Consider the following 144,179-nt stretch of genomic DNA (forward strand, 5'->3'; position numbering starts at 1 on the left):
TCTCATGGAACTGACATTTGAACTAATAGTGAGTGTGGAGCTGTGATTCATTTTGAAATAAGTGAAATGAAAGTGCAGTTCTCCAAGGAAAGTGTACCACTGGCTCTAAAATGAATTAAGCTGCTATGCTTCAAAGCCTTTGAATACTCATTTCAATTCTTTGTACAAGTTATTTTTCGTGGCAAAGGGGTTTGAATTAGGTTATACTTAAAGCAAAAAGAATTCTATGTTTTAGAACAAGTAAGATATGTTAGTAGTGAAAGGACCTTTAAATATATATTTTTTAAAATTACTGTAAATTGAAGCACACATATATTTGAGATGCCATTTTGCAAGTTGTTTCTTTCATGCTAGTGAAATAAATATTATTCGACATTAATTTACTTTTATTTTCTAGTGTCACCAATGCATTTCATTGTCACAAGTAGCAAACCCTGAATACATTTTTGCTTTAAGTGTAGATGAACTTGTAGAGTCCCTCCAAGGGTCATACTACCTACACAGATATCAGCACCTTTTAAAAACTGTGCTTCAGTTATTGTAGTCTTTAACATACCTGATGGTACCTTGCAGAAATTTCAGAAATCTTAAAGTATGCCTAGAACTTCTTTGTTATTCATTTGAGAAGGTTCACAGACTAGAATAGGCCTACAAACAATTAGATGAAGAACACCTTTGCAAAAATAACAATTTCTATCAGTCTTACCAAGGGGCCACCAGGGAATCTCTGCCAGGGTGCCTGGAGCCCCTCCTCCCCTCCTCCTGCTTTCCCCTCGGGGCTCGCAGGGCTGTTTCTCACCCTTCTGCCCTCAGCCCCGGCTGCCGGGCAGCGTTTTGCCCTTCCTCACCCAGGCTTTCCCCGAGGCGCCCGCCCATGGCTGAGGGGCTCAGCTGTGGCCTGCGCTGGGGCCCTTGGAGCCAGCTGGAACCGGCTGTGTCCAGCACAGGGCAACCCTGGCTGCTCCTCACAGGGGCTGCCCCTGCACCCCCCCCCTTGCTAGAATCTGGGCATCTGCACCTAGTACAAAAGTAAACATGGACCTTCAGAAGCTCCGAAAATCCAAGTAAACTGATTCAGTTACCTCCTATCATGGCCCTGCGAGCACCACCAGCCCTGACTGTCCCTGTTGAACCTCCTCCAGGGCTTCCCCACACACTGCCCATGGCCCAGGACTCCACTGTAGCCCCCCAGGGCCACCAGCCCCTGCCCCAGTGACCCCACAGTAGGGCCAGTCTTCAGCTCCCCACAGTCGTGCCCTGCCCAGCCATGGCCCCATCAAGCCAGGCCCACCTATGGGGCCCATGTCCCAGCCCGTCCTCAGCCTATCCTCATCCCCCGGGAGGTGCCCAATGCCTGGGGCTGGGCCTGTCCCAGTGCCTCCCGGCTACACTGTTCCTGGTTAGGGTAGTGGGATGGGTCCTGACTACCAAGCCCAGCCCTGATGGATGCAGGGGAACCCCTGGCGCTCCTGGCCTCAGGGAGCTGACAGTGCCCATGGTGCCCTAGAACTAGTTTCACTATGCAAGTTCAAAAGCATCCATGAGTACATCGTCAAAGCCAGAAATTTGAATGCAGGGGACTAAAATGTTACCTGGTACAATTCCTGTCATTGATTCCCAATTATAGATGGGATCAGCTAGGTTTCTTCATGAAAACCAGTATTTTTGGTGTGGTCTGCTTTATCTGACATTATTCGACTGATTGGATAAATGTTTTCCTGTTTTTTGAACACCATGAGTTCAAATCAAAGCATTTAACCCATGTCTTTTTTATTTTCACTTTGAAAAACAGATATAACTATAATCTCAGTCTTTAATTTTCTTTATCATCCAATACCAGGCTGTGCCTGACACGTTTCTGCAAAATTTTTTTCCCTGCAGGAAGCAGTGAGCTATTCGGCAAAATTCCTTGATTTCACAGCAAGGTAGCATAATCTCCATAGGATTCTTTTTTTCCTTTTCTTTCTTCTTTTCTTTTTATTGGGAAAATCTCTTTCAGTGCTCCCAGTGGTATCTTTTGCAACAGACATGCATCTACTTAACGGTTTTGTAATTATCAATATTTATAAGGCCATGGGAACTACTAACACTCCATGGGGTATCTAATTTCCAAGTTCTTTGGCTTGCGTTACTAGAACATTTCAATAGACTAGTGAGCAAGCTGGTGTGACTGAATCCATCTGAAAGATTTTTACATGAAACACAGTTGATATCAAAGCGTAATATGGGGTGAACAGCTCCCCTTTTCATTTCTTCTGTGTGAAACAAGGAGTAAAAACAGAAGTGCTATTAATATGTACAGGAATAAAGAAGTTTCAAAGAGTAAAAATACCTTATCATCCAAGCACAACTAAATGTGGTTTTCTTACCAAGAAGTTATTATTTGAACAATATAAATGAGAGACAGGAATTAATTTGAGTCATTCTGCCTCCCTGCTTATGAACACAGCAGAGAAGTTAATAGCAATGTCACAGCACATTAGGAAAAACATTGAGGAATATTAAGCTCTCTCTGTGCTGAGGAAATCAATGTAAATCAAAATCATAAAGTGAAAACCCATGATGATACAGTATTTTTAAGGGGTTTGTAGCTCTGGTTCTGTGTTACTACAAATAGTTCTAGATTACTTGTGGAAAACCTAAATTTTTCTTTTTTTTTTTTCTTTTCTTTTTCTTTTTCTTTTCCTTTTCCTTTTTCCTTGACTTGCCTTGCCTTGCCTTGTCTTGCCTTTGCTTTGCCTTGCCTTGCCTGTGCCTTGCCTTGCCTTTGCCTTTCTCTTTCTTTCCTTTCTTTTTCTTTTCTTTCTTCCCCCTTCCTTTCCCTTTTCCTCCTCTTCCTCTTCCTCTTCCTCTTCCTCTTCCTCTTCCTCTTCCTCTTCCTCTTCCTCTTCCTCTTCCTCTTCCTCTTCCTCTTCCTCTTCCTTTTTCCTTCTTTTCCTTCTTTTCCTTCTTCTTCTTCTTTATCTTAATCTTTTTCTTCTTCTTCTTCTTTTTTAAAGCCTTCGGAACTTTAAAACAAGCTAAAGGAAGCCCACTCCATAGCCAGAGACGATACACAGTGCCTTCAAGCTGACATCTCATATAAATAGAAGAAGGCAGATACTTCTAATAAAATAAATAAATAATTAAATTTCATGTTTGCTTTTCCCATCAAAACTAGAACTGTTAATTTCTATTATTTTTTAATTTTGATCTTCAGTGGGTCCTTTTATAGTCAATTATTTTATAATTAACTGTAGTTAATTAATTATGAACTAGCCTTTGCTTTTAATTCTTCCTACTGGGACTGTTCCACTGATTTATTTTTCTAAAAAATAATGATTGACTACAGGTAAACTGACACTACATCATAGAATTGAATTGGGCAGCTGTTGGTTGTTCTGAAGTAATGTGAACTCCCATTGTGTTTGGAAAGCACATCCTGAGATAAAGGTTAACCATATTTACAGAAATTGATGTTTTTGACAACTGATGGCTCTAAGTGGAAAGATGTGATATCTTTTGATATAATTTTCATTTAGGATTCACAGTCTTAGAACATTTCTTGTGACAAGTGAGAAGTTTTTCTCCTTTCTTTTAAAGCACAGATATATAGAGTGGTGAAAGCAGTTATCAGAAAGTGGTGAACTGACAAGATCCACCTCCCAGGAAGATGATGATGGTGAGAGAGCAGTGTGGTTTTTTTCTGTCACCTGATCCACTTTAAAGAAAAGCATGTGGGGCTGTGTGAGGTGTGTGAAAATAATGGAAGGTTGGTGAGGAGGATTGTAAACACGCTCAAGTGACTTGCAGTGACTTGCAGCTGGGGTGTCGAAAAACACATGTATCATACTAATTGTTGTTTAGCCTTGTGTGCTGGACAAGTAGAACATCTGTGTTTAGATAACATAGGCCTGAAATAGACTTAGAGGCACCCTATCGAACATACTTGAGATTCCTGCCCTACTGTGGAAAAAATCAAAGCACAGTGGTAAACTACACCTGCGCAAATCCCTGATATACAGGCAAAACCAGCAGGTTTGGTGATCCTCTAGCATGGACTGAGCTCCACGGTGCCTGCGTGCCTGCTTGTGTGCCTCTGCCTGAGTGCTGCTTTGGGGATCCCTTGGTTGGAGAGGTAACGAAAATAAATTTAATTTTTGCATTTCATGCATGGTTTTGTGGTTGTTCCTGTGTCCTGCCTGTGCCGGTTCATACAGAGGATATAACTTTTTGGTAGCATAGTAGATGCTACCTCTTGGTTAGGAGAGCAAATCTCTTGGAAAGAGTATCTTAGGCCTCAGGGCTGTGGTACAGGGGCCACAAGAATGCTCTGCCAGACTGAGGGAGGTTGCGTGTGAAACAATGCCCATACGGTATGTCTGATATGGAGGCAGTATGGAGATCTTCAGCACTGTGAAGGATGGAGAAAATCTGGACATCCAGAGAAGCAAAGTCTAGGTAAGGGTAGAGGCTGATGGGGTGTAGGCAACTGCAGTAAACATGACAGAAAATTTTCAGTATTGCAGTTCTGAACATTGGCACCTAAATTCTTCCTTTTTATTTTAATAGACTTGCTAATCTGTTTTTCAGTTCTCTAACAATACAATTTTTACCTCACCATTTGGTCTTTTTCTGTTTAGAAGGTAAATTACCTTGGGCAGGGAATCACACAATTCATTTGTACAGTATGGTCAATTTCTCTCTCTCAAATGATTCTTAAAATATCATCCAGTGCTTACACTCTGGAGATAAGTGAGTTAATTTACTCTGACAACCTTTCTTTTATAAATTTGTTTTCTAGTGGAAGAGGATCTGTGCCCATTGAAATAAAAAGGAAATTGAACCTCTAATTTAAAAAGAAAAGAGGTACAAACAGAACATTTTACATGATTTATCTAATCAATACCTAATTGTTTGTTTATTTTCACCTCAAAATGCTGGCCTGAAGTTATGATGTATGCACAGTGCTTTGTTACTCTGTTTCCTGTTGATAGGCTTTTTCATATATGCAAGTAAGATCACTTTGTGAACTTTTGTGAAGGATGTAAAAAAAAAAAAAATAGGAGGGGGTAAAATACCAACTTCCACTTCATTGTGCACTTCCTTATATGATTTTTCCTTTAGTACTGAGGTTGCAAGCTCTTTTCATTGGAAAAGATCCTGGAAGGTGTTGTGCTTTCCAGCATACCCTGCTGTTGATGTTTAAATGATGACACACATCTACAAGTCCTGGAGGACTGTGCCATTGTGGGCAGCTGTGAAACAGTCTTGGTGAGTTTCGATTTGGAAATGCATTCTGAAGTTATTTGTTTCATGTTTTTTAAAAAGGCTTTAAGAAACAACAGAGAAATAGAAAAAGTTTCCTAGCCTTTAAAAAAGGATTTCTTTTTTAATCCACCTTTTTTAAAAGTATCACTGTAGGAAATATTATATTTAATTTATATTTTTGTAATTAACCAGTTTCAGTTTGACCGTCCATCTTTTTTAAATCTGCTTTCAAATAGAAATAATATGAAAAATAACATACAATCTGTAAAGGAATCAGAGCACCTGAACTCCTGCTGGGTGTACAATGTATGGGCACTTGCAATTTCAGGACTACAAAAACTACAATTTTTAAATAAAAAACTGTTCTATCTATCCTTTCCTTCATGCCTTCCTCTGCAAAGTAATGCTATATCATTTTTTTAAAAAATTAACCATTCTGCAAAGGAGTGTCAGAGATAATATCTTGTGAAAACTGAAATTAGACTGGATTATATGATGGAAGTAGGTGGATTTTCCACATTAACCTTCCTGAGATTCCTTCTCTGAATAGACACTTTATGGTTTTTTTACATAGTCAGTTGCTGGCTGCAATTTATGAATTTATCATAAATCGTGCCTTGATCCCAGTATGCTGAACTTTTTTTTTTTCCTTAAATTTGCAGTTATTCCAGTTCTGAAGTGGGATCTAGTTTGTAATTTGATTTTTCTTGGATTAGAAAATTGGTGTCACTTGAATATGTTTTTATCTTATACCTATACTGGAGCTCACATTCATATATTTTGAGTTTTAACTGAAGGAATTGAGAAATAGGGAATGAAAATAGTATTTTAAAAGATTATATTCCCTATTCTAAGACTAAATCCTAGGTGGTCAGAAAAAGTTGGAAGATTTGGAGAAAGTATAAATCCATCAAAGCAGTTTTCGGTCTCAGCCTTTTAGCTAAAATTATGAAATATTTCAGAGAAGGCTGATTATGCTGTAGGCTAAATGTTGGCAAACTCTCAGCAATTGTGTGTATGTGCGCACACATGTGCACCTTAATAAGTTCCCATTTCTCCTCCTAGAGCATTAACTTTTGCTAGAGAAGAAATTTCCTTGCTAGAAGGAATTTTCTTAGACTTCCAGCAGAGATGATTATTTGGTATTTAACCAACAAAAGGAAGTCCATTGGATGGTATTAATAGCATAGTCTTTAAAACATGTAATTTATTGATTTACTACTGACCTAGTCCTATGTTAATGTAAAACACCATCTTATATTAAATGTAGCTTTCATGTTCATCACCTGTTTTCACCTTCATTTCTGAAAAAGAAAAAAGTACTGATAGATGCAAGATAATTTTTTAGTTATTTATTCCATTAATATATTTTTCTTACACTGTGTATATCAACACTGTCCCCTTGCAGCTTAGAAAATATACATATAGAGAACATTTGAGACTGTACGTTCAAGTGTCCTAATTTATGCTGTATCTCACATCTTGTGTATTGTCTGTGACCTTTAATACCTAAATTGACCTTTATACAATGTCCTTGATCGTTTAAAATAAATGTTTTTCAGTGAGCTAAGATGATCACCTTTTTTCTGTCAGCTGTGGAAGTGCTAAGAAAATGAAAGCTGTAAGAATCGTGTTGTCTTCAATAATATGCTTGCATCTGTACTGTAAGGTACTTAACATTTGGGAGTGAAAGCTGCCAAATCTGTCACAAGAGCAGGACATAATTCCTTTGTGATGCTAGAGAACCTGGTAGTTCTACAGCTCACATGAAGGCCAGCAGTACTTGAAAAACACCTCAGACAGTGAACTTCCTAAGGTTTCCTTGAAATCTCCATTTCCCAGAGATGTCCTTGAAAACCACAGCCTCCATGTCAATGCATGCAAATGTTCTCAATATTTCATGAGCTGTCTGTGATACCACTTCACTAGGTCTGATAAAGGGAATTGATTTTGTTTTAAAGAGAATAGCTAAAACATTCCAATCTTATAGGAAATGCACAGACAGTGAAATCTTGCTACTTCAGCTGTACTTTGTAGGAAAACTGAGCAAAGCACCTGCCCATGCTACTGTGACAGGTTTGAAAAGGCAAAACTGCCGTATCTGTTCTTCTTGGACTTTTTTTTCCTTATTTAGGATAGACTGAATATTCATCTCTGCCACTTTCTTCTCCCAGTGTAGTTCAGACCCAAAATGCAGCATCATTCTATTTTAATTGTAATTCACATAAAGACAGAAGAAATGGATGCAACTTCATAGACAGTTTCTGGTGTGTCATGGACAAGCCTGCCATCCAGGAGAAAAGTGGAGGAACAACGATTTGGACTCAGTTAAACTCTCTGATTTCCTGAACTTTCAATACAGTATCCTAGAACCAGTAATTTCTGCATTATCCTGTTGAGAATTATCATGCACAGGATGAAAATAAAAACTATAAAGATATATATTAACATTAAGACTTTTCATTATTATTTTTTTAAAGTAAAGTTCTTATCTTCAGGATTCTGGGAATATTGAGCTGTACATTGTGAAACGAATGTGTGGTGAAATTGAGTGCACTTCAGGGAGAGGTAGGAATCCCAGTAAAGGTCATCTCTAAATAGTCCAGATGTGAAAAATGTCATCTTCATCAGTCCTAGGAATGGAAATTCTGTAAGAAAATCTTCTACAGATATGCTAAGAAAGGACATGCAACTCAGGCTGACTAATTCATTTTCCTTTTTGGTTATTGTCTCATTAAGTGATCATTAAGTAAACTTTCTAAAAAGATAATAGCTCATGCCTCTTTTAAAAGATATCTGATGTCTAAAAATAGTTGTCTGTTTGGGGAATTGCCAGTTGTACCGATACTGTTCTCTCAATGACCATCCCCGTGAATTGGATGATTGCTACCTCTGTGGACAGGTAGAAAGAAGAAAGATGAGGCATGTGCCAGACCATCCAGTCTAAGCACCACACCATCTGAGTGCTGCATTCAAGAAATGCTGTGAAATTTCTATGGCATTTTAATCTCTCTTTCTACCAATGTTCCTCCTGTCAAAAGGAATTGCCTTTTTAACACTCTGTGCATGATCTGGAATAACATTTATGTTGAAGCAACAGCAAAATCTTCAACATTCTGTGCAGACAATTTAGTAACACATTGCATATGGGATCATGATGCAAGACATAACAATTTAGAAGCGTCTTGTCCTTTGAGTCATGTAAAAGATGTCAAAGATTCATATGTAAATGAGATACTGTATACATTTCCCATAAGGTGTGGCAATGGCACTTCAGATTACTATATGTTATTTTTAAAGTTATTAATTAGTTTTAGATGATTCCATCTTGAACGTTTCAGCCAAATTCCTCTTATCTGCATATAAATGGTCAAAATTTAAAAAGTGTTCATCCAATTTCACATTAGTTGTGTGAAAAACACTTTGTGAAATACCCTTCCGAAAAATGAATAGTAAAATTAGCTTTCTACAAGATCAATTTGAACCTTTCTGATCATCATAACGAATAAAGGCAGCCAAAAACAAGCTTCAGAGAACTATTTACACCATGTGAGGGGATACAATTTGTATATGCTTAGATTGCTTCTATAAAGGTAAAATTTTTGGGGGCCATGAAAGTATTTCATCCTCAATAGTTAATTAAAATTTGTGCTCAATTAAGTATTAAAAATTATTAAAAATAATTAATCAAAAGTATCACTAACAATTTTGAAAGTTATATAAAAATATTGTGTTTTCAACCTCCTAAAAAATGCCACCTCCCACATTCTTTTTAGGAGTGTTCTTAATAAAGCATTTTGTTTCAATTTGTTTTGTAAATATCAGTCAGCCTCTAGTTGAATAATGGTTCCCCTTTTAGTTATCTGTATTTATATCCTAAGTTTACTTCAGGTATTTGAAAACAAATACTCTTTTTTTTATATGCATATACCATGTGTTCTGCCAGGAACCTCTGCCATAAAATATTTTCAGTGATCTTTATGTGGTTTTGATCATCTAGACTGCATTTCTGGAAGGTAGTCTTATTCACTATGTGTCAGTTTAAGCATAGGTGAAGCAAAAAAAAACAGGGACTCTAGGATCTTGATTCATTCTACTGAAACCGAGTCACTACAAAAATACAGAAATGTAAATTGCCTATCTAATCAGCGGAGAAAGATGAAAAGGATGATTTGGCTTTTACATGAATCATCTTGTGGAATTACCTTACTAGTGAAAAACTCAGTAGGACCTGAAGCCTGGGTATGCTGTTTAGGCAAGAACTCCAACAAAATTACAAAACAGTTGCACTGCTTATAATACATGAATGCCTGTTCCCCCTTGTATCAACCTTACAAAACATACGCTGTCAGCTGGTGAAAATCTGTTCCTTACTTGTTTCTATGGAAATTAAGGTCCTTAGATTTCAGCTGATATATTTATGTTCTCAGAAGTTTAAGGAATCAGAAATAGACCTAGGACTTTCTTAGGAATCAGAAACAGACCTAGATTTCCTATGATTCCTCTTTTTATTGCTGTTGTGGTTGTTACCAGTCATTGGTTAAAGCGCACTTGAAATATTAATAGTCCTCTTTAATCTTACTGTGTATAAATAGGGCTTTCAAGAATTTACTGGCAATCATTGAAGAGACTAATCCTCCACAGAACAGTAAAAGCCTATTGGTTAGGATTTTCCTCTGGATTTGGGAAACCAGAGCTCTATTCTCTGCCTTATGGATAACTTGAATCCAGAGCTTTAGCAGATTTTCTACAGCACACATAAATGCCCTAATTACCAAGATACTTTGTTGTGAATCTCCAGTGTGAAATCTTTTCCTCTTTGTATAGACTTTCATCAGATCTTGAATAATTTGAATCTCATTCTTTCATGTAAAAGGTTATTGTTGTACACAATGAGGTATTCTTCCTCCTTTGTTCAGATGATAATTGTTGATGAAACGTAGATTAGCTGCAGCAGGAGAGATTATTAAAAATTCATTCAGTACTCCAGCAGTTAAAATAGCTGGGAAGTGAAAGACCCATGTTGAAGTCTTGGTGAAACCATGAAATCTGAGGTGTGGAATATGATCTATGATCTGCCAAAATGTCAGGAAAAGAGAACCAGGATAGGATATTGCATATGTCAGTCTATTGCAACAGTGATAATGAATCATTTTCCATTGCACAGTGTGTCTCATGATGACAGGGTAATTGCTGAAGATCAGGAGCAAATTGCACAGTCTGTTGTAGTAACTGAATATACTTGGGGGAAGCAGGGCTTGGTATATCAGTTAGGGAATTAGAAATTATTGTGATGGGAGTGTTCAGAAGACTGACAAGTCAGGCCAGTTTTAAACTTTAAAGTAAAATTTACTAAATTCGATCATCAATGACACTTCTAATGAATGGTTAGTTCTTACACATTATTTATTGTGTGCATTACTATGTACACAAAAACTTGTCCTTAACACTTGCATCTTAAATTACTTTGAGTATAAAATACCATGGATCATGTTGGAAGCCTGAATTATATTTTTTCACTGGAGTCCTGTAAAAGTAAAGCAAATTAGGTAAAATTGCATATACTAGATTAACAATGTCATCTGTTGTCTAGAAGGAATCAGTCATTTGAGGAAAATTGCTCAAAAACGCTATGAAAAAGATGACAATTTCAGAGTAATAAGTACTGAAATTTATAAGAAATTATTTTGTTTCAATTGTTTCTTAAATTATGTTTCCTAACAGGTCATGAGAATTGATGTGTTTAATAAGACACATATATTTTTTATGGCAAGCAAAGAGAAATACTATGAACAGTATTTGATTCTTCTTTCAATTACAAAAGCATAAATTGAAAATAATTCCATTGGAATATGTAGTTATGTTCCATTAAAACTATCTTCAGGTCAAAATTATGTAATGTTATTTTGAAGAATGTATCTTTTATAATTCATATTTTGTACTGAATAAACGCATGCTTACCATGACTGACTTAAAAGCATCAGAACAGAAAAATCAGGTCAGTGAGAGACACAGTAGCGGACAGAAGAATGCTAGAACTTAGAAGTAGGAATGGCAAAGAGAAAGAAACTATTAGTACCCTTGTGAGCAGAGGGTGGGTAGGTGATGCAGACAATGAAAGAACTCTGTTGAGTTTCCCTAGGAGAGTAGGTGTGAGCAGAAACAACTGATATGTTTCTGTAATGATGAGAGAGGCCTGTGAAAAAGCAGAACAAAACAAACTGCTGGTGCGAGATGTGAAACTGTTAGAGGAATGCAGAAGAAACACTAATATCAAACATTAACAAAAGAGATTGCGTGGTTTCCTGGGAAGGCATACAAGAAAATGTAATTTTGTATTGCTGAGGTAGTAAACTGCAAAGAACGAATAAAGAACAGCCTGGCCAAAACAGTCTGTGGGGCAAGATTGTTTTGGAAGGCAATTAAAAAGGTAACTATAAAAGATAATCCTGAGAGTCAAAGTGTGATACTTTTGTCCTTGAACTTGCTGAATTGCAATCTGGATGCTTCTGATAATTTCTCCAATTCTAATCCTATCCTTCCAAGTTATTTCATTCCATTTCTGCCTAGTATCATCTGCAGATTTAATAAATACTTGTGTATTGCACATCCAAGTAATTAATGTGCATATGGAATAAAAGCGGAACAAGAGGAAACAGCTGCAGAGTATTTCCAGACCTCCACACAATTTGGTAAAGAAATGAAGAATAATTCAATAGAAATAAGAAATGGGACAGAACAATTTTTTTGTTGGCAGACCTATTAGGGAAGAAATCTTACTTGACTTTATCTAAAGACTAAGTTTCGAAAATGTTTTTTAGGTAATTTGAAGATCAGAGCTTTTGTATGAACACAGATTTAGTGCCAGATTAACTTTGTCTTTCAGCAGAAGGCTTTTTTCCAGTTGTCATTAATACAAAATTATTGTAATCTATTTAGTGTTATCAATTAATATAAAAAACCAGACTTTATTGCTAACAGATTTTTTTTTAGCTATTAAATGGATAATCAACTAGTCTGGAATTCTTTGAGGCTTTCCATTCACCTTACTTCCTACTATCATAATTGAAGCTAAATTGAATGTATGCTGCCTGCAGTTTCACAGTTTGCTAAGTTAGTTATGTATCTTATTCTCTCTCTTAAAGTTGATGTGGTTTTTTTTTTAATATATTTATTATGTTATGTAATACACTAAGGATTCGTAAAAAAGTTAAGATTAAATCACTGCTTCATACCTCCATCAGTACATTCTTCCAATTGGCCAGTGTAATCTTTTTTTCTAACAGCAACAGTCACTTGTTTTGAACATTTGATCTACTAATCTAGCTGCTGTTCAGCCAAAGAAATTATTATTTTTAGATGTTGCTATTTAGTGGCAGTCACAGCTATAACAGTTTCTTCCATACAAAGTCTGTGAGCTCAGATCAGGCACATGAAGCAATAACATAAAGACATCAAAGCCCTTACATATCACTGCATTTGTACTGGCAGTGTATGTCCTCACCACAAGCATGTGTGTTGGCTAAATACACTGTACACCATAGAGAGGTGCTGCAGTTTTTATAAGGAGCTCAGTCAGAGGTCTGGGAATCTGGCAAGCTCCTGATGGGATATTGAGGTCATCTCAAGATCAGTGTCATCTCTAGTAGTCTTTCTCCAGCACTGCTATTCTCTTCCTCTTGTGTTTCCTGTCAGGTTTTAAATGCCTGTAGCTTCCCATGATTTCTGTGCCACCCAGCTGAGTTTCAGAAACACCTTCTCTTATAAATGAGTCCTTCCCATTATAAGCCATTTCTACCACCTACCTGAGCATGAGGATAAGGAAAAAGAGATGCCAGGAGGCTGCAGATGAAGAGAGGTATACCAAAGAGCATGAAGAGCTGCCTCAGCAAATGGATACTAGGAACCATGGTAGGAATTGCAGGCTGACAGAGGCACCCACAGATCCTTTTAACATCCTTTTTGGACTCCCATTGTTTTAGAAGTCTTTGATAATCAACAACAGCCATATAATTTTTGCATACAGCAAGCAGCTTTCCCTGTAAACTTACCTTTCTGTTTCAGCACACAAACACATGAGTGAGATCACTTCCAATAGTCAGAGATAGGTCAAAACAGTTCTTCTGGACTGACACTGCCTTGGTTTGTATTAGGGAAAAAAAAAACTTTCTGACTCATTGCATATAAAACAAAGACAATGCAAGATCATATTTAAAAGCTGTAGATTAACCAAATGGCAACATTATATTAAAAAAATCCTTCTTGAAGCTAAACTCAAACACACAGGATTTTTTATTATTTAGTCAAAATCTAAATCAGAAGAAAAAGAAGGGCTTATGATAGTCTCTGTTCTGTCCACAGGACTGTCTTTCGTGAATTGATTTTTCTTTTAACTGAAGAAGCTTTAAATTACTAGAATCCCCCTCCCCAAACTGCGCAGAGTATTGAATATATAATAATGGTAACCAATTTTGCCTTTACACTTACATTTTTCTGAAAAAATCTAATCGATACAGCAAAATGGTAAAAACAATTCCACCCAAAATTTTTAGGAGTAGAAATACATCATTTTGTAAGCCATGACTGTATCACAGACATAAGTTTAACATAAACAAAATAAGTGCCTTTACACTTTCAAACTCAACTTATTAGATTCCATTGGATCTCACTTCAAAATCACTCCAAATATGATTATTTCAAATATGTAGGATTTGAGTGCTACTGTGTTTATGTTCTGCATAGAAGATAATTGGGATAAAGAAGCCAAGAGAAAATTGCCTTTTTTAAATGGAGTAAAACAGTAAAAGAGCATGGGAAACCCAAGAGCTGACTCACACTTTAATGGGTACTGTTGGCCAGAAGAGCAGGGAGCTAGTTTTCCTGTCTTTTTTCAGAGGCTGTAATACTGGGGTAGAAGTACTATTGTTGCACTAAATTCTGCAGTTTTGGCACAGAAATATCATTGCATGAAACTGTTCCTTTCCTAGTGTCCTTTGAATTCTTAAAATTGCTTCATCAGTGCTTACATCTGTCTTAAGGGCACTTAAGCCCATTGATAGGGAGAGGGAGAAGATAGCAACAGAGAGCAAAAAAGAAAAGCAGAGATTAGTATTTTCTAATGAAACAACATAAAGGACTTTAACTGGGATGTATTTGTGCCAGGGCATTTTCATAACTGTACATTCATTAGTACAGAGCAGAAAGTTTTTCTTTAATCCATGAAGTCTTTATAGGAGAAAAATAACCGGGTATACGTGTCTCAAATGGGGAAAAAGATCCTAGCATAGGAGTTAGCAGGGCTCATTGAAAGAGCTTTAAACTAGATTGGAAGGGGGAAAGGGGTAAAACCAGGCTTGCTAGAGATAAGCCTGGGGGCAGCACACCAATATTTGAGGGGTGGTGTGCTAGCGAGGTCCTTTGGTCTGCCATCTCAGTGGAGGTAGGGGATGGAGAACCATGCAGCAGCAAAGACGCAAGGGCTATGGATGTCTTAGAAAGCATGGAAACGCCTGAGAATGGTCACGTAGGAATTAGGGCTTCTCCCCCCAAAAAGGTGGCAGGAACAATAGCCCAACTGAAGTGCATCTACACCAATGCACGCAGCATGGGCAACAAGCAGGAGGAGCTGGAAGCCATTGTGCAGCTGGAAAACTATGACATAGTTGCCATCACGGAAATGTGGTGGGATGACTTATACAACTGGAGTGCTGCAATGGACGGCTATAAACTCTTGAGAAGGGATAGGCAAGGAAGGAGATGCGGTGGGGTAGCCTTGTATGTTAGGGTCTGTTCTGATTGTCTAGAGCCTAGGGTTCTGATTGTCTGTTCTGATTGTCTAGAGCGATAGGGTTGAGTGTTTATGGGTGAGAATCAAGGGGAAGGCCAACAATGCAGATATCATCATGGGACTCTGTCATGGACCACCCAACCAGGATGAAATATCCTATAGGCAGCTGGGAGAAGTCTCACAATCGCTAGTCCTTGTTCTCATAGGGGACTTCAACTTACCAGATGCCTGCCAGAAATACAATACAGCAGAGAAGAAACAGTCTCAGAGGTTCCTGGAGTGTGTGGAAAATAACTTCCTGACACAGCTGGTGAGGGAGCCAACTAGGGAAGGCGCCCCGCTGGACCTCTTGTTCGTGAACAGAGAAGGCCTGGTGGGTGATGTGATGGTTGGAAGCCGTCTTGGGCATACTGATCATGAAATGATAGTTTTCGATTCTCAGAGAAGTAAGGAGGGGGGTCAGCAGAACCGCTACCTTGGACTATTGGAGGGTGGACTTTGACCTGTTCAGGAGCCTGGTTGACAGAGTCCCTTGGGAGGCAGTCCTGAAGGGCAAAGGAGTTCAGGAAGGATGGACATTCTTCAAGAAGGAAATCTTAAAGGCCCAGGAGCAGGGTGTCGCCATGTGCCGAAAGATGAGCCAGCGGGGCAGAAGAGCAGCCTGGCTGAACAGAAAGCTTCGGCTGAAACTCAGGAATAAATGGAGAGTTTATGACATTTGGAAGAAGGGGAAGGCAACTCAGGAGAACTACAAGGATGTTCTGAGGTTATGCAGGGAGAGGATTAGAAGGGCCAAAGCCCAGCTGGAACTTAAACTGGCTACTCCTGTAAAAGACAACAAAAAATGTTTCTACAAATACATTAGCAACAAAAAGAGAGCTAAGGAGAATATCCATCCTTGATTGGATGTGGAGGGAAACATAGTGACAAAGGACAAGGAAAAGGTTGAGGTACTTAATGCCTTCTTTGCCTCAGTCTTTAATAGTCAGACTAGTTGTTCTCCAGGTATGCAGTCCCCTGAGCTGGAAGACAGGGACAGGGAGAAGAATGAAGCCCCCATAAACCAAGGGGAAATGGTTAGCGACCTGCTACACCACATAAACACACGCAAGTCTATGGGTCCAGATGGGATCCACCCAAGGATGCTGAGGGACATGCTGGAGGTGCTCACCAAGCCACTTTCCATCATCTATCAGCAGTCCTGGTTAACCAGGCAGGTCCTGGGTGACTGGAGGTTAGAAAGTGTGACGCCTATCTACAAGAAGGTGCAGAAGGAGGATCCAGGAAACTACAGGCCAGTCAGCCTGACCTCGGTGCCAGGCAAGGTAATGAAGGAGATTATCCCCGAGTGCCATCATGCAGCACTTACGGAACAACCAGGGGATCAGGCCCAGTCAGCATGGGTTTATGAAAGGCAGGTCCTGCTTCACTAACCTGATCTCCTTCTGTGATAATGTGACCCACTTAGTGGATGAGGGAAAGACTGTGGATGTTGTCTACCTGGACTTTAGTAAGGCCTTTGACACTGTCTCCCACAGCATTCTCCTGGAGAAACTGGCTGCTCGTGGCCTTGGATTGGTGTAAGCTTCTCTAGGTAAAAAACTGGTTGGATGACTGGGCCCAAAGAGTTGTGGTAAATGGAGTCAAATTCAGTTGGCGACCAGTCACAAGTGGTGTTCCCCAGGGCTCAATACTGGGGCCGGTCCTGTTTAATATCTTTATCAGTGATCTGGATGAGGCGATCAAGTGCACCCTCAGTAAGTTTGCAGATGACACCAAGTTGGGTGGAAGTGTTGATCTGCTGGAGGGTAGGAAGGCTCTACAGAGGGATCTGGACAGGCTGGATCAATGGGCTGAGGCCAACTGTATGAGGTTCAAGAAGGGCAAGTGCTGGGTCCTGCTCTTGAGTCACAACAACCCCATGCGATGCTACAGGCTTGGGGAGTGTGGCTGGAGAGCTGCCTGGCAGAAAAGGACCTGGGGGTGTTGGTTGACAGCCAACTGAACATGAGCCAGCAGTGTGCCCAGGTGGCCGAGAGAGCCAATGGCGTCCTGGCTTGTATCAGGAATAGTGTGGCCAGCAGGACTAGGGAAGTGATCATCCCCCTGTACTTGGCAGTGGTGAGGCGGAACCTCGAGTACTGTGTTCTGTTTTGGGCCTCTCACTACAGGAAGGACATTGAGGTGCTGGAGCATGTCCAAAGAAGGGCGACGAAGTTGGTGAAGGGTCTAGAGCACAAGTCTTATGAGGAGTGGCTGAGGGAGCTGGGGTTGTTTAGCCTGGAGAAGAGGAGGCTGAGGGGAGACCTTATTGCTCTCGACAACTACCTTAAAGGAGGTTGTAGTGAGGTGGGGGTTGGTCTCTTCTCCGAAGTAACAAGTGATAGGATGAGAGGAAAGGCCTCAGGTTGTGCCAGGGAAGGTTTACGTTGGATATTAGGAGAAATTTCTTTACTGAAAGGGTTGTCAGTCACTGGAACAGGCTGCCCAGGGAAGTGGATGAGCCTTCATCCCTGGAGGTATTCAAAAGACGTGTAGATGTAGTGCTTACGGACATGTTTTAGTGGTGGACTTGGCAGTGCTAGGTTAACGGTTAGGCTCGATGATCTTAAGGGTCTTTTCCAGCTTAAACAATTCTAAGAGAGACAAAAGTGCACACTACTAAAGTAAGCTACCTCCTTTGCAACTCTTTTGCTACTACGTGATTGTATTTTATTTCTTGCTAAGAGAAAGCTACTGAAAGCTGTCAGAACACAATCAAAGTTTCAGTCCTGACATAATGATGTTCATCCTGTTTCTACCTTTTGTAAATAGAGAATACCAGCAGTGCTTCAGCAAAGTTACACCAGAGTTACACTGGGTCAATTTGGAATTTGGTTCCAGACCTTTGCTACTCACTCATATCTAGTTAGATCAATGTATCAACCAGCCTGACTGGTCATTTAAGTGGCCAGATCTTCCAACTCGAAAAGTTGTGTATCTGAGAGGTAGAAGATGGATACCCCATGGCTCAAAGATCGAAAGGAAGGAGACATTCTAAAACAGTGCACAGCTTGGGGATAAGAAGCGTAGTTAGGTACAGAACTAGATCACAGTGTGAGAGCAGGATGTAAGTCCTAGCAACCATATTGCCACATTTCTTCACACAGGCAAAGATTTATTAAGCAGATTCTGTGCTGGTGTAGCCTCATCCTCAGTCATGTGATGTAACAGTAGTTACATCTGACCTACATTTCCAACATCATGCAAACCACTGTGATCAGTAGATGTGAGTAGTGACTTACTGTCTATGTCCAGCCTGTTGAAATTTCTTCTCTGTGCTGGGCTAAGCAGAGCTATTGCAAAGGTTTAGGACCCTACGCACGTTCCTTCACCTAAAAATTTCTTTTGGAACATATTTTTCAGAGGAAAACATCACACTTCTTGTCATAGGCATAAGAGAATTTATAAGCATGCTAAAAAGTTATGCACTGTAAGCATTCTTTGAGTGTTAAATCTAGAAGTTCCCCTGTGGCTTTCTGGTCCTCTGCCAAACCTTCTCTCATTGCAGGGATGCCTCATACAGTGCAATAGGCAATGTGCTAAGCTTTGGGACCATGGTGTGGATGCTGGATACACCATACTACCCCAGGAGGAATTAATTCAATTTGCCTTCATTTGATGCTAATCACACTTTCATCTGTTAGTTGCAGCACTGAGTACCTGCAGCTTACAGTTTTAATTAACAGCACTGTTATAGCTGCAACTGGGGGAATATCAAAAGTGCATATTCGCAATTCATTTGAACTTTATACCCTTCTTTAATTTTACAGGACACACCATCCCATTCAATGTTTATAGCACATGAACGGGATTTTATGTTTGCATCTTCACCTTGATATAAACCACAGCAGGAATATAACTTTAGCAAAACAGGATACACAAAGTCAAACCTAAGATTTTAGATATGCCACAATACATGTTTAGTTGCAGTTGGCTACTCCAAAACTGGTCTTGTAAAAGTAATTTGAAAATGACACAAAAGAATAACTTCAATAATTTCAGAAACTTCAGTACTTCCTCAGAAGTCTACCCCTTCTAAAGTAATCATTATTCCTCCTTTTAAGTCTGTCCTTCAACTACTCACTTCAAATCCTGCAGCAAAGAATATCACTGAGAAAAGTCAGAACAAAGAGGAGGAGCTCAGAAGAACACTCTGTTACAAAGCAAGAAAAGAATAAATTATTCCATTTCTATTCTACCCAGCAAGTGAATGTTCCTTTGTTATATAACTGAAATAATAGCCACACTGATGAAATGCAATGTGTATTCATAATAAACAACTTATGGTTATTGAAAATACCAAGTTTTTATTTGCCATGTAATCAACTATGGGTGATTACCTCTCAGGAACAAATATTGCTGCTTGCATATTTTATGTATAAATATCTGTTATCATGGATTTTGAATGTTGTTTCAGAGTAATTTTTTTGCCTAATTAAGAAGAAAGCTTAAAAATTTTTGCTTTTAAATGAATGATGTAATATTACTCCAGGCAAAATATTCCATTATGATAATCAAAAAAAACAGTAAGAGATCATTTCTGACCTCTCAGCAACAAACAAATAATAATGCTTGTTAAAAAAGGAAGGTAAGAAAAATTACTGAGCAGTCTGGAAATTAAACTAGTGAAAAAAGCTAGTGATTGAGGTCAGAAAGTCATCATAAACACATTTAATTTCAGTCTTTCAATTTCACTGAGTTATTCAACTACATTTTCTTGCATGGAAAAGTGAAAAAAAACCCCAGACCTAACTTGTTAAGTGAGATGTTCATAAATAAGAAAAAGAAGTCAGACTTGTTTGGTGTATGCTTACTGGGGAGATACAGTTGGAGACTCCTGGATTATGTATGTAGTCTTTGCATCAGATTATGGCAGTATTTTGAACCTCTTTAAAATAAAATCAGTTCCTTTAAAAATAAAATCTGTTTTCTTAGTGGCCAGGCCTGTACATGCATGTATTTGTTGAAACAGTGGGAGATAGTACAACCCAACAACACTTTTTTATTGTTTAAGCTTTCTGCTAAACAGGAATGCCTTAATTAAATTTCTGCTTGCAGAAGGATGTAAAACTCATTTCTATTCAAGGGATTACAGAGGGCTGTAAATAGGTGTAAATACCAATCTTGTTTGCAAATCTACCTTCTAATCCAAGTCCATCAGAGATTCATGAGAAACCAATTTATTTTATCTAGGCTAATAGGCTATAGAAGTATTTGACAAGCATATGCACCTTGATGACAAGCACTGGAACAGCGCTGATAGAGAACCACTACTAATGAGCTCAATTGGAGGTTAATTTTGCTAAGGCATATTTTTCTGGGAAAGCAACAACCAGAAAAGAAGAATTTATGAGGGTCATGCAATTTACATGTGTCACAAGTCAAAATATTATAATATTGAAAAATTAATTCCAATATATTAAGATGATATCAGAAGTACAACAGTTATACTGCAAATGTATTATGACTTCCAGAAAGCTCAGCAATTTTATTCAGATTTGATTTTGCTCTTTTGTCTGTGAGTATCCATCTGTTGTCCTTTGTTATAGACAATTAACTCCAGAGATAGATTGGTGTTGGTCTACAAAAAGTCTTTTTGCTTTGTGTTTGTTCAGCACCTTGAAACAGGATTTAGGAATGTGACATGGGTTACAAAGTATTATGGCTATTCAGATTGTAAGTACATAAAAAAAAAAAAAAATCAAAATGTCAACAGATAGATCAGTCATAAAATGCTACTACCACATAGCTATTCTCTGACTGCAGAAGACAAGTTCTGACAGTTGCCTGCAAGAAACAGCTGTGTTGGTTTAACAAGGTGCCTGACACCAGAGTTACTCAACATTTACCGGGGGTTATTGCCACCCCGAAAAGTTGGATATCTTCATGTCAATGGTACTGAATCTTCTCCAGCCTGAATCAGGCAGTGTTAATTTCAGTAATTTCAAGGGGCAGTTTGAGCTAATCGATCTGATTTTGCCTGAATTAGAAGTGGGGGCCGTTCCCCAAAGTGCTCTCCTTTCAGAGATGAGGGGTAGCAGCCTCCTGCAAAGCAGCTGGAACAGGCTGCTTAGCCATTACCATTTAAGCAAATCCAAGGCAGAAGATAATCACTGTATATGCAGTTCAAACTGATGCAACTTAAATAGAGCAAAAAAGCCAGATTCACGTTTTAAGTTTGTGTGCTACCTTGAAGTAAGCTGTTTTTCCCCTTGACCCTACCAGTAGGGTGACATTTCTTTATCTTTGTTGAATTTTTTCAATGCTTAGCCCCTGTCAGTGATGTCCTTACTTAAACTTTGCACATTCTTTTACACCTCTGCAAAACTGAGTATAAAGCGGTGCCAGTGAGATATGCGGTATTTTAAAAAAATAAATGATGCATGTATTAATGTCTTTCACTTCAGGGTATGATCTTCCATGCCTTTCTTGCACAACTGGCTTGTGAGGTCATTTCAGTTCTAGATAAAGTGATTGCACAAAAGTTTATCTGATTAGGTGTTTTTTCTGCAGCACATCAAGTAAGAAATACCGTGCATATAAAGTACACTTTACTATATTTCCTCATACCTTTGTCTTGCCTTTTAAAAGACAGCTTTTTCTCACAGAAAGTGAAGAGAGGAAAAGTGCAGAGGAATCACAAGGCACCCGAAACCCTGAACATTGTATCTTCTCCATTATTTATCAGATTTTTTTAATATGCTACTTGTGACTGGACTTTTGTCAGCCTCCTGCCATACTGTCTGAGTCATGACAATAGCTTTCCTATTCTCAGGATCTACTGTTCTTTTTTTTCCCCAAAACCTGCTTAATATTTTATATTGCAGTTATTTATTATTTCGTGCTACATGTTTTACATTCAGGGAAATTGCATGGATTCTGCCTTGCATTTGTAAATGTTGTTAGGAGTTTTTGTCCAATTGGATTTACTCCTTGTGAATCCAGCTCACTCCTTGTGAACCTAAATACAAGATCTTCCCATGAAGCTAGGCACTCAGTGACTTCAGGCACTTTGTCCTGGAAAATTTAGGAACCTAACTGATGACACAGATGTATGAATTCTCTAATCCAAGATTCTCAAAATATCTACTCAGATGCTGTGTAACCTCATTTAAAATGTGCAGACTGAAACAGTTATTAATTTAGGAGACAACTCCAATGACTTAAAACTGTATTATTTCATTTGCCACCACACAGTAGTGGGACATCATGAACTACCTATGGTAAAAGGGTGTAGTGGTTTAGCAAGAAGTGATAAAGGTACACATTTTTCTACCAGTGTCCCAAGTATCTATTAGAAAAGTTTCCTGTCTCTGAGCCTGCTCAGAACTGATTCAATATTTCCTGAGAAATCAAGCACAAAGGTGGTCAGAATGTTTTCTATGAAAACAAAGTTTTATTTTAAATATCCAGTTCTTCAATATCAAAATGTTCATCCAAAACAGTTCATTTTCAATAGATTTTCTCCCAAAGCAAGAAAGGGCATCCATGGAAATCCTGGGTGGATTCTTGGTCAAATACATCACTACCACAAAATTAGTGTTTTCTGATTCTGCAGTTACGGAGCAGTCAGATTTACTGAGGCTTCATGTTGGCTAGCCTGAAATGCAGAGACCCAGCTGTAACTGGGATTTAGTTCTCTGCACTGCAGCTGGGCTCTGGGAACCTTTGATAATCCCATCTGAAGTCACAGCTGTCTGGTCATTGAGACTCCCTGGAGGAGAACTGGAGTTTGGAGCCAGGAAGTCCCAAGACAGATGTTGTGACACCAGGTCCCAGAGGTCCCTAACAGCATTGCACTGAAAACTGACAGTCTTCTAGCACAACTGCTGATCTTTAAGTATGCTACACCTTAAGGAACCAACAACATTACTTAATAGTTAACTTAAGTGGCGGTCCCCTTAAGAAAATGTCTTTTCCAATTTGTATTTTCATTGAATGTGGAGTCAGTCCTGTTCCACCAAACGGGATATTGCTAGGAGACCTTTTGATCTATCTTTACATGGCACATCCAAAATTACACAGGAAGCTTGTATCAGAGAAAGAAATTGCACCAAGGATTCCTAAGTAGTGGCTTAGCACCAAGCAAATGTTCCATTCCATAAGGGTACAGTAATTGTTCTGGGGAAGGAAAAAACATTCTTTTTGCACATTTTCTGCATGCATTTCTTCAAAGTCTCTAGGAAGTGAATGAACAGGAAAATGTGTGCTTCGCTACAACTTTATCATCTTCACAGATCAAAATTACCTAATGTGTGTGTAAACACTGAAAAGTTTAAATATTGAAAAGACATACTTTGTGATGCTAATTAAAATTCTATATTATCCACAATTAAAGTGCTATTTTGGCTTTTCCATGTTCTTTTAAAAGTTGCTGTTATGAAACAATTTCTTTAAAGGAGATATGGTAAATTTTTCTGGTTTTATCTTTTCAGTCTCAATCAAACAATGTTTTCACAATATATCAAATATACATTAACAATAGATTAAAATCAGTCTATAACATAGCACATAGCTTACTCTAAATGAATACTACATTGCCTGACTATTTTGCTTTTCATGTTATATGTTTTTTCTGATTTTTCGGTATTTGAGTTATGTGCTAAACTTCTCATATTCTCAAACTTAGTGGAACACATTTTAGAGATAATAGATAACTAAGTACCCATCTGTCTCGGGGACTTACTTATTTACTTGTTCCTGACATACTGAAACTGTATTTGTCACCTTGCCAGAGAGCAAGGCCCTGGTCCCTAGGCCAACTAAAATTTACTGTCTTGCATCCTAACTGTATACATAGTGCAGGACCTGGAGCAACCTGTCCTCTGAGTAGAACAGAAATCTGACCGGTCACCATCAAATTGCACTTGAATGTTATTGACATTATGCAAAGATTATGTGTTTTGGGTAGCCTGTGAACACAGTGGTTTTGCAATCTGCCCACAGTAGCAGCTGCTTTAACAAAACCCCAAATAATGAGTCAGCAGTATTTTCTGTTAAAATATTATAGAATATTATAGAATCGTAGAATTGTTTGTCTTCCTTAAAAGGTCAGTCAGTCATGCGGTAGTCAATCAACCCATGATGATTATTCAGCGTGATTAATGTTCATTAACTGTCCTGTTGTTTCTTTCTATAGAAAAAGGAAAAGGAAAAGTAAAAAAGAAAAAGAGAAAAAAGAGATTTTGTGTTATATATAATGTGATAATATCTAAACATCTCCGTCACACATGTTCGTAGCAGTTGGACAAACCATATGTCACTACTGTTTAAGAACATCTACTTTTTCAAGCACATAGGATTTCTATACCAGTGGCTGATTTAATTGCATAATACCCAGGTGATTAAAGGAAAGTTTAATTTTTAGTTTAATATTTTTCTGCCTCTGGCAGCTTGTGCTGAAATTAGAAGGCAGCAAATGTCAAACATACATACTTGCCTGATTTGTTATCATGAAAGAGAAGTGTGACTCACATTGCTATCATTTTCCCATTAAGTTTTTCTAGGGTTCTTCTGGCAAATATGAAAATTAATCAGTTATATGACATGTAAGTCTAATGGGTTGCATAGTATAATCCTGTGTAGTATTAATGTTCTGTTGCTGTTGTGTCTGTTCTATCTGCTGCTGTTCATTTGCTGTTTTATTTCCAGTATATGCTTAGTTTCCATAGACAACTCATGGTAGATAAAACTGCATGCAAGGCTGCTGAGAGAACTAGCTAATGTGCTAGCAAGGCTGCTCTCTATAATCTTTGAGAGGTTGTGGAGATCAGGGTGCTCCTCAACATATGGAGAAAGGCAAATGTTTCCCCCATCTTCAAAAAAAGGCCAAAAGGATGATCTGGGGATCTGTAGGCCAATCAGCCTCACTTCACCTCTAGGGAAAATCATGGAGGAAGTCCTCTTGGAGCTCATTTCAGGGCACACACAGAAGAGGAAAGTGACTGGGATCAGTCAGCATGGATTTACTAAGGGTAAATCATGTGTGACCCACTGCCTTCTGTGATTTACCTTGTCTTTAGCAGAGCTGTTACAGTCTGGAGCATTAGATAACTAGATGGGTAAAAAACTAGGTGGATAATTGGGCCCAGAGGGTAGTGGTTAATGGGTCGTACTCAATGTCTTTGACAAGTGGAGTACTAGAGGGGGTCTATGCTGGGACCTCTCCTGTTCAATGCCTTTGTTGGTGGCCTAGAGAAGGTTACAGAGGGCATGTTCACCCACTCTGCAGATGACCCCAAACTGGGGGAAACAGCCAATAGGCCTGCAGGCAGGGCTGCCATTCACAAGGACCTAGAAATGCCAAAGGAATGGGCCAGAGGAAACCTAATGAAATTCACCAAAGACAACCTCCAAGTGCTGCCCCTGGGCAGGAAGCAATGGCGCAAGGACATAGGTTGCAGCCTGCCTGGCTGGGAGGAGCTCTGCGGGAAAGGAGCTGAGGGTCTGCCCTGGCTGCAGAGATGGCCAACAGCACCTTATATACACAAGGGTGCAGCCAGGAGACTGAAGGAAGAGAGTATTTCCCCCCTTGCTTGACTGGATATTTCTGCCTACTGCATATTCCTAGTAGAAAGAAAGAAAGGGCACAACCTGCAGTTTATTCAGTGCTAGCTTTTAATCATATGACAAATTTTTCTTAGACTGATAGTCAGCGAAACATTAGCCCTCAGACTGTTCTTGAATCGTAAGGATTATTTTTACATTTTTTCAGACCAGTTTAGCAGAATGACACTGCATCAGAAATGATTCTATTGATAAAGTTAACTTCATGGGCCAGAGAACACTCACATTCTCAAGGATCAGTACCATCTCCAGTAAATGTAGCAACTGATTTCAGAGACTAGTTTTACTGCAGACTATTAAACTATGGCATCAGACTAGTGGGAGGTGTCTCAAGACTCACAAGAAATACATGAAAGATCTAGGAAATCTAAATTGGAAGTTTTGGTTATGTTTTGTTTGGCCCAGTATCTTTTTGAAGTCTAGTAGTCGCATCCATGATTTAATGGGTTTTGGTGAAGTTAGCGCTGTCATATAGGACATTCTAGAGAATGTAGGTGTGCTTCTTTTGCTCATGTTTATTTGTTAGCTGAAAATAAAATTGCAAAGCTCTCAGCAAGGTGAAACTGGTGTCAGCATCTGAGATGCCCAGCTGTGCAATGTGTCCAGACCTGCACCCTACAGAAATTTTTAAATGGGAATATATTTTCCTTCTTTTCTTTTCTTTCCTATTGATTAACTTGAAGATAAATTACTTTGCAGGTACAGTCTGTCAGTGCAGTGTGGTGAAAATGGAGCTGGTGCAGCCAGCTCCAGACACTACTGAAATCAAAAAGATAAATTAGTTAACAAACAAAAGTTTTTCATTCTTTTCTGATTTTAATAAGACAGAGCTATATGACAGAGTTTGTAAAGATTGGTGTAAATTTAAGGAATTTCTTTTTCACCTCCTGGGTTAACAGAGAAATAATCAGGAGAGCTATCCATGCAAAAGAAATTTGAGTTAAAATATTTTTTGTAGAGGAATGATCTTAGGCTATTTTTCTAACTTTGTCTGAAAACTTATGAGACATTAATTTTGTGCAGTGTTCAACTACAAATATAGCAGCCACGCATTTCATATTTAATCATCTATTTTTTTTTTCCACAGGAAATTTCCAGATAGCAAAAAAAGAGAGACCTTTGCTTTAAGGAAGTCTCAATTTAAAGATCTTGTGGGTGTAAAAAAGGATGGAAGGTATAGACAGACATTTGTTAATATAACTCTAAGTATCTGTGTGTAAATATTAAATGCCCTTAGATAGTATATCATATTTCTTTCACCAAAATAATCTGCAGCTCTTTTATATGCTTAGTTCCTGTTCTTTCCAAGCTGAGCTGGATGCTATCACTCTCTTCTTGTGATATGATCATCCATTTGAAATCATTAGAAGACTTCCTCACTACTCTACAGAGTTCTTTTTTCAAGTGATGAGTTCTAAGCTGAACAAACGCTATCTTAAACACTGTTTTGGTAGTATACTAAACCTCATTGCTCCCTCAAGTTCCTTCCACTGACAAGAAGCTTTTGCTTTCAGTCTATGAAAGGTGTTCTTTTTTCATCTCTCTCTCTCCAACTTCTTCACTGTCCTAGAGACTTTTTACTGCAGCACTGTTTCAGACTGTTTCCCAAGCCTGGAAGAAAGATGTCCAAAATACCTTTCACCATCTTTCCTTCAGAAGTATATTTTAGGAGTGTTAAGACATGATCATCAGTTTGCAATAATGACTACTGTATCTTCTCTGGAGGCTGTTAATAGTTTCCTTATTTTTGTTAAGGGCCACATCTTCTCTAGTTCTTACATGCATAAGGAAGGACAGAAAGAATAAGGAACCTTTCTTCTTGCTGCCCTGTGCAAATGGTAACAAAAGTTACTGTGATATGCCCATGTATGCATTTCATGGGGTCACTATCTACAGCCATTGGAGAAAAGACCTGTGCTGCTTGAGCATATTCACCCTTAATTTCAAAGGCATTGCTGGACAGAAAAGAAGACTATGCTAATTACCATATAGAATAACATACAGAAGTTCCTTTCTGGATCAGATGAATTCTGCTTTGTTTCTCATTTAATTCATTGAAGCACTCACACCTTCTGTGTCTATTTAATAACTCCTTTGCTTACTGTTTTTGAGGAAGCAAATGATGGCTATCTATTAAATACTTCCTAGTTAATTGCCATGGAGGGGTGAAAGGTTTTCCAGTAAGAAGATTGCTAACTCCTGGTTGTGATACATTGAAGTAAGGATCATCTCTTTCTCTTTTTTCATCCTGGGCATTGTTACCATTAGGTAAATGGAGTTCGAAGGAGATTATAAAACTTTCCTTTTTCCCCACTCATGCATCCTGAGCTTCCTTCTTCAACAATGCTGATCCACTGAGTCAGCATTGGATGCATGTGATCTGGCAAGAAATCTCTTCTGATTCGGGTAATGTATACATGTGCCAAATCTGAGCTCAATAGAGAGAAAAAAGAAACATGATTTTTGGTGGTATGTAGACTGCTAATTCCCTGACCCCTGACAGCTGACTTTTCTTGAGATCATTATCTTCTCAGTATGAACAAATATTTACTGATTCACTGTTACATAAATAACAGATCATTTTTACTCCTCATTCAGCTGTCTCAGACATTGATTTATTCCTCATAAAAGGATACCATTGAATAATCATAAGAAGCAGATATAATTTTTGATGTCTAAGGATGACCACAACATCTGCATCAGGCTGGCAGAAATGGCACAAAATTCCTGGAGACCTACACCCTTCTGGAGAAGCATCTGCAGACTAGTTGTATACTTTAAGGCTTTGCAAATGCCAATAGCTGCCTTTGTTTAAGTGCTTGAATTCCACTTAAAAGTTTGACTCTTAAATAACTAAATGATCTGTCAAATGTGACTTTAGAAATTCTGTTTTGAATAATTTATTTTTAGTGGTGGTTAAACTGTAATTCTAACTGTTGAAAAAGTTAGAATACTGTTTTCCCAGTTTTGTGTGTCTGATCCAGCTCTAAGAGTAATTTTCTTTTTAGTAGAGTAATAAACTGGGAAGGTATTCTCTGATCTGCATACATGATTTATATCTCCCATGAGACGGGAAAATATGCTTGACATGAATCATTTCTCTGTGGCTTCAAAGGATTTACTATTTAGTTTTCTTGGCATACTATATAATATTTTCATAAATGTCATGAACATTGTCATGAAATACTACTACAATGCCAATTACTGTAAAAATAACAATAGATGTTACTGGTTCCTGCAGAAAATTATAAGTTCTAGAGGCCAGAATTTGCAGTTTTCGCTCCTTTTGAATATTGTATTGGACTCAATAGAGCTATGCACTACTTACTTCAAAAGAAATGGAAAATTCTGATCCAAAGCTTGCAGATTATTTGGATAGGATAAGCTGATAAACTGTTGTATTTCTAATATTTGAAACAGAAATACCACAAAGCAACTTTCTTTGGGCTGGTAGTACTTCCATGTCCTTTCATAGTGGGATCTGGGATTTGCAGAAGCAGCTGAGAAATAGTTAAATTATTAAGTTAATATTAGCTCAAACTTAATAAGCTTATCTTTTCACTTCCAGTGATAATGCAATGAAAGTTCCAAAATACTGAGTAAAAACCTAGCCAACTGAGGTCAATGGCAGTTTTTAATAACTTTAGAACTTTATTTTTTTTCCTGTTAATGTGCTTTATCTGTAGGAGTATGATTTTTATAATCAAAACAGTCAGAAATACATTTCATTTATTCTAATATTAAAACTTAATTGCTTGCCAGTAAACTGCCATATACATGCCAAAAGAATGCCAATTTCATGGTCTGAAACATATGACTTTTCAGGAATGCTGTGTGGTAGACAGGTATTATGTACACATAAAAATAGTTGTTTAGTAACTACAACTACAGTAATGCACTTTAGCAACATTTTAGCAGATATTTAAACACATTCCCTTCCCCTTGAGAGCTTGCAATTTCAAGGCCATATTCTACTCTGTCATAGCAGTACTGGTTTTTCATAGCTTATTGTTTAGAAGGTAAATTGATCTGATGAGGAGAATAATATTGTCCAGTGTAAGATATGGATATTTTCCAATAAAGGGCAAGCATTTGAAAGCAGTTGAGGATCAGGAAGACACATGGGAATAACTGTCAAAAGGGAAGGATAACATGCAGTTTATTTAAAGGATGAGTGAAGTTCTAAGAAGGGAAAGAACTTGCAACAACGCAGCATGACATGAAGATAGATAGCAAAAGAGTCAGCGTCTACCAAAAAGTCAGTCATGCAAGCCCAAGAATATTATTGTTTTTTTCTTTTTTTTGAGCATTCTTTTCTACTTTTCAGTAACTGTACTGTGGTATTGCAATAGGTGGAAAGCTTTATTTAATGGAGTGAGTTTTAGGAAGGAAATTTGTCCTGGAAGATACAAAGAGTATGCTGTTATGTGACAGGAAAATGGAGAAGTGTAATGAAAACAGTTTTTATGGAGACTGAAGCTTCAGTAAAATTAAAAAAAAAATTGTTTTTTTGTTTGTTTGTTTTTTAAAAAAGAAGGAAAAATTTCTAGTTTGGTGAAAGATCCAGCTTTGATATTTTTCAGAATGCAAATAAAACTTTCCTTTTCATATAATATGTTTGGGTAGTGCTTAGATTTTTTTTTCATATAATGTAAAATAAAGTCAAAACCTTAATGAAACTCTGTAATTGACTTGAAGATCTTCCTTTGAAAATAACATTGAATTTTAAGGTTTTAGTTCTAATTAACAAAATCTGAAACAGATTCTGAAAATCCTGAAACATGGAACAATTCCTCTTTATAACACAGTTTTTATTATGAGTATAAAAAGGGTGCTAATGGTATACTGATACTTCCCTAGGATTATGTATTTTCTTAACATAATCCTAATATTGTATATGACTACTTATGCATTGATGAAAGACAGACAGTGACATTTCTTACTGGTACTTCACACTGACAGAACTGTGGTGTCAGTACATCAATGAAAAATGAGATCACCACCCAGAAAAATATAGTAATTTATACCTAACAGAACAATACGTAGTGGGCAACAAGTGGCAATCAAAGGACTACAAGAAATATAAATATGCAAATTGAATGTTCAAACTGCATTTTCTGTGCACGTGCCCTGTTTTCTCCCACATTTGCCCATTCCATCAGCATAAAAATTTTGAAGATGCATTCGTAAAGGGGTTTGGTGCATTAGCTGTGTAATCCTGGGATTATCCTTTCTCACTTTGTTTGTTGCATCATTTTGGTGAATACTTATTAAATAAAACATGGTCAGTGACAATACTTGGAAATGACACCACCCAGCTCCCTAGACATAGCAGGGGTGGGGGGAGGGGCATATTATTAGATTCAGGAGGAAAACAGAAGAAAGAAGAAATTACTTCTGCAGATCTTTGTAATTAATTTGCTGTCATATTTCTTCCCTGTGCAGATAGAACGTGTGTGGGTGTAATCAGAACTATAGGATTAATAACAATGATACCTCTCCTGATACACTTCAAGGAGCAAAGTGTTTCTGTGCAGTTAAAGTCAAAATGTCTTTTCATTATTCTCCTCATTAAAAACCTACTCTGGCTAAAGAGGCTTGACATCACTGCTTGCCTTTTGCTGCTATAGGGATTTCTATAAGTGGTTTGATTTCAACTGTATTTTGTCATCTTTGCAAATCTTTCTAAAAATGTTGTATGGAAAATATTTGAATCTTTACAGTCACTATTGCAGATACATGTAACTTTTACTTTCCTCTACCAAGTATGTTTTATGTTTGCATTTCTGCTTCAGTTAAATTCTGCTTCACTGTACAAAGAAACTTGCTGTTTCCATCATTATTAACTAATTTCTTTTCTCTGAAAATGACTGCCAATTTTAGTTACAGAAAACATCCCGAGCATCTAATACTTTCAGTGTAACATACACTATTTTCTTTATAATGTATACCATGTTGGTTCTCTGGATTTGAAGGTTTAATTTAAACTATGCAACTCAGAAGATTTATCAAGCTTATACTCCAGGCAAATCCAAACTCAGAGGACAGTTAGGAGCACCCACGTATATTTCCCCTCTATTTCCTGATCTCCACATAAGGGAAGACAAGGGGCAGCATGAGAGCAGGAGCCACGGTACCAAGAAAACCAACTACTTTCTTATACCTCTTTTCTTCTGAAATATACCATATTATTGGCATTTCTGTGATATGCTGCATGTTTTGCCTATTTCTGTAATATGTAATTACTTCATATATTACGAGAATATGCAAAATGTAGCACATTACAAAAATATAGTGTAAATTTCTGTAATGTTCCGAATTATGACAATTGTACTAACAAAGCCCATTTCAAACTGGGATTTTAGTTTCTTTTATGGTCATTCTTCCATGAATACCTGTCAACTAGCAAATGTTAACAATGTAGAGTGTACCTGCCACAAATGCAGTCTGCAGCACTGATACATCTGTAGTCCAGAGATTCATAGTCTCTTTGAGACCACATCAAAGCAGTTTAACATAAAAAAGCTGCCAGTAGGTCATGACACTGCTGTTGATGTCTGACGCTCTATGTTATTACCTGTTTGACCTTTCCTAACTGGAAATATTGGAACACCCTTAGTGTCATGAAGTTCTAAGATTTCTTCATCTTGTGACCTGTTTTTCATGTGAGTAGTTCTCAACACCAGTTCAGTGGTTGAAGAGCTCCTATACTTACATAAATCTTGGACAACATAACATTTTTTGTTTGCCCAGGAAAATTCTACAGCTTCAAATGGAATTCTATTGTCACAGAATAAAAAGGCTCAAGTGTTCGGTCTCCTTCCTCCTGCCCATGACCTGCCGACACATATCTCTTGAAAGTCACCTTCCGTAAGGCCTAGACACCTTGTATTATTTCCCCTCTTTATGATTAATAGTTCATGTGTAGAGGTGTTTGAATATGTCCTGATAGAACTATTTTTTAGCGTGACTACTGGAAGCTGCTTCAATGGAACTGAGGCATTGTGTTGAAGCCATTAAAAAAAAAATAAAAATCAGTCAGATGAAACAATTTCACCATTTGGGAAGTGTGGTCCTAAAGAAATAAATCAAAATGGAAATTTTGAAAGGCTATAACTTTACTCTCACAGAAATCATAACTTTTTACTTAATCTCATCAGTGTAAGCAAGCAGATCTGTTGGAGTGTTTGAAAGATAAAAAAAACTACTTGATTTTTAAATTATTTTATTGAAATTATTAATTAATTTCTATGCTTTCCTAGAGTATAGGTAGCATTCTACATGTTAATTCAAATTAATTGTGTATAGCAGTTTTTACCATTGAGATTTAAAATCTACTGGCTCCTAATTTCACAGGAGACAGCTACAAGTAAGTGCAAGACAAATGTCTCTATTATCTGAATGCCATGGCATTCCCCATTTGCTGTAGACACTGTGAATACTAAAATTTCTTGTATCCATCTTATTCCTAATGAAACCCATAATTTGATTTCTACCAATATTAAATACTAAGTCCCATTACAAATGGGAACCATATCTTAATTAGTTCATTTAATGGCTCATGTTGTTGCCAAAGAAGGGCACAATTCAGTGCTTTCATCTTGCAATATATTGTGGTGGTTTTCAGTAAGTGGACTGAAAGTTGATGAACAATCAGACAGTTTCTCAGCAGAACCTTGAAGGACAGCACATCTATCCACAAGGCAACTCCATTTTTATAGGTATCAAAGAAGATATTGAACTCTCTTTTGGATATTTTTTTCTCCCTTCATTTGAATTTTAGTGATTTTTCAAATTTTATGACAAAATTCAAGTCATATGCCACAGAAAAACAAATTTCATGCCTGGGACAATTGCACTGACTTTCACAGCTTTCCAACAGAGATATTCATGCTATTTGTGAATTTATGGGATTTTCTCTCCACTCTGACTTGTATTACCTCTTTTTTTTTTTTTCTGGCTATAAGCGATATTCAAATTTGCTTGAAAAAATTTAAATAAGTCATAATTTCTAACAAATACTAGCATCAGTAAAATGACTCAACCTTTAAAGATGAAGTGTTTTCTTTGAGGAACATGCAAATTTCTACACAAAAAAAAACCCCAAAAGACCCAACAACCAAACTTTATAGAAGTATAGCTGCTTAACTTTGAGAGTATCAAGTATGATTCAAATCAGCTACTAGACAAATTGTGCCATAACTTTTAAACCTTTCCATAGTACAAATGTTTAACAGTTATCTTTTTAAGAAGCTCTTTTGGATTTCTCTGAGTTGTCTTGGGGGGTGACCTATAGATCAAAACAGTGAAGAGATTCTGATACTATGAACTCTGATGGATTAAGTCATGGTGTTTATGGTATGCCCTAATGTTGCATATCAAAGCAGTGAAAACCAGAGCAATATTTACCCCTGTAAAAATAAAATGAAAATGTTAAATGTTAAGTGTTTGCAATTAAAATAAATTTAATAATAAAATAATGTTAAAGAACTAGAACATTTAAGAAATGAAAATCTTAAAAGAATTTTTTTAAAGAAAATTATAGGCAGAACTAAAATGGTATAAAATGAAGACAAAGTTTAAAAAATACTACATTAAACACGTGAAAAGTGCTCAAAAGAGGATTTGTACAAATCATTAAAAAAATTATTATATATTTAAAAAATTTAAAGATGAGTTCTATTTAATCCCTTTGTTGAGCACTTGTCTTCCATAGCATTAGTTCTGCTGTCCTCACCTGACTTGATGCTGTTTTACAGTGGTATTCCATGCTGACTTCAGTAGATTTATTCTGTTTCATGCCATGGTAAATTAAATTGAAATCTGTCTCACTGTACTTCCTCATTGCAAGTAAGGTTACTAAAGAAACAATGTCCTTTTGCAAGTGAAGTGTTTATCTAGCATTTATTATGTATATCAACAACTGTTTTCCAACCTGAGTGTCAAATACAATGTTTATCTGTAAAAAAAATTAGGTATGTTGTGTATATAATTTTCTCATACAACTATTGAACTGGTTACATAAAATCAATATTGGCATCGATACCATGTTGCAATTTATATTTTAACTAAATATTTCCTCCTTGTGCTTCCGTAAAGGATCTTTCTGTACTAAGAAAAGAGCAGTTTGTATTAAGCGTTTGTTTGGTAGATACAAAAAGGTAAAAAATGATTTATTGGAGGCAAATCTTATGATTTACATGGTTTTCTTTTCTGATTATGTTGTATGCCATTGCCACTTTTGATATCAGTTTCAATAATAACAGTGAACTAAGTAAATATTTGCATCTTCTAGTAACAACCATAAATTGCATTCTAATTATACTCTGCATTTATAAGACTTGTGAAGAATGTTAATGCATGCAGCTTACATCAGTATTGTTTTAACAGGAATTTTTCACCATAAAAATCAAGATTAGATGACAAAAACATAACATTTTATTTGTTTTGGCATTGGAGGATTTCTTTTGTTTAAAATCATGGCAAAGCTAAAATATATGAGAAAACCAGTTAGGTTTACATAGAATGATTCCACAAGGGAGGCTGAGCAAATAATAGATTTTATAAAAAGAGTCACATTTATGAGAATAGACTGTATGGGATAAATTAAAATATCATGTATGCATGGTTATACTGTAGACTTCCATAAGCTGCATACTTCAAGCACATTAATTTGATGCTGCTAACCACTACCTTTCCAGATGCACTCGGTCTTCACATAGTACAGCAGACAATGTTCTTCACTGGGGCGAATATATCACTGCATGCATTTTGTTTAATCCATACTAATTCTCATAGGCTGGACACTAAAAGTAAGACCTTTTTACACTTTGCATAAGTGCAGTGAATCCTTCCGTGAAATCATAGTAATTGCAAGCAGCATTTTTGCATTTCCCACCACAGGAGTTTGCACTGGAGGCTGACCACTGACAGCTGTCATCATGGCATATACTCACTACAAGCAAGACTTTAGATTGTGCTGGCAATGTATTTGGCAACATGTTGCATAGATGAGAGGTGAGAAGCAGCGTGTTATATTAGGGGAGAAAAAGCTTACAAATGTATATCCCTCAGTCCAAAGGATCTTGTAAGAGTCTACTATTGTGGGAATCAGTATCCTTTTTTTTGCAGGCAGAACATGATTTACCAAATCATTTTCACTTGAGATTGGTTTAGACTAGAGTTTGGCAGTTAATAATCAGAAAAAATTTACTGGCTGCTTTCACTTAAGAGCCCTAAAATGAGTTGTGCCCTTTTGATTATTAAATTTTTAATTAATCTTAAATTAATGGTGAAATAAAGCCCACAGTATTCATGACAGGACAGGTGGAACTATTTCATTTTTAGCTAGTCTTTTCACTGGCTTTTTGCTTGGTTGCTTGGTTGGCTTTTTACTGGATGTAAAGATTAAAACAAATCTACTTTTTTCACTTTCTCTGTACAGTCTTTGTAACGTGACCCCTTGCGCCATGGAATACATAGTTGCAAATAGCTTTCTCTTAGAAAGAGTGCTACAGTCATAATGGCCTGAATTCATATGAGAATAATCCTTACTGAACTGGAAAGAAATCACAGGAGTCCTTGATTTAAAATGACCTGAAATAGAAGGGCTTACCAAGATTTCCAGAGGCATCTTCCAGGTTACTTTTTGTCATGTTAAATGTTTAATTTTGCTTTCCTTTTCAACAAAATTTTGGACTCTGAGGTTTTAATAGTTAATAGTTTAATAGTTAAGGGGTGTTTTTGTTTCATTATGCACAGATGACTAAGCATGTTTTGGTTCCCCCCAGCAAAACGTTCTGTGGCTTCTAGCCTTTTTCATTTTTTTTTTTTTTTTTGGAAGCACAAGTGTTTGGGCACATCTAGTATAGCAGATGAAATAGACCAAGTTTTGGATATAAAGCACATTAAATCATGCACACATTTTTCCTGTCCAGAAATGTCATTTAGACAAAGCCTACACCCTTTTTTACATTTGTTCTGGCCTTCTGAACCTGGAATAGCCCAGCTAGACATATTGCTTCTTTAGTCTAAGCAGGAGTCTGACCTGTACAATCCACTTGAAAGTAATTCCAGTATTTGAGGATTTAGTTAGACATATTGTACACACAGTAATCAGTTATACATATTTTTATATGAAATTTATATTTATGCATGGTACATTTCTAAGAAAAATAGATCTGTGTGTAACAGTCATATGTAGAGAGAGAGAATAATGGGACAGTAGCAAGGTAGTCCTGGTAGACGGAACTTTAGTCTGGATTTTCTCCAGTGACCTTGCAGAGTCAGAGGTTTTTGACCTCTCTATAACATGAGATTGAGAAGACAGTCTTATAATATATACACTCTTTCACTCTTGTTTATTATACATATGAAGTTATGTACCTTTTATTTAAGAAAAAAGTTGGAAAATGGAACAAATCCATATTTAGCAAACATTTTTACACTTCATTTTCTCTCATTCATGTTAATGGATGAAGTCTGTTAAAGACTTTGTTCTTTTTGTCTCGAACCTGAAGTATTAATAAGCAAAAGGATTACAGCTTTTTAACTTTTTTGATGCTAATATACTTCTATACTAATATACTAATATACTAATATATATCTGCTCAGCAGATCTTTTACTAATGCTTCTTAGCTATTCAGCATCTAGAATGTCTGAAAGGTCTTCAATACCCTTTGCTAAATTTAGCATGCAGTAGGAATAATAATGGCTAATAGATGATACCAATAGGAATAAATCTTTAAATTATTTAACTGTAGAGGATCCCACTAAAGAAAAACTGAGAAAAGTCTCCACAGACTTCTAAATAGTGAGAAGGACTTTTTTTTTTAGCTAGTAATTTCATTTCAAATATCTAACTGGTTGCCCACAGAGCTTTTAAGATAGGTAGGCATCCAAGTATTCTTGTTGCTTACCAGTCGCCCAATTACTGGTCATCAAACGAAAGCACTCTTGGGAGCTTAGTAACCGTTTTAGTGATATCAAAGAGAACAAAGAACAAGTATCCAACATATGTAAAGCACATCATATAGAAAGTAAATCTGTATGTAACACGGCCTTACAGACCAGTGAAGAAAAAGCAAGCTGTAAAATCTGTGCAAATACGCAAAAAAGACCACAAGCATTCTAACATGTGGAGGATGAAACCTTCAATCTCAACCTCTTACTCTGACAGCTCAAGGACTCTGGATGCCAATGACTGGCTGCAAACACTGGTGTGCTGGATTGAGTTAAACTGGCAACCTTAACTGGATAATCTTAATATTAGAAAAATTGGTAGTAACTTAAAAATTTATGTGTATCTCATTTTAACTGTATATAACAAGAAATGATAGTATTGCTACCACTAAGATAATAATAATTTTTTGATAGGATGATTAAGGCCTTAATTAGACTAACAATAACTTCTTGGCTTTGCATATGTGGCATAATCCTTTTGCCCATAACAAAATTTTAAGAAAAACACTCAGGCTGCCCAGAGAGGTTGTCAAGTCTCCATTTTTGAATGATACTCAAAACTCAACTGGCTACAGACCTGAGTAACCTGATCTGTGTAAACCTGCTTTAAGCAGGGGTTTGACTAGGTGATATCTAGAGGTGCCTTCCAACCATAACAATTCTCTGGTTCTGTGAAAAGCAAATGTCTTCATTTGAAATAGTTCCATAAAGTTAATGAACAGATTTATTTGTAAATTACCTAAGAAGTCCGGGATTTTTCTTAACAAAATAGTATACTATATTCATAAATACTAAATCATGCCTGATCAACTAAGAAACTCAATTCAAATAACACTTTAAAATGGTAATTAATATTCCAGGGATATACTGACTATGACAAGAAACCTGAAGTTCATGAACTTAAATTAGAGAGAAATCTTTAAAAGTAGAAAGTGATGATAGTTTTGATGATCATTTGTTAATGTACAGATAAAGTCCAAAAGTCCTTGGGGATGCACTTATGTGGAGCTGAAAAATGTGAAAGGCAAGTAGGACTTGCCAAAGAGTCTTTTGTTCTATACTTAAGAAACCATAATCCCAAAATTTAGGAACAAGGTCCATAGGATAAATAAACAACATTCTAGGCTGCAGAAAAATTAAAGCAGCTATTTCAGCTATTTCATAGAAGTTGATATATAATAAAGAGAGGAAATTTGACAAAAGTGAATATATATCCATGTGAGAAATTGCTCAACATTCATAAATCAAGCAAAGGCACACCAGGACCTGAAAAGATAAGGACAAGGAAATGTTTTCAATTAAATTACAAAGGAAACATTAGCTTTTATACTGGTTTCCAGAATAGTTCTACTATTACTGTTTTACTAAGAAAACTGTTAAAAGGTAGTGAAACCTGGAATATGTGTAGAGGTAAAGGGCTTGTATCTAAATGCTAAGTGCAATGAGTTTTACAGGTGACTCCAAATCAAGGGAAACCCATAATGTACCACTGAATTTTTAGACAGGCTGAAGAATACAGATAGATTTCAATAAGTAATGCTAAAAAAGTAAAAGATGACTTGAGATAGTAACCAGTCACTTTTTAACCTTAAAAGGTTGTTTATAATAATACTAATAAATTTGTATCTTAATACTGTAAATGAGCTATATAAGCAGTGAAATTTTTAAAACTAGGATGTAAAGCATCCCCTTAGGGGTTTAATTATCTAATCAGTGTTGTAAAATATCTGACAAGAGAGATGAAATTACTTTAAATGTGGCATTTGCTCATTGTCAGATGTTGTTCAAAGAACTAGTTCAACTTCGTTAACTGTTTTTTCACTAAGAGACTGCCTTTTAATATTCTTGTATAACCGCAGGTAGCCCTTTTCCCCTTTCCCTCACCAATCTAATCTCTTAAAATCACATTTCCAGTTAGATGTGCAATTTGGTATTAATTCAAACCAACTCAAATTCAATGTACATTGAAAAATAATTAGGATAAGATGTTCTTTTAAAACTATCCACTTCTCATACTTATTTCATTCAAAGATATATAGAAAGTCACTTCTGCAAAAAGCAAAAATATTAAATCCAATTATTATGTTTTATTTAAAAGCTTAACATTATTTTAATTTCACTGCTTGATTATATTGTATAATAAGTCATCACTAAGTATTGCAGGAATAGGCAACAATAATCTGTTGTGTATAAGGACTTGAGATCATCAAATAATAATAAAATCCTGTAATTTTCAGTGACAATTTTCAGAGTTGTGACTTTGTCAAGATCATTTTAATAGTTACAATAGAAGTACAGAAAGAATAATAAAACATGATACATCTTACATACATTATATTGTAGAGTGTGGATAAATGTACCCTTATCACCAATTCAGACCTGGAAGACTGGATAGATGAAGTGCTCAAGTATAGTGAATGATTATGGACTATATATAATATATATAAAAAAAAGAAATCTTAATTTTTTTTTTTTCGCAACAAGTTGTTTTTTTTAAATGAAGACTTTTTGAACATAAATATTATTTAGTAGACTTCATTGTAACTCACTGATAATGAATTATACTTTCAGATGCTTAGTTGCTCTCTGTCCTTTATCCACATCTACCTCTAGCAGCTAGGAGTGAATGCAGGTTTTTGGCTCTTTCCATCATGACAGACTATATGATTTAACTCTTGATATAAACCATATGTTCCTAAAGGACCCCTTTCTACGTTTTTGCATGACTATGTACACTGCATCACTAGATAGTACAGTGAATTAATTTTCTTAGATTGGGAATTGCTGCTTGCTTTGCTTGCACAATGTAAACATGTAGAATGAATATGGATTTTGCATACCTGCTTCCATTTCTTTATTTTCCCTTGAATCTAATATTCTCACTTTTATCTATTTAATAGTCATATGAACTCAGCTCTATGAATTGGGAAATGCTTTTGGATTCTTTCAGAAGGAGGAAATATATACCATTACTTCTTTCAGGCAACAGTTTCCCTTTTTAGGTTACCCCGTCTTAGGGAAAATGGAATTGTTCAAATGAATTATTGAATATCTCAGATTAAGTTCTTGTAAATGTTTTTCCACTTTTATTCTGTGGTCTGCCTTTCATAGATTTGCAGCATTGGCAACGCCTTTGGTGGTGTTGTCAAATTTACTACAGTCATTGTTATATTAATAAAAACATAATTTCTTTTCCTTAATTGTTTATTCTGTATTATAGTAGTAGTACCTCACTTAAGATTTTGTACAACCACTAAGCAGAATGTTGCCATCATATTTAATTTTAACAACTACAATCAAGCACATAGGTTTTAGGATCATCACAGCTTGAACATACACATGTCCAATCTAAATCAGACAAGATGAAAATTTATACCTTGAAACTGAGTATTAAGCACTTCCTTATTCTCCATTAATATGAAAGCTTTCTTCAAAGATTAGCACCAGATTAAAAAACATGGAGGATTTCCCTACAGATTTCTGCTTACTTCAAACTGAAGTTCACTGAAGTGAATTCAGGGCTTTTTTATTTTGTTTACATCTTATTTTTATTACATTTATGAATTTGTGAATAAATTGCCATGTATTGCAGAGTCCTGGCTCCTTGTTCAAAAATTCACTAGTCTTCTCTGAGGTGCTTGTGTATCTTAAAAAAAAATACAATAATCAAATAAAACAAACAAAAAAGCCCTTCCAGCTTCTGTATGTATTTACTTTGGTTGTTTACTTGTGTGGGTATCATTATGATTTTCAAAGTGGAGTACTTGCTCAATGAACGATGGGAACCAGAGTTTGCTGCGCAGTGTTCCAACACTGAGCAGTTTGCTCTGATAGCAGTTAAAACCTTAGACTACCTCATTTAGAAGATCAATGTTAACAAGAAAAATATTGAGTTGTTCAAATACCCACTGTCCCCTGACTCAAGTGATATTTTTCACAGGCTGTCAACGGCTATATCAACTACATTGCTGGCTTTCCATGGACTATTCATATTTTATTCTTTCATGTGACCAAGGGTGACTGTATCACATACTTCCAAAAGATAATTTGCAGAGAAATGAATTTGATTTTGTAGTTCTGCTCATCTTCTAAAGGAGACAACAATCAAGTTTTATTTTCATTTGAGTACATCTCAAGACCCAGTTCAGGTCTTGAGATAACTGAATTCTGGAAAGATCCTGTTTTGTCTTATGTAGCCTAGAAAAATGTTTCTCTCTATGTTATATCCAGGTATAAGAGTAACAAACATACTGCAGATTTTAGTTCTGAAATGGAATAACAAGTATCTTGATATATGCCTCATCATATGTACGTACAAGATGGAAAAGAGTAATACTAAAAGAGGGACTATCTTGTCACCTTCTAAAATGAAAAATGTAATTAAAGAAACTTGAAAGCTTTCTGCTGGGTATATGTTCCTTCATCTTGATTTACTTCTGGAGATGAAGAGTTCCAAAGGTGTTATTTCCAAAGCTGAAACTCCCCTTAGGTACATTAGAGTTAAGGATAAATAAACTGGACTGCTGTAAATTTATAGCTTAATCATTACTTTTTTAATAGTCTTACCTGTAGTAAGTATTTCACATAATATACAGAAGAGTAAATAATTATTTTGAGACTACAATAAGACTGTAGGAAATACATTAGTATATAGCATCATTTATAAATATTGCAGACAGTTTAAATCCATTTCTACCATTAGTTCGGTCAAGTGAAAGCTAGATGATCAAGAATTATCCAAACTGTGAGTAAGAGATGAGTTTGGGCTTTTCAGATTCAAAACAGTAAAGAAAAAAGTTCAATGTCAAGTTGCCAGAAAAGACAATATTTACTTAATTTAGATTAAGATAAGATTATTAACTGAGATAATAGAATAGGGATCTAACATCCTGAGAAAACATTTTTCTTTCCTGGATTGTTCATTCAGAGTTCCCATCTACATACGCTCAAGCCCTTCTTTAAATTTAGTTGTTGAAGTTGTAAGTTATGAAAGATTCTATGTTCTGACAGGTGATTTTTTCTATTAATGTTTCTTTGAATCAAAGTTTACTCTTGATTTAAAATTCATATTCACTTCCGATTTTTCATATTTTCTAAATTTTTATTCCTTAGGCACATAATTATCATTTGCATACATTTAATTTTTCTGTAGTATTTTTGCCATGTCGTATCTGTAGTAAGCTATTATTCATCTGTTCCTTGTATTGTACAATTAAATTGTTAAATATATTGTTTTATTCTATTACCAGGAAAGCCTCAGTGAAGGTTCCTTACACTGTTGCTGTTTCTAGAGTAATATCTAGGGCTCAAGACACGCATTTTCCTTTTCTGCGTTGTAAATGAGAAAATATCAGAGGACTTAGGGAGAAACCAATCATTTCAGCTCAACATTGAAGGTACATCAAACAATTGCCCAGTTATCCAAAACTTATCTGAGTTATCCAAACACCTGCAAAATTGAAAATATAAAGAGAAGTTTAAATTTCTGTACCTTTTCCTGTCCTATGTCTCCCTTGGACCATGTTTGCATTCTTGTATTTCTGCATGTATGTCACTACTTCTCTGCTAGAGAAAAAGAAGGATGTTTTATGGGAAAAACAAATAACTACTACAGGTAGTAGTTAAAGATCCTTTGAATTATCTGATACTCCCCATATCTGACACAGCTACACTAGGTCTAATTCAGCATGGCAACTCTAAATTCTGTCTGATAGATAGATTTACATAATACATACCAAAACCTTCTCACTATTTTGAAAATTTCTTATCTTGAGTTTTGGATTGAAATTATTACATTTCAGGGTTTGCTGATTTGGAAAAAAAAAAGGGGGGGGGGCAAAAATGGTTCAGAGATGCAGTTTTGCTAATGCCTAAAGCTAACCCACAAGCAATTTTCTGAACTGTTTTAGCAAGTATGTCAGCAGTATTGGAAGAGAGGTGTAGGAAAATGGTGACACATTTGTGGATAGACAGCCGTAAGTTTGATATATATGTGTACTGAGTTGTCTGTGTGCAAAGCAGTTTCTATCTGAAAGCCTCAAACACAGCATAAGGATAACATGGTGCCCACGCTTAATATTTGGTAATTAAGTTGATATAATGGAGCTTTATACCTTCCAGGCTGTGGTGGGCTAAACTTGGCTGGCTACCAGGTGCTCACCCAGCTGCTCTCTCACTTCCCCTCCTCAACAAGATGGTGAGAAAATAAGATGAAAAAGGTTGTGAGTGGAGATAACGACAGGGAGATCTCTCACAATTACTGCCACGGGCAAAACAGACTCAACTTGGGGAAGATTACTTTAATTTATTTCTAATTCAAAATGGAGTAGGATAGTGAGAAACAAAAACAAAACTAAAAAACACCTTCTGCCTCTGCCTCTTTTCTTCTCAGCCTCAACTTCACTTCTTCATTCATCACTCTTCTATGTCCTCTCCCCTGGGTGATACAGGGGAATGGGGAATAGGAGTTGCAGTCAGTCCATAAGGCTTCATCTCTGCAGCTCCTTCCTTCTCACACTCTTCCCTTGCTCCAGCATAGGGTCCCTCCCATGGGATACAGTCCTTCATGAACTGCTCCAACATGGGTCCTTCCCACAGACTGCAGCTCTTCAAGAACTGCTCCATTATGGGTCTTTTCCACAAGGTATAGTCCTTCAGGAACAGACTAGTCCAGTGTGCGTCCCCAGTGAGACACAGTTCCTGCCAGAAAGCCTGTTCCTGCATGGGTTCTCCATGGATTGCAGTTCCCTTCAGGGCACATCCACCTGCTACAGTGTGGGGTCCTCCATGGGCTTCAGTGTTGATATCTGCTCCAGTGTGATCCTCCATGGGCTGCAAGGGGGCAACCTGCTTCATCACGGTCTTCCTCATAGGCTGCAGGGGAATCTCCTGTCTGGCACCTGGAACCACTCCTTCCCCTCCTTCTTCACTGACCTTGGTGTCTGCATAGTTGTTTCTCTCACATTTTTCTCACTCTTCTCTCACAGCTGCTGTGCAGTGTTTTTCACTCTTTCTTAAATATGTTATCACAGAGGTGCCACCAGCACCACGGATGGGCTCGGCTTTGGCCAGCAGTAGGTCCATTTTGGAGCCAGCTGAAAATGTCTCTGTCCAACATGGGGGCAGCTCTTGATCTCTTCTCACAGAGATCACCCCTGCTACCAAAACCTTGCCATGTATACCCAATACACAGGCCACTGTTGTAGATAATATAGATATGGATATGGATATGGGTGTACATATAGTTATAGATTATATAGATGAGATAGACGTAGATGATGTAGATGATGTAGATGTAGATGCAGATGTAGATGTAGATGTAGACGTAGACGTAGATGTAGATGTCGTAGGGATAGGGATAGACATAGATGATCCAGATATAGATGATCTAGACAGAGATGATACAGATATAGATGATCTAGATAGATATAGATGGTCTAGATACAGACAGATGATATAGATAGATATAGATGTAGATGTAGACGTAGACGCAGATGTAGATGTAGACGTAGACGTAGAAGTAGATCTTGGGCTCTTATGAGAATGTCCATGAGTTTCATGTTAGCCTCCTGAGGGCAAAATCGTCAGCTAACTCAATGCAAGGACCCAAGAGTCAATGAAGAGTAGAAAGCAAACTGCTTGTTTGGATGACCTCTGTTTTCTACAGCGTCACAGATTGTAAAGGGAGTCTAGGGAAGCTGTCCTCACTGTTGTCTTTGTATGAATCTTGACTTGTAACTTTTAAATATCTTGCATACCACTTCAAGCAAACTGTTCAGCTTGACAATGCTGACTGACATGCATAACAGCTTCTACAGGCGCAGGATAAATATTTAGTACTCAGTGTTATGCTGCCTTCATTGCAAAGCATTGAGATAATTGTCTTCTTTGCTTATTATCAAACCCAAACCATGTTCTCTTATTTAATTTATATTAACAGATTAAACCACTAAATGTTTTTTTCCAGGATTTTATGTTCAGTTATGATTAACTTTTACTTCACTTCAGATGCTGTTTTACATAAACTAGGGAATTTGACTCTATATATTATGTGCCAAACAAACATGTAGTTATTTTTTATTTTAATTTTTATTCAACAAATACAAAGTGTAAAAATATTTTAAATAATTGTTTAGATAATTTGCAGATAAATTGGGAGTAAGCATGTTTACAACTTTGCAGCAGGCAGCCAGTCATTTTATTTAAATTACTTTAGAACAGACCAGAACTACTATTGCTTAGCAACACTTAGGACAATGTTATTGTGATGTTGAATTCCTGTTATTGAAAGAATAACAGGGGGAAAATGTCTTGATACTGAAGTTTGGATTCCCAAACAGGGCTTTTAAGTCTTGCAATTACATCTTTGCATGATGCATTCAAAGAACTAAAAACTTTTTAGGTACCTGAAAATGAAGATAGTATTTTGACAGGCACTTCCAAAAAGTCACTGATTAAGTGCTTATTAAAAACAGAATTTTAAATCCACCTATCTGTATTTGTTATATACCAATATTTATTTAATTTTCTTATTAAAATAAAGGTAAATAAAATACTAGGATGGTCTTTCAAAGATATTAAATAAGTCAGCATATATTGACGCCAAATAATCTAGAGAATTACAGTATGGAAACATATACTCCACTGATTTTAGAATATTTTCTGTTGCAAGCACAAAATACGAAACCTCTCATGCTTACAGAAATGCTTTCTTAACTGCCTTCTTAACTGCTGTCTTTGTTAAGGTCATGTCCCTCCATCTCACTTCTTAGGCTCTTTCTTTGCTTCATGCTCACCATATAATCATACATAATCATATTATACTGAGTTCTTAATGTTTTGGCCCATGTCCTGCCTGTCAGACCATCTTGCATCATTAACTACTTCCTTTTTTTTTCAGCAGTTGATCCCAGCCTTCACCATCCTCTCTCTAATCTATTTTTTCCCCAAACATTCTTGCTTTTTGCATGCAGGAAAAGCCCACGTTCTCAATATCTGCAAACCTCCTCTAAATCTCTACAGTTTTGTTCTTGCTGTGCTAATAAAATTTACAGTCCTTAAAATTGTACTTTATTTGCCTTAGTGTTTCTTCCTTCAAGTTGCCCGTGTTGTTTCTTAAGTCATACGTTTGTCATTCGTTTTGTCATTTTGTTTGACATTTTTCTCTGTCTTCCTATATGATCTTCCTAGGTGATCTATAATAAATGATATTATCTATGCTGTATGCTACTCTATCTACTATTTGGACTTGATATCTGGTTATGGTTATTTACTTTGTCATTGGTATGTATCAAGTTGTTTGATTTCCTGTTTGCTTAATTTCTCACTCTGCTTCTTTTTTTTTTTTTTTCCCAGAAATAAAAGATCAGTAATTGTCTTTCTCAGACCTTTTTCTGTCTTTTGTCTTTAATCTGCAAGCTAAAGCCTTGCTCCAACTGCTTTTATATGCCATTTGGCAAAACAGATCTTGAGTCTTAATTAGTTTTTATTAAGTCATATTGTTCATCAAGTACTCAACTGTTAAGTCATGTTATAAAGAAATCCTGTAGTCTTCTTGAGAAAAGGAGCCTTTACCTTGCTACAAAATTTAACAATGTCTAAAGGAACCAGACCACAATAGGGACCTGTAGCTCTTTACCCTTTCTAAACTTGAGGAGTACAACACTGATTTTTGTCCTAGGTACTTCTTAGAATAATATCTCTTCTATATTATAATCTTACAGGAGACATAATCTGTTATAGAGTGTTCATTCCATAAGCAAAGAGGGAGATATATAATTTCCAGGACAGTGCTTAAGCAGCCTCATTCAAAATCCACTGAAATTAATGGTTATATTCCATTAACTTTAATTTTAGATCAAGATAATGGAGAGAGAGAGAAAGGATCCTAAATCCTCTGGAAAGGAAACAGAAATCCAGAGCTTATTTAGCTCTGTTCATCATGGCAAAAATGGATTAATTGTAGCAAAAAGTTAGAAAGCCAGACATGATTTCTGAGATAGATAAGTATCATTAATCAGGTTATTATGTTAATGTCTAGGACTAGCCAGGTGTACAACCTCATTGTGCTAGGCATTGTAAAAACACAGCCCAATAACTTGTGTTTGTACAGTAATTTAAAGTGGTCTTAGCCATCACCTGCAGCCCCTTTAAGGCTAATTCGAGGCTCTTGAACCCTCTGTTCCCTGCAATGGGGAACTGAGATGCAACATGGTAATGTTTTTTTTTTTTTTTTTCCTTTTTTCTAATGTTTAACTCCTTTTTTTGCTTTAAAGCTTTTTGTTTCAGGTGTTCTATTGTTTGTAACTTCTTCTTGACGTAGATGTTTCCACTAAAACCACTACTTTTATGTGCCTATTATCTTTTGGGAGTGTTAGCTTCATTAAGAAAGCTAGATTTCTGTGCATGGATTGAGCTTGTGAGTCCAGCTTCTAATAATGGAAGTATGTTTCTAGACAACTGATCACTGTTATGGCTCTTCTGCAGCACCTGACTGACAGCTCCTGCTGACTTCTGAGCTTAGTGGGTGGCTGGCAGCTCTGTGATTCAGAGACATAAGGTCTCACCTTCCCAGCACGTGGCATTAGCCAACTCTCTGTGGCTCTATTGTATTTTAAACAAAGGGAGATTACCAGAGCAAGTAAATGAAAGTCATCTCTTGCCTCTACACTGTGCAGCCAGTGCTATGCAATGGAACAGACCTGAAATGCAGCTCCAAGTGGCACTCATTGTGACAGGCTCTGGGACATCTGGCCACCCTGGTAGGCAATATCTCATTACATGACTGTAACTGCTGGATCACACGAGTCTTCAGCAATTTCTGAGATAGCCAACAGATGCTGTGATCCAGTAGTCACTGCCACTCACTGGGGGCTGCTGAGCTCCAGTTGCCTATGACAGCTACCAGATAATCAGTCCTCAAATATTTGTTGTCTTTCTCATGGAAAATGGCTTTTTCTGTCTGGCTCTTAGTTCTTTTCTTCCTAAGCTACAAGGCTGCCGAGCTCCCACAGAATCAGTCACAGGAGCACAGTTACCTAGTTCATACCTAATGCAGAATTTAAGTGCTGCATAAGAAAACCTAAGTGATATATCCTTCATCTTTGCTACATCTACTTTTTCCAAAAAGTGATTTGTGCAATGAGTGTTCTCTTGTTCCTACATGTGTCAGAAGAATGAAAGAAAAAGCATTTTTATGTTACAAGAAAAAAACAACAACAAAGAAACAAACCCCTGAACACTGCCCCCCTGCCCCACATTTTAGCTAGTGAGAGTGAAATCTCTTTTTGAATGTCACTGAGGAGTGAAGAGTGAAGATCCCTTACTGCAGAGGGAATGCTAGGAATTGCATATGGCTTTGTGTCTATCTTGTGCATGGGGAAGAATAAAATAGTGTTGTATCAAGGTGCTTTTTAATGTACTGGCATTTAAAGTTTTTGATCTTAGCATTAACTTTTAAGAAATGTGGGCTTTTTTTCCTAAGAGTTTGCTCAGTGAAAGTCCCAAGAGCAAAGTTTTCCCTTCCTCTTGCCTCCTTCAAAACAACTACACTTGGCTCATGCTATTTTAAAATACATACTGGAACTGCACAGCATAACCCAAACTATTTTAGAAAACATTCTACCATTGGGGATCAACTCCAGCAGTGCTTTTCTCTTAGTAATTCATACATTTTACAATAGGCAATTGTTTGTGGAGTCTCTTTGCATATCAGAAAGACTAACATTCTTTAAAGCTATTCCATTTCCATTATCTCTTATTTTTATAGTTACTATGACACCTTAGATGCAACTGCTATTCTGTCATGATTATAATCACTAGGTAAAATATGACTATACCAAGTATCTTTTATTAAGTCAAGGGGGTAGAATGAACACATGCATCCAAAGGAATGCAAAGTAATAACTTAAAATTAACCAACTTAGAAAGTTTAAGTTTATTTTTTACAGTCTGAAAAGACTAAGCCCAAGGCACACATTTTTAATATATAAAATTCATTGTGGCAGAAAGACATTCAACATGATTTCTCTCCTGACACCAAGTAATCTCCAGGTGCTCAACTCCCTTCAAACTACAACTTGCCTGTGTGCTGTGTGCCCCAGGCTTGGAGATATCTGAGTAAATTTGGCATACTTTAGAGGTGAGCTAGCACATCAAGTTAACTGTAAGGTTTCATTATTTATTTGTGCCTGACTTGTCTTTGCTCAATTGCTTCCCATGCCTGGAGCCTTCTCTTCAGTTCTCCAAAGCTGACGTATTTATCTATGGCTTTTTTTAACACATATTTTAACAAGGGGAAAAAAAAAGTTAACAAGTGGCCACAGGCAGCACCAATGAGAAAGACTGTACAAGACTAATCTGTGGTTGGATAGTGACTCTGAGATTAGGGAAAAAAATTACAGAAGTTATAAAATTATAAAAGTTGTTTAAATCTTTGGTGAATTCCTCATTTCACTTTCTGTCCTCTTTTCTACTAAATTTAAAAAAAAAAAAAAAGTTAAAAAATAGTTAAAGGTACAATTATTACAGAGCAAGCTTTTCACTTTTACCATGCTTAAATGCAGAAATTACTATCTGGTAGATTAGTATTAACATGTTCCAGATTTGGCATAATTGTCTACAGTAGACTTAAACCAGTGTCTAATTGAAGGTAACTTGGACAGCTTCACTGTGCTGCAACTACAGACCTGGAAAACAGTGGACTGCAGTGGACACTGTTTGGTTGAGTTCCCAAGTGTATGGTGACATCAGCACTTAGATTGAGGCCTACACATGCTCCAGTGTCTACACTTGGCAAATTTGCTGACCAAATATACCCTAACTCTTAAGCCCAAATGCCAGCTGCATTTCAGCCCTGGTCAGGGAATTAAGTTAAAGTGGAAAATGTGAAATCTAGCTTACAAGAATTTCATAAGTAGCAATTTCTTTTTTCTCCCTCCTATGCTTTCTTTCTCTGTCACCCAGAAGATGGCTATGTTACTGAATCCCTTGTTTCTTCTTTATCTCCTTATTCTCATCAAATTCCAACTAAGAGCCTTGATAACAGAAGTTACTGCCATCCTAGCAAATATGAATTTCTGATCCTCTGCTACTCAACCCACTACATCAATCTGTTAGAAACTTTTTTTGTTTTAAAAAAAGAATATTATCTTCATGTTTTCATTGCAAACACCACCCCTCCCGCTCCCCCCAGTTTGAAGCACCAAAGCCTCAGGCTTGTAAAATTTATCATTCCATCTTGATCATGAGAGAATGGTAGCACTCATCATTGACATCAAGCAGGTGAGCTGATAACAAATAGGACACCTCGCTGACAGATGAAAAAATTCACAAAAGTATATAAGGATGAATATGAGAAGCAGTAGAGTATGCAAAAGTGGGATTCCCTACATTATTATCTTACTCCATGTTTACTCGAATAAACAAGCAATGCCTTCCTATCTTGACTTTTTATGTCACATCACGAACGGCCACAGGAAGGAGATAGGGAAGGGAAGGAAAGAAAGGGATGGGAAAGGACTCAGTAGGCATTACTGCCCTATGTCTTAAGAGATGGCCTTAAACTCCTGTTCACAATATACCTCGTTCATATCCCCAGGTCTACACATTTCATTCGTTTTGGAACTGGTAGGAAGTGGAAGAGTGCTCTTTCCATATGACTATTTTATTTTTATTCTCTTATATATAGTTAATCGACTAGCAAATGTCTTTTCTTTGGCTTTGGAGGAACAACTCTATATCATTTTTTCTAATTCAAACTTTTATTTTTTTCTTTTTTGTAGTTTCATCAGTTCTAGAATTTCTTTTAGTTTGTTAGGATTTTTACTATTTGTCATCCATGCTTTATTTATAAATAATAATAATAATAATAAAATTAATAAATAATAATAATAATTAAATAAGAAATAATTTAATTAATAATAATAATAAACTTAATAACTGAGCTGTTAGAAGTATATGTTTACTGTCCAGTTCTAATAAGAAACTGTGGCTTTGCTAAGATGTCTTACTAAAGAACTACAAAGGTAAAATAGCACACACAATCTGTGGATTAATGACACATTAGCACAAATTATTGCAGAATTTCATACAATAAAAAAATTTTAAACAGCTCAAGGGCATTCAAAGATACACAGTTGGATAATTTAACCCTTTCTTCTCTGATGATCGTGAACCTTCTCTTGAGGTTGCCCAGGTCCTGCTGAACCAGGGAATGCTGTGCCTGAAGGGTAGCATGTTTGCTCTTTGTTTAGGATTGCAGACTGTATGTACACTATGTGAGGTTCTACCACAGGGAACAGAACCAGGAGCCATCTGCTCCTTCAAACACATCTCAGATTTTAAAAGCTTATAGCTTAGCAGACACATCTTGGTCAGTATGGCAAAATACAGTAGCACTATCCCAATAGCCTGTAGCAAACTGGCTAGCTTTGGTCTAGTAGCAGTCTGAGCTTGTGACTCTCCACCCTGTGATGGCTACCCATTCCTTTATCATTAATGTCCCCTGACATTGACATTGGAACATCTGTGCAAGCTTTTTGGTTAGATGGGTCTGCTTCTTCACACAGAAATTCTGTGTGATCATTGTGTGTTTTCAGAAATAGTGTATTCTGCTACCTTATGCCAGCTTTTCTAGCCGAGAAATGCCACTTTGCAGTTGCTACTGGAAATGGAGAGCAATGGGAATCCGCATCACTGGAAACTTACCATACATGTTTTCGCTTCCACAGCAGGAAGTCTATCAGTCTGTGGCTGTGACCACGCTGGATGTATTAATGTTCCCCTTGACTTCCATCCCGGAGGCCCCATAGCAACTGAAACCTCTCATGCTGCATTCCCAGTTCCTTCACACTGCTATGACCACTCCAAACTGAGCAGTACAGCTTTGAAGGGACTCAAGACTTGGGACTGGGATTTCAGAGGACAGAGAAGTATAAAGTACAAACTCATTCCTAGAAAGCTTCCACCTTGATAGTTGTGCATAGCCACACCTGGGAAATAGGACTCCAGGGCTGGACACATTTGACAAGGGCTACAGGATGCAGTAGAAATAGGGAGAGAGAAACATCTGGGTTTGGGATTCTTTCAAGTGAGTTTGTGTCCATACTAAACTGTTGGGATAGACAAGCATTTTTAGACCACTATTAATCCCCATTTTTTAATGAGTTGATCTTGAAGTAGAGTTGTTTGAATTAAGATGTATTTATTCCTGGCCCTTCCCCCACATCTCTGACCTTTAAAGAGGCTGAGTCTTGGAGAGAATTTTATGAAAGTATCTTTCCTTTCTGGAGTATCCTAAATTTAAGTTGGAGAAGAGGCAGTATTATGTAATGGCAACTTTATGAAAGCAAAGTTATTTTTGCTTTATAACAACTAGGTATGCTTCTATCTTTTCTTCATTGCCAGCATTAGTTGGAGGAATGAAAGACTTGAGAAGTGCAAAATTTTCCTCAAGAAAAACATGCACACAAATAACAAAAGCAAAACCCAAGAAGATTTATATAACTAATTATTTCTTAAAAAATCATTACTGAGCATAACTAAATTTGCTCCTCTATACACACTCTGTTTTTAAATCTCAACCTTTTTACACATAATTTTGAAGTAGGTGTATGTAGGAGTAAAACAAGGTTGCATTTGACTGTATATGGCTACCAGCAGCAGGAAATTATTTAGTTTAACTGACCTCCTAATTATCTGCAAAAATTTAATTCCTGCATTTGAAATATAAATTCCCCAAGGCAATCTTCCGGGGTTTAGGCCAATTATAGACTCATTAGCATTTGTCCTCAGTCTCATAAAATTAAGGCAACAGGTAAGAAGAAGGAAAAAGTAAGAGACAAAGAAAGTGGTAAAATAGACAAGTTTCTCAGCCATGTGTTGGACTTTCTCTGTCAAATTATTAATAATTCTCTGCCTCCTCCTTCCCTTCCTCCCTGTCTCTCTCTTCAGTAAATCTGATAACCGGCGATTATTTCTGTGGGAAATCTAGTGATTACAGAAATTAGTTACAAAATCACCTAGACCTCATGCACTAGCAGCAAAATTAATACTATATAATTACCTTTATTTCCAACAGAATTGCTGAAAAATGTTGTAAAGTTTCTGATAAAAAATTGATAACTTTCCAGTATATATACAACTGCAAGGAGGGGTGATAAAGGAAGCATTTTATAAAAAACAGAGACTATAAAGAGCTACAACAAAATCAAAAGTTTAGCTTAGTAGTAGTATTTTAAATCAGTTTTTATTTTACTTCAGTTGTTTTGTCAATTTACAGCAATCATGTGCCTGTTCAGAAGTACCTGTCTTGTTTGCTTAAGTCAACTGACTAGCTGTCTGTAGACAGTGTCTGGCAGGAATGATGTTTCAATTTTTCTGACGCAGTAGTGAGATTCCTATTTGTATCTAAGTAGTAGTTGCACACCTTAGGTTTCTTAAATTTAAAAATTCAAATTATTATAAATTGATACTTTGCAAATACCTAAATTTTACTTACTTGAAAACTGCAGACATTTGTGCTGACTTTAGTATTTTCATTAAGCAAGAATATTACACAGTGTGCTACACAGGGATATAGTTTATGAAATGGTATGACACCTAGAATCGTATAGAAAAGAAATTAAATTTCTATATAATTTATTTTCTAACATACTTGGTCTACCAAGCTAATTTTTATGTGTTGTTTTTTGTTTTGGTTTGGTTTGGTTTTTTTAGTTCCTTACTTCTCTTTTTTCCTGTCTTTATCCATGAATAAACATATAATGATATAATACTGGATTCAATCACAACACAATCATTTAAACCCATGTTTGTGAAAATGATTTGTGAAAGACTGTGAATAAGTGGTTGCAAACATGGGAGAGGGGGAGTGTTAGTAAAGTGTAACAGCTTCTAGATTTTGTTAGCCTATTCCATTTCCATATTTCCTAAATTCTTTCAGTTTTAGCCAGCATTAAGTGACTTTTACAATTTTCTGTCTGGGCTAGTCATGCAAGCAACTATACTAATGCAGGCAGACCTGTGCTAGCTTTTAACTGGCACTAGTAGAAAACTATCCACAAAGCCTGACACAGATTCATGATGGAATATCAACCAAGTTTCTCCAGTAAGTTTTAACTTCTGTCTTGATCTCCGTGCTGATTACAGCCTGATATGCTGTAATCATTATTATGCCTGTAGCACAGACAAATGAAATTCAATTACACAGATTTCTGCAGAACATCACCTGACAATCTTGCAGATGAGTATGTGGTGTGGACATTCTGGTCAGTGCAATGCCACAAGAATAGTTTCCCGTGATTCTCAGACCCTCTTAAAAATGGGCCGAACAATCTCAACGTTGGTATAATTGCACTGAGTCAACATGTCTTAAGGGATGCTTATGTCTCATTAAAATAATAATAATAATGATAAAAAAGGTCCCATGAATAAAACACTGATTTCCAAAGGTGGCATATAGCTCAGTTGGACATAAGACAATCCAAACTGAACTATTTTCCCATAGTTTGATTTCAGTCTCTCAATCTGATGTAACATGTTATTTTCGTTTGCAAGTAAAATACATTTAAAATTTAGGCCTGCTCAAAGAACAGTTAACTTTAAGGGATTTTTCATGCTCCAGAAATTTTTATTTGCATGGCAGTTCTCCCTATACTTCCATGGTACAAAATCTCGTGTTTCTAAGGATATAATCCCCAACAGATTTGCAAAACCAAAACCTGTAACAGAACCTTATCTTTGCCTCAACTTGGTATATGAAAAAAAGAGAACAGAACTACAGTTAAAAAAATTGAAAATAAAATTCAGCATGTATCACAGAATACTTCAGGTGGCACCTCAGTAGCTGACAACACAGTGTGCAAATAAGTGATTTGCTTTACAAAGATCTGCAAAAAAGAGATATATCTCAGCTGAAGTTTGGAAGCTCCCTCCATTTTTATCTTTAAAAACACAATAAGGTTCATATTTTGCTTATGTGCTGGAAGTAAATATAATTAAAAACATGATTTTATACCTTTCTCCATTTGGAATCAAAGGTAGATGGTTTTGTAACATAACCTTTTCACTAACTCTTAAAAGGAAGCAAAAATTAGCTGTTAATGAGCTTCCAGATGCAGAGTGACTTTAATAGTTCCTGAGTCAAGATCTTTTGAGAGTGATATCAGTATATGATCTTCAGTTGTGTTTCCTCAGATACTGTGTTGACTGAATGATTCATTCTTAAATTGCTCTGCCTGAAAAGAGAATGATTCTGCCCTTGTTGGTCTTTTTAAGACTACTCAATTCAAATAATGACTGGCAGATCCCATAAGGAATGGGTATGTACTTATGAACAGATAGACAACAATAAAATAATGCATGGGCAAATTGCTGTAGATGGAATAAGATCTCTCCTAATCTGAGGCCATTCTTAACTGAGATCAAATTCAGTCATTTAAAGGAAACAAATGTTCACACGTTTCATATCTTTTTCTTTACAGACACAGAATTGAAATACCGTAAAGGAACAGCTCCTGCTTGTAAGGTTTCTGTAAGTGAGCACTTCTCTTTCCTAAACATTCAGAAAAGTTAATCAAAATGTCAAATCTGGTTAGTTTAATGGCATTAAACTCTTATTTGGAAACTTAGGGAGTTAATAAAGATAAGTTAAAACCACTTTAATCTTAAATCAGTGTCCACACAAAGATTTAGTGGAGATAACCAATTAATTTTAAATTCACACGCCAACTTACTTTGGATCAATTTTACTGAGTGTCCCTGAAGATAGCAAAGGTGTTATAAATCCTAGGAGAGAACCTGATCTTTTGATATTTTCAGCTTATAGTGACACAAGAGATTCAGGCAAAAATCTTTATGAATGTTATTTGAACTGACATCTGAGTGTAAAGCTTTTGAGGGTCAAACCTTCCTATCCTGTTTGAAAACAAAGCAAAGCAAAACAAAACTTTCTAATGCTATAAGAGATAAAATGAAACCATATGAACATTTTTTTTTTTTTTTTAAATCAGGATCTGCTTTCTTTTAACCCCATAGAAAATCAATAATGGCCTTTTTAAGAGAGGTCCTGAATGCTTACCACTCACTTGAGTTCTATGGGCTATACACTGGAAATGAGACTTGGAGTATTAGGAAGATTTACACTCAAGAGATTAACATTTGCAGAAATATTCCTTTGCATATGGCAATAATTTCAATTAGAAGTAACAGTCCTCATTATGATTTCTTATGTGCATTTTCCTTCCTTTTGAAAGATGGATATTTCAATCAGATACTTTCATATAACAACAATAAATATTTAATACTGTTTTCACATGGGACAGAATCTTTTACTTACTAGCTTGGGAGCTTGGAGATGTGTAAAGGTAAGCTGCCAACTAACTTGCAGGTGTCATTAAAATGGAGGTTTCTTTCCTAGTTTTGTAAGTATGATGTAATTCAAGTATTTCAATATATGAACGGGAGACTGAGACATATGTATATATGTATATCTAGCTCAGGGTGCGATACAGAACACAATACTAAATTCAGCCGGATTACATGCTCTAATTGTCACCTTGCATCTTCTGTAATGTATGACTAGATTTGCATTTATTTTAAGAGACCAAAAGAGTGATTGTATCCAAATATCCAAGGTGATTCTAGAAGTCAGCAAGAAGATGGAAGGAGAGTAAGGAAGCTGTTCTATCAGGAAGTAGTTTCATATCAGGAAAAAAATATGGGATAAGCCCTTACAAATTATGCCTCAGAAATACGGGCTTTAACTGTAAGTGCATAAACAATCATATGATATTTTCATTGAATTCAAGGCTCTTCAGGAATGTGGCAGGGTTAGAAAAGTGCAAGAGAGATGAAAGAAATAGAACTAATCAAGTGTAGCCTTGCAGCATACCTGTTTTATATATCTCTAAACTTGCATCAGGTTAACAACAGAAAATGTAAACAAAGATACTGTCTCTACATTATTACTGAAAATTAATACATTTGATCTTCGGATCTCCTTTGGTCAAAAAGAGAAAACATGGAAATCTTTAAAGAAAACTCAATCCAATCTTTACAAACTGCCTTAAGTTAAAGAAAAAGGAAGAGTGACTAATTTAGCAAAATATTCTTTCTTAAGGAATATATTGTGACTTTAATACAAACCAACATATTAATTTAAAATTATTTAACAAAAATACTAATTTATCCAAGTTCAAATTTATGTCATTACTGCTGAAGACATTTGTGAAGAATCAGAGAAAACTTAATAATGAAACGCTTTGAATCCAGTGTAAAATTCCTAGTGAAATAATTCTTGGAAATAGAAATGCTTCACCTGAATCTAAGATGAATTTGAGTCATCATTGTTCCAACAGTAGGAGGATGTAAGGATTAGGAATTATTAAGGCTTGAATAAATAGTGTTTGCTGATGGTGACCTTTTTCAGCTCTGCTATTTATGAACATTTCAACAGAAAACACTTCAGTTTAAAGAGAAGGGTTTGTATTACTTTAGTTTTACCTTACTAGACAGGTGAAGTTCTCCAAACATTAAAGTAGTAGATAATAACAAAGTGCTTTCTGCAACCACAGTAGTGTTCAGAAGTAGCAGTAATCATTATGAATTCATAGTCCCTGTGTTCCAAGTGTATGAAATATGAATTTTATGTAGCAGAATCATATTCATCCGAGTGGTATATAATCAGCTTTACTATCTGCCATAAACTTTGTATGAAATCAGAATGCTTTTAAAAGAAGTAAAAAAAATATATGAGCACTCTGCAAGTTTTCCAAAACTACTTTTGCATAAAGCTCAGAAAGCCTACAGGACTCTCCTAGCTTTGACCATGGAAGTGTATCAAATAAAAGGTGTATCTGGAGACTAAAAGGAAAAGGACAAGAAAGTTTTTGCTTGTTCCTTCCTCTTCCTCTGGATTCACTAAGGTCGTATGCATTGGCACATAACCAGACAGAAGAAATCTGAACCAGTCAATGGTATGTAAACATATTTATGCAATATTTGTTGAATTTATTCCAGCACCTGAAGCACTAATTACGTTGAGTGCTCCTGTAAATGGCCCAGCATGTAGTTGAAGTTGCATTGCTGCCTGTTCTCCACTAGTGCTGTCCCATTGCTTTGTAAAAAGCCAGTCCAATTGCACTATGATATGTCCATGGGGAGCTCCTTCAGGTGATCAGCTTTCAGCTTCTGAGGCTAAACCTTTGCCCTGGAAAGCAGAGCCACTGATTTCCCTGCACCATGCTACCACCACTACTACAACAAATGAAAGTACATGTTGCAGAGGCACACGGATGCAGCCCAGACCACAGATTGTTCACGTTGTCATTTCCCAGAAGAACATGGTAATAAAACTGAAATTTCCCCACACAAAACAGAATTTCATATCCTTGAGGTCTGCATATGAGAAAACATGCTGAGAATTTTTGAGCTTGGGTTGGGCACTGGTGAAACCTCAGAACTTGTAGTGGATGATGATGGATGAGTGGAAGATGTAGCATATGATCTGGATGTGTGAGCAGAGTAATGACTGATGGGAAAGGGCTCATACATTGTGCAAAAAGCAGCAACAGAGAGAGAACTAATCTCAGTGATGGATTATAATGGGCAGTCCACTGCTATCAAATCCATGCCATCTGGGTTGTGCATGACATCCTTGGTTTCTAGAACAGCTTGCTCCAGTTCCTGTGATGATAAGGATTTATGACTCAATGCTTTATCTTTGGGAGATGAAGAGAATGATTATACCAGCACCCAGGGATGTACCAGCACTAAGCCTCAATACTTGGATTCCTAAAGCTGTTCATGAGCCGTCTCACATTGCAACGTCATTCTGTTTTATGAAAAACTGCCAAAAATAATGCAGCTGTAATTTGCAAAAATGTTGTTATGAAAGGAACATAATTTTGTTATACTTCTGAGATCTGGCCTCTGCTTTCTGCAGAAGTGTCTCAACACAACCACTGCCCTGCCTAGGGCCTGTTAACACTTCCTCCTTTTATAGCCTAAGTAAATACACTTCAGTTGCCTCCCCTCTGTCAACAGAGCCTCTGCCATCAATTTACAGTCCACCATATCCCATCACTCTAGAAACATTAACAAAAGACCATTTTTTAATTGAAAGAAACATGCAACATGCATCCTAGGAAATCATGAAAAGTGCAGGATAAAACAGTTCTAGGCAGAACTATTCACAAGGTGCTACAACTTACCAACTTTCATGCTATCCAACTGAAGGTGAGAAGCTGCCTTTGTAAGTAGAAGAAACCAGCATGTGTCATGGGCTTGAATCTTAGGAGAAGTATGACAGCCCACCCCTTCCCATTTCCTCTGAAAATTATGATTCCAAAGCCTTTACCAAAAAGTTGTGTACAAATTTCTTCTTGCCTCCAAAAGTCCATGTTCTCTAGTACCAGTAAGTAAGCAGACTGTAAGTTTCCCAATGACACTGAAAAATAGGCTGGAGTGGCCATGGTGGAATATGTGTAATGTGAAGTAACAAAAAGTGGGGGTCAGATGGTTACAGAATGTGTAAAGTTGCCAGTCTTCCATTTTGCCTTTTTTTCTTTTTTTTTTTTTTTCCCCCCCATTTTTGGAAGTAGCGGAATGTGAGGGAATCTGGACACAAGTTTCCTTGTCAAAGATATCCAGGGACCTGATATTTGGAGCATTAAAGATTAAAATAACGAAATAGGGAAGAAGAGCCTGGAAAATTAGCTTATGGAAGGACTATTCAGACCAGCTACCAGTAAGGAGGAATAAAAATATCCAAAATGTAACTAAGCCATTCTGGATCAAACTTAGCTACACAATTATTCACAAATAAATGTCACCCAGAAAAGGTGTTTTATGATGCCTTTTGCACAGAGATTTGCAAAGTGGTCACTTCATTAAGCTAGTCTTAGCCTGTAGTAAGTTGCTTTTTCGCCTGTCTAATGTCTAATCTTCTAGAGGATTATTAAGAATAATATTATTTTTAGGATGCATCTGGGTTTGTTCAGGAATACGCCTAAAAGTGATATATAAATTTGAAGCTAGGCTTTTGGCCTATCAAATGTAATGTAAATTGCTAACGCTAATCTTTTCCTTAATTCTGATCAAATACTATTTCAGTTGCCTGTAGAAGTCAGACTCAACTGCTGTCCTGGAAAAGGACTGACAAGATTATTATTCCCACTGAATTCAAACAACTGGGTCACATGGAAAGGGTCAAGGGGAGGTTTTTCTGCCTTCTTCCTGCTTCTTCCTTTAATAGCAATGAAACTCCGCTCCTTTAAAGATTAGAATAATACACAGAGGCAAATCTGGGTCCCTTTTTCGTAAATCACACCTGTTGTGTAAATCAGGTGCTGTGAATCTCTCCTTAGAGAGGTTTATTTCATTGAATATGAGAGTACAAACTTCTGAAAGTACTCTAGTGTTAGTCACTCTAATATCCTCCCCAGTTCATTAAATGCAGAGCAAAACTGAGGAAAACCTAATGAAAATTGTTATAGACATGAAAATATGGTAGCAAACAAAACTAAGATCTTGCTACAAATAGAAGCATTTCACTCAGTGCTAGCTTTGACACTTTACAATTGGAATGCTCATCTGCTGCAAAGCCATTTTCTGACTAACAAAACCAATACTCAGTCTTTTCCCATCTGGAAGAGAATAGCAATTAGTTTCTCTACTTTAGCTTATCTCATTGGATGAGTGCATACCTGATTGGAAATAGTTAACTCTTTCAATCAAAGCTGTGTTAACATACTGGCCAGGCATTCAAAGAGTTTGAGTTTTCTACAACTTACTTTTTCACTCTCTTCTTCTTCACACTGTGCTAAATGAGCACATCTCTCAAACTCTTCTTAAATACTTGTTTGGCTCAGAGGTGATTATAGCCATGACAGAAGCTGGAAGTCTTCTGGGACTTGATACTACTGCCATCTGCCTCATGTGGAGTAAGAACAGTTTCTGAGATTGTTCACTTACTCATGGCATAGCAGCAAGCCAATTCTGGATAAATATTCAGAGAAGGTAGCTAAAACGATATGACTGTATTTCACTCACTCATTTTGAGTGAAGCAACGGGTATTTTTAAGAAGTAAATAGCAGAATGATGTCCAGATTGTGTAGTGCCTTTATTGTTTTAAGTGAGTTTCCAAAACAATAAAAGTCTTCTGCTAGGCTGGAATGCTATGAAAAACAATCTCTTCACAATGGTTCAGTTCCAAACTTGACTGAAAAACTGAAAGCTATTCTGAGTAACAAATAGCTGAAAGTTAATCAAAATTCAGCCATGATGTGAATCAAAATGTCAATCTGTATATATCTGAGGGTTAATTAGAATATAAGAGATAGAATGACATGAAGCAAGCACATAGGAAGTGTTTATAATGTCAGTTGTTGAAAATTAAAAAGAACAGAGTAAGAGATATTTATGATAATCACACCTATCAAAAGATAGTAAGTAAAAAAATTTTTCTAAAGACTGGCAGAGCTGAGTGTAGCTTAAGACTTCAGAAAGGTCTGTGCACATCAAAGGTGATATATTCCGGAAAACTAATTGTGAAATTTTTTAGTATTGCTGAGATTGAATGATCTTTAAAATCTGAATTTTCATTTTGTCAAATCAGGCAGTGAACTTCATTTAAAAAATATAAAAAGAACTACTTAATGATTTATACAAATCTAAAATTTCTGTCTGTTTGGCCATTTATATATTATCTGACACAGTTCATGTAAAGTAACAAGACTCACACAGTTTATGTAAGAGATATTTTGAATTCTGCAGCAGCATAAATTATATTCTGAAGATGTTTTAACAGAATCAGGCAGCTGTGTGAAATGCTCATGAAGTCATACAATACCCTTCTGAAGCAATCCTAAAAGTATTACTAAATATAGAATCATTGCCTTTTATTTGCATAACAACTAACATCTGACGGGACTTAGGCTCATACAACGATGTACCTACAAAACTAACTTCGAAATAAGTGATATGAAAAACAGAAATTTCTGGTTTCTGTGTGCAGACAGCAGAGAAAAAGGCAGCTGCTAATTCAGTACAAAACTCCATTTTGGCTTTGTATCCCCATGTCTCAAGTTTTAAATTTTTGTTTTATTTATTTGTTTGTTTGTTTTATTTTTATTTGCCATTGCACAGCTTCTGAGTTGCACCAAATTCCTGTCCAGTTCATAAGCTAGATTCCTGGGAGAGTTCTCCTGCATGTCTAGGAGCCTACCCACTATCAGATTTTACCTTGCAGTACCCTCAAAGAGTATTTCGGTTCTTTTTGGTCCATTGATACAATCTACTTATGCTATGATCTTACATGTGAAGAAGGAAAATTTCAGTGTTTGGGGGATTAGTCTGGGATGTGCAAAATGAGTTTCTTCCTTCATCCTGTTAACATCTGAAGCAAAGCAGTTGGTCTTTCTGTGACCCAGGGGATTAAAATAATCAGCTGGAGACTACACTCCAATCCTTCCATATTTAAGTGTCTCAAAGAATGAAGTTACTATATTGTGAGGATAATTCATCATCAGATAGTAAGCATTTGATATTTCAGAAGAATCTGCTGATTACCTGCAAAATTTTTCCTTTTATAAGAGAGGGTGCAGACTTCCCTTGTAACCCTTACCTTCTCCTTTCCTTCTTCCTCTGGTGATAATATTAAGGGGGGTGGTTGAGGGAATCCAATGTGAAGAGAGAAGACAAAATAGTGAGCAGAAAAATTAATTTAGAAAATCTGCAAGTGTTTTTGTTACTTACCGTAAAACTTAATATAGAAAGAAAGACAGTCATGAGAAGATGTGTTTTGCAATAGACTTCTTATGTACATTTTGGGCAAGCTAATGATTCAAAAATATATACATTACCCACTTTATTTCAGATTTTCTTAAATTATGTTCTTTGGGTAGAACACACACACACGAATTTGCAGGTACAAGAAAGCAAGCTTTTCTGAGAAAACACAGAGGAAATCAGATCCCAGGCTGACTTCTCTCTACAAATGAATTTATTTATTTGTCTTTAACAGACAAGAATAAGATGCAAAATGCCACTTGTGTTTCTGTTGCTGTTGAATCACTTTATTTTATGATTGAGAAACTTAACATAGCATATAACTCCTGTATAATATTTTTTCTTTCTATGTTTCAGATACTACTCGGGTAGTGCCACTTCATTATTTTTATTTAAAAGCATATTACTAGAATTTATGGCAGATTAGATACTAGTCACAAAAAATAAATACCTAGACACCATCACCAAATAAGACTGCTGCATTACTTCTACTGTCAGATTAAGGTGTTCAGCACGCTAATAAAACTGAAAAGAATGAGAATTGACCTGACAGAACTGTGCAATACAGCTACACATTTTGTGTGTTGCTAAAAGTCGTAAAACTTGGATTCTATCAGCAGTCTAGCAGCCTGTTAGCTATTATCACTATTCTTGTGCGAGTTCATTTTTTCTAAATATTGCTTAATTCAACTGACTGAAAATGAAATCCACAAAACAGTATTTCTTATTTTTATTCCCTATGACAGTTCAGTGCTTCTATCATTGGCAGTTTCTGTACAGCAAGCTGAGCAATGACTCAAAGTGACATGCGAAATGGAGCACAACCTGGGACGACACATAGCTGTATTTTTGCCAAGTAGGTATTTCTGTACCTCATATTAAGTTGACATATTTCACACAGGCCTTTATCAGGTGTTTAATTTGCATACTAAAAATTTGCACATCTAATATATGTTTCTAGACAAGCCTGAATATTAAAAAACGAAAAGCCATTTCTTACATTTATTTTCGAAAGCTCTAAATTACCTTAGAAAATAAAATACAGTAATAACAAAACTGATGTTATCCCAGCAAGTTTTCTCACTGGGAAAGACACTTAAAATCTCAGATCCCTTTCCTCTGCCTGAAGATGAGGTATCTGGGTCTGTAAAGACTCATTCCCTTGGCACATGACCATCAGATCTAATTTAAATTTGCCAACCTTTGCTGCTCACTTAAGGCCTCTCTCAGTGAACATTAGCTAGAGCCATGTGCTTCTGCTACAAGCAGCTGGAAATCCCAAGCATGTTGTTTCACGAAATCCATCAGAAGGACCAGTTGTGTCTGATTAATTCACTCCTGTATTGGCAGTGCACAAGTTTAGGAGAATGTCACATAGAAACATTTCCAGAGGTTACAAAAGCTCCAATGGCTCTTTGGGAAGCAGGTGGGCTGTTTTGGCATCTTATGCTTTTATATAAAAAGCCACAAAGAAACATTGCTGTTCAACTACCCATGTTTATTGAACAAAGTCTAGTTATGTATTTTCACTGGGTCATCTGGGTTCTGGCAGCTTTGACAAGATGATGGCTGTTAAACAAAGTTAGAGGGTCCCACCATGCTTCAAGTTTTCTAATCTATTCTTTTATTCTGGTAACCAGGGACATAGACTGAATTTGTGGTCAGCCTTAACAGAGAACATGTTGATGTTCTGACATATATCTAACCATTGTCCAGCTTTTCATCACAAGGTGAGCTGCACTTTCCTGGATTACAGTACCTTTCTCCTAAAGTCATTTCACTACAGGTCTGCCACATAACCAAACTGCAGAAGTTCCAATCATGTGATGTACGTATGTTGAGCCACTCTAAAGGAGGGAAAAAAAAAAAAAAGAAGGGAGGGATGCCTAAGGTTTAAAAGTAATCCACCTTGTTTCGTCAAGGTCAAAATACTGTCCACTGTGTTCTGTACAGCTTGGTCACTGCAGCTGTATGCAGTCCACTGGACAGTATTGTGGATGGTAAATCTACCTTGCAGTCAAAGCATGATTGTACCTTCTGTTGTCAAAATGCAAACTACCTTTCAATGATCTAGTATAGGCGACAACAGTAAAGTAGCTGAAAGACCAAAGAACACAACACAAGCTGTAAAACCATTCTTGGGATCCTGACCAGTGCTCGAGTAATTTGTTCACACCAAGTTCTGTGCTGTCATGTCCATACTGCTCTTGGTACCTAGGCCAGCTAGTTTAAAACTAATTTGAGTAGGTCTCTTTTCCACATTGAAATCATCAGTCTGCTCATTCAGAAAAAAAAAGTATACATTATGGATTCTATGAAAATAAAGTTGACTTCGTTCCATGTCTCTGTTCTCTCAGCACGAATAACTAGCACTGCTAATAAGCAAAAATAATGTGTTATCAATATGTCATCTCTGTAGGGCCTGTGAAGAAAAGTTGTCAAATCACTGTGCCCTCTCAGTCTGCTGAAGTATAAAAATAATGAATGATTTGACAAAATATCCATTGTAAGTTAGAGAATAAAACAAAATCTGCTGGTTTGAGTTCATTGGGTTTTCTTTAAAAAAATTGTCATTCAATATATTTCACTGAAATAAATGGAACCCATGTTTTATATGTGGAGATAGATCAAAAAAAAAATTAAAATAAGGTTTAAGTGATCATATGTTCTTTTCATTTATGTTGTTTGTTTTATTATCTGCTAGCCTCCTCTAATATTTTTAAAATGCGCTGGCTAATTACAACCAAATCACAGAAAGATAAGTGAAAGAAAGGCATTAATTAGGTATCACGTTTGTGTGAACAGACAAGGGAAAAAGGAAAGTCCTACACTGTGGAAAAGTCTGCTTCAGGAATTTTGCCCTGATTATATGTCAAGCAATCCACACAGAGTCCATCCTTGGAACACAAATCCAGAGGGGAAAAATGTTCACATGGGTGAACTGCTCACTTAACCATTTATTTAATTGTTTACTTTGCAGCCTTTTGCAGATCACAGATATTTGCTCTGTAATATGCAATCCCTTAGAATTACATCCTTTTAATAGATTATTCTTTAGAATAGCATGACTCTGGTTTAACTTTCATAATTGCAGTTCTCTGTAGCATTTCATGTTTAACTGACCTTTTTTTAATAGCACCACGTTCAGTAACAGATTGTAATGCGGATTGCACTGCTGCTCTACAGCCAGTTAAACACTGATTAGCTCACAGCTGAAATTTTTAGTAACACATGCTCATTTCTTTATAGTGTCAGATTTTAATTTCAAGAATAAATAAGCTGTGTTCTCGACCCAATTATTTGCTTTATTGAAAAATAGCTTAATTGGTTTAGAGAGATTAATGTATTGGTTAACTTAAATATTACTTCATATTGCTAGTTCTTTCAAATGACTAAGAAGGCATTATTACCTCAGAAAAAAAAAGATTGGTGGGATGTATATTTTAAATCCTAAAGGAGTTTTACTGGTGTTCCTAGGGCAACCAAACTTTATAAGCACCACCATGCCAAGCTATGCAACCCATGGGATGTCATCCATGTTAGCAATAAGAAATCTGAAAATTATTGTATTCTAGGATTTCAGAGGTCTGTTATTAATCATTGCTAACAGACATAGAAGCTTTTTTGTTACTCATCTATGCACCTATGCCTATTTCTGTGATTATTAGTTTCTAGAAAAACACTTTTTTTGTGGATATATTTATGAATGCTAGGATGCAAGGTTCTGATCCTACAAATAAACGTGCAACATTGCACATGCATACTGACATGTAATTTGAGAGGATTTATCAAGTACATTCCATACTGCTAGTAGAATGAAAACCCAACTCAGTGGCCTTAACTGTGGTCCAGGCTTTTTGACCACTTAAAGATCTTGACCCTTCTGCAATCACGGCTAGTTCAGTACAGGTACCAATGTCTCTTTTTGGGTTAAAACATGCCAGTGGTTTATCTAAACACAACAGAGTTGTGAGCTTCGCATACAATTGCAGTAACAGAAATTTATTAATATTTTCTTTTAATGAAACATATAAGTTTACATTATACATATCTATTTCAACATATATAGAAGAAGATTCTAACTTCCTTTGCAAAATCAGATCATTTCCATTGTTCTACACTTCATCAATTACTCTTACTGGGGAGTCACAGCTTTGAAATTTTTTAAGAGAGAGACACGTTGCATGCTGAATGCCAGTGAATTGCATCAATATGGGTATGAACCAAAGTTGTGTTGAATCCACAGAAACTGGAACACTATAGTCATGGTAAAAATCCTGAGCTGAGGTGTAGTCCGTATCAACACGGATGACAACGCTCCGTAATACTTTCCCTAAATCCCTCCCTCTCCCAACACTCCTATTTTCTTTTTGTTAAAACTGAAAATCATCTGCTCTGCTCCTGGCTGAGGGGGTGGGATGGGTCTTGGCTGCCAGGCCCAGGTCCCCTGATCGACCTGGGGAGCCCCTGACAGTGCCAGTAGCAGGGCCCCAGGGAGCCTGGCAGTGCTGTGGAGCCGCCAGCCCTCAAGGCAACATGGCATCACCACAATGTCTCTCCAGCTACTTGGTGGGTACAGTACGGGCTCAGTTGTGTCCAAGAAATTGAATACATACAAAATTAATAAAAAAATAAGGATTCCAAAGGTCTCACAAATTGTGAGGAAAATTGTGAGGAAAATTGTTCAGGAAATGAGATGCTTGTCATAGTATTTTTTTAACGATTCTACATAATAGGATGACAAGAATCTCTTAGGATAACAAGAATCTCTCACTTTCTTTTTTTCTCTAACTTGTTTAGAAGTCTACAAAAGTTTGTCAAATTCCATTATATTTCATAGAATTTCTCTGTAAGAATCACTTTCATGGGCTCTCTTCCTTCTTCAGTGTTTTTTAAAGGATGTCAGATGCATCCATTTGTGTGTTAGCTTTCAGTTAAAGCAGTGCACTTAGGATTATTATTTTCTTTTTTTATGAGTTAATGAATTCAGTGCTGGATTAAAAAAGGTTTTGTCAGCTGTCAACATTTCTATTTTCTTTCTCGACTGTCAAGTGAGCTAATATTACGAATCACCATAGGAAGAAAGTTGCTGGTACCCAAAAGGCCACATTTACGACCTTCGCAATATTTGTTCTCCTTAACAAAAATAGAATTACTGTCAAATTTTTCTATGTAGAGTTTTCTTATTGGAAAGCTGAAAGACAATTTCTAAGTATAAGAACAAAGATGGCTGAGAAAGGATGAATGATATAGCCAAACACGTTACTTTTTGTGCAAATATCAGTCTAAATTTTCCTTTCATTTTCAGAGTTATTGACTTCAGAACATCACAGAATCAAATCCTCATTATTTTTTGTAGTTATCTGAAATAATTATTTCTAAAGTTATGTTTATTGGCACTCGTCAGAAGCATTAACTGGGTTTCTTAGTATTAGCATCACAGAAAATACATGTGTTGCATTTGAAAGTTCATAAATAACTCAAAGTTGTTTACATTAACATGTCCTGCAACAATGATGGATAAAATAAGACTTGAATTTTCAAGAAATATCGAAAGAAAGCAAGGCAGCTGTCCCGATCCAGTGTCGGGGGAGGTTTCCATACTATCCCAAGGACAAGATTAAGACGCTGGAATCGGTCAGATGTCGTACAACCTTTTACTTTTATTTGAGGGGAGAAGAGAACGGAGGGAGGAGGGAGGGCAAGGGAGGAGAGGAAAAGAATAGGGGAGAGAGAGAAAGAGAAGGAGGAGTTTATCACCACCACTTCGAGTCCGATGATCTTCCGCTGGCTCTTCCGTGGCCTCAGGCTTCGTCGGGGACCGAAGGGGGTGGAGGTGGGGGGGTGGGGAGGAACGGAAGGAGTGGTCTCGCGCGTCGCCCCCGCCGAGGGGCACGTGTGCTCCTTCCATAGGGGCTCTCACGCATGCGCGGATCACAAATGCGTACGTGCGGTTCGCCACGGCCGTGCTGCCCCCGCCGCTGCTCTTTTCGCGCCTTTAGTCCCTGCGCAGGCGCACGAGGGTGTTTTTCTCAAAACTGTGGAGAAGGTGGTCTTTTCGAAGCGCGACGCTGGATGGCGCTACAGCGGCAATGTCGAGACAAAACCGCATTTTTCTATCGGTGCTTTACAGCAGCCAAGAGTGCGTAATTATCCAATTTATAGAAGCCATGACTTCTTTTCTAAATACATAGTACTGTCTGATACCATGTGCACTATGAAGAAAACTGCCATTGTTTTTTATCATCTCCCATTAGCAAAGTACCAAGACATATCTATTTAGTCATATCTTATAGTTATGGAGAGTCAGAGGGCAACCTGTGTTACAGTATTTCATGCCTATAAGTCCTCAGGATGATCTATCAGGGTATTAACAGGAAATGAAATGACATGTATTCTTCACAAAGACCCTTGTCCTGCATATATTTGCAAATCTGATTAACTTTACTGACCTGATTGACTTCTTGATTTCAGCACAAACACTGATAGTAGGAAGATGTTGCGTGTACCTAATAACTTAGTTACACTGTTCCTAGAAGTGTAACTGCTGCATGCGAAGACATACGTGCAATAGCTTTAATCCGGCTAATACCAGGTACTGAATGTAGTGGAACAGCAGCAGCCTGGACATCCTCTGCCAGCATCCTAGCCAGTGTCCTGTATTTGGAGTCATAGGATGTGGTGGCTCACTTTCACTCCAGTGCTCAGGAGTTAGGACAGTTCCTCAGTACAGAGGAAATCTGAACTCAGCTCGCAGAGACACCTTATTCCTACAAAACATGAAACCATAGGCCTTTCCAATAGCGGGAAGACATGTTTAGCAGTTCACTGAAATCAGCTTTAAGACTCCTTATATAGATCAGAACCACCACGGTCCTGCGTCACAAAGGCATGACCCAATATAAACCTATTTCACCAGTACATAAGAACAAAGGTTATCTTTTGGTCAGTTGGCTTACCTGGCTGTCAGGTAAGCCCCCACCCAGTTGCTCACTCACTTTTTGCCAGTGGGATGAAGGAGAGAATTGGAAGGTGAAAAGCAAGAAACAAAACAAAACAAAACACCAAGATAAAGACAGTTTAATACGTGAAGAAAAATAAGAAAAAGAAAGAAGTGATGCAAAAGCAATCACTCATCACCAGCAGACTGATGCTCAGCCAGTCTCTGAGCAACTGCTACCTTGGAGAAACTCCCACCCAAGTTTTATTGTTGAACATGACATCATATGGTATGGAATATCCCTTTGGTCAGTTTGGGTCACTTGTCCTAGCTGAGTCCACTTCCAACCTCTTGCACACCCCCAGCCTATTCACTGAGGGGCAGTGTGGAAGACAGAGAAGGTCTTGGTGCTGTGCAAGCACTGTTCATCTATAGACAAAACACTGGTGTTTTATCAACACTATTTGGGTCACAAACCCAAAACACAGCATCATATTGGCTGCTATGAAGAAAATTAACTTCATCCCAACCAGACCCAGTACAACTGGCAGACTGCATGCCAGTCCATACTATCTCACAGACCTTTTTACCAGTCATTACCTTGATTTCTGCTCTTTATCTATAAGAAACCATCCCTAAATGTCACAGCCTTAAACTAAATGTTTTTCTTTGTACCCACTCCAGAGAAGCTGGGCTTTTCCTACCTTCGGTCTCATCTTCACCGAGCCACTTCATTATTTGACTTAGCTGTCCTGCGTCACACTAAGCATCTTTGCTTGAACTTTTGCTCCAACAATGTCATTGTTTCCAACCAGAATGGTTGAAGTCTGTGTGCTAATATGTTTTTAAAGGACTGTATTTTGAGGTTTGCACACTCTGTTTACTCACATTTTCAGTACTACCAGTACCTAAACAATGAGTGCAATTGTAACATTAGTCAAAACAGGAAATTATTTTAAAAGAGATTTTCAAGCTTTAAAGTTCTCTTTAACAGGGAAAAAATCTTTATAATACTAACTCTAAATAATATCAGCAACCTATTCACAAAGAGCAGATAAAATGGGCTAGTATCCAAGAGTATGTAATACCAGCAGCTTCCAGGATATCAAACATATATCAATGCATGTTCCAAAAATGGCATGTAACATGGCCTACAATATGATCAAGTTTCATACTGGCATTTTTATATTTTCCTTTTGACTCTCCTAAGAAGGCAGTGTCAAGAATTATGGGACAAATTTTCAGTTATTTGTAAACTGAAAGAAATCAGCATGTCTATTATTGCCTGCCAGTTCTTTGCATACCTAACTGCAGTCAACATTCTGAGTGTCTCTGAGCTCAGATATGGTACCTTGTCAGACAGACTCTGTAGACTTAGTTTGCTTTAAGGATTTGGCTTCACTTATTTGTAAGTGAAAATGTTGTTCCTTTTTAATGCAAAAACCCAAACAATTAAAATAATTTTTGAAAAATGTAGTGAAATTGGATTCTACTGATTCCTCACTGTTTCTGATACAATGCTTGCCATACATATTAGCATGCACATAAAAATCAATGCTCATCAGGTACAAATTTAAATGAATGGCTGCTTGTAATAAAGCAACATCCTGATAAAGTTTACCTGTTAACTCCTTTGCAATAGTATTCAGCTGAATAAAGTTAACAAAAAAAGCTACGTTTTCCAATACTGAAAGTGAGCAGGGAAATTCAGCCACTTTCACTTTTATTTTTGCTGGCGTCTTCTGGCTTCAAAAAAACCTAATTAATTCCTAATATTGTATCATTTCAGTGTTGGATGGTTTCAAAAATAGTAATAACAAAGAAGAATACTTAGAAAGTTTTTATAATAGAGAGTGTCTGTCGTCTTCCTAAGGCCTCCTTCCAAAGTTTAAAGTTACTGATGGCTTGTTTTTTTAGTTGATGGTGAGGGAAAAAAGACATTGCATCTTTCTGCAGGTGAGGTGCCAAAACTTAGTCAACCCATCAAAGACCTGAACAGTGCTTCAGCAGTGTTTATTCTTCCCTTGGGTATTAGGCACTGAGCTCCTAACTTAAGTAACTGTTGATCATCCAGTATTAAGTAGCATGAGTCCAAGACGAATGCAGAAAAATTTTATACAAAAGGTGGCAAGTTTGGATGAAGTGCAATATGGTAAAAATAGAATTGTCATTGCTGTTGCTGCTATACACGGGAATTGTTACATGAATGTTATTACATGCAGGAATTCCCAGATGAAGAAACATCATCTTAAGCACTGATGTTGAAAAGAGATGTTCCCTGCCCCAGCTGTTTCACAGTCTGGGTAGGTTAGTATGGACTTCCTTATTTCCTCTGTTATCTAGGCATATTCATTTAGAAAAGAATATTATGATTTGTGTTGAATAAGAAAACAAACAAAGAAACAAGCCATTAGAGTTTGACTTTTCTACTGCACTATTCTTCAAAAAATGTCACAATTTCTGCGCATTCCATAATGAAGTCATAGATCTCAATCTCGTTCACTAGCATAATTTTAAATATGACTTTACTTTTCTACAAATTATCATAAGAACTGCAGAACCAAGAGTGCATTTTAGCCCAACATACAGTTACTGATAGTGGCCCATAGAACATATCTAGAGAACAGATATAAGAAGTTGCTCAAGTCTCACCCTAACATCTGGAAGTTCCAGGTCAGTTTAAATACTGGACTACAAGGTTTTATTACCAGTTTGCTGTTGTCATTAGCTGTGGTAAGACTAGGTATTTTGGTAACTTCCCTCAACACAAAATTTTCTTTGCTCCGATTTATGATCCTTAAAATTTAATGTTGTTATAACTATTCCTTTTTATTAAGAATAACAACTTTCTGTCATACCAACAAATGAAGACTGGAGAAAGTTCAAGAAAAAAATAGATTTATTGAAATCAAGATCCTTTCTCAGCACCCAAGCTAAAGGATCTTGTGCCAGGTCCGACCACAAAAAAAAAAAAAAAATAAAAAGAAGGAAAGAACATCAGAGGCAACTGGACTTTATTTTTTTTTCAAGAATAACAAGTATTTAATCTTAGTTTTCTGAAGTGTTAGATTCGTCATGCAGTGCCACTGAAGATTTTTTGTCAGCATTAAAAAAGCTTCATAGAATCATTTATGTTTCATAAACATTTATTCTCAATCATTACGACAGCTAATTATAAAAACAACAAAAAAAAAAGAAAACAAAATCTCTATTGATATCCTATGTTCAGGGAATGAAATTGAGACCAAAAGATCTTTCTGTTGCTTCATACAGTATGGAGAGTTTACCCTTTGATGCATGTAATATTTGCTGTTGTCTGATACTAGACTAGAGAAGTCGGCAACTCACCTAATCCATAGCATATTATGTTCCTGTTAGAACACCAAATAAAAAGATGTAAGGAAAACATTTTGGCTGCTTTCTCTGAAATTCTGTCACTTCAGGTTTTGGAAGTGACATTCTCTATCAGATTAGTACAGTGAGTAATGACTCTGCATAGAACAGAGAATTTGAGGAAACTGGATGAAGATGTAATGTATTAATGAAAATTCTTTAAACACTCACATGAAATAAGTTTCTTGCAGCTCATAGGTCAAAAATCTTTTTTACAACACCAAATGTTTACTTTAAATAATATCATGTTGATATCTCAGTTGCATTCATAGATTAAGGCAATACCCCTCTATTCCCTTTCCCTCCTTCAACCTCTGCCCTGACCCAACTCCATGTACCTTTATTATCTTTGGAAAAAAACAAAAGAGGAAAATGTATTACAACTTAGGAGAACTTCTACATTCCAAAAAGTTTTATATCACTTAATATACTCTTCATTCTTCCTTAACCATTTACTATGAAAGCCCATCAGTGCAAAGCAGTATAACATTTAGGTGTACATTTCAAGAATGCTATACACATGAGAACTTTGATTAAATTTTATGACAGGAATGTCAACAAAAGACTCACTCGGTAACATGTATTGCTAGTAGATAGTAACCTTGTAAATGAACTTGAACCCCAAAATTGATTTAGAACTTTTCTGACATCTTGAAATATTTACTCCCAAGAAGAAGAAACTTTCTGGCTTAGGCCAGTGTTTACAAAACTTTTTCTGAACATGGGCAATTTCTAACATTCAAAATTTCTTTCAAATGACCATGCACTTAAAATAAGAGAGATTATTGAATTGTTCCATGAATCAGAATTTGGGAACCATCAGTTTAAAATGAACAGTTCTTCACTTTCTTCCTTCAGGGCATATTATTAAGAAGAAAAAGGAAACCCATGAAAGTACCTTGACCTGAGTGACTATGATCTTGTATTCTCATTGTGATCATCCCCTCCCTTTTCTCAACTTCTGAGAGAATGTGTCAGCTGTGCCATAGTCTGTATTGCAAGCTCTTGGGTTAGAGACCTTTCATGTTGTGTATGCAGCACAGGAGAGCCCCACTCTTGGCTGGGGAATAGGCACTACATCAACACCAATAATTTGCAAGTAAAACTATTTGAGAAGATACCTCTGGGCGAACATTGTCAGAAGCCAAAACCTTGTCCTTAGCAGATGGATGTTACTCCCCTGTCATGAACATTGCTGCAGTCTCCTGGGAAAACTAAATACTGCTTGGCCAATAAGCGGGCAAAATTTGTGTCAGCTATTTGGTTAGTAGCATCTGATATGATAAAAACTTAAGGGTGAACTCCTTCATGCTATATAATTAACACTAATTTCCATTGAAGTTCAAATATTCAGCAATACAAAAAAGGAGACGATCAGATATCATTTCTCTAATGTGGTTATACCATTTGGAGTTCCACAAGTACTTTCAGCCTTGAAATGTTTATATGTATCAATATGAGGAGGAAAAAAGCAGAAATACAGTCACTAAATCTATATAAAGAAGCAAACAACACAAAAATGAGAGAAACTGCTGTTCATGGTATGTGAGTGATGAGTATTTATGACAATGCAAAAAATTAATAAATATAATAAACAAAATCATCCTCTGCGGAGAACATATGAAGTAAACAATAAGAAGTTATAGCTGGATGAAATAGAAAGGAGAAGCTGAGATACAGAAACAGATACAAACATTTAATCAATTCCCAAACAATAAGCTCAGAGTAATTTGCAAGCACTGGTTTAGGTAACTATTATATAACTCAGTAACTATTTAAATTACAAAAGTAGAATGAGAAAAGATCAGGAACTAATTAGTAAAAACAAAGTAATATAAATTATACATATCAGACAATTATGCATCAATCCAGTTATCATAAAAAAAGAAATCTTGTGAACTGACAAAGAAAAGATCAAAATATCTCTCATTGTCTTTCACATTTCATCAAGAAGATAAAGCACATAACTGATTTCTCTTATTAAACTGAAACTATATAGTTGCTAATTCAGCAACGATAAATAGTTTCAATATACATTTATAAAAAATGTATACTGAAAGATATTTCAGTATATATTTTAAAATCTCAAGTGGGTATATAGATAATTTTAAAATAATCTTTTAAAGCTAAAGGATTAAAAAATCAGGGTAATTTGCACTTATTTCTCTTTGTACCCCTATTAAGGACACCCTCATCTTTCTTAGCAGCACTTACACTAACATCAGAGCAAGGTGCAGAGGCAGTAAGGCCTGGAATGTCAATAGTCAGATTTCTACAACAGGAATGAATGTGTCCTTATTCAGATATGACCAATTTCTCAATGCAAAGGTTTCTATCCAAGTTAATCATCTCAGGCTTTGTTATTGCCAGTGGAAAGACACAGACATTTCTAGGGCAAGTTCATCTCATCCTAAAGGAAACGTCTAAAATAGGTCAGATGACTCATACCCTAATAACATTTTTTTTCTCTATTGACTAAGTTTTTCATATAAGTCATAATCACTTGTTTTATTCCCTTGTGTCCTGGTTTCAGCTGGGACAGAGTTAATTTTCTTCCTAGTAGCTGATATAGTGCTGTGTTTTGGATTTAGGATGAGAATAATGTTGATAACACACTGATGTTTCAGTTGTTGCTAAGTGGTGCTTACACCAGTCAAGGACTTTTCAGCTTCCTGTGCTCTGCCAGGTGCACAAGAAGCTGGGAGGGAGCACAGCCAGGACAGCTGACCCAGACTGGCCAAAGGGCTATGCCATGCTATATGACATCATGTTCAGCATATAAACTGGAGGGAGTTGGCCAGGGGGCAGGAATCACTGCTTGGGGACGGGCTGGGCATTGGTCAGCAGGTGGTGAGCAATTGCATTGTGCACTTGTTTTGTATATTCTTTTATTATTATCATTGTTATTATTATTTCCTCTTCCTCTGCTGTCCTATTAAACTGTCTATATCTCAACCCATAGGTTTTACTTTTTTTCCCTGGTTCTCTCCCCCATCTCATTGCGGCAGGGGGAGGATGACTGAGTGGCTGTGTAGTGCTTAGTTGCCGACTGGAGTAAAACCACAACTCCTTGTTTATAGTATTGCCAAAGTCACAGTGCCCTGTTTCATGATCCTTTAGATATATATGCTTGGTCTCAGACTGGCAACTACAAGCATTAGCCCAATTGTTAGGAATACATAGCACTGAATATATTCTCCAGAAACCTTTTTTCCAGAAATGCAAAAAAAAAAAAAAATGATTGAAGGAAAAGCTTATTTACGGCTAAGTGAGCTTCACATTTATCAAAATGGAAAAAAAAGAGAACAAAGTGAACTCCAGCCCAACTGACAACATGAAATTCCTAGAAACAAAAGCATTCTGCAGAATAAAAAAAAAATATCCTCATGAATTTTAATATCTTATTTGTAGTACATTTACTATCATCCTGCTGCTATGATTTTATTTTAGAATGTTGTTGGGTTTAATTTTATATTTTTATAATAACATGAATTCTGTTGTTAAAACCTAAGATCTTTTATAAACACTATTACTTGGTATTGAGTAGATTTATTGTCTTTTTAAATAACATTAAACATATGTAATGGGTGGGTGCCTGTGTGCAAAACTAAAGATGAAAGAAGTGGAATGACAGGTTGCAATGGTCTTCCCTAACACAATCGACTCTACTTAAAATAGGAGGAAAAAAAAAAAGGAGAGTTAGTTTAGAGTCTAGACTATATCTATACAACGTACAGGGGACAGATACAAACTCATGCCTTTTGTGCTCCACATATTTTTAAGAACTTCCCTTTCCCAGGTTCCTTCGTTCAACAGACTGCATGGCTAGACACTATTGATAGCTTTCAAACTGCTTTTCATGGTCCAAACATGTTACTACAATGCCAAGCCTATAGGCAAGCACAATATATAGTATGCCCAAGTTTATGCAACATTTCTTAGTTCCTAGCTCAAGACTGTATTAAACACAGCTGGCTTTTTGGTTGGTCTAGAGCATGGGCAGGACAAAATCTTATCTGCCTTTAATTTTCCTTTAGTCATAATACCGACGGAATTAGTTGTATGCATTCATTATTTATGAAAGAATCCTAAGCACATCAAATCAGCTAAGAATCTTTTAAAAATAACTGTTGGGTTCTTTATTATTTGTCCTCAGATGTTCATCCCTTTTGAATGCAGCTTTTCAAGATTTTCCTATGACCATGAAGGCTAGAAATGCTTCTTTTTGTTAGAATGAAAGCTATTATCACAGAAAGGAAAGCGACAAATATTTTTGGTATTGAAAACCTTGTGATACCTGCTGTCACTCTAACAGAAAACAGCTGGAAAAGGGGGACCTGCTAACCATGTTGGAGTCCTCCCTAATCAAGGCAAACATTTTATCTTGCAAGGGCCTTGCTCTAAATGTATCTAAGCACTGGTTGCACATTGTCAGTGGCTGAGGATATGGTGTGTCCCAGGACATATTCACCACTGGAGAATCTCACAGATATCTCGCACACTGTTGATCCCAGGCATGAGTTGGGAATCAAAAGATCAAAATATCAGTTCCAGAAATGCAAAGTATTTCATTCAAAAATCATCTTTTGTCATTACAAAACACAGCAAATGAATAAAAGTAATAGAAATATTTCATGAAAGAAATACAAACATAGTGTCTGCTTATTTGATTAGACAGACATAAAAGTAACAACAATTAAATTTTTAATGACTTTTAAACTTAGATGCGGCCAGCCTGGTAGGAATCAATCTTGCTCAAGTTTTAAATGTTAAGTTGCAAGGAAATGAAAGTCTTCTTACATGTCCAGGTGGGAATCACAAAATTAGTTTAAAAGTTTATTATTAGAGGAACTCACCTCTAGACAGAGCCCTTAATTTGTTTTCTAATCACATCAGTTACTAGCATGATGGAACCTCAGTGCAAGACTTGAACTCCTAGGCATTGCTAAAAGGTCTACAAATAAGTCTTCAAAAATGCTTCCAGGATGTTCGTGAATTATGTGGCTCAGTGTAAGTGGCAGCATCCTAACTGCCTGGCAGTGATTGAGTTGGTGGGTATGCTCAGACAGCCGGTATTCCCTTTGCAACAGAGAGCACCTCAGTTGCACTTGGACTGCACTCTCCAGTATGCTGCTTGCACAGAGGACAAATCTACTACTCTCTGCTCTTGAGCTGACTCTCAAGACACAATATAGACAAGTCTTGCAAGTTCTGCTTACCAGAGCATTGGCTTTTACACATCTAAATGTAAAGGTTGTGCTTCTAACACCGAGTGGTAGAAGAATAGCACTGGAGGCCAGCTAAGGAATCTGGAAATGAGATATTCAAGTTGTCTAGATAAACCACATTAATAAAACCCATAGCAGCAAGGCAAGAAGCAGAGCACAAAGGATAATAGCAATGATTAACAAACATCTTGCAATGGTACAGGCAGCAGAATAACAATCAATTTGTTTCTTTTTTTAATGCCAATTTATTCTTTTCAATGGATCCACAGGTTTTGTAGTGTTTCTGGCCCTGCATCAAAACTTGCAATGTATAGCAAAATTTAACAACTGCTAGCCCCTTTAAGACCACTGTTAAAAACTTGTCCTTGCTCTAGATGTTGGGTATCCCAATGTGATAAATGTGTTTCTATTTTTAGCACTTATGGAAATATATTTCTGAGCATATTACTCTCATCAAGATTATGTCTGGGAGCTATTTGTGCAAAAGATATGCAAAATGGCTCTTCTCATCTTCCTTCATGAGATAAGAAGAACATTGCTGAATGCTGGTGAAATGAGCAATTGAGCAAAAGTGCAATGGCTGTAAAATATTTGCTTGCATCCACCTGAACCAACAGGAGAGCCTTCAGCAGTGAAAATGTAAAGGCTCAGGATAATAAGTAGATTCTATTGTTATTATAAGACAAGATCCCAGTTATGAATTATTTGTAGATGCCCTGGCATCTGAACTCCACAAGGTACAATTCTGCTCAGCCTTTTTTTAGTGCTGATATGCAGTCCTTAAGAATTACAGAAGAGTAGATTATAACACCCACAGCACACAAACCTAGACCTCTATCTACACTCCTTAGAGTACACGTGCTTTCTCAGTTGAAGGACATGGTGTCAGTGGTTCTGAAACAGATGACAAAAGTTGAAATCTGAATGCAGCGAGGTAAACCTGGAGTGTAGGGAGAAATATATTTTTTTAAGAGAATGACATGTAACAAAGTTTTGTCCTGCATTCCTACCTGTGAGGACATGCCACCTTGGTGAAATCCTTAACTTACTGTCTTTAGGCATCAGTTGACATGTTAGTTAAAGAAAACAAGAAATTTCCCCTATTCTTTCAGTACTTTTTGATTAGATCACCCAAAACATTTCTTTTTAACCACTAAAATACCTGCTGTTATTTTATTCTACTGAGGCCAAATGTCATGAATGATGCCATGAATGTGTTGGACCAGTATATCAGATACTCTCCTTCTCAGCGTCTTTTATCCAGTGTTGGAGAGGGAGTTTGCCCTCTTGTTTCGGTTTGGTTACCCAGGGCAACATCACGTACCCAACACATGCACATCTAATCATACAATGTATATTGCTGGTGGGAAAGCGGCCTGGCCCGGATACCAGTTGGTGTCCTATTCTTGGTGGTGCCTGATAAGCCAAAGAATGGCCTGCTGCTTCAGCGAGTTTGCACAAGTTTCCTTGCAAGCTAGTGGTACTTGATAAGCCAAAGAATGGTCTGCCCTCGGGTCTTATCAGACAAGAGAGTGGTCTGCTGTCTGGTCTTATCAATCAGATAAACACACACAAGCAAGCTTTGAGACAATTGTTCTTAACACTTCAGTCTCTTACAACTGGATTTTGACAATTTCTGTTCCTCTTTACTTATTGCAACCCTATTGCCTTCACCAGGATTATATGACCAATACAGATTTGAATTTACTTCATTATTTATTTTTAGGATCTTCTGCAAGCAGATATGTACAAACTCCTTAAAGACCTCTAAGGTAATTTTTTTTTTAATTAATTATTATTTTTTCTTAAGGATATTTAAAGAATACTTAAAATTTTATGACAAACTTAAAGTATTTTGATGATTATTTAGAAAATATATATAACTTACAGTGTATTTGTATTTCCCGCAATAAATACAAGTCATTTTTCTTACAGGGCTAAATTATATATTTTATAGTGTCACTGCAAGTAATTTGTTTGCTTGTTGCAGTCAGAGAGGAAAGAAGAGAGCAAAATAGGTACCCTCTAGTAGAACCATTCTTTATCAGTATATTCCTGTAGGCCTACTCTGTGTAGACTATGAAATCTAATCTTATTATACAAAATGACAAATGAAAAACCTGAAATGCTAACTCTAGAAGAGATTTTCTATATTACAGGAGTGGGGATGGTGAGGGGAGGAGAAAGGAGACAAAAAAAGCAGGGGAAAAATGCTGTAGGAGGGAAAGATAATTATAGTGTGCAGATGGCCTGGGAAATGTCAAAAGGCATATCAGCAGAAGATACAAACTGTAGTTTGAAAAAAAAAAAAAGCAGCACCCATTTCTTTTTCCCCTTGGCTTATCACTGCTAGGTATAATGAGTCCTGAGTATGTTCTTAATTTGGAAAAAAAAAAATCAGATTTATATTCCTAATCTGCAAAGAAAAGGAAAAAAAAATACTTATATTGCCCTTCTAAATGAGAGGCTAGGCAATGTTGGAAAGCAGAAATACAGCAATCATTAGTACAGGAGATACAGGTTTACTCTGTTAAAAAATCTACTTGCAGCAACATTTGGGAAAAGTGTAGTAAGCTTGTTTCAAATGGGTTTTAATGAATACTTTTTAATTTATATCCATACAGGGATCCAATTCTCAAGTTTCACTCAAGATATTACAATTATATTACAAAACAAGAAGAATCTATTGTTTTGACTTAAATCTGTAAGGTTCAGCTTGCCTTGAAGACAAACTATATTTTGCTTCAACATAAAAAAAACCAGATGACTCACACCTACATGAATGGATAAGTCACTTAACCACATCCATGAGCCCAGTTTACCTAATCAACGGACAATAGTTCCACCAATATATGAATGTAGCCTTCTTTTTGCAAGTAAATCACAATTTTGTTTTTTTGGCTTACTTCATATGGGCATATTTGTGAAGTTGATAACTTGTACATTGATTATGGACACTTAACATTGTAAATATGTAGGAAAGATAGCATGTGAACAGTGTTGGCTAATGATGTCTGTTCATTCATCTATAGCTTTTATTCCTTGACTGGATACAATATGAAGATCTAGGAGGAAGTCAGAGGGTCTCTGAAGAGCTTGAAATTATTAACGGCAAAGGAGAAGATAATTCAGGAAATGCTTGATTTTTTTCTGAGGGTCACAAATCAGAAAGGTCTTCTTCCTCTTTAGACACACTAACCTATTGTGAACTCACCTGACTACTTTCATTTCACATCTTACCTACATTTGCAATGACCAAAGTGTCTGAGAACACAGGTGAGATCTGCTCCTCAGGTGCCTTTCTGAGCTCTGAGAAACCCTTCTGCTAGACCCTACCCTAATTTCAGTCAAATATGGCTTCATCCTACTTCAAATGATGAAAATGTTTACATTTTATGAAAACATTGACAGCTTTGCTTTCAAAATTAATTTTCCAAGTGTTTGTATTTGACTGCATAACAGGCTTGGGAGTCTTCAATCATAGAAAATATAGTAAATATATATGTAAGCAATTCATTCTGCAAATGCAAGGGTATGAATTGTGTAGCTCCTACATTTAGTGGACAGGCATCCAAAAACAGCTCATTGCTTCTTAAGGAATCTACAGGGCTTATCTGGAAGAGGTCATTATTAAATTGTCCCCTGTTTGCAGCAAAAACCTTGTGCTTCCTGAGCTATCTTTCCCTATATATACTGACACAGATCTATGTACTGTGTACTATGTAAAATTTATTGGACTACTATGTACTGTGAGCTGACCAGGATTATGTACTGAATTATGGCCCCATATTTCTACATTCAGTGTCTCTGAGTCACCTGAGCTGCAGTATTATCCGTGAGATGTGATTTTGTTCAGTGCAGGAAGCCTGACTAACTGCAATGAAGTGCCTCACCACTGTTTTTACAAACTGGTCCAACCTCAACAGCAGGGATGAATGAGTCTCAATTTTGGACTCCCGTCTCCTGCATGTGAGGGGACGTGGTACTTGACTCTGTGCTGGGTTGTGCAGGCATAGGAGGAGGTGTGTCTTCAGACCTGTGATGCCTCCTCCTGTTAGACCTGCAACTTTCGGCAAGGCATTCACTAGCAAAGAGATTTGTCCTTTAGGGTAAAATCTGCTTTCCAAACACCTGCTCCATTTTTTTGCAGAAAACCAGCATCCAAGAGGATGCTTATATCTTGCGGATGGGCTACAGCCTTTGAGTCATCTACTGGGCCCCACTGAAAAATACCAGTCAGCATTTATTTTCTCTGATGCTCAGCAAAATATTCTGGATTTTTCAGAAACAGTTATATTCCTCCCAAATCCAATCCTCCTTTATTATCATGGACTGAGTGCACAAAAATGAAATAATAGCCTACAAAATTATGGAGGCATAGGAAGAAAACTGCTACTGGTATCAGAAGAAATTCTGATTCCAGCTTGTGAGTACTGTGGTCAGAAGGATGATGATTTATAGGGGAAAGAGGAAGGGAAAAGTATATAAAAATAAAAATCTTACGGCATTGTAATGTTTATTACAAATAACTGCTCATGAACAGGCTTGCATACATAGCTTATGAGAGAGACAAGGAAAAAAATATTATTGCCATTTCAATCAGATTTCAGTTTGTCTATAATTATTTCGAAACCCACCCAACTACCTTGAATTGTCTACTGGGTCAGCTTCTCTGGAAACTGCCCTCCCATAATGCTGTGTGTGTACACAGGATTTATTTTCACATCAAAAAATATTTAAAAAGCTGATCTGCAATGCTGGAATCACAGTTTTGATTACCAGTGTAATTCCTACTTGCCTAAGCTGATCTCACAGACACTTCATCAGCTCTTGTGCTGTCCTTCACATCTGTGTCAAGGCAGTGAAAATCACAACGGCAGGAATGCTTTGCACAGCCGTACCTGGCAGCTCACCAGTGGTTTGCTTCAATTGCTTAATAGGAGCAACTCCCAGCATGACTAAAATGAACTGATCTGATACTACCTTCATTTCCCTGTTTGAGCTATGCTGAACTCAGTTCTCCTGCTTTGTGTTTTCAGGTTGCAGTGTGGATGTGTTCCCTCTGGACAGGTGAGATGTATGCAAGGCAGAAGGCAAGTATGATAAACCCTCTATACAAGCACAGGCAGCTCCTTCGGTGTGCGTGTCAGTAAGTAGTCAAACTGACAACTGACCCATGACAAGGTTATGTCTTTCTACCCATTGCTTGTAATCTAGTGTGTATATTACACGTTTAAAGACACAGTTAGTGTTTGCTGATCTAAACAGACTTCATGCACACCCTTTATCACTCTATAAAGATGAGTGCTTTAGATTAAGTTCCCTAATTGAAACCCCATGGTTATTTGGACAGACAAAATGTCATTTCAGCAGCTGGTGCATGACAAACTTTGTTCTGATATATTTTGCAGCCCCAGAGTAAAAGATGGGAAAAGTAACAAAACAGAACGCAGTCCAGCATAAATGGCCTTTGTTTAAAAGTTTATTTCTTAACTCCAAATCTTTGCTATTTAAAAAAAAATAGCAGCATGCAACAGGCTAGAGAAACATCCATTGTTATTTCCAAATGGTTCACAATGGGCATAGGATTTCCACAAATTAAATTTTGGCATATACTGGTCTAATACTCAAAATAAAACTGCAGGAAAAAATAGCTGGATCTCACATATGCCCTTCAAATGCTGACACTGAGGCCAGAAAACACTCCAGTAGCCACATTGCACAACAGCCCCCTATTTCCTGTTTTATAATATTTGCAAAAGCTCTATGTTTTTTCAATATATTTTTTGCCTGTATTTGTAGGACTGCTGACTGCTGACAATGTCAGGAGTCACATCCAAGTGTTCTCTCACTTAGCAGAAGAATGTGTATTGCTCAGCATGCAGTGCATTTGGGCAACCTTCATAGCACATCATTAGCATACCTAAAAATACTTTAGCTAGCAGAAAGATGCATTCTTCTCCCCTTTCTGTGTCGGTTGGTTGTGACAATATTTAGAAATCTAAACCTGGAATCTTGCTTTTTGCATTGAATTTTTTCCATATTTGCTGTATTATTGCAGGATTTTTGTCTACTGTAGTATGCCAAGGAGTCCTTTTCTTGTTGTTCTGTATTTCTTTAACCTGATTTTGTTCCTGACTCTATCTGGAACAGAGCTAGCTTTCATAAATTCATCAGGAGAGTTTGTTGCAGTAGCCTTTTCTTACTCATACAGATAGGCTGCAGGTGTCTGTACTGTCACTTCACTGTCACTGACATACCAGCAGACACATCCAGCCTGTTTTGATATTTCTTTGACAGGCAGGAGTAAAATCCTGCAAAATAAAAGCAGCTTTTTTTCCCTGTCTGCAGCAAATTGATTATTTCTTTAAATAATAGTGGGTTTTTTTCCTTAAAAAATATATCGTCAGTGACACCATCAAAGTGAAGAGCGTACAGAAAGCCACCTAACTAATAGTGAGGTTACAAATGCTGTCTGATTTTTTAATCTTTTTTCTTTTTTTTTTTTTTTTAAGTAAATGCATTTGCAGTACATACAAGCTATGATACTTTTAGCTTGCTGGTAATAATCCATCCATGCTTTGCTTGGCTGAACCAACCTATTTCTAGGACTTTCTGTCCTCAAACACTCCTAATATTCATCCCCTGGGAATTCTGTGCTTAAAAAAAAGTTGTTCCATATAACTTCATGAACACACTTTTCTCCATAGATCTCACCTTAGGCATTTCTTAATAGATGAATAGAAAAGCAACCTTTCTATACATCCTTGAATATTTCCCTATACCCCATTTACCTTCTTTTGCAGCTAGATCTTGGGATAGATTGTGCCTTTGAATTCCTAAATCCAATATTCTGCAAATTAACCTGGTCATTCATGATCCTTTTGAATACAACTGAGAAAAGATTTTTCTGCTCTGTCTCTCCATGGGATCTTAAAGGGCTTAAAGCACATTTATCACTATCTCTAAATACAAGCTGGATGTATAAATTAGACTTCTCCGAAATCCCAAGCCTTCATAAGCTTTCAGGAATAGAACGTTAAAGGTAAAAAACCCAGAACACAGAGCTAGCTGTGAAAATATAATCATATATACATTCTAATAAAAATCATGCTTCATTTGATACTTTTTAAATAGTTACACAGACATCAATACATTTCATCTTGTTAGCTGGCATATTAGTAGGGAAAGGAAAAGACAGAATCATTCTTGGTGAAAAGGTTTTTGTGGCTGGAGGAAATGGAAATAAAGACTACTACTAAGAGTTAAAGTAGCCCTTTATTTTGCCTGAAGGCTGATCTTATTCTTGCTGTATTGTGGTAGCATCCAGAGCAGGTAAAATACTTTAATATAGTTTGAAAATCTCTGTGCATGCCAGGTTGCAGATGATCCCCTGTGTCCCAGATGGGTGCTGCACAGAATCACGTCTAAGTGCCTGTGCCTAAGCCTATGGCAATTGTGTGGAATCGGATAAAGCACAATAAGAAAAGCAACTTGAACCTGAGCAGACATTCAATTATCTACTCCCACAGCACACTGTGATCTTTTTGTAGTACTGTTAAGTCCTGAAAATACAATGGTATTTTTAAGCACATTTTTATTATCCTTGCAATGGAATGATACAACAAAGGAGTGTGGGAGGGAAGGCTTGTAACAAACGAGGTTCATTTCATCTAATAAGTAGCCACACTCAGGCAAAAGGATGTTATACATAGTAAAATTCCATGAGGGTTCAAAAGGTGAATCAAAACCAAGCAAGCAACCAACCAACCAAGACCAACCAAACAAAAACAAAACACACACACCAAAAAAAAACAAACAACGACCAACCAACCAACCAAACAAACAAAAAAAAAAACAGGGAGTGTGGGGAGAAAGGATTATTAAACCATTAAGATGTGGATAGGATTCAGGCAGTCTCAGACACAAATCCCTAGAGATCACCAAAGTATACTGGAGAAACATCACTAGATGTTTGCCCTGTTTCTACTTCTTCCATAAGGTGCTCATTCTTCACAAGTGTCATAAACAGGATAACAGGCTAGATGGACCTCTAACCTACTGAGTTGCTAGAGAATTAAGAAAAGAGAGGTATAGGTCACAAATGGCAGTTTGGATGGCAAACTGAGATTATTGTTTAATGAATGAAATCAGTGATAAATTAATGAAATGAATTAGGGATGTGCAGTCACACTTTCTCTCACTGACATGTGCTGTAAGTCTCAACCTTGTCTAATTCAGGTTGGTTCCTGGTTGCCGGGAAAAGCTTTAGCGTAAGTGCTGCCATTTAGCTTTGAAACTACAATCCATACTATAGATTTTTTTTCCGTTTTTTTTTTTCCCTTAGAGCTTCAAAGAGGAGAAATGAATGGCCACATTGCTTTAAGGTATCTTGCATACCATAATACAGGAAAATTAAAACACAGTTTTGTTTTGATGGTAGACATATCTGGCAACAAAAACAGGTTCTTTTCAAAGAGAATCCAGAATGTTTTGTAATTTTATTTTATTTTTCAAACTTGAATGCATCAGTATTCATATGCATTTTTGCCTCTGGTATCTGTAAAACTTCTTTTTGCTGTGAGTCAAGGTAATACAATAAGACAGAATTTGGAAAGACCATCCAGAGCATAGCATTTTCTCCAGAGTTTTACCTTCACTGAAAGACATTGCTTAATAGTTTAGACACATTTTTCTCTTTGAAATACTGTTTTGTTTTGTTTTGTTTTGTTTTTTAATTGAAGCAATGTGCTACAAGAGGAAATGTGGATTTAGAACTTCAGAAAACCTTAACTTACCAACTAACTACTTAAACTACGCAGTAATGCTCCCAAGAATCAAGATGATGCTATTCCCATCAGGTGTGAATGCAGTCATCTCCCCTTTAGTGTTGCCCTGGGCTACCTGCATATTCTATTCACACAGTGCAATAACAATTATAGATTCCCCTCATAGGATGGTATGGGAATCTGAAAATATGTTAACAGTTCAGACTGTCCTGCTAACTCTGCACATAATTGTTGCCTGGAGAGAGTATTCCCAGGAGCACTATCTTAAAAATAGTTCCAAAAATTTGTATCATTACAATGGCTCCTTAAAGCTGCTGGTTAGTTGGACATTCAACCAAAAGGCTTCCAATGGCAAGAGCAGATCCAATTCTCTTAAGAACCTCATTCATGAGGTCAGACTATTAAGTAAAGATCCACCAATATGTCCTTTATTTTCCCTCGCTGAAGCAAACAAAGCACTTCACAGGGCCAGAACTTCATTTCCCAGCTTCAGAAAGAACTGCTTTAAAAAGGCATTTTTAAAAAGGGAGTCAAGTGCTCTTACCAGTCAGTGAGGAGCTTCCCTGTGCCTACATTTGCACCTCTACCTCCTGCTTATCAGATCTCACATATGACAAATAGAGTCATATAAAAATGATAACAACTGAAGTATCTGCCCTGAGCTGAGGTATATTGCGTTCCATTTTTTTCCTTAAAACCAGTCCTCTTTCTTTCATAATCTTGTCAGCAATTTTTAGCTCAGAAAAACGAACTCCTGCACAGAAGGACTAGCATGTGGGAAGTTAGCTGTGATGGGAATGAAGGAGAGATGCAGATGACTGAGCTGCAGAGATACCATGGAAGAAGAGTAGTACAAAAAGATCCAGCAAGCATGGGACATACTACAGTAAAAAGAAATGCAAAGGTTTATTCAAATGAGAAAAAAAAGAAAAGTGGGCTAGCAAAGAACCCCTTTTCAATTATGTCTTTTCGTGACCAAAACTTCCTAGTGTACCTACTTATTTACATGTATCTCACAACATCTTTGGAGTGGCTTATTTCATTGATCAGTCATCAATGTACATAAATTTATATTCCCCTATTCAATATGGTCAAAAGGATGAAATATCTAAATTATTGGTGTAAAACTTTATAGATTTTTGGCAAACCAGACTCATTGCAACCTCCAGCACATTAAAAGGAAACCAGCAAAAGGCTTTTTTCTTTTCTTTTCCTCCATTAAGAAAAAAAAAAAAATACATGCATTCATATGTGCCAAGGACAAATTATTCTTGTCTGGTAAGTCTTTTTGGCTATAGTTTCACATTTGATGCCACAGCTGCCCAGGTCTGCTCAGAATCTCCTGTTTGCTTCTGCTCATTCCTCCTCCCATGTCTTCCACTTCTCTTAAAACTCTTTTGTAAGAATATTTGTGCAGTCATGTACTGAGTGATACTGGAGAAACAGTAACTAGACTGGCTGCAAAATAACACCTCTATTTGCAGCAATATTTTTCAACTGTGTGAATTCCCTAAACGGTTCCATCATACCAGTAGTCATGTTGACACAGGACAGGGGTTGTTTAAGCTAACACTATAGGAGAAATGTACATGGAACCACAGTTTTAAGACCACTTCCTATTTGTAGCTCTAGTATGACTTTATGCAGTCAATATACCCATTCCTGTGCCATCAATAACAGGGTCACTACAAACAATTTATGATACTAATAGTGAAGCTGCCTGCAAGATTCTGTTAAGTCTTGTTGGGTTATTTTATTCCTTTTACATCATATTGTATTTCTTCTGTTCTTATTCCTGTCACGTTGCATTGCACTACACTTTAAAAAGTTCAGTTTGGATTGTAACTAGTCTGTCTGTGAAATGTTCTTGTTTTATCCCTTGAGATACCTGTTTGGTTTTTGGTTTTTGGTTTTTGATTTTTGTTTTTTTAAATCCTGCCTATCCAGGATTTGCAAAGAAATGAATAGATATTTTTATTTATAAAGAATTTATCAATTTATCAAAAATCACCTGGAAACCTAAATAACATAGAAACCCCTGAATCACAGCTGAGTAACACACAGATTTGGGATAACATTTGTTACAAGAGGCAAACCACTAGACAGATAAAAATTGCAATAAAAGTAAAAATTCATGAAGTACAATTTATTCTCAGTGATTACAGCAGGCTCTTCTCAACTCTGCAAACAGTAGTTCATAGGTCAGGGATCATTAGGGGGCATTTTAGCCAGACCAGTTGCCTAAACGTAGTGCCACTGAAGATATTCACGGGTATTGTCTGCACGGGTATTGTCTGCACGGGTATTGTATAAACAGCTTGTTCTCCACAAGGATGTGGGTCTTCTCTTGGCTGTATCTGCCAGCCCTCTGAGGATTTTTCAGATAACCTAGAGCACCTAAAATGGCACTAGATGTCTGTGTTTGGACAAAAGAATTGCTGCCCTCATGTTCAGGAAGCATATCACAGATACGCTTTTCCAGCAGACGATAACATATAATCACATTGACTGGATTTTCGTTCTTCAGGAACAGCAACGTACACAGCAGCTGTGTTTACAGCAAATGCAGCCCCCATCATGTCTGCCTTAAATACACTATATATTCTCAGAAACCTCCCATGTTTTAGCTCAGGGGCTATTTTTCAGGGCCTGACTAGGGTCTCCTCAGGAAGCTCTACAGCCCCAGCTGCAGAAGGAATGGTCAGAAGCAGGGCACTACCAGATGGCTGTTCCTTTTCTGTCTGCGTCCTCCCTTCCTGCCCTCACAAAAGTCAGCCCCAGTAGTCACCAAAAGGTTTAAGGAAATAATCTTTAACCAGTGGGAGCAAGAAAGTGTAGAGTGGGGGATGGGGGGGGAAGCAGCAAGTATCTGATGAGACAAATGGGACAAGACATCCGAATAGGAAAGACTTAATGGGGAGTTAGGAGAGCTAGTGGGTGTTTAGTAAGGGAAAATCTGAGACCAGGAGTAGGATCTAGGGCTGAGAGGAGGCTGGAAGTTTGGAGGGAAATCAAACAGCTTGAAAGTCCAGTTAGAAGAGTTGAGTGCAAGATGTAGTGGGGAGATGTTCAGAGCAACTATGCTAATGCTTAGCACAGTAACATGGTCGTCCTACCTACCTACTGCATGTAATACTGAATAAATAATTATTCTATGCTTTAAATTGTTTACATTATTCTGGCAGAATCTCTTTCACAGAATAAAAGACACCTGAACAAAATTGACCCAGTAGGGAGGGTCATTCTTCTCCCTCTGTTTCCATCATCAATATTACTTTCTTTATTACAGGTTCCCATGTGAGCCAGCTGGCTTTTGGAGATTTTCTGGTTTGCAAGAGACATTACACAGACCTTTCTGCATCCCCAGGGAGTCTTTTTCATTGTGTTACCTCTGATGCCTTGCTCGAATGCTTTGCTCTTCTGAGCCTTTTTCTGTTCTCTACTGTGCTGTTAAGTCAGCACTGGCTGTGTTTCTCACACACTTAATCTCCTCTTTTCGTGGATGTCCTACCCTCATGCTCTGGAAACTTCTCTATACAAACATTGGTCAGTTTTTCTCAGAAGCAAGTTCTCCCTCCTTCATATATTTACACCTGACTCTCTGTGCAGCTACCAGCACAGCACAAAGAAGCAATCTTTTTAACAGGATAGAAGCTAGTACACATCATAAACCACAAAGAAAGAAAGAAAATGTTTTCCAATACATTGGTTAAGGATTGGATGAATCCTTAGCTTTCTGTTGTGGCAATGCTAACCTGAAGTAATTTCGTTCTACACCTGTGTGTTTGCATATATGTGTCCACGTTTATGTTATTGATCCAATACAGCCTATTGAAAAAAGCCTGTGTAAACTTCTCTGCACCATTAAGCTTTCTATATCGAGGGATGGCTAACAGCTAATGGCATCAAAAATGAATATTTGCTTCCATAAAGAACTGCTGGTACCTTATTAAAATTTTTGCTTTAGAGACCATTATATTTTGAAACAGCTGTTCATTCAATATGACATTTTCTGTATATTTCATTGTTCCTGGTCATTGCAAAGTATGTGTGCATAAAAAGAGTTTATTTTTCTTGTGTTCATTTGCTTCTACTGCCTCATAATCATAACAGAGCATAATCATAACAGAGGCAATACGATATATAAACAGCATAGTTAGTAGGTGAAATAAATTTTAAAATCTCCCATATGATTTCAGTTGCTTCTTAGTGTAAAATGATGAAACACAGATGAAGATGCTTTTGTTGGCCATAGAAAAAGTATGGGAATGTTCACAGTCATCTTGGTATGCAGCCTTTGGTGTTCCACATTTCTGAATCTCACACTGCAAGGCCCAGCTCATCTAGGGGATTAATTTCGCTGGCAGACTATGGTGCATGCAAGACCACTCCACTTGTGGGAACCTTCCTTAGCAGTGTTGTGGACATGCATCATGTCAGCTGTGCTTTCCCTGCCTTCCTGAGCAGAGACCTCCATCCATTTCATAACATTCCTCACAGCCTAAGAAGCTTTCTAAAAAGAAAAAGAAGATGCTTCAGTGGCACAGAATCAGTCCCAGTATGCTGAAATGTTTGTTAGTAAAAGAGGTTTGTTAGCTCACTGATGCTGGATCTGATGGAATCAAGGCAAATTGATGCTTCAAATGTGAGGAGATGAACAAGAAAAAGCCTGGGGCAGCTCATCAAATATTTTTGTGATCTACAAATCTGGACCAGGTTTTTTACTGGAAGAAGGCCATAGTATCACTTGTAATCTGTGACCATTTGGGTCTCAGAACTGGCCTGCATGTGAACCACAAAAGGATGGATCCTTAAAAGCCAAAACTCTGGATTCTGGGCTGGCTTTGTCATTAGGAGTCAACGACAAAAATGAGCTGAAGAGGCCCTTCTGCAAGATCGATACACTGCTACCGAATTATTTTCCACAGCCAACATCTCTTGCTAATACCAGGCAAATCCTTGCTGCTGGACAGAGGCCAGCTCTGTGAATGAATGGCTGGCTGTAATTACAGTTTTCCAAAACTGAGAGCTGAAGTAGAAAAGTGAGGGTGGAGATATGGGCCATGGTGTGTGGACAGATTGGGTGCTGTTCTACACTAAGAGAAGCATTTGGGAACCATTCCAGAGTATGTTGTCTTTTGCTAACTATGAGTACGGATACCCCCCAGTTTTAATTTTATTCTAACACTGAAATGGTAGAAGTGGAGTGGTTAGCAGTTAAAATCCTCCTGTCTCCAATCCTTAGAAAGTTTTACTTCTGGCATTAATTACACACTCTAACAGAGGACTGAAGATTTACCTTATACCATGGGTATAAATAAGAAGCTTGGAGACTTGTGCAGTTCTTTATCCATCTACTTCTGCAACACTAGCTGGAGTAACCAATGACTAAATCTGCAGCTGCTGGTGTAGATCAGCACAAACACACAGTCGCTTCTTGAGAGTCAGTTTTATCCATCCTAAAGAAAGAGTTTGAAGGCCTCATTAAGTGCAGGAAGAGTTCAATTCTCCTTTCCAGTTAGCCCTTCACTCCAGCCTTTCCATAAAAGCATAAAGGTACCAGTAGCTGTACATGTAGTTCAGTCTTCCTTAGAAAGAATAATCAAAGACTTCTCATGGAGTCTACTTTAAGCATTTATTGCATGTCATCCACAATGCTTTTGCTTTTTGCAATAACACCTTCATTGGCATTAGTTGCGGACTTGGTAGTTACATAGATACAACAATGGAGACTGAAAAGTTCACAGCATTTTCCCTTTACGTGATTTATGCTTGTTGATCATTTCAATTTGCAGAGGCTGTTCATCTTGAAAGTGATAAGGAGAGAAAATGCCAGTCATTTTAATCAAGCAAGCTGCCAAAAAGAGAAAAGAAAATTAACCTCTGTTTTTCTTGTCTGATCACATGAGATAACCATAGACCATCACATTTCAAGTTATCCTATCACATTATTATCATCTTCTTGCATCAGATTGTTTGAGGACCCTTCTGAGTAACAGAAGTCAGTGATGGTACTGTAATTTAACTTGGTTTTCATTCAGGGAGTAGCTCATGCTTGCCTTGAGTAAATACTATTGTCCATTGTTTTTCAGCCTATATAAAATGCAATAAACCACATGCTGTTTGTGAAAAAAAAATCAAAGATTGCCTACTAAAAGGTTCAATAAACATTTTCACTGCCAGACTGATTGGATTTATCTCTAAAGGTTTATGTTTATTTGCATACATTTTTCATCTTTGAAGTTAGGAATGTATATATGAAGGGGAATGAGGACTGGGGATTTTTGTGTTTTGGGGTATTTTTCTTTGTTTATTTCTTTATTTTTCTTGGGGTAGTTCTATCAACCTGTTCTTACTGATTTATAGACCATGAAAAGATGATAAACTATAAGCTAAGAAACTCTGGTGTAACATAAATCTGGTTTGCATAGTTGTTATGTTGACTTGTGATAATTATAATGAACATTAGGCGAATTTTTCTTCTTGTTCTTTGTTTCCTAATCATATTTTTCTTCTGTGACTGTCATTATCAGTAAAGGCACAGCCAGTTCATCTGTTGAGTTAGTATCTTTCCACTTCAGTAAAAATACAAAGCATGATAAATTATACAGAACCAAAATATTTTGAGCTATGATTTACAGCCCATCATTTAAAACATATGTAGAAATCTGAAATAATTTGTGACAATTAAACAGCCATAATCTAGATTAAAGTAAGGAACTAGATGATCACATTTGTCCTCAGAGCCTAAATCCTCCTCACAATCCTCTTGAGGCTGGAAATGTGGGTTAGAAACCTCCCAAACAACAGACTTCTCTTCAGACAGGGACAAGGTAAGAGTGGGAGAGAGGGGAAAGTTATAGGCAACTCTCCTAGGTGGGTTAAGAGCAGGAGGTAAAGAAAACTTTCCTCACATTTCAGTACTTCTACTTACTCTCACAGTCAGAAAGAGACACAGCAGGGTGAAAAAGTGAGTACCCGTCAGTCTTCTGGATCGAGTTTTGAGGGTGTGCTCATGTGTTTTAGTCAAAAAAATATTGTTACAGAAGCTCTTGCAATGCACAACTTCCGACATCAAGTGTATTGACAAATAATCAATTTTGAGAACGCAGGATTGTACCAGTTGCAGGTGCCCAGATTCTGGCAGCAGCAGCAGCGGGGGAGGGGAGGGGAGTGCTGCAGGGGCGGCCCCTGTGAGGAGCAGCCGGCGCTGCCCCACGCCGGACACAGCCGGTTCCAGCCGGCTCCAGCGGCCCCAGCGCAGGGCCCAGCTGAGCCTGTCAAGAAAACAGAAACTCCTTGATCAAGTTTAGAAATAACATATTTGATGAGCACTGGTAATCACGGGGAAGATAGCTTTTTCTGTGGTTAGGATGTTATTCGATTGCTCCTTGAAGCACATTACAAACTTCTACTAAACAATGTTTACAGAAGTTCCTATCAAATTTATCTAGGCAGTGGGTGGTGCTTTTTTTCTCATAATTTAGAATTTAATAAGTTTTTATGCAAAGCTTGCTGCTTAAGTAGATCAAAGAAGGCCACTTAGTGGCAGAAAGGTCTGTATTTTGGCAATAAGGTAAGTGGGAGCCCCTTCTGTTCATCACAAGAGGCAAGCAATTGTTAGCAAAGGCTGAATTTATATCTTCTTTGATATTATTGTATTTCTTGATGAATAAAACATTTTAGAATAACTAGGCAAGTGTTTAAAACCTCTGCTTCTATCCTGAAGGTTAAGATCATAAGGTGAGAATTTTATTCAATTCTGCCCAAAATGTAGGCAGTCAGTGACAGGGTGGCCAGAATCAGGAGCTGTCCACTGTGGACTGCAAAGCTGTCATATTTGGGGCACAATCTCGCATCCCTCTTCTGGGTTTACTGCTGGCAGGTGACTGTGGAGATTGAGCAAGACGACAGGGTTTCTTCCTTTCATAGGAAGAGTCACGGGAAGCATTTCCCTGGTCTGCTTAGAACAACAAAACAGAGTGCTGTGCTGATACGTGCTAGTTCTGCCATTTAATAATTCTTCCAAGTAAAGGAGTGGTAACAGCAGACAATCTGGGCATTTAAATTGCCACTATCGAGTAGCTGAATTAACTCATTGTCTTCATGAAACAAACTGCTCATACTGCTGTTCAGATGTATTGCAGATTGCTGCATCTCTTACACTCTTTTCAAGTGCTTTCTTTGTAACTGTAAGAGCTTATGATGCTCTGTCCTTTTTTGGGGGAAATTTAAGATGAGAATCAAAAGAGTGCTTGTAAAGCACAAGCTGGTACACAAGCACCAGCTGTTTCTGAACCCTGCTTCTGTTCCAGAACAGTTCTTTGACAGCTGAATTTTTGTTTTACTATTTTGATGAGTTCTGTGTATACTTGTTATATATCCTGCTTGCTAGCAAGAGGAATTCTGGTAGAAGAAATGCAAAGCATAAAGGAAGGATAGACATTTGTCAATTCCTGTCTGCTAGTGTAACTTTCACTATTAATTTTAATATTATATTTGATATCCATATTAAACATTTCATACACACATGCTACAGTTACACATATTCTGTCCTCATCTGTGTTCCAGAATATCTAAATATTTGCACTTATACTTTGCAGTTATCTGCATATATATCTCTATATATCTATATATCTCAACATAATGTTAGCTGTTTCCAGGTCTGCATGGGAATATCAATAAATCATTTTGAAAAAACAAAATGAAGATGGGATTTTTTTGGTAATGTCTACACTGCCTTTGCCATTTTATGCTTTCTAGATGTGAGAAGCAGAAAAGGGCTTGATGCTGTGTAAGCACTGCTCAGCAATGGCTAAAACATCCCTGTGTTACCAACGCCATTTTATGCAGTACAAATCCAAAACATAGCCCCATACAAGCTACTATGAAAAAAGTTAACTCTATCCCAGACAAAACCAGTACAGCCACAAAATATTCACCTGAATGTACTATACTCAGGTATGTAAAAGGATTTTTGGTTTTAAAAGAAAATGCAAACTTTGATCACGTTTAACAGGCAGGACAGAGTTTCGCATTTGAAGAATTTCAAGACTTAATTCCAGCAGTTCTAGGTGCCTAACTTTGAGGGCTCTGTTTCTGTCAGCATATCCCACTTTACACTGAAAAATCATGCACTTTGCAGAATGCTTAATGTAATATATTAACACCACCTATTATCAGTGAAAATCATATTGCAAGTAGGATCACAAAAATGCTGACCAAACAGAAATACAACTGCAACTATTAAAAGTAAAAATGAGACTTGAGTGCTGCTTTTTGGTGATAGCGGGTTTTTTTTGCTTTTGTTTTTTTTTTTTTCCCCAACAAAATCTAGCTTTCAAGTCTTTCAGTGGGGAAAAAAAAAAAAAAAAAGAAGGAAGATTAACAAAGAAAAAACAATATGGATGCGTCATTCTGTCTTCCAAGATCAGTTTTGATGTTCCAAGATCAGCTTTGGTAAGGCACGTTCCCTAGTCAGAGTTATGCTTTTCTTATTCTTTATTCATTCACAGTCTCATTTATTTCAGTAAGTTTCTCTTTGTAATGTAAGAGTCAAAAATAATTACAGTGTGAATGAGGACTGGTTGGTTTCACCTGTTGTGAATTTAATGATGATCCATATCAGGACCGATGGTATAACATTAACTAATTGTTTGTAATTTGCTGTTCACTCATTCACAAAAACTCTGCAGTGACATTGCAAAGTGTCTCCTGTCCATATCAAAATGAAAAAATGGATTTGACTGTATTGAAAAAAGCGTCTCTATAGTGTTTCCCGTGAAAAAACATCTTGACTATTTGTCAAAAAGACACAGAAATAGATTATTTTTTCATTGTGAAATAAATATGCCAACTTAAATTTAAGACCATAAACGTACGTTCTCACTGTTCAAAATGTTGAGATACTAACATCTGCTTTAGGTCCACTTTTCACTAAATCCTTTTAATGCTTCCTGGATTTTTTAACCTATCTAACAATGTGGAACTATATCTGAAGATCCTTAGTAAAACAATAATCCTTATTCTAAGGAAAAATAATTACAGTATATTAAATCAGGGGCTTTATTTCTGTCTATGAAAAACACAGAGTAAGATTCTGTACTGAAAGGGTTATATTTCTTATGAAATAGAAAGTAGCAGTTTCTTGTGTGTGTCTGCGGTTGCAAATGAGAAATTGCCCAAAGAAAAAACATTTATGGACCTATAAATAATTAGAAAAAGAAACCAATCACACCTTAGTCACAGCAAGTGTAAACCATTCTTTCTAAAATGAAATTCACATATGTCAGGTTGCATCCGAATTGCATTTCAATGTCTGAGATAGAAAACCTTAAAATAAGGTTTTATTATGGGAATACTGGACACAGTTCTGCTCTTTGCTGCATTAACATGATCAATGTTTAAATCTATAATTAATTTGCAAATTGAATAAAAGAGATACATTGCTTGTAAATGTGGCAAGATTCCAACCCATGCTCTCACATTAAAGAGCAGTATCCTTCCTGGGCTGATGAACAGGATAGATCAGGGGAAGCTAACTTGTGGCTCTTGTCTACTTGCATTTCATGAGCATTAAAAGCAGCTACTTTACCAGGGCTATGGCATGTGCTGACAATGACAGGCTGTGCTGCGTTGTGAATGCTTTCTTATCCAAATCCTCAGGAAGAGGAAAAAAATGAAACTACTATTATGGGGAAGCCTTGGAATCAGGCTGCCAGACCTATTCCTCCGTAAGCACAGAGATATATTTTCCTGGGTCCTTCTCTAGGATGTAGATTATGTTTTTCTTCAATTATTTGTTCTGTTTTGCTTGCAGTAAATGGCTAAGCAAGCTTTTGGTATGTGAGGCTGTCAGTGTCCAGAACAAAAGAAAACATCTAGGAAGGGACATTTTAGGAAGTTAAATGTGTCCATGTGGGATTCAGAGCAAATTCAAAAATAAAAATAAAAATCTACACAGAGCAAAATACAAGTGTGGTTTGACTCTAACCTCATCTAAAACCAATCTTTTTTTGCAGATATCAGTTCAGACTCCGCTTCACTGAACTGATAAAACAGCATGGTGTTGGAGGAAGGCTGTTCTCAAGGGGCTGTTATAATTCCCCAGTTTTCAGAATGGATCTCCTGCTCCCTGAACCCTGGCAAAGATTAGGGTTGATTAAAATGAAGCAAGTAAGTTTATCTCAGCAGAATCAGTTTGATTAATATAAATAATAAGACATAAAACTAATAGCAATAATCAAGAAAATCAGAGAGTTTCGTTTAAAAACCACTGCCACATTAGTGCAACATCGCAAAATCAAGTCTTGTATGAAATTTGACAAATTTGGTAGGAGTTAAAACATTCCAATCCCCATATTTGAGGTGCTGAACTAAATAGCTAGTTTGACTGCTTAAAGAAAACATGCAGAAATGTTTTTCTATTGCATTGATTAAATTACAGTTTAGATTAGCCAAATTATTTAAAAAAAAAAAAAAAAGGCATCTCATGAAGGGCTGAGAAATAAAATGTTTTGGAATTCACCTTTAAAATCAGAATTTTCTCACAGCTGAAGTGGTTCTTGAACTACCTCTTGTTGTGGCTTAATGCCTTCCTGTGTAGGAACTGAAGTGTAAATGGTGATTAAAGGTGACTGAGAGATTTTTCAGTTCATTGTTTTCCTCAGCAAAAGGTTATCACAGATAACAGGTTCAGTCCCATGCTGACAGTCATGCCCAAGCTGGAACAGATGATCATTTCTAAAAATCAATAAAAGTAGAAATGTGGGCATTGACTAGACTAATATTGCAGGCTTGGCTTGCATTTCCTTTGGTATTTCCAGTCGATTTATTATCAGGTAATGACACTGTATTCTCTGCAGTTCTCCTGAGCAATTTGACCATATCTCATCAATCAATCTGTCAATGCATTTTAGAAATTATACATATTTTTCATATGCTTGCCCTTCATAGTTGCTGGAACATTCATCGTCTTCCATTAAAGTCTAAGGATGTCATTAGGATCACTTCTGAAATCCTTCAAGATATTTGCTTTCAGATAATGAGTATTAAATGCCAGCAGACATTCAACACATAATAAAAATTCTGGGCTGTGGAAAGAATGCAAAGAGGATAATGCCTTTTAGAGAATGATTCCTGTGAGCACCATTCATTTTGTTAGCTTCTAATGAAAGAACACAGACATAGATGAAACTGTTTTGTGTGGACATAAATAGTTTGATTAAAGTAATATTTTGAAATATATTGACTCTGCTTGAGTCAAAATAGTGGTTCTTTTTGAAACATGGTAGGCAATGATGTATTTTATTTTTTCTGAACTAGTATTTGTAAAGTTGGAGCCAACTTTTGACTGCATACTCTATTTGTTTATGTCTTTTTTTTTTTTTTTGAGAGGAAAACTATGTTAGTTTAGGCATCGCACCAGACAAAGCTAATGGCTTCTTGGCTGCAACTGATTCACATTCAAACAAGCAGGCAGCTCACACCTGCATAGCTGAGTCAATACTTCCCAGAAATAAGATCAATGTAAGACATCCTTTTCATGAATTATGAAGTCTGGCTTGCAGTCCTCATGGATGCAGCCACAGCAGAGTAGACATGCTTCTGTTACTGCTCACACAGGTGTGGAAGCTATACTTTCCCTTCTGAAATGGCATCATAGCAATGCTGAGAAACACACAGGCAAACAGTTTTTTTATAAACATATATTTCAGATTAAAAGGGACCAGAAAGTTAAAGATGTAAGAAAACAATAAACAATTAAGAACATTTTCACCTGAAATTGATCTCATGTTATTTTATGAGCCCAGGGATTTGGGTTTTTTAAATTAAATTCCATCTATTTATCACCTTCTCCATCTGTGAATATTCTGATTCTGGAAGTAAAATGGTAACTATATCTTTTTTCTCAAAATTATCTTTGTTGTCATTAAGTGGTTATGGCTAGATACTGTAAGGTTTTTTAATCATTTATTTAAGTTGTCAGTTTACCAGCCTTCTTGTCTGGCAGTGTAGAAAAAGCCACATTCAGGTAGCCCAGAGGTCAAAATAACCCAGAAAGATTTTTTTCCCAGATAATAAATAGGTCTGTCTTCATTTTCTCTCTAGGACGTGACCAACCCCTGAAAACAAAACACATTTTCTAGAGGAGGTTTTCTTTACTAGGTCTTTTTTTAATGACTGAAATATGGCTTTCCTTGCTAAATACAGACTCAGTGGTGAAAAGGCTCTGGTATTTTATGGAAAAGTGAGGACAAGTCACTTTTCATTTCACCTTGAAGTCTTGTATTTTCTGTTATCATAATCTCCAACGCTCAATATTTTAGAGGAGCTGCACATTTTATGCAGTGCCTGGGTGTATCTCTTTGATAATTACCATTCTCTTTTTACTGAAGCAGTCTTCCCATTGAGGGAGAAGAACATGCTAAAAAGCTCCATGAAACTCTACTGTCTTCAATAATGGCACCAGTCTGGCATGCATTGACAGCTAATTATTTTTTTCTTGGATGAAAACTATAAAGACTATAGAATTACACTGAGGATAAACGTATACCTGCAAACTCAAATACTGTCTTTAACAGGTCTGCTAAATGCAAAAGGAGCTTGAGGCTATCTTTTTTTTTTTTTTCTGTTTAACTCAACAGAACCAGTTCATTGGTTGAACTGAAGTGTTTGGGTACATCTTTTGCTGAATGCAGTCATCATCAATGATCTGAATGAGGGCATTGAGTGCATCCTCAGTCAGTTTGCAGATGACACCAAGTTGGGCGGGTAGGAAGGCTCTACAGAGGGATCTGGACAGGCTGAATCGATGGGCCGAGGCCAACTGTATGAGGTTCAACAAGGCTCAGTGCCAGATCCTGCACTTGGGTCACAACAACCCCATACAATGCTACAGGCTTGGGGAAGAGTGGCTGGAGAGCTGCCCGGCAGAAAAGGACCTGGGGGTGCTGGTCGGCAGCCACCTTATCACGCTCTATAGCTACCTGAAAGGAGGTTGTAGTGAGGTGGGTCTCAGTCTCTTCTCCCAAGTAACAAGCAATAGGACAAGAGGAAATGGCCGCAAGTTGTGCCAGAGAAGGTTTAGGTTGGATATTAGGAAAAATTTCTTCACCGAAAGGGTAATCAAGCACTGCAACAGGCTGCCCAGGGAAGTGGTTGAGTCTCCATCCCTGGAGGTATTTAAAAGATGTGTAGATGTGGCGCTTAGGGACATGGTTTAGTGGTGGACTTGGTAGTGTTAATAGTTGGACTCTATGACCTTAAGGGTCTTTTCCAACCTAAATGATTTTATGATTCTGTGATCATCTAGATAACAACAGTTCATACTATTTATGCTTTTTTCCAAAGAAAGGTACCTTGTCAATTTACTGTTAAATTTACAGTTGCTGGTGGGAAATGGAAGATTAGTCCATTAATGCAAAATAACAGTTAGTTACCCTCTTCTTGGGAGGAAAAATTGTAGTATAAGAAGATCCTTTCATTACATCACATTCTAAAATAAATCCCACTTTCCGAGGAATTAATATAAATATTAATGTAAAGAAAACAATTATTATAAAAGTTAATGTAAAGAAGAACGTACAGTAATTACAGTAAAAAGCAACACAATGAAATCTCTGCAAAACACAGTGAAATTGTGAGTTGTTGGAAGCTAAAGCTTGGTAACTGAATGTCTGAAAAATGCAGGAAAATTTTTAATATTCTCAACTTTATTTTGAAATTAGTTTTTTCTAAGCATAGTGAATCTAATTGTACATGTATACTATAACATCTTCATATTTACAGAAAAATTTAGATAACAGATATAGAAGAACAACGTTCACAAATTTAGGATCTGAATGCTCACTATCCTGGAAAAGCCTGTATAAAGAAAAGGAAACTTCAGTGCCTTGCGCAGTTAAGTAAGCAACAAGCCACTTTGAAATCCAAGTATTTTCACAAATTAAAATAAAAAAATAAAAACAGCTCAGTTCTCTGTTATTCAGATATTCTAAAACAACGGGTGGATTTTTCATAGATGTTTTAATAAGTGCTGCCTTTATCACTTAGATTCAGGAGTGACATAAGAGTTTGTTTCTGAGTGATGTGTTGGATTCACAGAACTACTTGACTCAAATGAAAATAGTGGGTCTTCAGTATTTTTGAAAAACACATCAATTCAAGTGAATATACCTAAATAATAGATATAAAAACTTTGTTGAGATGCATAGCTGAAAACTGCTCCTTCAAGTTCATATATATGAATTCATACCATTGATGTATAACAAATAAACTACTTTGTACAAAGAAAAGTGAACTATTGTAAGGTCAGCTGAAAACATAAATATTAGAAAATATGGGGAAGCACAACAACCAGCTGGAAGTTTTACTTAGCAAGCTAATTACCTGTTAAATTCCTCTTTGAGTATTTGATGACAGGTAGGCCAGTTTTCTATTTTATGAGTCCATAATAATACAATGACCTCATGCACCACACAGGAATCTAGGAAAATTGATCTAAAACTTCTGGTGCTCAGTGAATTCATTTTCCCCTCTTAAAACACAAATCAATTCAGTTAATGAACAGCATTTCATTAGAGAGAGAAATTCAGTAACATAGATTAAGTGGGCAACACCGAATATCCAGTGAGTTGTTTTCCTGAAGTTTTACTATTTACAGCCATCTTCTCTGACTTTTTTTCATTACACAAGTGCTACACCAGCTAGTTGCTTCTGATTTCCAGTAATAACAGCTTGCATGTGGGGCACTCTGACCTACTGAGCCTTGTTGAAGTTGAAAGATAATTTAGAAAATAGATATCAGACTTGATGGTAAGGAAATACTGCTTCTTGCTTATAATTATACCTTATGGAAAATTTTTATGGTTCTAAATTACCTGTAAAAGAAAGCCTTATTAGAACACCCAGAACAGTCACTTTGTGAGTGCAGACAACCATATCCAATCTCTTTCTTAAGGTGAAGAACATCCACTTTCCCCACTGAGTTTTGTGATTCCCCAATCTATTTTTGTGAACATCACATCAGTCCCCAGTTCATTTAATATATTTAACATTTAATATCTTATAATTTCAATTTTAGAACAGCCTGCATAAATGAATTAAAAAGTTGTAAAACAAAAAGGATCCCTGATAAAATCTGTGTTAGTTATGTGCCTTGAGAGGTGCAAACATTTCTGAAATTTGGAAAATTGTGTAGACACCCAGTCTGTGTTTCAGAGGCCATTACAATTTTTAGCTTATAGAATATTGTGTCTATCACTAAATTTTTAAGGCCAACAACCACCAAGGTACATTTAGGCTTACAGGACATCTGAAAATACAGACAGTACATATCTGTGCCTGCAACCAGCCAGTCACTCATATTTAAAAGTGAGTTCTCATGATCATGTGAGTCTTGGGGAATCGGCATACTGGTAAGCACTGAAGACATTGATAGTGACAGCCATCGCATATCAGGAAACTAAATAGCTCATTAGAGCAAGGCAGTAGAGGAGTGACATTAGCAGGGAATGATGTGAGGGGAGAGGATTCCTGTGCTATGGAGAAGAGCACTAAACAAAATGCAACATGTTCCAGACACAGAAATACGAACACCTATTTTAAAGCGAGCAAATCAGCAGTAAAGGAGTAAAGGAGAAATCAGCAGTATCTGCCAAGCTTGGGAGTGATTATTGACAGAGGCAGGGAGAAATGGGATGCCAAAGACTTGCTGATGAGTGTATGAGCAACCACCTGCCAATAGCCAGGAAACTGACAAGTCATTTAAAGAACTAGGAGAAAAAATATCAGGAATGAAAGCTGTCAACACTCTAGGAAGCATTTGAAAGGCTATTCAGTCTTCATAGATCCTGTCTTTCTAAAGATAATCTAACTGCACAAACAATGTGAAAGACGCTTCTCTTTCCAAAGAACTTAAATTTGTCGCTTGCAACACAGACGGGGTACGTGACCCTGTATGGGAATTATTCACCATATTGTTCCATTTGTATAAGCCATTATTTTGTTCGGTTACAGGATTTCAGCTAATACAGAGCTGTCTCTTTATAATCACTCACTGGTTCATTTTGTACTTGCCATAAGAAAAATGTTATGACTTTGTACAATTTCCAAGATAAGGTATTTGAAAAAAACCAACCAAACTTATTTTGAGACATGCAGCACAGAGCAATATGTAGTTAGCAGGTGGTGTCAGCATAGTGAGGCTATGTTTGCAAATGCTCAGTGAACAGGAGAACTCTACCTTGATTCTGCTATATTTTGTCTTAATATATTCACCAATGGATGCACTTTGTGTTAATTTTTATCCTCTCTTTGATAGGAACCAGGCCGTAGGGTTTTTTATTATGGTAAATACTACACTGGCATAACAAATTACACTTTTTCCCTTGAGAAAACTTTCATGTCAAATATTTTTTTCCACATTTATTTTGACATTTTTATGTAATTGTTCTATAGCTGAAAAAATTATATATATATACACTATACTTTTGATTTCCTTTGTAAGTAATTTTGATCAACAAATTAAGGAAAAGAATGAAAAAAAATAACATGAGTAACTATTGTCAACATTCAAATATTTACATGAAAAAATCTACTGTTTTTCAGGGATTTGTTAAACATTTATACATACCTTTCAGAAATTAATTTAAGCTTTACCAGTTGTAAGAGCTAGATTTGGAAATGCCTCCTAAGGTGGCACAAGACTAAGTAATATTTGATCACCTCCAATGATCACTCCACAAGATCTCCTTTGTGAATATTTGAACCTCCTTTTTATGTTCAGTGTAAGCCTTCCAGAGGTTCTTCTCTCAGTTTCACTGTAAATGTTGAAACATAAGGATGTAAAAAGGGATGGTAAATGGTGTCCATCTCTTAAAGTGGTATAGATTAGTGTTTCCTCAATGAAGTAAAGAGAGTTCTTCAGATTTCCATCAGCTGAGAAGGTGGTGCAGTTTTCTCAGTTTGAACAGTAAGGAACTGAACAGCTGGCACTGATTAGATGCAAAACCTGAGGTGTTCATTTACTCTTGATCTCTAGTTTCTGGACTAAAATAACCACTTAAAGTACTGGACATCAATGACAAATAAAATAAAATGTAAAATGCTGCAAAACCATACTTATTAAGCCCTAAAATGTCTTGGAAATCGCTTGCATGCAGGGAACTCTCTTCATTAACTCTCTTCTCAGGAAAGTATAGTTATTTTCGCTATTGCTCTGAAAATGCAGAACATTATTATTGGAAAATTAGTTGTTACAATCAATTCTTGTGTGATTTTTCAGTCTTGAGGCTAATTATGACCGTCAAATAATAATAATATTTCACAAGGTATACTGTGATATTATGTATTCATTTAATACTACTTATGAAAAATATTGTGGAAAATAATTTCTTTAGTTTAGTTTTTTATTATGTCCTTGGATTTCTGTAATAAATCTAATAAGTTAGAATACTTATACCTAGATGTCAGATTATGAAAATCCTCCTCACATTTGTTTGTATTTTATATGACAAGTGGTCACGTCTGCTTAACTGGTCGACTCATGGACCAATATTCATCAAGCATCAGATACCACTCTCTGACTCCAGTGTAATGAGACATGCATGACTAAATGAGTATATGGATGTGATCCTGAATTTGGTGCAGAAAGATTCTTTTCTCCTTCATATTTACTAACAAAAAATTTGTTTCCACTTTTCTTCATGATTTCTGTGTGATATACTTTATTTATTTATAGTAAAACCAGTGTGACATACCTCAGCAACTATAATAGGTTCTATATTAGGTGTTCTATGAAGTAAGATAACATGGTGTTCTAGGCAACCTGACATCAACATTCAGAAGAGCTCTCAGAGCTCACATGTACACTCCCTCAGAATTACAGATAATACAGAAAAATTCTTGTTGATTGAAGTGCTATCTGGTTATCTTCAGAAATCTCCCAAATGAGCATTCTTTATAGGTGCATAGTGTTCCCTTCAAATTGACAGGTGGTATTTATGTTGAAAAGTTGAAAATACTATTTTACTATATCATTTCAAATAAAAATGTAAGAAAATTGGAAACGGGCATGAGGCTGGGGGGAAGGATCGCATTCAAGAGAGTTTAACGCAATTTTGCTTTCAATTTATATGGCGTTCGTACAACATCCTGCAACTGAAAGAAAGGTTTGGTTCAAATGCTCCAAAGTTCACTAGTCAAAGTAAGGTATTTTCCATAAACACAAAGAAATAATGCACTGTGAAGAATCACAAATATTATCACTGGGTCTGTTTACCTCATAGAAGATTGACGATGAATGAGTAGGGAAGTTTTTCACCACATGATCTGCACACAGTAATTGTGCAGCTAGAGCATTGGATAATACACTACATGTCTGTTAATACACTTCTGAAAATAGCTAATGCCTAAGAATAATGTTTCATGGGTATGTTAAGAAAAATAGTAGTAAGAAAAGAGTCAATATATGGTCAGGTATTTAAAACTGACCAATACTTGCTGAGAATTCTGTGGACACGTATAGATCTCTTATGTTTCATTTTCTGATAGGTATTGGCCTGGTCCATATTTTAACTTTAGAGAAAAAAAAAATCTATTTGGGTCATGTTTATTTAAATACTCCTGTGACATAGAGCTTGCAATATCTCAGCATTACAAATACTGTAAATTGATGTAAAATGTAACCTGCCTGAGAAGACTAGCAAAGTTTCAAACATTAGTTCTTTATGGCCGTTTTCTTTAGTATTTGTTTTATTATTCATAAGCACCATCATAAAACAAATTTAATTTTAAAAGACCAGGCAATAAACATGATTTTTAGTCAACTGAAATGTTGCAGAATATGTCATTTCATCATTTATCCTACTCTTTGTGCTTGGTCACTAAATAGAAGTTTCCCAGAGGTACTACCTTCTTCATCTTGATAGACTGCTTGATATGCATTTCCATAGAGTTAATAGGTGTTTGTTTACCATGTTTGTCTGTGTTTATATGTAGGGGGGTTTATTTTTTTTAGACTGGATTTTGTTCTGGGTGTAAACTACAGTTAATGCATGCTCTTAAATAATTTCTGAAATGAACTCTATCTTTTTAAACTGGATTAGGAAAGTGAGAGTGAGGTAAGAGAATACTAGCAAAAGGACATAGGAAAAAGGATTTTTTAATAGTTTCCGAACTGTTGAGACCTTTACCCAACCCAGCTGGAATCTTTGTTTCTGTTCAGGTGTGCTGACTCCTAATAGGATCAGTGGTCTTTGTGATGGAAACACCGCGGGAGGAGGAGACTGACACTAGGAGATCTATCTCCACAGTTCCTTTTGATCTGAAGACTCTGTGAAAGACAACACTACACCACAACTCATAAACACAAGTTAGAGAACTCTGAAATCAAGAGGTTAGGAAGACACAGTTTTAGGACTAGCTGTCAAATGGGTTTTTATCACAGAATCACAGAATGGTTGAGACTGGAAGGGACCTCTGGAGGTCATCTGGTCCAGCACCCCTTCCACCTAGAGGCAGTTGACCAGGACCACATCCAGACAGGTTTTGAATATCTTCAAGGATGGAGACTCCACAACCTCTCTGGGAAACCTGTGCTAGTGCTCAGACACCCTCACAGTAAAAAAGTGTTTCCTGATGTTCAGAGGGAACCTCATGTGTTTCAGTTTGTGCCCATTTAAAGTCCCAATCACAAATATGAAACTGAAATTTGTGACTGGGACTTTATGAAGTCCCAATGACAAATACTCAGAAAGTTGCTCGTTTTTATCATGTCCTATTCCTGAGTGATCTTTGGTCAACATATATATATATGTGTATATATATATATATATATATATATATATATAGGCATGTGTGTACGTGTGTATGTATACGCATGTGTGTGTATATACATATGTAAGCATATGTATATGTACCTGACATATGCATATGCATATGCAAACGTGTGTGTATATATATGTATGTGTGTGCAATCCAAAAAGTCCACAGCACTATGAGGTTAATGTAAAGCGGAGAAATGAATACCAAGATACTGGAATAAGGATTTGAAGGAGAATGTTTTTATATAAATGTTTGGTGACCCAACTCAGTTAAAGTGTATTTGATGATACTAGAGTCAGGCAGAAAATTTTAAGTCTAAAATTTTTCCAAGTGGATGCTAAATTAAATGAAGACTCTTCAAAATCCTGTATTCCTGTTAGCAGTAATTAAGAACGTGGATATATTCACAAAAAAAGGCAAGAAAAATTCATTGCTAACATGCATTACTATTATTGTATTATCCAATTTCTTTAAACTATTTTAATGATAGTTAAATGATCACAGTATAAATATGTCATCATAGACAACTAAGAAAAAGAAAGTCTGTAAAAATTAGTGCAAATTATGTTGTGCTGTGCATTATTTTAACATTTACTTCAAGAAATGATCTATAAAATGTTTATGAAATTCATGAAAATATATAAAGGTGTACCTTGTGATGTAAATTAGCTTAAACTGAGACTGCCCATTAAAAATACATGTATTTTAGCTTTATAACCCATATTTCCAAGAAGAAATAAAAAAAAAAATCCATAATAAACATAATTTAATTGCACTTTGTGAATAAACTTGTCACTATTTATTGCTCTAGTGGGACCCATATTTGTTAAAACGCTAACAAGAACTCATAACTATGATCTATGCAAATGAGTAATAATATATTATTCAAACAAACCTGAGATCTCACTGTTCTTTCATTCAAATATTTTTGCATTTGCTGCTTCTATAAGTAGCTATATTTAATGCTCAAAAACCCCCTTGTTTTTCTTATATGCTATTAATGAGTTTGTTTCATGTCTTACTGTATATACAACACCCAATAAACTTCTGTGAAAAGTAGTCTCATAGACACATGAAATGTGCGGCTAAAACAGATCATTAACGTTATCTAATTTTGCCAACTATTTAATTCAGTCGTTTGCTGCATTATTTTCTATTTGTGTTAGTGTCAACCACATTAAGTGAAATTGAATCCAGTTTTTATCTGATGTGAAGTAAATAAAAGTTCTTTCAATTTGCTGAAAACATCTACAAAACTTGGTTGCCAAGAGGTCTGATTGCTATATGAAAAACTTCATTTGATTCACCCAACAAAGAGCAAAGACACTGAGAAACACTGAGGTGTATTCAGCCTTTGAAGAATATACTAAATTTAACTTTTCTAATCTATCATTAATCTAACTCTATGACATTTTATAACCAACAAATTACTGCATTAAGCTGTTTCACAATAATTGTAATTACGCAAATCATTTAAATGGCCAAAAATAACATAAAAACCAGATGGAAACATCAGAAATGAAAGCCAGCATTGGTATTTCTAAGCTTCTGAGCAGAATCTCAGGCATCTTTATTGGACCTGAATTTTGCTGTGATGCTCTGCAGTTCAAAGACACTTAGATTTCCTTTCTAAAGATTTGTCTGAAGTCATCAAACTCTTTGTCTGCTTCAAATTTCTTTAATGAATCTTAACTCTTTAATCTGACAAAGCTTTCTATAATATAGAGAAGCTTCACCAACTGTTTTTCTTGTATCATTACTTAAAACACCACATTTAAAGTCAGTCATTTTAGAGTTTCTTACTGTACAGCAAAGCCTTGGGTACAACTGAATCAAGGCTACTAAGTAAACACGAAATCCAAACTTATACTGAGCATGGTGACTCAAACAGAAACAAAGATCACAGAAACTGAAGGTTTGAAAATTTAAAGGCTTGGTCTTGTTCCCAGTTGCCAGTATAAATGTCGTACTGTTTGATTTTCTTTAAGACTGGTTAATCTGTTGGTTTCATACAAGTGTAATGATGTAAATTTTGCTTCAGTCATTCCTCATCTAATAGCTATGTATGTCAAAAATGAAGATCCAGTCTTGTAAGATGTTTACAGTTTCTGACTGCTGTCTGAGAAATCCCAGTATTTTTTTTTCAGTGCACCCTGAGTTGCAATATGTTTTGCAGAGCCAATGGGTAGCACTGTCGTTCAGGTTGGGTTCTAGGCCCTCGAAAGGTAGTCACAAGGAACTCGGAATATGTTGAGTATGTAAATGAGGAGGTAGCATTTGCATTTAACGTAACTCAGCAAGAACATGAACTAGACTAAACCATATTGAAAACTGTAACAAGCATGAGGAAATGTGAAGAGAGAGTTCACTGCCCATTGCAGACATGATCATGCTTCTGTTTGAGTGGAAAAGAGTAGTTCTACATATCATTTAGAAATACAGAAAGTGACTGGTGAGGATAGGAGAGCATTGTGGTAAACAAAACAAGGAAGGTCTTGACCTAGCATCAAAGAATGGCAAAAGGACCAAAGAACCTGTATTCAAACTCCTTTAACTGTTGCTTTGCTTTTAGCAGATCCTGGAATAATTTTAATGAACATTTTGTTTGTTGATTATGAAATGACACGTTAAGTAATTGGTCAATAAGGTGTCACTGTACTTAAAGTGTCAGTTACTTCAATGTTGGGATAACTGTGCCCACCTCTTAAGAGCTCGTCCAAGAACAGACTAAAAATATTCTCAGCTGATGTGCAGCAATGCTCAGGCAACAAGTGGGATTTGTGATCCTCTTACCTCATAAATCGTGAAGTCTGAAATTCATCATAGATCCATTTACTTGGTGACAAGTGGCCATTTATTTGGGTTTGAATCTCTTTTTCTGCTAAACAGTATTATTTCTGAAGCAAGTTGGGCTATAGTCCTATAGCTGGCTACACACTTTATAGCAGAAACATGAGGACTCCAGGTAGGATCGGTTTGAAACTGCTTTAGATATGATGGCAGTTTGCTAAACTTGAAATATTCAAGATCTCTATACTGTATTGCATTATTGAATGTCGTATGATGAGAAGTAGACAACCCCAGACACCAGTTACTTCCTAGTTTAGCCAATGTACTTTTGCTCAGAAGCTTAGCAAGCTCCACTTCTAACCTAGTCATGTTTTGAACCTAGCGTTCCAAATGAAGAGCTCTTCCAAAGGTTGATTGTTCTACAGATGGGGGAACTTCTGACCCCGAGGTTAATTTTTTTTCATATATTTCTATTTGTTCTTATGTCAATACCAGGCTTTAATGTAAATAGCTCATGTTTTTCCTTGGTAAATTCACTTTAGACAAATTCCAAAATCAAAAGATACATAAATACAAGATCTCATTTTTATATCAATTTCAGAAGACATACTTACATAGAGACTAAAATAACATTATAAATTTTTACTGAAAGGAAAATTTTCCTTCACAGTCTGTTTTAAAAACTCACATTTCAGTACAAACCTCAAAAGACTAAAAAATGCAATGCACACTGTTAGAAGAAGGAACAAGATAGCTTTCTGATGTGTCATACACAGGAGATAACATCAATATTTTCCCACTTATTCTTCTCCATGGATGCACAATTTGACGTATGCTCAATGGAGCAGAAAGTGCTCGTTTACGTTGCTGTTTTTGAAAAGATGTATATCCTTTCTCTTCATGTATATATCCCATATATATCTGCTTAGTCTTTCAGATTTGCTACCTCTTCCTTTTGTGACTGTCCATTGTGGTTCCTCGTGTTACAATGTCTATGTGTTTTTGTGATCTTGTGTTCTTCATGGAAGAATGCATGTTGTTCAGAAACTTCTAAGGCAAGCCACTTTTAATTCTTGTTGCAGACACTGTATGACCTCTTGCATCCAAAGCCAAATCTGACTTAGCATGGACACCAGGAAATCACCAGAGTAGTTGATACTCGTCCTTGTTCCCTGTTATTCTAATTTGTCTGGGAAAGGTGGTGAATTTTACTTGTCCTCTGATAAGTTTAGAAGCTGAACTGTGGAGCAAGAAGTGAGAGTCAGAGTCTCATTTAACTAATAGAATAGAAATTATTGAAACGGCTCAAGTATATTGTTGCTGTTTAACACTGTCCAGCAGCTCAGCCCCAGCCAGCCACTCGCTCACTCCCCCATCATTAGGATGGGGAAGAGAATCAGAAGGGTAAAAGTGGGAAAACTTGTGGGTTAAGATAAAGACAGTGTAATAGGGAAAGCAAAAGCTGTGCACACAAGCAAAGCAAAACAAGGAATTCATTCACTACTTCCTATCAGCACTCAGGTGTTTCTCCATTTCCAGGAAAGCAGGGCTCCGTCACATATAACAGTTACTCGGGAAGACAAACGTCATAACTGCAGATGTCCCTCCTCCTTTCTTCTTCCCCCATCTTTATATTGCTGAACATGTCATCATAGGGTATGGGATATCCCTTTGGTCAGCTGTGGTCAGCGGTCCCAGTTGTGTCCCCTCCCAACCTCTTGTGGACCCCCAGCCTACTTGCTGGTGGGGCAACATGAGAAACAGAAGAGGCCTTGATGCTGTGTTATCACTGCTCAGCAATGGCTAAAACATCCCTGTGTTATCCACGCTATTTTCAGCACAAATCCAAAACATAGCCCCAAAACTTTTCCTTTTCCTTCCTTTCAGCATTATTCTCTTTTCTGCAGTGGCTCATGAGAAATTGAATATTTTAAGTGCAGTTCCTACAATATCAGTGTAGAAGGCAAAAGCCTACACTCCTATTCATAGTCTTGACAAAAGTTTGATAAAATATAAAAAGCTTAAAGCTCAGTCGGCTATGTTTGTACTTTGAATTTATCCTAACAGAATTTGGGAATGCGTAATGAAAGTACCAGAAGTTTTATGAAAGGTAGCATGAATGATGAATTCTCCATTAATTTCCTGGAAGGAAATTCAGTATTTCCCCATTTAAAATATTGCCATTATTTGGTCAAGATGTATAAAAATATGTTACTTAGAAAAAACAAGACAAAGAGCAAATAGTAAAAAAACTATTTACAAATGAATACTCATTTACTCTAAACAATTCATTAAATAACTACAGCTAATACGTGTGACCAAAGTGATCAAAATTTATTCCTGGATTATTTGCAAAAAAAACCCGCAGGATCTTCTTCATAATGAAATCTGGACTGTCATTACATCCTTAAACTGTAATTACAACAAAATTTGAAGCAAAATATTTTATAAGCCCCATGTAACTATATTACAGACTACATTGAATGGCAGCAAGTTTATTCTTTCAAAAACTACGAACCAAATAGTTTCTGTTAATTAAATTGGTGATTGTTTTTGGAGACAAAATATTGCTGACATATTACCTTTTCAATTTGAACAGCCTCACGATTCAATTTCAAACATTGTGGAAGTAGAAGTAAACTTAAAAAATAGAGAACTATGCAACTCATTGCCTTTCCCAAACTTGACCACCTCCTATGTGATTTCCATGCATTTTATGGATCAATTATTTACATGGATCTCTGCAGATAACTCATGCCAATAGAGAGACCATGTTTTCCTTCAATCTTTGAAGAATAATAAACAAAACAAAACCAAAACTGGATATTCTCATAGTTTCAAGGAGAGACAGCAAAATGCTTTCATTTTTCACCACATCATGCCTAAATGCAGTCAGAAGTTATTTGGGGCAATGCAGCATGAGGCTACTAGAATAAACATGAGTGCCTTCATCAGGTTCTGTGCTATTATAATTGGACTGCTTCTGGTATTTAAGTGAGGCTGAATATCTCTGTTTTGAAGACCTATGCATAAAGGAGATCTGTCTTTCTTATAGCTTATATATAACCTGAATCCTCACCTGTATCTCGCACCTGTGTACTCCAGAAATAAAGAACTGTTAAACTCTTCATCTATATATACACTGTCATTTCCTACTCCCCAAACTAATTAAACATATTTTCCTCAAAGCAATGTGAATTTATGAGCAAAAATAATCAGAAATTGCAGCAAGCTTTACATAAAATGTTCCTCTGCAGTTGCAGTATGTATCCATGCACTGTGTAGGAGTCTCTATGTCTAATAATGAGATCATGCAGCAGCTCTACAATCAACTGGACACACAAAGTCTTTGTCTCTGCTTACCTCTTATTTTCAGAAAATATCCAAACACCATTACTTTGGTTGATACCTTTTATCCTCAAGAATTTAATCAATTAAAAAAGTTAGTGGAAGGAGCTCAGAGGCAGAGAAAATTGTACACACCAGACTATGCCTGCTAAAAGCATAGGTGCAGGGGTCTGTGATCTAGACCTGAGATCAAGTACCACAAACAGCCTCCAAACCTTACTTTTTACTCTATGGAATGCAGCCCAGACAGCAAATGCTTTCCAGCATTAACATCAGTTAAGTAATATGTATCCCTTTCCCTTCTGCCTACATAGCAAATTGCCCATAAATCTGATGGACCGTCCCTTTAAAGTACAAGAGATATCACACAAACAGATTTATCCAAATTGTTGTTAAATAAAAAGCTTAGGAAAAAAGTCTCCTCAAACAGGAGTGAAACTGGCAAGAAAAGCATCTTCCTTCACTGCCTACATCCTGTGCTCAGGAGGGAGGAAAGACTACTGCAGTGGAAGTGCTTTCTGTCACTGTTTTAACTTACTGCCAGCAAAAACTAGCATGGCCACAACTATTTCCCGAACTGACTTGAATATCTAAAAATTATCATCAGAGGATATTTCTGCTCTTGTTCAACATTTGAATCTTGAACTGTGAACAGTGTTTAAAATAAACTGTGTATTTTTTTTTTTTTTTCAAGATTTGAGTCTTGAACACCTTTTTTTGCCTGTTGGCTTTTGGGAAATTGATTTTGAGCACTAGAGGAATATTCTTGGATGCTCTTCCATGTAAATGATTTAAGGCACAGTCAAAACCATCTTTTTTTGAGGTTTTTGAAAGATGCTGAAGCTGTTCAGCACATGTAGCTACAAAGCTATATTTTTTTTTCCATAATGCTTCCTATGGAAACAAAGCTAAAAAAAAAAATCCATTATTTCTTTACTAAAAATAACAAGTTCTCACTTATTTTTTTTGAGTATCAAAATCAGTGTTGCTAGATCTTACAGCCTTATCCTGAATCTTGTGATTCCAGCATTCTTCTTGAAGACCAACATTCTGGATGCTTCAAATTAGTAGGTTCCCCTTTAATTTTCCATTTCACTATGGCCACATAAGAGAAAAAAAAGATAAAACTTTAGGAAACCAAAGCTATTTTGCTGTTTCTCATTATAAAATGCAAATACTATCCTGCTCTCATGCCAAAGCTAGTTACTGACATTGTATTTCTAGAGAAGCTCTCCAAACATTCAGAGACTTATATGGTGGGGGGGAAGTGGCACATCTTCTGATAGAAGGAGATGGTCCATTTTCAAATAACTCTGCATGTTAAGAGAGTTAAAATGAGACCTGTGACTGTGAGAGATCAAGGGCTGGATTCTGAGTTTGTGCAGAAGGGCTTTCTCTCTCCCACTCATTTTTTTTCACCTTTCCCAAATCTTGCTTGCAATGTTGGAATCCAGTTCCATATTCTGCAACTGTCTGACTGAAACATGTAGCAGACCCTTGCATACAGTGTTAAAATAAACACTATGTATTTTTTTGTTCTTGTTCCTTATGGGATTTAAAAAAAAAAAAATGAAAAAAAGTGAAGCTAGAAGGAAGAATTCAAATGCAAAATCTATTTACAAGCAATTATCCCTGCTTTATTATTAATGCCTTATTACTGATTTTACTTTTAAGGGTAAAAATTATTTCTGATAATATCTGGGAAGTAAATAGACATGACAGTAACCTACACACAGACACATTCATTCCATAGAGCAGGGCATGGGGTTTTTTTCATTTCTTTCTTTTATGGAAATACGGTTTTTTGTTTTCCTATACATTTTTCACTAAAAGCATACTTTCCTAGCTCCCTGAAGTATCCAGAAAGGATAATAAAATGCATCATCTGAAACAAACCTGCCAGTTCTAGTTGAAACTGTATTATCAGTTTCTGTAACTCTTTTTGATGTTTAAAAAAAAAAAAAAAAAAGATTTTTTTCCACATCTCCCTGGTACATCTTTGTAAACTATTCTCAATAAACTTTGTATTCAACACATTGCTGTTTACAAAGAATAAATGAAAAAATCTATTTATACACAATCTTGATATTTTGTTTAACAATTTATCTTACAGAAAAAGAGAACAAACCAGGAAACCTCCACTTTGCCAATTAGCTTCTCACATTTTCACCATGGCCATATCTTGCCTGATTGTTCTAGAGTAATAAATTATTTCTTATACCTCCCTGACTAATTTATTTCTGAATTCATGGTCTGTTTCCAAGATGGTAGTAAGAATACTTTCTTCAGCATTATTTCAGCACCTGTGAATTTTAGAAAAGTTTTCTGCATATGCAAGTACACAAGGACTTATGTTTGTGTAATGCTCATAGGAATAGAAAACCTTTTCCTTTTGCGAAGATTCTTGGGGAATAAAAAGGTCTGCTTGTTTATGAAAACAAACAGTGATAAAACATGTTCTGTCTACAGCTTTCTCAGTTATGTATTTGAATATCAAATTATTATGGTGTCTCCTTAAACTGTAAGCTAGTAGCAACGAGTTGTTAATATATTCTGCACTGTGTCATGTATTGACGAGTGGTTTTTAACTGTCTCTTAGAGAATCTGTGATTGTGCTTCCTCATTTCTTCACAGGTGTGGATATTCTCAATAATGACAGAAACCTGTCACTTTTCATACAGAGGTTGATAAGTTCTTGTTAGTAAAAATTAGAAATTTCTTCAAGTACGATAAATCTTCACATTATAAACCAGAAGACCTTGGCCTATTATTCCTCATAAATCTTTGTTTACTTGGTATTCTTAAGAAGTAACCTGATGTTTAAGTGGACAGAGTGAATAGTTCCAAAGAAGAGGATATGCTTTTTGCCTTGCTGGACCTGATATTGTTCTCAATGAGTTGGATTCCAAACGTTTGAAAAAGTAAGCTTCCCCATATAAGGAGAATGATTAAAGTGAGGAAGCTTTCCAGTGCTCTGAAGGCTGCAGTATAATTTTTAGTGAAAACTGAAGTCACACTGCTCTGTGCAAGCTGTTTTAGCAAAATTCAAACTATTCTGAAAAAAGTAAAGAGAAAAAGGTATCTGGCAGCTGTGGAGGTTTGTCTTCAGAAAGCCATTTTCTTGACTATTTTGTTCCTGTTTTCATTATTACTGCAGCAAATTCATCGGTGATAAAAAGGTAGTTCTTACTTTCACAAAGGGAATTTTGTGTTATTCAATTATTTGGAGAGCCTGTTGAGCTTCTTGAGCTATAATGATCCAAGAATGCAATTTTAGGACAGAGGTTGAAATCAAAATATTAGAGCTCAATGAACTGTTTCAAAAAAATATGAGCTGATCTGAATAAGCCACAATTAATTCAGCTGAACCAAACCGTGGCATCTTTAATTTAAGTGTTCTGGTTTATACTACTGCAGCATTCATGCCACATGCTAGCTAAGAGACAGTCAGTCCCGGGTCTCAGCTACACAATTGCACCACAGGTTACAGAATGGGTGGCGTGGCTGTTCCTCAGCTGCCACAGCTCACCGTTCAACATATTAACATAATATGAAATGAGTGCAAGTTCAAACTGATATTCTGGATTGTGATTTGTGGCTGCTCAAGGTGGATGTTTTGCCTCTTTGGCTAACGTGGACAGCATGTGTTGCAGAGAGTGGGCAGGTGGAGAAACATACTGCTTGGAAAGCACTCACAAGGATTGTCTGAGGTTGTGATTGAAAACCCTTAATGTAAGAACATGTTGACATTTGCATTATCACATCACAAGTGCACCCAAGAAAGTTTTATCATCCTAAAAGCAGCCTGTTCGTTTAGGGAGGAAAACGGCCCAGGAAACTCAACACAGTCAGGAACAGTGTTGGTACCTTTGCTCAGCAAGCAGCAGGACTTCTCTGTATGTAGTTCAGTCTCCATTTGGAGCAGAAATTTGAAGATAGCATAATCAGGATGTTTTCTAATGTTTATTTACTTGTAAAATGTATTGTAATCCCATCAACCAAAACTAGAAGTGATCAATAAATATTCAAAGATAATTATGTCAGTTATTATTTAAGTTTAAAGCAAACTAAGTGTCAAGAATTAAAGGTATTATTTCATAGATGCGTACCTCTCTCATTCTTGTTCCTCTCCCTGTGTAGGTTATACAGCATGAAACTAACAAAGCCTACTTAACTTCCCACTAGTGATTTAAAAAATGTTCCTAATAACAGAAAATTCTTATAAAAAGGCTACTTTTTTCCATTTCAACAGCTGTTCTTTCAGTTACAATCTGGCATTTTGAAGAGTGCAATGAGAGAAATACTTGCAGACTGTCAGAAAATAGCATAGAATGTCTGTAGTGTAGTGGCAAGAAGGTTAAAATGAGATGCTTGGGAGATTCCCTTGTAAAATATGCTGATGTAAAATGCAATTTAAAAATTAAGTTTTAAATATTCTTATATTCAATATGTAGAGTTGCCAGTAAGGGGAGAGGGCTTCAGCCTCATCCATTCACAAAGGCAGTCTCCCTTGTTGGTGGAATGATACTGGAGTCTATGTGATACCGTTACATAGAGCATCATCTTCTGCAACTTTGATATGTCTGGCTTTGGGCTTATGATATTACAGCATACTGTCTATTGAATCCTCTTAAATGGGGGTCAAAATGCCCATGCACTAAGGAGGAACTGTCAGTAAATGGTGGATGTCTTCTTGGCACACTTGAAATGTGGTAGGAATGTGACTCCTAATAAACAAGAATGTAAACATATCTCCATTAGCCATGACCCTTTCCCTGTAAAGAATTGAATTCAGCCTTGAAAAGTCCACTAGAGTAAGTACTAGCCAGTAAAAAGTGAGCCACACACAAGAAACCTATCCTGTTTGCCAAACATGCTAAATTATTAAATAAGTGCCACTGATTCCACACTTCGGGAAACACATTTACTGAGATGAATTCATGCATCTCTCATGATTTGATTCTGTGCAAATTATCATTTATCATAGATTCATAACTGAAAACAATGCATTAAAATTTGGATAATTTTTAAAAAAGAACATATTCATGCATATTAATACTTCAAGTGAATTCAGCTTCATAAAACACATGCATATAAACATAGAGAAATATTTGTATATAAAACATAGTTAGCCTCTTGGCCGGCTGTAAGTATAGATTTAAAGTTACTGCATTCTTAGGTTTATTTCTCATTCCAGACTGTGTCAGCATAGCCTGTAAATGAAGAATAGGCTTTGATCTTTGCAAAAAGTTTGTCTGTGTCTGTTGAAGCTATAAGACATGTAGTTCATCAGCAGCTACTGGGAAAAATGTTGTTATGCTTTGCTCATACTTTGTTGCCTGAGGACCACAGAAGCTTCTCAGACTGGTATCAGCAAAATGGCTTTCAAGTTAATTGAAAAGTATAGTCAATCTGCTTGGGATTTCTATCACTCAGAGCAAAGGCAAAAATTGTATTTAACCAAACCTTTGTAGAGTTTATGCATGATGTGTTCTAAATGCCATGTCAGGCCCTAGATGAAGAGTAAACAGAATGGTAAACAAAAAGGAATTCCTTAGAAACTGCAAAAAAAGTTCTTACAAAAAGCATTATCTGCAGTACCTTGACAATGCATTGCTGGGATGAAGCCTTTTAGGGCTCCAGTTCAGCAAATTCAGAAGTGCTCAGTTGACCGTGATAAAATCATTGGCATCCTCAGACATTTCCTTAGGTTACTATCTAAACAGACCCCAGTGAAGTCACTCATGATTCAAAAATGTTACTGATCTCCATCAGTCTGAAAAAGTCATCCATCTTTAGCTTTTTGGGCGAACTTGAGACTTGTTCTTGTTTTCATGTGCTATAGACACTCTGAATGACAATGAGTAACTCACCTGATCTGTGTAACTGTTGAGGTACAGTGTACTTCTGTCTGAAACTGTCTTATAAGTCAATATCCTTTCATGTCTTTTTGAAGACCACATACTGCAGCTAGATGTCCAAGAGTGCTTTGGTAAAATTTACAAAATTTACCAAATTTAAATTTTAAAATTTTAAAATTTACCAAATTTAAAATTTTTATGCAAAGCCTCTTAGCCAATTTCTGGAGATGTATGTGTCCTCTTTTACCCTTTTTCTCTCCTATTTTACATAATCAAAATGATGAGTGTGATACTAAATATTGTAATTTGAAATATTTTTTTACAGCCTTCCAATTTTAAGCCTACTCTATTTTGCTTCTGCTAAAGCATGTTTTGAAAAAGTTAATTTCATCAGATCATAACTTAATTTTCTGAACTGTAATCAAAACTGCTTCTCTAGCTGTAGATGTATTTGCCATTTAATTCCTGTGTGATTCTTTTATAAGCAGGAATTTGGCTGTTATAAACTTTTATGAAATTTTCATGGATACACACAGAGTTCACCTCAGCAATGCTCCACCTGTGGGACTTAGCCCACTAAATCAAATTCTATAAATTGACAACTTGAATGGTCTTTGTGACAACAATCCGTGTATCTACTGTTTTACATATTTTTTAATGGGAGGTATATGCAAATAATTTAGCTTTTTCCTTTTTGTTATCAGCAAATATATTTATTTCCCTGACAAAATTTTAAATATCCACTGCATAATTGACTCGCCTTATTCCTCCCATTCTGGTGCAGTGAATTCACTATATCTGAATCCTAAATGAAAAATAATGTTAGTGTAAGTAATTCTGTGGGTGACCATGGTATCTTCCAGGTCTATTTAAACAGCTGGAAATAGTGTACAGCATTTCTGGACACTATTATGTGACATTTGTAAGATTTTGCATTTGCCAACACACATAAGAATGTGAGAAAAAATGTGTCTAAACTACAAACATAACTATGATGATTGCAGGTGTAAATATATTATCATAAATAACATGCATATGAGTCACACTATATGACAACAGGAATATGATGTACAATGATGAATGAAAAAATTGACTCATACGTGTGTCCCTTAATAGTATCAAAATCTTGAAAATTGACATGGAAAGCATAGATGGCTAAAAAGGATTTGCTGTCTCCTCCCAAAACACAGTAGGTGATATCTACTATACACATTTTATTTGAACTTCTGACAGCTGCAATAAAAAGTCTGGATCGTTGCTGTTATCTTTCTAAGGGAAAAAAAGATTTCCTTCTGGCTAGCTTATACACTATACTCAAGACAACAAGCAATGGGCTATGACACAGATTGATAGAGAATATTTTATCGCACTCACCAATTGTCCTACAGTGCAGAAAGCTTTACAGAACACAGAAGGATTTATATAACAATGGGCTTTAAAATACTGCTTTTGTGTATCTGTAGATACTCTTATTTTTAATAAAAAAAGATATTTTTTTTTAAATGAACCTAAGAATAGAAGTGATATTTCTTATTTTGTGTGTGGTTATTCGCAGCACCTGAGGCAACTGGAAGTGCACTTTCTTGCTTCTATCAAATTGACAAGTGGCCTTGTCAAGGTAAAACCTATATCGTCCCCTTACCAGCATTTTTACTTGTGCCTTGTTAACAAGTAGGTTTTACAGATTTTGCTAGCAATGCTGTCTCCTTTGAATGCCTTCAGAGTCTGTGAGGAAGAAATTCAGAAAAACAAAGCCTTACAGACTGTTGTAAGGCTTCCTCCATGTGCACGAACAAAGCTAAACAAAAGGAAAGAAGAAAACCTGTAATGTAACAGTTTGAACCTATATGATTGTAAGCTCGTAAAATAAAAACATGCATACATCCTGTACTGAGGTAAATGATGAACAGTGCTAATGTCATTAGGATTGTATAGTGAATATGATGCATGGAATTCAAATGAGTCTTACTAAATTTGGAAATAGCTCTCTGTGGTACCTCTTTTCAAAATCTTATTTACAAGATCCAAAGAAAGGATACTTCTGCCAGACAAACAGGGATTATATTCACAGGTGTGTAATATTATATGTGTACAAGACTGTATAGATTGCAGTCCTTACATATTGATGGTAGTTAGCTGAACTCTAGCATGTTGCTCTTTAATCAACAAGGCTTAGATGCTTGCCGCAGTGTCTGAATAAATGAAGCTTAAATGCAATTCTGATGTTGAGTTTATTAAAAAAGTTTATATCGGCATCACCATTCTTCACACCTTCATGGCAGCTGAAGCTGCCAATAGAAAATAACATGATGAGCAAGGCTAATGTCAAACCAGCTAAGAAAACTGCCACAGTCAAGTGAAGGAGAAGCAATAAGATGATGAATTCTGATATACAGTGATTTTAAGTCTGTATTCAACCATGTCTTGTTAGGAGAACCTAGGGTATTTCAGTTGAATTTCCTGTGCAACTGAGTTCATAATATTTGCATTATCATAATAAAATTTAAAAATATAAATGAATAAAAGTAACAGTGACATTTAATTTAAAAGATGCAAAGGTGGTATTGCAAAGGCAATTTTATGTGCATGTGTCTCCAGTAAGTTAGAAACATTGCTCTGTCAAAACTGCGATTACGAGAAAAAAAAGTGACAGTTTCTAAATGATTTCATATAGCAGTGAAAGATAAAAAAAGCAGTCAATTTCTGACAAGAAAAAATGTTGATGAAGAAAAAGTTGATGCCTTAGAATCTAGAGGTTATATATATATAAGATACTGGTAAGGTAGACAGGGATTTAGTCCTTTTCATTATTTTAACAATGAAATCAAGGATTGTCAAACGTAATTCCTGTGGAGGAAAGGGTTCCACTAGTGTATATGTGCATGTGTGTCTGTATGTGTGTATATTATTCTCCTGCTGCTTCTGTTAAACTTCTAGTCAGTCAATTTCAACTGTATTTCTTAGAAATAGGGCTCTCAAAGATAACCAAGTTTCTAAAAATTCCTTGAAATTTTTATGTAAATAAAGGAAAGACCTGTCTCTTGGAAAGTCACCTAATAGGCAACAAGATGAGGGCATTCCTTGTTAGCTACTAGGTAATCCATTCTGGAAAAGGAGCAGAAGAAAATGAGTTTGTAGAGAAAAAGAAAGACTCTCCAGCACAGGGAACATTTATTTGGTACACATCAATTCTTACCCACTGAATTCCATCCACAGTGATGAATAATGATGAACATGAGTCAAGGGGAAACCAAGCTCCATTTATTGCAGTGCTCATGGACCTTAGTTGTTTTGGAAATAATTTTGTCCTAAATATGTTGAATTATGTCTTCAACACAGGTTGCCCTGGGGTTGCAGAGGAAGATGTGGCTTAAGCTTAAGTCAAATTGGTTGAGATGTTTCTAGGTATTGTATATAGGGTTTTAAACCCAGGGCCTGGTATGAGAATGAGAAAATCATGTGAACTCCTCCCTTGGTAGGGATTGAACAGTAGTCTCAGCCTTGAGAAATTTGGGAGACACTATGGACAGAGGTGAATTTCACTCAGAAACCATGAGTTCAGCTATATTGGGCACAATGAAGCGTCAGAGAAAGGTTGTAGGATTGCACAGAAAAATAATTAAGGTTGTCACTCTGCACTAGTGTTATTCAGACAGTGGTAAATTTGAAAAATAGCCTTTTTGGAAATAAAGGCTACTGTTAGCATTCTAAAAATGCAGAGTTAACCAGCGCAAATCTTTCCTTTGCAGCTTTTGCAACTTTCCAAGCTTCATCAAAACTATTTATAAATAGTTCTTCAAGGTGATCACCAATTCACCTTTTCTGATGTTAAGATAAATGTAGTTGTCTAAACTGTCTTTAAACACAGTGCAGTCTGGCTATTGAAAAGCATGAAGCTAAACCTTAATAACTAAAACCAATCAGCAACTCTATCTATTTGCTGTTGAATTTCATGTGATTCCCTACTAATTCTTCAACAAAAAAATCTTTATGGCTTTAATTCATTTTGCTTCCTTGAAAAGCAAAGATTTTTCCTAGTTTACAAAAACTCAGCTTCAATATGTTGTTTACATTCTACCTTCACAGTTACAAACTTCTTACCAATAGTTGCCCTACTCTTCTTACATCATTTCTGATACCCTCTATAGAACTCCAGTGTTTGAATGCAATAGGAAGGAGTTTTTAAAGAACTGACTGATACATGAAATCTTGGTATATACTTCAGTCTTTGTCAGTATGTTTTGTGTTTTCTACATCCTTCAAAATAAAAGTTATTGTATAAAGAAAAGAAAATTCCTGATCCTAAATAAACAGTTCAATAGTCCTTTGGTTATGGTGAAAAGGACACTTCAGAAGAATGTGTTATTTCTCAAATATCCCTTGTGACCCTTAAAGCACATTTTATAACAGATGGCAGTAAAATTTTGCATATAGGGATGCTTTAAAATTTTTCAAGCAATTCAATGTTACAAGAAATCATTTATCGTCTAGATAATATGATCTCTGTCCAATAGGATGGGGCCAATTCAAGACAGTTTCATTGAATTGGCTTTGCCTCACACCTCCCAGTGTTTGGCTCTAGGGCAAGAGTTGGGACACTAATGGGTAAAATTATCATTGCTTGTCGTGCATTTAGGTATCATAATTACATCCATCACAGATTATAATGGTGACAGTCTCAATAGGATTTGATCAAACCTATTAACATTACACTGTGCCCAGGAACTTTCTGCAAGAGCTACTATATTCCCAGGGATTTTTTTTTTCTCAAAAATGTCACGGTAATATTAATTTCAGAAGAAGTCTCCATGTAGTTACTTGCATTTTGTCTAGGAATAATTAAGTTCAATAAAACATATTTGGAAGATTGTAAAGTAAGACTTTTTAATTTTTTACATGTGCTTGCATTAAATACCTTTCACTTAGATACAGGATCCACTGATTTTGTAGTCATTATCCAAACATTATTTGTCCTTTTGCTGGCTGTATCGGTAAAGTAAATTAGAAAGTTCCTCGAAGAAAATTAGTGAAACTAGAAATTAGTTGTTATTTTTGAACTGGAAAATTCTCTTCATTAAGAGATATTTTCTCTGTAGTCCCATCACTGACTAAAAAGAAAACATTAGAATTAGAAATATTAGGAACTAAGCTATGAAATCTTAAGAGTATTTCTTAGATGCTTGTCCTGCTACGAACATAGGACAACACAAGCATTGAAGGAGACAGGTATACAGTTTCACTGGCATCACAAGGTACAGTCCTTCTTAAAAATATGCCTACTTGCTTTATGAAGATAAAATAGTCTCTTCAGAAAATACTCATTAGTGACTGTGGCACATGCATAGTAGAGGATTGTGTATTTTGGAGAAACATACATACTGACTGCTGTGAGAGGAAGCTATTCAGTAGCGTACCAGTACTGCCCAGGTCAAGGTGAAGAAAACTGCTGCTTTTCCTTAGGCAATGCAACATCAGTATCTCTGCAGTGTACCCGGTACATAACCATACTCGTGAAATACGGCTGAATTAGGAGTATTGCAATGCTCGTTGTGAACTTCTAAAATATTTTTACAAGGCAGCCCTAGCTGGAGTTCGGAAATTTCAAAAAAGGAGACAGTCAAAGATTTTATAAAATTTTAATGGTATGTTTGGTTGTTTTAGGGGAAGAAGGAAGGAAGGAGAGTCAAGAAACAAGATCTAGTAAAAAGCAGAATGATAGCTAACATGATCCCCTGAGATCTGGCAGATGCACGTATAGGCACCCATAGATGTGTATTTATCAAGGTGGCAGAACTGATTCTGTCCTCAGGCTTCTTCTGTGTATTGCCTTCCTAGCTGTCACTCAAAGCTCTGTGACTTCTCACCACATCCTCCAGCACCAAGAAGATGTGACAATCTATAGTAACAAGTATGTGTATATGTATGTGATTTTTTTTTTCTCTGTCATACAGCCTGTCCAGACATGACATGGAGTTGGGAGAGGGGAGGCTACTGAGGAAGAGATCTATTATCATCAAGTTAGCATCCAGCTGTGGCAGCCTGCTTAGGTCACCCTCATCTCACATTAACTGCCTCAGTCACCGGATTATTGGTTACCCGTAGCTGAGTCTACTGGCAGTTCTTGGGTGTGCTTCTCTTTACTTGTAGTTCTATTCTGAGTCAAATATTCATGACCAGCTTTTATTGTGGTAGAAAAGTGCATATAAACACTGAAGGAAATGGATGGGTGAAATGGATAGAAGGATCTTTACAAGACTTGTCTGGCTGTGGCTCTTAAAAAAAGGCCCTGTTTATGTACTTGTTCCAGAGATAAGTCTGAAACTTATTTTTCTGTTGCACTGTCTACTTTAGAAAATGCTCCCATGGTAACGGAGTCTCTTAAAAGCTTTTGATGTGTTTTTGGCTTTCTTGTATATTTTATTTAGCGCTTCGCCTTATTCAGCCAGCTTTATACCTCCTTTCATTTATTTGCTTAGCTTTGGTACTGTTTACTTGCTGTTTTCCTTTGTTAAATCTTTCCCACTGTTCTTTTATGCCCACATGTTCTCGTGTTGTGCTGTTCCTACTGCTGCTGAGCTGGAAGCCAAATGAGAGCAAAAGCAGCTGTCATCAATGTTTCCATTACCAAAGAAATATTAGTAAATATAGTTTAATCCCTTTTTAATTGTGGTTAAGTTTTCCATGGTCGTTCAAATAACAAACCTCCTTGCCCACTGCCACAAGCCAACATCCAGCATTTCCTTCTCAATATCAAAGAAGCCCATCAACATTTTTAGAATAATAGTTTGAAGCTCCAGTTTTGACTTGTTGTGCCTTTTTCAGAAGGAAAGGCTCTGGGACAGTCTGTAGTTGGCCTGGCCTGGCCTGGCCTGGCCTGCAGCAAATCTAAAGTAAGTGTAGGTTTTTCTCAAATAAGATGAATGCCAATCAAGTCTAACTAGGTTAGATACAAGACAGAGCACAAATGCAGGATGACTGAGGAAAATATACTTTGCCTGCAGCTCAGGAGTGGAAGACAGCTGCTACTGCAGCTGAATATAAGGACAGCTAACTTGAACAGGAACAGGAACTGCTGCCTTTTGTTGTTGTTCCTCCTAAATGTTCAGAATATTATAACCTACATTGTCTGCTGAATGATATTTCCCTTGTCAGATGAATTCTGTTTTACTGCCTCAGGTGCTTTTCTGTAGTCTTCACGGAACACTCACAACTAGCAAAAGGACAATAATCTTATATTTGGAAAAAATACAGTGCAGTACAAAAGTTTCTTGAAGAGAATTGTAAAATAAAAATCTGTGAAGGAGAAATTCCTTCTGATTCATATGGCAAATGAACCAATGAAATGAAACTGAATTAAGAGGAAGTACAAAACATCATCAGACCCTGAACAGGCATTAGCTAGTTGTAATTTTTAATTGTTTCTAGAAAACCCTGGATCCATCATGCATTTAGTCAAACATCGTCATTGTTTCTATTGAAGACTAAAATGAAAATACTGGAAGGTGTTCTTAAAAACTTATAATGCTTTGTAAATCTTCACTAAATCATAAGAAAGATAGAATGATAGAATCATAGAATGGTTTGGGTTGGAAGGGACCTTAAAGATCATCTAGTTCTAACCCCTCTGCCATGGGCAGGGATACCTTCCACTAGATCAGGTTGCTCAAAGCTTCATCCAACCTGGCCTTGAACACTTCCAGGGAGGGGCCATCCACAGCTTCTCTGGGCAATCTCTTCCAGTGTCTCATCACCCTCACAGTAAAGAATTTCTTCCTAATATCTAATCTAAACCTACCCTCAGTTTAAAACCGTTACCCCTCATCCTATCACTACACTCCTGATAAAGGGTCCCTCCCCATCTTTCCTGTAGGGCCCCTTCAAGTACTGGAAAGCTGCTATAAGGTCTCCCCGGAGTCTCCTTTTCTCCAGGCTAAACAACCCCAGCCTTCTCAGCCTGTCCTCACAGGGGAGGTGCTCCAGCCCCCTGATCATGTTCATGGCCCTTCTGTGGACCCACTTGAGCAGGTCCATGTCTTTCTTATGCTCAGGGCCCCAGAGCTGAACACAGTACTCCAGGTGGGGTCTCACAAGAGTGGAGTAGAGGGGGAGAATCACCTCCCTCGACCTGCTTGCCACACTTCGTGATCATCATCAGGACTTCAACAAGTGAAGACTCCAAAGTTCTCATGTTTTCCCATATTCTGTCTTGAAGGTAAGTTTTGTCATTACATTATTATTTATAATATTCCCATATTGACTTCTAATTTTTCTGCCTTTGTTTCCTAATCTGAAAAACGAAAAATTTGTTAAGGGCAGAGTAACTTTGTTAAAGTTCATAAAGAAAACTCCAATTATCAGTATAAATCAAGTGAAGGAGTGCAAAGTTTGAATTTCGTTTCTGTTTAGCAGTTCTTTATAATGTATATATACTACTCCCTTTTAGTGGTGCTCTATAACTTAAACAGCAGTTTAGGGAAGAATCATGATAAAATCCTTTTTATGAAAAAGTTAATTTTCATTGTTCTTATCTAACTCTTAAGCTTTATTCAACGAGCAAACAGAAAGTGAGTGATGGCAAAGGCAAATTTGGGGAGGAAATGGAGGCAGTAGCTAAGCAGTTTAAACTTACTGGTAAAGCCAAAACAATTCTGGATTTTGCAAACTTGGTCCTAACTTCTTCCTCTTTCACACAGACAGCCTTTACATAATTTTAAGTTAAGAGAGCAAAATAGTATTTTCTATTTAATATGTTCTTCTTTAGACTACATTTAATGGATAGAAGAAATTTCAAGGTAAATCCCCCAAAACTAAAGACAGTAATTTGTAGAATATAACCATGTATTATTTACATCTCTTGCTAATTTTATCCTATATGTGGCATGCTCTTCTAGACAGGTAGGAAAAAATATTTTCATTTTAATATATGAAACATTAGACTTTCTCAATTATTGTTTGCAGTTTCATATCTGCAGCTTTTTGCAATGTTTCACCTCTTCAGAATGATCTCCCCTTGTTATGGAGACAGGAATTTTATCTTCACTATATCCCCTATTAAAAATGTCTTTTTTTTTTTTCCTCATAAAAAGTGCTTGTGATACTCTATATTAAGGTCAGCATATAAAATAAGTTTTTACAACACCATGTGAAGAAGAGCTATGTCAATCTTTGATACTAGTTTCTACACAAATAAATTTATGATGAGCAACTTCTTGTAGCAAACAACCTATAAAGTATGGGCCACAGAAATTGACAGGTTCATGTCATAATATTAAATCAAAATGCAAGGAGATGACAGAGTACACAGTCAAGAAATTTACATTTAAAAAAAAAAAACTAACATAATGCAAAACATTTCAGTAGAGCAAAAAATCTGTTTTCAATTTTCAGGCAGGGAATCGTTGATGTAATTGCAATACATTTATTGATGCACAAGTAAATGACAAACCTAAGGTCCATGTCGAAAGAATCATTCTTATAATAGATTCACAGAATATATTTTCTTTAAAGAACTAAAAAACAACAAAATAAATAAAAAGGAAGTTCTTATGAGATGAGGAATATGCATACTCCTCCATTCATTCTGTACTAAAAGTTGTAACTTTGCAGAAATTCCAAAGTGACTCTAAAACTATAAGGATTCAAACTGATATCCTAAAGCGCTGTGAAAATTGAGACCTTCATTTTTCATTGCACTGGATTGCATTGCAGTTTGCCTTGAAGGAAAAAAGACTATTTGCCTGGGGATTCTTGAAGATGTCAAAATATTAAAAGTATCAAATCTTCTGCCTGCAATAAGATTATTTATAACTGGTACAAACTCAAAGGCATCATTAACTTTAGCTATACACAAGGGTGTCACCGGTATCCCACTGAAATACTTTCTGTTTAACTTATCTATTAATTTTCCCTGAAATCAATTGACAGTAAGATACACTTGTTTGTTCATGAACATGCTACTGTGTAATCATTCCTTTAGATATTTGAAATGTTGCTATATAGATAAAGAAGATTATTAATCCTCAAGAATATAATTAAATTCTATATGAAATTATAATGCCCTGTTAGTGACATCACACACATACAAATCTCATTTCTGTAATTTTTCACTTAGCTTTGGAAAGTGTTAATGGGGTAAAAGATGTATTAGAATATAAGGTCATGATCTTGCAAATTCAGATATAGAGTAAATTATCATTGACATACATGGCAAATATTATCTCTCTCCTTTTTTTTTTTGATGAAGAAGAATCAATGAAGTTTATTTTGATGATCAAATCCTGAAAGCTTCAACTAACAAAGCCCCATATCCGATAAATCTTACAATTAAGGAATGAATGGATAAATGAATGAATAAATAAATCATGAGAACAAGAAAACTGCATAAAAAAGCAGGGTTCCTATAGAAGCAAACAACTGTCACTCTAGATATCTAGGAAAAAATACTCTCATCATATAAATTGTGGAACTCTAATGCAAATTTTGTCAGGCTACTCTGTACTCAAAATGACTACAGAATATACAACACAGTTTCCCAGTGTAGATAGGATATCTGCAATGCAGATCAGAAGAAGAAAATTCTGCCTGCATTTACTATATATATATGCCAATGCATGTTTCTCTATTACTTACAAGCCTACTTGCACAGAGAGCATCTTCCACATAAATACAGTATTTTTTATTTTATCTATACTTATAAAAATTAAAATGGTGATTACTTGAGCACATACCCACCACTATAAAATCTCTGCTAATAATTTCTATTCTTAGGTAATAAAGGAAAGGGAGCAGAAACAACATGCCTGCTCTTTGAGGGGAGACATAGTCTTTCACATCTTCCCCTCTTCACTAGCTATTTTGGTGATAGCTAACTCTCTCTCTCTCTCTATCTATCCATTTATCTATCTGCTTTAGCTCTCAGATATGCAGTGGTAGTATATTCAAAATTATTATTCACTTGCCTTACCACAAGGCTTCAAAGCTAAGGTGCCAGACAGTTATTTAAGTTCCTTGAATGCATCTATGCAAAATGAATGGCAACAAGTAGTAGATTAGGTTTCAGGGTGAATCAAGGTCAAAGTCTGGTTTAGATTCAATTTCAATAGTTTTCGTTAAAACAATGGTCTGAAAAAAATGTACATTTCACAAGCTTATCTTTTTCCCTCCAGACTTTCTGATCTCTTACAGCAAATTAAGAAAGGAATGGTTCTTCCTGAAACATTAGAACGACTCAAACAAGAGAAAAAGGAACTTTTAGTTTGGATTGCACCCAAAGTAAAAGCTACAACACAGGGTCAGCAATCTTTCAAGGTTCCTGTGTCAAGCTATGTCTTTTCATTCTCAAATTGGAGATTGAATGCAGTGGCAGCCTGAAGATGCTGCCTCTCAGAGGAAAAAGAGTCCAAGTATCTTAATTGCTATACTTTGTCTCTGGGTGAGTCAGCAGCTCCCAGGTTTTTTTGCTGAGTTCAGACCTCGGTGGGAATCAGGAAAAACAACTCTTTCTCATAGATGCCACTCTCCAGATATTATGCTTCAGTGATGGACTTCCTGCTTGTCATTTAAAAATCTGCCTCAGACAAATCCCTCTGTGCTGTCTTTGGCACCTACACTGCCTGTCAGCAGCCCCTGCTATGTCAGCTGCTTGAAATCTTTCTCACCCTTATATTCAAAGGCATTTAAACAACGAACTTTGTATTAGCACCTCTTTCTTGTCATTGCCATTTTCTGATCCACTAATGCTATTATTACAACATGGTTGATAAAGAGAGGTTGTTGCATGAAGAGCAGAGATCATGAAATTCAAATTTTTATGGGGTAGTGTTCTATGTTTCCTAATCATTCATTTCTCCAGTAGCCCCATTCCCTGTCATGTGCCTAAAGCCCTTTCTTTTCTTCCTTGCACAAGGTTCCCTCCCATTTCTCCTTACATTTAATGGAAAAAAAATGCTGGATTTAGTTCAGAGCTGCAAGTATATTGATTAGGTAGCTGTTTGCTTCATTTTGGAAGAAATACAGACCAGAGTTACAACTGCTTTTCCTTCACTAATGTCTCTCTACTCAGTTACCAATTTTTACTGGATTAATAGTAATAGGACACCCTTGGCAACTTTACTCTCAGCCAAATTTAACTGAAATGACCAATGGGTTCTAAAGCTATTAGGACACATTCACAAATATACAAATGGAGAAACAGTATGGTTGCAGACATCTCATTTCTTCCATAAACTAGGCTGAAAATGCTGCATTAAAACAGTTTGATATCACAGGTGGCTTACAAACCTTTGCTCCAAACCCCATTCATGGGGTTGTCTGGTGAAAACCTTACTGATAATAGTGGATCAGAGCAACAATGACATTTAAAATTTATAAATCCATACTGATCTATGAACTCACATCCCTAGTTGAGAAGTGTGCCTTGGTCCCTTATTTCTGATAGCATTAAAACTCCCCAGAAAAGGATAAAAAGATCAAAGTATTTTCTGTATGGTTTATGAGAAGTCTTTTTTTTTTTTTTTTTTTTTTTTTACTTTTCTAGCTAGGTTCATTTATACTGTGTGTTTTATTTTTTCTCCCTTTGGGGAAAAGTCATCTCACATGAAAAGATGGAGGTATTTATAAGACCTATGGAGGAATGACAAAGCTCAAAAGAGTTTCAACTTTAGGGAGTCACTGAAGAATAAGAGACCACAAAGTGAAACTCTGATGTGGACAGTTCTGTACCAGAGCTGGTAGTGCTGTGTGTCATGCTTGGATCTTGGAGGGGTGAAATTAGCAAAGCTATGAAGTGATTTACATATAGTATCCCTCTTTGAAAAAAGTGATTTGTGGTGTGAGCAGATATAGAGGTGAAGCACTGGAGTTCATTGACTGATTCATGCAGCTTTTCCCCCCTCTAGGGGGGAATGTAATGTGGGGAATGTAATCATGGCAGGTCTTTGAGGGGTTTCTGAGTAAAGCGGATCAAATCTGGTGAATATCCATGAGCTGGTTTGTTTGTTTAAACAGAAGAGAAAGAAATCGGTTTTATTATGTTCTGTGGGATCAGATTGGGCAACAGCTGGGTTTAGATTGCTGGGAAAAGTAGTAAAGGAAATGTGACCTGTGATATAACAGGGAGTTATATCACAAAAGTCTGTTTCACGTGACCCAGCCAAAACAGTCAGATCCTATTCTGCCTCTGTGACTGGGATGCTGAATGAAGGTTAGCTGACCAAAGCTCTCATCAGATAAAAAAATTATGAAGTCAGAGTGCTGTATGAGAGGAAGTAGAGGACATGGTAGAAAATCTGTTCTTTTTGCAGATTTATGTACAATTGCCTGGTGAGGTCAGCAGTTGAAAAGTCTGATTAGACATTGGTATAGGCCATATCTATACTAGGAAATTAAACAATCCCAGGTACTGTTCCCAACTGAAGGAAATCTACTGTTACTATGTTTTTAAGTTATCAAAATTGTCCATGGCATGACTGTGGTCCATTCTGATTAGCACACTTGCAAGAAATTCCTGAGTGTGGTTGGGGAGTTAGCACAGGCCAGAAATAGTTGGGGACTGACTTTTTTAGTAGGACCTGTTGCAATAGGACAAAGGGTAATGGTTTTAAACTAAAAGAGGGTAGATTCAAACTAGATATAAGGAAGAATTTTTTTACAATGAGGGTGGTGATACACTGGAACAGGTTGCCCAGAGATAGGGGTAGATGTCCCATCCCTGGAAACATTCAAGCTCAGGTTGAACAGGGCTCTGAGCAACCTGATCTAGTTGAAGATGTCCCTGCCCATTGCACAGGGGCTGCACTGGATGACCTTTAAAGGTCCCTTCCAACCCAAACTATTCTGTGATTCTATGTAAGTAACTGGTAAAACAGAAACAAAGTATTCTTTCCTATCCACAAAGAAAAAAATACAGAAGCATTGTCATGTGTCTGGGTATGCATTCTGACACTTGCCCAGTGGAATAAAATAGACCAAACTTGAAATATGTGGTGACTGAAGGATCCCAACACTGGAAAACTTGTTGGAAGAAGAAACCATTGATATAATTATGGGGTCTCGGTATGATAAAATTGTGTAAAATGAAAGTGGCAATAGTTACAAAATTAAAAATTGCAGTAGTTTTGGAAAATTATTGCTGACCTTTGAATGAGCCACTATCACCTCTGCCAACCTCTTCTAATGGAAATCTTTGGTGTGAAGGATATTTGAGTTAACCATGTTATTTCTCCTCTTAAGAAAGTGAAATGATGATTTATGAAAGAAGAGGGTGTGCAATGTAAAGCTGATGCCTGGGATTACACCTTTTAAGAGGTGTTACTCTTAGAAATAAAATCCTCCAAAAAAAAAAAAAAAAAGAAATCATTAACAACAGGCAATATATTTGGAGCCACCCTGTTCAAAGGAAAAGAGAATTTAATACTACAGATACGGGCCATTCTGTGCCAGATGGTTTCATATTGTGCACATATACCAATACTGATCTTGTCTAAATAAAGAAGTAACAAGGAAGTCAGGTTTTGCTTGTTGAAATGTATTCATAAAATTCTAACAGTCTTCAGAATTAGAATCTGCAGAGATCACCAATCTCCTTGTTAACCTTCTGCATATATTATTCTATATGGAGCAGCACGTGGAAAACAAAAAACAATGGAAAAGTGGAACATAGCATCACAGTTGGTTATTAGAACTGTGAATACATATAAATCAGATGTTCTTTTACTTACTGTTATTTTGTAGCTATCTATGTGTAGATCAAGATGCTGTTTTGACCTCTATGACTCTATGGGCTCATGAGACAACCTTCTGAGGAGCAGTCTCTTTCCCTGACAAGGTTTAAGCCCAGCCACCAACTAAGCACCACACAGCCGCTCGCTAACTCCCCCCACCCCTCAGTGGGATGAGGGAGAGAATCGGAAGAGTAAAAGTGAGAAAACTCATGGGTTGAGATAAAGACAGTTTAATAGGGAAGGCACACACAAGCAAAGCAAAACAAGGAATTCATTCACTACTTCCCATGGGCAGGCAGGTGTTCAGCCATCTCCAGGAAAGCAGGGCTCCATCATGCATAACAGTTACCTGAGAAGATGAACACCATCACTCCAAACATCCCCCCCTTCCTTCTTCCGCCAGTTTATATACTGGGCATGACGTCATATGGTATGGCATAGCCCTTTGGCCAATCTGGGTCAGCCACCTTGGCTGTGCTCCCTCCCAGCTTCTTATGCACCTGGCAGAGCATGGGAAGCTGGAAAGTCCTTGAGTAGTGTAATTAGCTCTATCCCAGCTGAAACGAGGACATTCCCACCACCGCTCTCTCCCAGTTCAGAACAGCAGAAAAAAATCAACTTTGAATAAACAGGAGGAAGCAGCAATTAAGGTTTCACATGTCAACATGTATCTCCATTCAGAATAGCTCAAATCTGACTCCTTTGGGTGATACTATAAATCTGGTTCATCTAACAGTTTAAAAAGAGGAAAGAAAAAGTATATTTATATGGTTTTTAAAGGTTTAAAGGTGTATTGATACTAATTTCAGAAACAAATTTTCAGTATAACAGCAATATTAATATGTACCAATGATGCACAAACCATATATACCAGTGTTTTTCTAGATTCTTATAGATCTTACTGTAGCAGTCCCTTTTAATAAAGAAAAATTACCTTCCTAGTACAGAAAGTGACACAGGTCTATGTATCATATTAAAAATATAGAACATAAATTATATACCAGCTAACCATAGTAGAGCAGATTTCATGTGCAAAGAGGTTAAAGGAAATCAATAGTATGTTACTGAAATCAAATAACAGAAACTGAAGAGAATGGAGGTGTTTGAGTCGATAACTATGCCTAACTTGGTCTTTATCTTTAAAGAGAAAACAGAGTTGCTTTGTCTTTGAAATTGAACATGCTATAGTTGGTAACTGTGACTCAGAGAAATAAAAAGAAGTTACAAAAAGGAAGGTATATTTGTTTTTGAGTAAGTGAAAGGTCAGTTTAACAAACTTTAAATGGAGGATCTGAGGTTCAAGGAACCTAAATACGCTAATCATTAGGGTTAGTTTCTATGTTATTTTCCTAAGGAAAAGTAACTTACATATTCATACAGAGTGTGTGTTTTTCTGCCAGATTTATCCTACTATGTTTTGAACCCAGTACCTAATCACAGCAGCAGGAAACAAAGGGGTAAAACTCTTCAAAAGATTGTCCCTTTACAAACTGAAAGAAAATTGACACCAGAGTAAAAGATATCTTTGTAATGCTTCCATGTGGGAACAGCTAAATTGTGCGTTCATCTGTAATCCTCATTCATTTGACTGCCAGTACCTAGGCAACCAGGATATATTTACCAGCCCAGGCAACTGGGAAGTACCTTTACATCAAGGACGTCAAGGAGTGGCACTTACTTGACTAGCCATGCAAAGAAGGATAAGGAGTAGGGAAACAGCTGGGGTATGGCTCTGAAACTGCTGGACATGTGGAAGGGACCAGTGTTTACTGTGGCATGTTTAGGGGACACAGGAAGGTATGTTTCACACAGAAGACGAGGAGTAAAGACCAGTCTAATGACATTGTGCAGTGAGCAAACTTTAGTACTTAAAAGTAAGTCTGTAGGAAACAAAACTTCATTAGATCTGCTGTAGGAAACACAGCTTCATTAGATCTGCTGTTTGGGGAGCAATTTGTGTTTGATATAGTTATGAACAGGGCTTAATTATAAAACTGAAGTATAGGTGTGTGAAATCAGTTGGCTTGTTAACCCTCATTATAGCCATCTGGGCATGGAAATCCAGACTGAGAGCACCATCCTCCATTCTCAGGGATTTGAGTGAGTTACTATTGTCAGTGTTACGCTGGGTGCTTGTAAGTACAACAAATATTGGGAGAAGTACATTGCAATTGCTTTATCTGATAAAAGGAGTTTATAGAAACATACGTTTCTCTATTTTTGTATATAAACAAACAAAAAAATTAAAAAGGATGGCTGGATTAGTGTTGTCACTATAAACAGCTGAAAGCTATCTTTCATACCCTGCATGGAGAGTACACCACGTTAAAAACGGTCCCTTTATGACTTCTCACATATTAGTGGATTTTTTGTTTTTAAATATAACACGTGCATGGTATATAAGATTCCAAGTTATTTCTTAAATGCTTCTGTGTTTATCACAACATTTGAATATGAAATTTTAAACAAGAGATTTCAATTATTTCAACTATTCAACAAGGGATTTTCATCTGCTATTTACCAGTGCTTCTACATACTCTAACTCTGCTTGTTGAAGTTACGGGGACTCTGTTTACAGTCTCTGTATATAAAGTCTCTAAGAAAGCAATTTTATATTAATAATCATTAGTTTTAGCCCTCAGTTGATTAATGGATCCAGTCCAGGCATCAGGAACCTACACCATGTAAGACCTTTCAGGATCAGAGCCCAGTATTTCTGCCAGGGTAATGTACTATTACCCTTATGATAAATTATATAAATATGAAATATTAATGGATACAGATATATACTGATGAAGTCAACGAGTGTTTTCCCATTGAACAATAGGCCGAGTGTTGGATCCCATAATCTTGCTAGGCACTGCACTGACTGAAATCCTAAAAGTAAATTGAAATCCTAAAATTAAATTAAATCCTAAAGCAAAATTGAAATCCCAGAAACTGATTAGTCATGCTCCACCCACATATAAAGAGGTTATTACAGGTGGCTCAAAACAGCCATACAAAGTTGCACAGATTTAGTTTTTAGCTGGTACAAGATTTTTTATTAATCTTTTATTTGGCTAAATTAATTATTTTACCTTTGTCTAGCTAAAAGTTTTATTTCTATTAAAAAGAGAACAAAATTTCTCTTTCCACAGACTGTCTTAGGAGATTTAAGCTCTGAGTGTTTATAGTAAAGATTGTCGTTTCTAGGTGCTTTTACCAATTGCAGAAAAATAGAAAACAAATGAATTACTTTATAACAGAAGTTACTGCTGAATGATTAATATAACTTTTCCTCCAGAGTTATGTCATCCTAAGAACACTGACTGCAAGCCATTTAATTAGCTTTAACTTGAAATGAAACATAACTTTGTGCCTATTAAATATTCATGCATATCACTTATTTGTATTTGTTTATTTAATTACTTTAGAAAGGCATCTATTAATGTGGTAAATGGGAACCTCATATTCAATTTGAAAACTTATTTTACCACTGAGGATGCACCTTGTACATGGGGAAGTTTGTAATCTAGTGGAATAGAATAAATTGATTTTCTACTACAGGACTGGTGTTAGAGTAGGATGCAAGAGAAAAGGAAGAAGCAGAAGAGAAGTGTCATAAAACAGTTTGCCTTAAATCCATCTCCTAAAAACCAGCATTGTGACTGAGAGAGATAATATCCTGCAGCAGGAAAATAATTTTTCATCTTTTTTCCCAACCTCGTGTTTCAGTGCAACAAAGAGGCTGCTACAACTTAACTCCCATTTTAGTCTTATCCAAAAAGTAAAGATACATTTAAACACAGAGTTTTTCAGTATGCTCTAAATCATAGCATTTCAGCTCACTCAACCAATCAGGCTAAGCCAGTTTTATAGAAAAGGTGTTTTTTAGATAAATGCTAGATGGATGCTGTCTGTATTTTGCCACTTTTAGGAATTCAGCTGTCAATGAATGCAGTTAATTTCTAGTCAATCTACTTCATGTACATTCTAATCTTAGAACAAGCTTGTTCGGAACTTATTCATGTTCTAGCTAACCCTTCCCCTTCCCCAAATTAATTTGAATTAGGTGAAACCTAGTGGGCTTTACTCTTCATTGCCCAGCATTTTGCATAGCATTTCCACAAACGAAGAGTAGTTGCCAAGTAGATGAAAAAAATAACTATCATCCAGTTTGGCAGCGTGTTATATCAGCTTTTCTGTGGTCAAAAGAATTATAATTGCCACATAGCAGAAGATGGTGTTCACCATTTCTAGAAAAGTAATTTCCAGGATCTGATGACAGGAATACCAACCAGCCTCTAAAATACAGACTATCACTTAGTTTACAAAGGAAACTGGAAGCTAGGGAAACTGGTTTGTTCAAGACCATTGGGAAGTGATCAGGAATGTATGCAACCCACCAAATAACCAGCAAAAACCTCCCAGAGAATATTGTATCACATAGGCTCCAGCCACTCTCCTAAACATACAAAATTCCCACTAGCAAGTGGTAACATATATGCCGATGGTACAGCAAGCCTATTGAAGAAGATGAAATAATTTCTTTCTTTTTTTTTTTTTTTTTTTTTTTTTTCCCAGAGGGCAGCTGGAAAAGTAACTGGAACTTGAAAATAGTGTTGGAATCTGGTCTTAAAATGAACATAATATTTAGAATATGCCTGGTGGCTGAGGACCATTATTTTAATTTTAATTAATATTAGCCTGTTATTGCAGTCATTTCTTAAGCTTTCCATTAGAGTTTTAACTCCATTTTGTGTCACCATTTATTAATACCATAGAAAGACCAAGGGAGAAAATATAATTCTCTTGTTTAACAGTAATTTCTCAGTAACCTTGGGGTAGCTATCTTTCCAAAAATACTTTCGTACAAACCAAAGCAAATTGTACACAGCTTTAGTTAAGTACTTCAAGCAACATATATAAATACCCTTTAGACATAAGTATAAACTTTAATGACTATTATCATTACTACAGACACCCAAGAGTTCTGTGTTTGTAAGAGTTTTAGTCTCACACTGACTACACATTGGGGATTCCTTCTATGCATCTCTGTAAGTAAAGCAAGAGAGAACTTTGCAGTTTTGATCAAAAATACAAACAGAAGAACAAGCCAATTTTTAATGCCATATTGAAAATTCCCTGTGGCACACACAAAAAAACTCTACGTACATATGTATATATGATATGTATCTGTAAGCAGCAATTAATACACAAAGAGAGATGCTCCACAGTTTCCAAAGCGTCACACTGCCAGCATGCTTTTCACTGGCAATTAACAGCAAGAAGTGATACCTCAAAAAGTGTCAAGGGGAAACAGAGACTTTGATGAAGCTCAAGCTGGTTTTAAGTGTTTGACACTATTCAAAAAAGCCTTTTTCTTTTCTCATTTTCAGTACTATTATATTTTAACACCTTTCTGGTGTGTAACTGTGTCCTGCCACCTTCAAAAAGCCAAATAAAGCTATTACATGATATGTACCACAATTCAAAGCTTGAAATATTTCCATCAGAAAAAAAATAGTTACTGCATTTGAGAAGGAAACTTAACTCTTTGCTAGATGTTATCCAGAGCCAGAAAAATCTTAACTCTTCTCCCTAAATCTCAGGAACAGGGCACTTAACAATCAACATTTCAAAATCAGTGGTTATCCCAGAGATGTTTCTCACTATAACTATTCACCGTGAATGTCTTCCAGATTCTAAAATGTTCATTCTGGGCTTATTTCTTCAATTCTTTCTCCAAAAAACCGTGCTATCTACATGTGGAAATAGCAACTGATGTAAGAATTGGAAATATAAATAAAATTAATTTTCTACTCAATCCTTATGCGACCGTAATCACTACTTACTCTGAGTCACCTGTATAAGATCAGGATAATCTAACTTAAGACAGTTTATCATGCAGATCCTATGGGCATAGGACATCATAATTTTCTTCAAAAACATAGACCTGCTCTATCTACTCACTGCTATGCACTTTTGTAACTATGGACTCCTCTTGACTTCACTGTCTAGTAAAAAAAGGGTGACCCTTTATGTATGTCCAGGGAGGCTAAGTTAGGTAATAAAGGAAAAGAAAGGAAATAAAGGCAAATAAAAAGGCAAGGAAAAGAAGGGAAATAAAGGCAAGTAAAAAGGCAAGGTAAGGGACTCAAATGACATGTGTGGTCCCACCATATAGTATGGTGGCAGCACTCACTCATGTGATAACTATATTTTCTGTTACATGCTGAGTGGGAATCACAAGACTTCAGGAAGAGAGGAGCTTGCAACCCCATCTGGGGGATCATGAGGCAAGAGACATCAGGAATAACCAACGCCTAATTGCATTCCTTTAGAAGGAAGTATCTAGTCTTCAGGCCACACATAGGGCATCCTACCACACAAAATAAAAAATAGTAATAAAAAAAGAGAATGCAAATTTTAAAGAAAAGCTTTAAATACAGTGTCCCATTCAAATTGCTGTGGAACTGATAATCAAATTCTAAAAATGATACATCTATGACCCTATAATGATATTTATGGTAATATCCTCCCTTTAGCAGAAAGGACCTGAGGCTTGCAGCCCACATTTCACAGCATGTTGATTCTGAATGTACCACTGTTAGACTGAGTACAGCATTTTAGGGTATTTTATGGAAATGGAAAACTCTGCAATTTGCCAATGGTCATGTGTTCTGAATATCTTCATTCTTCACTATTTATAAAGAACTTTTTACTCCTTCCCATGAATGAATGAACTAAAACATATTGTAAAGTTTTATTGACAACATATATATTCCCCTTTCAGTTTTAATCACAAAAGCAAAAATTATGCTGGGACTAGTCGATTCATTGCCTGTTTTTTTATAGAAGTAATTCCAATTAACATAATCAAGAACTTAAGAAAACAATAAATTGGTATGTCTGCTTTTTCCCTTGGGTTTTAAAGACACATGGGGGTAATCATGTGCATCAGTGGTAATAGGATAACATTCAATCATCTGTTTATGGGTGCAAATTAGAGACTTGTGAAAGAACAGAAGAGCAAAATTTTTTTCTGCTTTCCTTGTTGAGTAAGTCATTGTTTCACAAATGCCTTGTATAAACTTTAATTTTTCAAAAACATTAGAAAGCTGCATGCTTTGTTTCTTTTATGTTTAATGATATGTTTAGATTACAAAGGAATAAGAATAGAAAAGAAATCATAAACGTGAGTTTAAAAATAGGAAAGAATATTCTTCAAAGAAAACTCTCAGAACATTTTTGTTTCCTAGATGTTGCAGAGAGGGAAGTTGAGAAAAAAGAAAACAGAAACTATTCATGTAGATAAGGCTGAACAGAGGGAACTAGGCTACATGCCTGCTGACAAAAAACTTACTAAGTGCTGGCACTTCTCCCTGAACAGAAAGAAAACTTCTAGTTTCTCATTTTGGTTTGTCAGTGAAGCAACCAGTGGCGACAGAAGAACAAAATCAAACCAAAACCACAGGAGAATAAATCTATTTGAATTTAGATACCTAAAGTCTGAGTAAGCAACCTCTGTGGGCCAGCCTCGTTGCCAAAATATGAAACTTCCTGCCTGTTAAAAGACTGCAAATGTATTCTTGCATATATGGTAGCTACAGTAGACAACTGGGCATAATAAGCAGAGTTCAGTTTTGAATGACTTACTAGTTTTCTCTCCAAGACTTACTTGTATTGCAGCAAAGGGTTATGCATAGACTCAACCAAGAGCCAAGAAGGGATTACCATGCTAAGCTACAAGTGAGTATGGGAAGGGAGTATCTGTTTCACTTCTTCACCTAACCACCCAAATCTACATATAGAAGAAACTGGATAACAAGGCAAGTATAAACATTATTTCTCAGTCTGTACGTTAGTCATGGTTGAGGGTGTGTCTCAAGATTGGTTCTAACATTAGAAGGATTAACAAATTCTGTAGTTCAGAAAAAAATCCTTGAAATTTTCATTCAGTCTGCTGCTAAATTTATGGAAGGATTACGAGTCATAGTAAGTATAATTTTCCCTTTTCTCTATGCAGCAGGATAAGAAACTAGTCATAGTAATCCTATATAAGTAGTTTTGAAATCTCACAACATGAAAACATTTTCTGATTTTGCAGCCAGTGGCTTTGTGGGATCTGTTTTCCAGTTTTTAAATCTTGGGGAAAGTTGTTCCATACATAAATCTTCATGTATTTCAGATGAAAATTTTCCTCCATGCATGAGGTGAGGATATCACATCTTTCATTTCTACCTCACGGGGAACATAATTAACAAGGGTTCCTCCCATGCACACTACCACTAAACCCAGGACTTTTCACAGCTTTTTTTCCTTAGCTGATGCCTCCCACTGTGTTTTCTCTTGGGAGTTGCCAGGAACTCTTTCTGCACCAATTCTTTAGCATCTTCTATGATTTGTTTTCTCCCTCCATTGCACTTCAAGAAGCCTAGTCATAACGAAGAAATGGGGTGTACACACGTGATCCAGGGAGGGGATTCATATTCCTCTGGGTCTCCAATTTGCTTCTGTACTCTTCTCCCTCACAGTAGTAGAAGTTACCTCTTTGACTCCTCTCACCTTTTCTTCCCTTCTGCCTGCTACTCTGGAGCATGGTAGCCTGACAAAGAGCTTCTCCATCGTATCAATCTGTGATAAAATTGTGAGCTTCTCCTTCCCAGAACACTTTTAAATGCAGCCTGTACCTTTCAAAGTACCTTCCTAAGAAGTAGGATGTTGTGATTCCTCTATATACATTTTTATGTATATAACTGTGGCCTTTCAAGAGATACAGACACCAGCACACCAGAAGGTCCAGTTAATTTGTACCTTATAAGCGACTGGGTTTCAAAATCCATAGTCTTGTGTTGCCAGTGCAAGAAATAGTTAGAAACCCAACAGAATTGTGTTTGTTTTGC

General features: G+C 36.6%; 1 protein-coding gene across 1 annotated transcript; it reads left to right on the forward strand.

Annotated features, from left to right (window-relative positions):
* The first annotated feature begins 4,003 nt into the window (after nt 1-4,003).
* Nucleotides 4,004-93,846, forward strand: LOC148057444 (uncharacterized). The gene is made up of 7 exons (XM_087736951.1): nt 4,004-4,117; nt 5,107-5,253; nt 56,090-56,139; nt 64,143-64,252; nt 80,684-80,729; nt 83,997-84,027; nt 91,036-93,846. The coding sequence occupies exons 4-7, from the start codon at nt 64,188-64,190 to the stop codon at nt 91,230-91,232; spliced, it is 339 nt and encodes a 112-aa protein (XP_087593077.1). The 5' UTR covers nt 4,004-4,117; nt 5,107-5,253; nt 56,090-56,139; nt 64,143-64,187; the 3' UTR covers nt 91,233-93,846.
* Nucleotides 93,847-144,179: the final 50,333 nt, after the last annotated feature.

Source organism: Nipponia nippon, unplaced genomic scaffold (assembly GCF_047370975.1).
Source record: "Nipponia nippon isolate SJK-2023a ecotype South Korea unplaced genomic scaffold, ASM4737097v1 scaffold_1, whole genome shotgun sequence".
In the NCBI taxonomy this organism is placed as follows: Eukaryota; Metazoa; Chordata; class Aves; order Pelecaniformes; family Threskiornithidae; genus Nipponia; species Nipponia nippon.

Excerpts from the sequence above, each read along its gene's own strand:
- LOC148057444 (XM_087736951.1), top strand. The coding sequence starts at position 64,188 with ATGACTCAAAGTGACATGCGAAATGGAGCACAACCTGGGACGACACAT. Across the intron at positions 64,253-80,683 it reads CATAGCTGTATTTTTGCCAA|GATCTTCTGCAAGCAGATAT; the intron begins GTAGGTATTTCT and ends ATTTATTTTTAG. Across the intron at positions 84,028-91,035 it reads GATGTGTTCCCTCTGGACAG|GTTCCCATGTGAGCCAGCTG; the intron begins GTGAGATGTATG and ends TCTTTATTACAG.